This window comes from Abrus precatorius, unplaced genomic scaffold (assembly GCF_003935025.1).
Source record: "Abrus precatorius isolate BTA unplaced genomic scaffold, Abrus_2018 Scaffold6, whole genome shotgun sequence".
In the NCBI taxonomy this organism is placed as follows: Eukaryota; Viridiplantae; Streptophyta; class Magnoliopsida; order Fabales; family Fabaceae; genus Abrus; species Abrus precatorius.
In genome coordinates this window covers 17,098,333-17,236,372 of record NW_020874406.1, presented here as the reverse complement: position 1 = coordinate 17,236,372, position 138,040 = coordinate 17,098,333, and the positions used below count along the sequence as shown (strand labels likewise).

General features: G+C 30.9%; 14 protein-coding genes and 1 long non-coding RNA gene across 18 annotated transcripts; 1 reads left to right on the top strand and 14 right to left on the bottom strand.

Moving 5' to 3' along the window:
* Positions 1–3,945: 3,945 nt before the first annotated feature.
* On the bottom strand, positions 3,946–7,354 carry LOC113868531. Its single transcript, XR_003505391.1, has 3 exons — positions 7,196–7,354; positions 6,432–7,099; positions 3,946–6,180 (listed from the first exon to the last, which is right to left on the bottom strand). It is a non-coding gene; the product is annotated as an uncharacterized LOC113868531 (long non-coding RNA).
* An 11,486-nt stretch (positions 7,355–18,840) lies between these two features.
* On the top strand, positions 18,841–20,630 carry LOC113869853. Its single transcript, XM_027506354.1, has 3 exons — positions 18,841–19,153; positions 19,244–19,359; positions 19,465–20,630. The coding sequence occupies exons 1-3, from the start codon at positions 18,969–18,971 to the stop codon at positions 19,536–19,538; spliced, it is 375 nt and encodes a 124-aa protein (XP_027362155.1). The 5' UTR covers positions 18,841–18,968; the 3' UTR covers positions 19,539–20,630.
* Positions 20,631–21,568: 938 nt separating this feature from the next.
* LOC113868512 (succinate dehydrogenase [ubiquinone] flavoprotein subunit 1, mitochondrial) lies at positions 21,569–28,703 on the bottom strand. The gene is made up of 16 exons (XM_027504159.1): positions 28,488–28,703; positions 28,105–28,272; positions 27,298–27,385; positions 26,809–26,955; positions 26,584–26,724; positions 26,245–26,330; positions 26,072–26,164; positions 25,918–25,981; positions 25,658–25,801; positions 25,103–25,290; positions 24,269–24,443; positions 24,009–24,179; positions 23,806–23,875; positions 23,596–23,716; positions 23,464–23,501; positions 21,569–21,992 (listed from the first exon to the last, which is right to left on the bottom strand). Exons 1-16 carry the CDS (start codon positions 28,572–28,574, stop codon positions 21,890–21,892), a joined length of 1,884 nt encoding a protein of 627 aa, XP_027359960.1. The 5' UTR covers positions 28,575–28,703; the 3' UTR covers positions 21,569–21,889.
* A 4,997-nt stretch (positions 28,704–33,700) lies between these two features.
* On the bottom strand, positions 33,701–38,623 carry LOC113868805 (cytochrome P450 90B1-like). Of its 2 annotated transcripts, XM_027504711.1 has the most exons (9): positions 37,796–38,623; positions 37,383–37,707; positions 37,129–37,281; positions 36,786–37,037; positions 36,558–36,650; positions 36,224–36,302; positions 35,999–36,105; positions 34,500–34,557; positions 34,364–34,424 (listed from the first exon to the last, which is right to left on the bottom strand). In XM_027504711.1, exons 1-8 carry the CDS (start codon positions 38,008–38,010, stop codon positions 34,501–34,503), a joined length of 1,281 nt encoding a protein of 426 aa, XP_027360512.1. In that variant the 5' UTR covers positions 38,011–38,623; the 3' UTR covers positions 34,364–34,424; position 34,500. The 2 variants fall into 2 exon arrangements, with proteins under 2 accessions (XP_027360511.1, XP_027360512.1); XM_027504710.1 differs by lacking the exon at positions 34,500–34,557 and having other exon boundaries at positions 33,701–34,424.
* Positions 38,624–65,258: 26,635 nt separating this feature from the next.
* LOC113869627 (ATP-dependent DNA helicase DDM1) lies at positions 65,259–71,325 on the bottom strand. Its single transcript, XM_027506055.1, has 16 exons — positions 71,234–71,325; positions 71,053–71,132; positions 70,392–70,652; positions 70,182–70,280; positions 69,464–69,810; positions 69,169–69,358; positions 68,869–69,044; positions 68,251–68,320; positions 67,981–68,170; positions 67,754–67,846; positions 67,577–67,671; positions 67,363–67,482; positions 66,371–66,490; positions 66,188–66,286; positions 65,994–66,104; positions 65,259–65,536 (listed from the first exon to the last, which is right to left on the bottom strand). Exons 2-16 carry the CDS (start codon positions 71,122–71,124, stop codon positions 65,324–65,326), a joined length of 2,256 nt encoding a protein of 751 aa, XP_027361856.1. The 5' UTR covers positions 71,125–71,132; positions 71,234–71,325; the 3' UTR covers positions 65,259–65,323.
* Positions 71,326–72,966: 1,641 nt separating this feature from the next.
* On the bottom strand, positions 72,967–77,346 carry LOC113869107 (sulfite exporter TauE/SafE family protein 3-like). Of its 2 annotated transcripts, none has more exons than XM_027505255.1 (12): positions 77,029–77,346; positions 76,773–76,932; positions 76,037–76,237; positions 75,599–75,663; positions 75,467–75,506; positions 75,297–75,358; positions 75,125–75,211; positions 74,802–74,852; positions 74,134–74,355; positions 73,937–74,030; positions 73,538–73,678; positions 72,967–73,445 (listed from the first exon to the last, which is right to left on the bottom strand). In XM_027505255.1, exons 1-12 carry the CDS (start codon positions 77,245–77,247, stop codon positions 73,363–73,365), a joined length of 1,425 nt encoding a protein of 474 aa, XP_027361056.1. In that variant the 5' UTR covers positions 77,248–77,346; the 3' UTR covers positions 72,967–73,362. The 2 variants fall into 2 exon arrangements, with proteins under 2 accessions (XP_027361056.1, XP_027361057.1); XM_027505256.1 differs by having other exon boundaries at positions 75,297–75,347; positions 75,468–75,506.
* Positions 77,347–80,265: 2,919 nt separating this feature from the next.
* Positions 80,266–85,378, bottom strand: LOC113869483 (proline-rich receptor-like protein kinase PERK4). Its single transcript, XM_027505813.1, has 9 exons — positions 85,330–85,378; positions 84,407–85,079; positions 82,910–83,440; positions 82,553–82,639; positions 82,385–82,455; positions 82,211–82,287; positions 81,621–81,765; positions 81,362–81,526; positions 80,266–80,802 (listed from the first exon to the last, which is right to left on the bottom strand). The coding sequence occupies exons 2-9, from the start codon at positions 84,942–84,944 to the stop codon at positions 80,572–80,574; spliced, it is 1,845 nt and encodes a 614-aa protein (XP_027361614.1). The 5' UTR covers positions 84,945–85,079; positions 85,330–85,378; the 3' UTR covers positions 80,266–80,571.
* A 2,375-nt stretch (positions 85,379–87,753) lies between these two features.
* Positions 87,754–88,477, bottom strand: LOC113869600. The gene has a single exon (XM_027506018.1). It carries the CDS (start codon positions 88,381–88,383, stop codon positions 87,901–87,903), a length of 483 nt encoding a protein of 160 aa, XP_027361819.1. The 5' UTR covers positions 88,384–88,477; the 3' UTR covers positions 87,754–87,900.
* Positions 88,478–89,655: 1,178 nt separating this feature from the next.
* LOC113868971 (plant-specific TFIIB-related protein 1) lies at positions 89,656–92,218 on the bottom strand. The gene is made up of 3 exons (XM_027505013.1): positions 91,361–92,218; positions 91,016–91,174; positions 89,656–90,605 (listed from the first exon to the last, which is right to left on the bottom strand). The coding sequence occupies exons 1-3, from the start codon at positions 91,943–91,945 to the stop codon at positions 89,853–89,855; spliced, it is 1,497 nt and encodes a 498-aa protein (XP_027360814.1). The 5' UTR covers positions 91,946–92,218; the 3' UTR covers positions 89,656–89,852.
* Positions 92,219–92,328: 110 nt separating this feature from the next.
* Positions 92,329–103,080, bottom strand: LOC113869064 (probable polyol transporter 3). Its single transcript, XM_027505191.1, has 5 exons — positions 102,993–103,080; positions 101,918–102,426; positions 95,825–96,046; positions 95,527–95,742; positions 92,329–92,804 (listed from the first exon to the last, which is right to left on the bottom strand). Exons 1-5 carry the CDS (start codon positions 103,078–103,080, stop codon positions 92,730–92,732), a joined length of 1,110 nt encoding a protein of 369 aa, XP_027360992.1. The 3' UTR covers positions 92,329–92,729.
* Positions 97,816–99,469, bottom strand: LOC113868463. Its single transcript, XM_027504064.1, has 3 exons — positions 99,155–99,469; positions 98,636–98,977; positions 97,816–98,307 (listed from the first exon to the last, which is right to left on the bottom strand). Exons 1-3 carry the CDS (start codon positions 99,467–99,469, stop codon positions 97,816–97,818), a joined length of 1,149 nt encoding a protein of 382 aa, XP_027359865.1.
* A 3,823-nt stretch (positions 103,081–106,903) lies between the features above and the next one.
* LOC113870288 (probable polyol transporter 3) lies at positions 106,904–109,038 on the bottom strand. The gene is made up of 2 exons (XM_027506878.1): positions 108,948–109,038; positions 106,904–108,294 (listed from the first exon to the last, which is right to left on the bottom strand). The coding sequence occupies exons 1-2, from the start codon at positions 109,036–109,038 to the stop codon at positions 106,904–106,906; spliced, it is 1,482 nt and encodes a 493-aa protein (XP_027362679.1).
* A 4,301-nt stretch (positions 109,039–113,339) lies between these two features.
* LOC113870287 (probable polyol transporter 6) lies at positions 113,340–116,598 on the bottom strand. The gene is made up of 2 exons (XM_027506877.1): positions 116,499–116,598; positions 113,340–114,724 (listed from the first exon to the last, which is right to left on the bottom strand). Exons 1-2 carry the CDS (start codon positions 116,596–116,598, stop codon positions 113,340–113,342), a joined length of 1,485 nt encoding a protein of 494 aa, XP_027362678.1.
* A 1,681-nt stretch (positions 116,599–118,279) lies between these two features.
* Positions 118,280–121,063, bottom strand: LOC113870286 (probable polyol transporter 3). Its single transcript, XM_027506875.1, has 2 exons — positions 120,916–121,063; positions 118,280–119,667 (listed from the first exon to the last, which is right to left on the bottom strand). The coding sequence occupies exons 1-2, from the start codon at positions 121,061–121,063 to the stop codon at positions 118,280–118,282; spliced, it is 1,536 nt and encodes a 511-aa protein (XP_027362676.1).
* A 4,110-nt stretch (positions 121,064–125,173) lies between these two features.
* LOC113869231 (pentatricopeptide repeat-containing protein At4g38150) lies at positions 125,174–127,118 on the bottom strand. 2 transcript variants are annotated; one of them, XM_027505461.1, is made up of 3 exons: positions 127,026–127,082; positions 126,730–126,787; positions 125,174–126,525 (listed from the first exon to the last, which is right to left on the bottom strand). In XM_027505461.1, exons 2-3 carry the CDS (start codon positions 126,730–126,732, stop codon positions 125,338–125,340), a joined length of 1,191 nt encoding a protein of 396 aa, XP_027361262.1. In that variant the 5' UTR covers positions 126,733–126,787; positions 127,026–127,082; the 3' UTR covers positions 125,174–125,337. The 2 variants fall into 2 exon arrangements, with proteins under 2 accessions (XP_027361262.1, XP_027361261.1); XM_027505460.1 differs by having other exon boundaries at positions 125,216–126,525; positions 126,730–127,118.
* Between the last annotated feature and the right edge of the window lie 10,922 nt (positions 127,119–138,040).

Sequence of the window (138,040 nt, the reverse complement as noted above, 5' to 3'; positions counted from 1 at the left end):
TAGATTTACACCTTTTGTGTAAGATTATTTGGTGATCTCCTGTAATAGTATTAATATCTAACTTTAATAAATAACGTTTCATAATTGTTGGGTTTTAACTAGGTAGACATTGAGAATGAGAGTAAAGTTAGGTAAGAGAAGTTCAAGTATTAAACGACAACGAAAAATAGATACATAAATTTTTTTTTAACTTTTAAATATGAAATTGTAAAAAAAGTAACATATGTAATTAAAATAATATATATATATATATATATATATATATATATATTAAGGAAAAGAATCTTCTTATATCAGTATAAGTTTAAAAACTCTTATACCTAATTTGAATCTTTCATTTACCTTACATCTAACGACCAGTGAAGTAATAAATTAAATTATAACCCGTTAAATGAAAGGTTAAAATTTGGTGTAAGAGTTTGTAGACTTACATCAGTGTAAAAAGATTATGTCACATATATTAATACTAGTATTTTTAACTCATGTAATATACGAAAGTATTTTATCAAAAATACAAATTTTTAAAAAATTATTTTAATGAATTAAATATTTATAATGTATATAAATTTTAAAAGAAAGAAATAAAAGATACATGGTCACAATAAAATTTTATAATAAAAAAATATATGTGTATATAAAAAATTATATTTTTTTATCCGAAGAAAAAATTAACAAATAAGAATTAATAATATTTTTTTATATTTTATATCTTTTTAAAAAAAATTGAACGTAAATAAATGGTAAAAGTAATATTATTTAGATTTAATAGATTATAGTTGTGCTTATAATACACATGTTGCATAAAAAAATATTATTTTAAATTAAAATATAAAAAATAAAATTAAAATATTATCAATAAATAAGCTTACAATAATAATGTGATTGTAAAATTTATAAAATATTTACAATATATTTATTATTTATCATTCACTTTATGATTTAAATACCAATATAATTTTATTAACAAAAATATTTGTGTGAAAAATATTTTAGATGTGTTTCGTATATAAATAATATTTAAAAAAAAAGTCAATCTCATATCAACTGTGTAATAATTAAATTATACTAGCCTAATTAAATAATATAAAATAGTAAATAAATTTTCTATTAAAAATATAAACAAAAATCAATTTGTTAGTTTACTTTATTATTAAATATATTTTTATATTAATCTTATATAATTACACACAAGTATAATAATAATACAAAAATTTAATACATAGTTATAGAACAAAATTCAAGTGTGTGTATATATATATGTGTGTGTGTTAGTCTAAAAATTCTTACACCTAATCTACACATCTCATTTAACTTACATCTAACGGCTACTGAATTAATAAATTATAACCTGTTAGATATAAGTTAAATGAAATGTTTAGATTTACATATTTATCCACAATGGATAGGATATTTATCTGCTATATAGGTACAGATATAGGTGTGGGAAAAAATTCAAAAATTTTAATGAAGATGGGTACGAGTATGGGTATCTAAGTACCCACCTCTCCCCGTACCTGTATATATATATATATATGCTTTAACTTTAGTTTAAAAAAATATGTTATATATCCACTTTCCATTGTTAGTACTTGAATTTCTCTACCTTAACTTTACTCTAATTCATTAAAACATAACAACTATAAAACGTTATTCATTAGAGTTAGTTGTCAATGTCGCCGCAAAAGGTCACCAAGTGATCCTACATGAAGGACCACCATTGTGCATATCTATTTTGTTGTCGCTTTGTCGATCGATCGAATCTCACACAAGATAGAGTCATCGGCGACAAATAACTTGTGTGTTTAGTTTCGTTTCTTGTTTCTAAAAATTTTAGTTTATAAAATTATTATATTAAGATACATTTAGCACTTGTGATATTTAAATATTTATTTTTATCTATATTTGTATCTTATTTAGCAATTACATATTAAATTTTTATATTATTACACTACTTATATGAAGGTATACAAACATATTTTTCTTTATGAATATTTTTTTTCTCAAACAAGTGATGATAATGGATAAAAGATGAGTATGCGAGTACCTAAAGGGTACAGGTACAAAGATTAATATTCATACCTGTGTGGGTATGGGGTTAAATATGAGTATTTTTTTAAAACGTGAATGTAAAAATGAATACTATAGTACTCTACCCATTGTCATCCTTAACTGCGACTAAAGCTACTGGTGAAACTGCTGCTTCCGCTCAAATAAGCCCTCATTTTGGTTTTGGATAAATAGATGTAACTCCACTAAATTGAAAAATTGAAAAAGTGTGTGTTTTATAGGATATCTTTAGAGACGTAATTTGGAGGAAAATGAAAGAGATGCTACTTTCTTAATATTCTTTAAATTAATATTTTTAAAATAACAGAAATAAAATAATAAATGTACATATGTTTGATGTCTTAATATATTTATTTATCTTTACAAATATCATTTTAAATTTTAGAATAAAAATTATTTTTATTTTTTATTTTTTGAAAAATTAACTCTCACACAAACCTTCAAACGGAATTTTTTTTAACACAACAAAGATCACGTTTAATATTAGTAGGTGTTTGTAATAACATACACGGGGGCGCCGGCGAATGCGAGTTGGAAACCACAACGTTTACATATTCTGGGCACAAATTTGTGCTAGTCAGACAGTGAAAGATGTTTAAGATTAATTATTAGTTTTTTAAAATAAAATATTTTTTTGTAAATATTAATTTTTTATATAATAAAATATAAAAAATAAGGATGTGTGTCAAACAAAATTTATTTAAGGATTTATCGCGTAAAATAGTATTTTGTAGAAAACAAAAATATAATTAAACAAAATATATATACACACTTGACACAACTGGAATGGTGGTGACTGCATGGTCTCAAATCAACCAAAGAAATTCTCGGAGATGACAAGCAAAAAAAAAGTGTAATTATATCACAACTTTTTTATAAACTAATTTATATATTATTCAACTTAAGATGATGAATACCAAAAAGAAAAGTATATTAAAAAAAACGTTTCATAAATCTTTTGAAATGTTTTTTTAACAACTTCCAACAGAAAATGCAAACCAATATTAAAAATGATCAGAAACATACTCAATAATAAAAAGCTACTCCAACATAGAAAGTAGAAAGATCACATTAATAAAAATATTTGAAATATGCTTTTCTTATTAGGTGAAGTCTTAGTTTTTTTTATCTCAACGAGAGATGGATTCCTTATTAAAATTTTATAATTATTATTTCATATAATAAATTTACTTATTTGAATTATCTTGTATAAAATATAATAGTTAAATTTTTTTATCGAGTTACTAATATAAAAATTTATATTTAATAAATATAGTTCAAAAATTTAAATTTACTTTTCAAAAATCGAATATCTTTTATTTACATAGTATAACAAAATATGTATATATTTTTAAAGAGATTATCGCTTATTATCTTCCATTTTTTCCCTTAGTTGTTTGACAATGCTAACAATTATACATATTTTACTCGAGAGATTAAACTGAAGTGTTTACACAATGTTATAAATTATACCAACTAAAATTACTAAATTAAATGAGAAGAAAAATAAATGTTTTGAGGTGCATTTAAAGAAATAGAACCTGATGGTTAATATTAACTGGTTATGAATAAAGCAATTCTTTAATGTGTCTAAAAGGAGTGAAATCTATAAAATTTAACCATCTTAATATTTTATGTAGTCACATACTATAATTTTAACATTCTATTGAGCACAATAAAAACAAACATAAAATTGAGACAGCAAAATCATATCAATGAGATATCAGAATCACTCGGAAGTTTAATTTCACACGAAATAAAGATGCCACACTTCAACAAGCAAAAATACAACAGATCCGGGTGGATTCGAACCACCATCCTACCAAAGCACAAGGATAATGCTCTGATCGCTCTCCCGTTTTGAGCTTACAGATCTATCATGTAACAAATAACGACCATCCATAAAAAGTATCAAGTAACGGAACATAAAATTAACAAAATAAAACATCAAAGATTAGCTTATAAACATCACTTTTTTTAAACTTCAATAACTTATGAAATCCAGTTCATATATAGGAATAATAAACTGTAAACGGGAATTTATACGGAACAATTCGCAAAGACATATTAACAGAGAAAAAGAAACATAATAGTATCTACATAAATACTGATACAAACATGCAGGGCATTTTACAGGATATACAAAGAAAACGTTTCAACAGGGCATTTTCAATAATATTAAATTATTATAATATCAGTTTTAAGCAAATATAATTTACAAATATTCGCTTTAAATATACAAAATATAATATTCCAAAAGGATATATCGTCAATAATTTTCAAATTACAGCCCAGTTACTACATGTTGGTAATTTCAAATTAAATAATGTTAATACAAATAGAAATATTTAAAATTACATTATAATCCAAGTTTTTGGTGCTGCACATTCCTAAAATTTTCAAATCAGAAAATTAATAATTGCAGTTCCCGGTTTTACTATACCATTATTTTCTTTCATCATGAGTATACAAACATTGTTATAAATTTATTCAACAACATTCTAAATAAGATCCAAGAACTGAAGAAAAGATATTATCTTTCAGTTCCAATGTAAATTCAAAAGTATATTTTTTAACTAAAAACAATTTGAAAAATAATATTCCTTTATAACAAAGGGATAATCACTTATTTTCTTCAATAAAAATTATTACAGTTTATGCTTTTACGGTTAATTACAGAAGAACTAAATATCTATTTTCATAATAAGTTTACATTTAAAAAGCGTTAAATTTTGAAAATAAATAGAAATAGTTTTGCTTTTTAATAAATTAATGGAAAAGACTGTTCAAAAAAGAGATTTTCAGCTGACGTAACAATTTTTCGAACAAATATATACCAAAACATTAACACATCATTTTATGCAAATAAATGCAAATAAAATTACATTCACTAAGCACGAATTTACGGATGGCTGCCTTAGCTGTGCCAAGATTCTAACAATTTATTCAAAAAATGGCCTTCACTTGACATTTAAAATTTAAAAAGTCAAAAAACGTTAAAAGAAAAAAAAACCCTTACTTTTAAAGGCATTACCTGCAAGAAAAAACAAACCATGAATATTGATCTGCCCACTTAGGGCGATAACACATGCCAAGTTTCTCTAAATTTAAGTCATTTGCGACGTAATTAAATCAAACTACTTCCTGTATCTAAAAAAAAAGTCGGAGAAAACTATCGACCATTCGAGAAAAATCATATGAACTAAATATCAGCTGAAGTGGTAACATTTCAAAAAGTCAACTTCAAAACACTCGAGATCTCGAAATGGAATAAATTTTGAACAAATCTCGCTACCATGATGGTAAACTTCAACATTTTGAGTGAAAACATCCGAAATACTAAAGCCGCAGAATCCATGAGTTGTAAAATAATAACTTTAAAACATTCACACTACTAAAAAAAGGCATGATATGAAAATATTATGTAGCTGAAAATCATAAATCAATCAATCTTTGCTCAAAAGGACCGAAGTTATCTTTCACCTTACTAATTGAAGCAGACTAAATCAGAATCATCCTAAACCCATGATATATCTTCGACGTTTCTTCATTAAAATCACTGAAGTTCTTCGAGACTTTCGAAATCAAGATGGCATCTTCATCGTTGATTGTCGGGCTCCAACAGTGCCGAAAGATCCGAGTGAGCATTAAAAATGGTAGTATTCCCGACAATATGTTCTTCAAAATTTACCTAATTCTGCATTACAAATGTTGACAACCGTAGCTGGACTTCTTACATATAAATATATACAGCGATGTTACATATATTGATTGTACAAGGAACCATCTTATCTGGATGATAGCTCGCCAAATTTTGCCAGCTCAAACTATAATAAATTAGACAACAAAATAATAGAGTTCGAGTTCACAACTCAAAAACACCAAGCAATATATTTAATTAGGGTTAAGGGAAGCCGCAAACAGATGATATTTTAATACAGTGCATAGATTTAACGAATAATACACACTACAGTGTGAGAATTGATTGTTTTATACTACGAACCGTATAGAAGCTTATGCAAGAATAATTATAAACCGAAAAAATTGAACACAACAAAACCCCCCAGTTTACCTTCCGCAATATAATTATTGAGAAACTCCACTTAGCTTTTTCTGCCAATAACATTATCAAAACTTCGGATTAATATTAATTAAATTACCAGCTTGTTAAATCAATTTCATATAACTTAAAAACTTTAGATGATAGAATTTAACTAAGGCGTTGCAGCCATTTAAAAGAAATAAGCGAATTTATGTTTCTGCAGTAATTCTACCGTTATGAAGTAAAAATGACTTGATTATTACTGTATAATTATGTAATATTAAAAACGCAACCCTTCCGAATGTAAATTTATAGATAATACCTCATTCAATTGGAGTGGGAGCGAATCCGCTGATGAATCCATCCCGGCCAGTGTCGTAATATGGAGTCGAGCGACAGATAGGTAATAATAAAAGGCATAACACGAAAAGGAGGAGAGCACACACCACACGAGGGAGAGATCCCGGGCAACTCCCGTGCGATCTCTCCCAAAACCAATAAAACTTTTTTTATTAAGATTTTGGTTGACCTGCCATGCAAGCGCACCTGTCATGGCAAAGGTCGGATGACAAGATCGCTCAGGACTAACCACCTCAAACGATTAAACGTATTGAGGTAATCCATCCTGAAATCTTCTACATCCACATACTTTCTCCCTCTCAGCTTCACATCTTATACTAAATTTACAACATCCGAGATCTGCAACATATGTATCTAGCCGGAAGAATACATAATGCTTCGTACAAACACGAGAGGTCTGAGACTGAAGTATCCATGACTTTCAACAAAATAACAACGCCTGGATCTATTGGTGGGTCTGTGTTGCACTCATCGATTATCCACCGTACCTGCAAAACAATACCTCAAGAGCCTTGGCAAAGGCTAGACCAAACGACTTTCTACGAAACAGATTCCAAAAGCAAGACGAACATGAAGGGCACACCTCTGTAATGAAGATCTGAGCCTCCAAGCTTCAGATCTATGCAAGAACTGCAATAAAAGTTACAAAAATAACAAAATCAAAACACTGATAACGTAGATCAAACCCTATACGAAGCAAAACCTTTGATCCAAGGTTGGTCGTACCCGAACAAAACCACCATCGTCGTGTAGATCTTGAACAGATCCACACGGATCCGGTCAAGAGAAAGGTGATGGGAGTAAGGAAAAGAGTAGATCTAAATTTGTAGCAGGAGATGAACGGTCGCAAAAAGAAGAGATAAGGAACTCTGGGAGGCGCTGATTGAGAGAAAAGAAGGAACCCTAACCTTTCTTTTATAATGGATTTTGTGGGATGGACGGTTGAGATTACTTGTGTTGACGGTGAAGATTTGGTGACGTGTAACATTAGGTGCGGCTCGTTAATCGGTGGGGCAAAGCTGTTTGTTATCTGTCTCTTTTCAAAATAATAGAGGGATATTTTTGTAATTATATTAGCTTTATGGCGGTGTTTGGTTTGGTGTTTACCACACAAGGACGGCAAGATGCGCTGGCTACAGAATAATTCAACGTTGCGTGGTCGTTACGCACAAAGTCGCCGTGCGTTATCTGTACGCTCGGAAATAATAATAGCCAAACAAAAAAAATAGTCGGTTTGTCAAGCATGAGACATTGCCTGTAGTTTCCTGCTAGTGAGGTTTAGAATAAAATATTTTAACGTGTTTCTCATTTTTTTATAATTATAATCAGATATCAGTTTTCATGTATTTTATGTATGATTTTTTTAATGTTTAAATTTATAAATACGGGGAAAGAAAAGTTTATAGCCTCTTTATTCAAATTTAAGAATTATATTACGAAGGAACAATCATTCTTTATACACAATTAACCTATAGACAAATTTATAATATAACAGCAGAATTTGGTATAAAATTTCATACTAACACAAAATTAATTTAAAACTAAAAAATTAAGTAATAAAAAAGAAATGAATGAATTTGAACTTATAAAAATTTTAAATAGACAATATAAAAATCATAATTTAACATAAAATAATATTTATAGGCGAGATAGTCATTATAAAAAACCTTATAAACAAAAATCAATAGGTAGGCATCACCCAACCCACACATACAACAACAAAAATTATAAGATAGCAAATAAAAAATCTCATAAAGAAACGATGCTATAAATTGTGGAGTACAAAATACAATAAGCAAATGATAATAAAAATTTATCAATTAGATTACTCTCCAAGATCAAACTCTCAAATTGATGAATTTTGTCTAAAATCAGAGTTATAAAATTATAATTATTTGATTCTACAACTAAAGGTAATAATTAAATACCAAACAAATGTTTTAATAGACATCGTCAATAAATTAGAAGATCCTCTATTAAGGGATAAATTTTTACAATAACTAAATGAATTAATATAGACGAATGAACAAGTAATTCAATAAATAAATAAAAAATATAGAAATGAAGGATATTCCGACAAGGTTTAAACAACTTTGATATCATAAAATATTTATAAAATAAAATTAAAATCTTATAATAATAAATTTTAGAGTTAAAATCAATAGCTTTAAAATAAAATTAAAGGGATAAGGTTTCTAAGTCTCTCTTTGAGGTTAAAATTGAATGTGAAGATACTAGAAAATCTAAGATAAAACTTGATGACAAAGAAATTTTATTTTTAATGCATCACTTTCAGCAGGAAATAGCAAAGAACCAAGAAGGGAATAACTCTATTCAAGCTTTTCTTGGTATCAACCTTGGTCACCCTTGGCAAACTCTAGAAAGAAATATTTCTAGTAAAGAACTCCCCAAATATTGATAAATTACTAGTTTAGATAGTTCTCAGAATGAAGGATATAGTAAGCTTGTTAATTGTCAATCAATAGAATGTATGCTTAGGTTATAGCATTTTGCATATGCTAACTAAATCTCAGACTACTTTCTTATGAACTACTTATTTTGGAACTACAAAGAAGATGGAGGAAGGTCATTTTCTAGACTTGTAAATGACCTAATATTTATCTATAATCTGGACTTTATAGCCCTCTTTAAACTTAGAGTTAGTAAAGATAGAGCTTACAACAAAATAAATAATCTGAAATTAGATGGATCTATTAGGGTTGAGGCTATTGGTTTCTCAGTGAGAATTTGGTGTGTCTGGAATACTAGAAAGGTTAGTATCTTTGTTTTACACAAAACTAAATTCACCATTCATTTGAAAGTTAGGATGCAAGGGCATGAGTATTGGGTGTTTTCCTCTATCTATGCCAGCCCTCGGGAAAATATGAGATCTAAGTGTTGGAAAGAACTAGTTGATTTTAGCCCATCTCCCTTGTGTATGATTGGGGATTTCAATTATGTATTATATGATAATGAAAAAATAGGAGGAAGACTTGTTAACCCTAGCTTTACAAGAAAATTTGATGAATGCCTTTATGAATGTATGTTACATGATTTGGGTTTTAAATGGACCTTTTTTATCTGGCAAAGAGGCCAACTTAAGGAGAGATTAGATAAGGTTGTTGCTAATGATAGTTGGCATACCATCTTTCATAATAGCTCTATTTTCCATATCCCTATCCCTAAGTCTGACCATATGGGTCTTTGTATGAAAATTAGGAAAGAAAATACCTCCTACAATAAGAATAAAAGCTTTAAATTCCTGACTCCCTGGTTATCCTATAGTGACTTTCCCAATCAAGTCAAGAAGTCCTGGATCAGTCCTAGTTCTTAGACTGATAATGTATCCAGATTTAGAGATAATATTTTTGAGTGAAATCATAATATTTTTAGGAACATTTTTAAAAGAAAAAAACGTATTTTCAGTAGGATAGAGGATATGTCTCATAAGTTGACCGTTCGGGAGAATCCTTATCTAACCAATCTTAAGGTGTCCCTTTGGAAGGAATGTTATTTGATATTAGATCAGGAAAAGTGCTATTGGTTTCATCACCATAAAGTTAATTGGCTTAACCTTGGGGAAACAAACACTAAATTATATCATAAAGTTGTCATGATCCGCAAACATAAAAATATTATAGAAGCTCTAAAAGATATTAATCATATGTGGGAATATGATACTATTAAGCTTAGAAATCTGGTTATTCAACACTTTCAGAACCTTTACCATGATTCCAGTCCATCTGATTTTATCCTCTCTAGCTCATCTTGCTTTCCTCCTCTTAGGGATATTAATAAAGATATACTTCAGGCCCTGTGACTATTAATGAAGTTAAAATAGCCTTGTTTAGCATAGGAAATTTTAAGTCTCCAGGTTCTGATGGATTGCATGCTCTGTTCTTTAAAAATTAATGGACTTTTTTAGCCAAGTTCATTTTTCAGTTTGTGTTGGATATTTTCAATAATCTTAAAAATATTGCTAGTGTTAATCAAATTGTTATCACCCCTAATTCCTAAGATGCCCAACCCTGAACATGCTTCACATTTTATACCAATTTTCCTTTGTAATGTTAGTTATAAAATCATTATAAAGTTAATTGTTAATAGAATTAGAGATTCCTTACCTACTCTGATTTTTTATAATCAGAGTAGTTTTGTCCCTAGAAGGCAAGGGATTGATAACTCCCTTATCCTTCAAGAGTTTATTTATTCTTTCTATAAAATTAAGACTAGATCAGCCTTTATGATTATTAAAATAGATTTAGAGAAAGCTTATGATAAACTAAGATGGAAGTTTGTCCTAGATAATCGTTTAAAGGCTAGTATAGATCCTTATCTCTCTAACCTTATCTATGAATGTATTTCATTTCCCTCCATATTTCTGAACTAGAATAATAGTCCCTCAAAAACTTTCTAGCCCACTAGAAGGATTTGTCAAGGAGACCACATTTCTCCATACTTGTTTGTTTTGTGTTTAAAGAGATTTGCTCATTTAATTCAAGATAAAATTCTCAGTAGAGACTGGATTCCCTTCTCTTTCAGTCCCTAAGTTATCTCATTTATTTTTTGTTAATGATATTATCCTGATTGTTAGATATGACTTACAACAAGCAAATATCATTGAATCAGTTCTTTCATCTTTTTGTTCAACATCTGGACTTGAAATTAATTTTAGTAAGTCTTCTATATATTTTTCCAAAAACACTAACTCTATCCTTTGTCAGTCTATTAGTGAAAATCTTAATGTTAAAACCTTTGTTCAGTTTGGGAATTACCTTGGTATTCCTATTAGTCACCTTAAACTTAATAGACAATATTTTAACCATATTGTTGATAAGATTAAGAAAAGATTAGCTACCTGGAAAATGAATCATCTTTCTATGGTTGGAAGGGTCTCTCTTGCTTAATCCTGCCTGTTGAGTATACCTGTCTACTTTATGTAATATCTGCTCCTCCTTACTTTTATCTGTGATGATATTAACAAAATCTGTAAAAACTTTATATGAGAATTTTTAGGGAAGAGAAAGTGTCATCTTATATATTGGGATATGATTTGTAAACCCAAAAGTGATGGAGGTTTAGGTTTTAAGGATGTTAAAGTCCTCAATAAAGCATATCTTCTAAAGCTTTGTTGAAAATTGATTAACTCTCCTAATAATTTATGGGCTCAGATTCTAAAGAACAAATATAAATTTATTTTGGGCCACACTCTTTCTATAGATAATTCTCCTAAGGTTTCTCACCTGTGGAAAGGTTTGGTCTCAGTTTGGCCTGTTTTCTCTAAAGGTCTAGGCTGGGTTCTGAGGGACGAGGCCACTATAAAATTCTGGACTGATTGTTGACTCCCCCGCACTCAATCTTTTTCTAGCCTTTCCTATTTTCCTTGTTTGGAATCTGATATGGATAAACATGTGGCCTTATACTCTTCTCAAGAAGTCTGACAGTTAGATGATATTATTTCTTACTCCCTAGTTAGCCTTATGATTTAATAAAACAGCTGCCCCACCTTCTGGTTCTGGTGATCAGGATCTGTTCTATTGGAAGTTAACAAATATTAATTAATTATATCGTCAGGCAACCGTACCTCGGTTAATTAATAGATCTATAGGGTAAAACGAGACAAAGGATTAGGTGGATCAAACCAATCTTTCTCTTCTAATCGTTATTAAATTAACAAGTAATCGTTATTAAATTAACAAGTTCGTAGGCTCCTAAAGCTTTCTTAAATTAATGTCTTGCATAACCATTGGGGATGTTAATTTGGAGAAAAGAATATTAATATTACATGACCATTGAGTATTAATAATATTCGTATAAATGATTGATAATCACAAGAAAATCAGATTTAGAGTTAAACGAAAAAATAACATAAAAGATTGAATGAGAAAACTCATATGCCCTAGGTTCCTTTCCGATAAGTTTAACCAAGACGTGTATTGTATTCCTTGCTCTTAGTTTTATAATTGATTTTATAAATTATTTTTTTAATTAATCTCGTATCTTTGAAGCTTAAACAATTGAATTAGGAAATTCTTAGTAATTGAACATCAATCCTTATGGGACGATATTTCGGGAACTTAATTTAAGAACCCTTTATTACTTCTCGATAGGTACACTTACCCTCCGAACATTGACTACACTTACCCTCCGAACATTGACTAACTTGAAAAGATATAATAGGGGTATGACTGATATATCCACTTGTCCTAAGTGTGGGGCCAATTGTGAATCTATAATTCATGTTCTTCGTGATTGTTTTTATGTACATGATGTTTTGAATCATTTCATATTTTCTAATAACTAGTCTATTTTTTTTAGTTGTAATATTGATAATTGGATATAATATAATCTGTCTAGCAATCATTATATCAAGTTCTCTGTGTGGAATAGAGTATTTGGCTTTATTATCTAGTTCATTTGGAATGATAGAAATTCTTTTATTTTCCAGAATACCTTTATTTCTCCTGACCAGTTAGTTGGAAGGATTATGCATGAATTTAACTTCTTTAATTGCTGGTTTAATCATTCTTCTCACTATGTTTCTGGTTTACTGGTCCAACAGGCTCAAGTTAAATGGAACCCTCCAGCCATGAGCATCTTAAACTTAACGTGGATGAATCAGTCCAGCTTGATAAACAGATTGCTGGGTATGGCGGTCTTATTAGGATGATCGGGGAAGTTTTATTGCGGGTTTCCATGGTAGCACTCACTATTGCCTTCCCTTAGTTGCAGAGTTATTGACCCTTTATTGGGGTCTACGTGTGGTCATATAAAAGCAATTTCAATGCATTTGGATTGAAGGGGACTCTAAATCTCCTCTTCAACTCGTTTTGAATGTTCCATCTACCTATCATTCTTTTTTTCCCTGCTTTCTAATATCATATTTTTATTGGAGAAAATTTAATTTGTTAGATTTAATTTTATTTGTAGAGAAGCTAATTAATATACTAATTGACTTGCTAAGTATAAAGCTGAGAATTGTGCTCCTTATACTTGTATTAATGATCCTTCTTCTTCTCTTTTTCCTTTTCTCTGTCCGGATGCATCTTACTCTAGAAATGTTAGGTTTTAGGTTTTTTGTTTTGTTGGGCGTTTAGCCCCTTGTAATAGCAATAATAATAATAATAATAATAATGATTAAAAGAATAAAAAGATTAAAAAAAAGAACCTGAAATCTTTTCTTTGGATTTTTTTAGTTTAATAACTACACATAAATGGTGGTTTTAAATTATTTTAATAATAAAAAATTTTAGTTGACAACTTTAACTTACTCCACTCGAGAATAAATATGAATTGCATACAAGAATATATATATATATATATATATATATATATATATATATATATAACTCTAATACAAGCAAAATTTCAAATAATTAAAAAAATAAAAATTAGTCATAAATATTTGTAAGATGTTCAATTATGTTATAGATTTCATTCCTACTATTAAAATTATTTGTGAGCCATTTTATATTAAACTTAAAAAAAACTCTTCAACCTAAAATAAAGAAATAACTAAAGTAGTAAGTCAAATTAAAAGATTAATTAAAATTTTTGGCTTTTTTATTTTAATGATAATTTAAAAATTAATTTCTAAAATAGGTATAATTTAAAATTAATTTTCTATCTTGTATTTTTTTTTATCAACTCGGTACTAGTTTTGCACCTAGATGAATAATAGCATAATTTTATTATTATTTTAATATACCATTGTCATAGACATTCTAATACATAGTCTGGTTGACACATGTCATTATCATACATGTATCAAAGAAAAGAGACCAATAGTAATTTTAGTTGTCAAAATGCACTAACACTATTGTTTGATAGTGGATGATACTGCTATGGGTCGCAGGGGTAGATATAGTAAGGAAAAGGACATAATTCACAGGTCATTGTGTAATTAAAATATTTTTTTAATAAAATTTTTTACCATTGAAAGTGATGGAGAGGAAGAAAGAGTAATTTGGGTCACATGCGAACATAAATGAGGGATTGAAGATCATTCAATAAAAAAAAAATTGGTTAGGCTGAGTTGTGTCAAAACTGAGAAATAAAGTAGTAGGGAAGATATTTCCTTAATGGTTGGGTCACAATTTTCTAACACCTTTCTTATTATGTCTCTCTTACAAAGCATATTAAAACAAAACATAACCCACTCGATGGACAGAGAATTCACCACAAAGATTTACAAAAAGTTCACTACAAAGCATATACATTCACTAACATATCATTAACTGATCACTTGCAGTATTTTCTACTATCAAATGATAGTGCTAATGCATTCTAGCAATTAATATTACTGTCGGTCTCTTTTCTTTGATACACGTCTATAATATGTGTCAAGTGGACTGTGCATCGGACGTGATGATAATATATTAAAATAATAATAAAATTATGCTATCGTCCATTTAGGTGCAACACTAGTGCTGAGTTGGCAAAAAAAAAGAAGCATTAGACATAGACTTAGTTTTAAATTATACCTATTTTAGAAATTAGTTTTTAAATTAGTATTATTAAAATAAAAAATCCTAAATTATTCCATGCCTAGGCATCCCAAATCCATAAGTTTCATTGATAATAGAAATAAATACTTTAAAATTAGGTTATAGAGTAATTTCAAAACAAATCCTTTAAGGATTAAATGAGAATAAATAGTCATGTATAAATTTTGAATTTGGCCTTCAACTCAACAAATATTCAATAGTTAAAAAAAATTAATGATAATTTTATGCATTACTATATTTTAAGATGATTTTTTTTTTGTTACTTAGGTAACTCCACATATTTTACAAAATTATGTTAAAAACTTAGTTTCAAAACACATTTTTGTTTGCTGACAAACTTTACTTTCAAACTTTTTTTTTGAAATCATTCATATTAAAGGTGAAAATAATTATTTATCATATTTTTCATTAAAGAATTTGTACATGGTCAAAATGTTCAAACAAGTCAAACCAATACATCAACGCCTCTAATAACAACATAAAAATTAACACCTAGACTAATGACATTAGCCTAAATAGTAAGAGCTTTCTCTTTAAAACCCTTACCAACTGCCTTAACATTTAACCAAAATAAGTGCACACCATTAATTAGGCCTATAATACTCCCTGTTTACAAAAATTACATAGAGGAGAAACCTAATAGTTTACCAATAATGGTAATTAAAAGAGAGTTGTTCAATTTACCCAAACAAAAAATTGCCAAAAGAGTGTTTAAGTCTACTAGATTTAGTTCAAAAAATTGTTGGATTTTGTCTAAAATTCTTTCATTGTAAAAATGAGACTACCTGTATATAAGCATAATAATTTTTCAATTCAATATGCTCTACAACAATATAATTATTTTGACTATATTAAAGCAAGGGGCGAAATGTTTTTTTTAAACCAAAGAAACACTCATGATTCTTCTGGTTTCAAAAAAAGTGTCTCATCAAAGAAACTAATTTTGTTACTTAAAGAAATTTATATAAGCTTTCAATACTTTATTACTAAAACTAATTTTAAAAAAAAGTATCAATTAATCTCATACTTTATAAGTCAAGGTATTGCATGAATAACTTGAGACTAAGATTAAGCTAAAGTCCCAAATAACGAGATAATACAATTTGTTATTTGAGTAATAAAAGTTAAGTTGTAGAATAAGTTAAATACTACTTTGTTAAGCAAAGACAAAATAAACAAATGGTTAATTATATCAAAGGGTCATCATTTTAACAAAACTACGAGCCCAAGCTCTTCAAAATAAAGTTTATCACCTCTTCAAAAAGTTATTTTTCTAGAATAAAGAAGAAGCTATAAGTTTAGCAAAAATAGATGAAGATTTTCAAAAGATAATTTCACAATTATCTTTTACATCTTCTTTACCCAAAGAAAGTGAAAAAGGAACCTTACTACTATTCTAATAATAGGAATGACAAATTTGACATTTTCTCTCCTTTACAATAATAATTTTAAAGAAAATTGTTAGTAACATCTTACAACAGGAAAAGTAAGTGTTAACAACATTTGCAAATAGTCAAAATATTTTGAACAGAGAAAAAGAAAGAAAATAACAAAGTGTCAGGAACATCTCTTGATAATAAAAACTTGACAACATAATTAAAGTTTGCGATTGTACTTGCTGCAAATAGTAAAAGTATCTTAAACAGAAAAAAGAAAAAATAACAAAGTGTTGACAACATCTCTCAATAGTAAAAGTTCAATAATATAATTAAAAGTTGTAACAATTCTAATTTTAGGAATCTTTATAGTTTATATATGAGTTTTATTGAGAACAAAGAGAGGGGAAAGACAGGAAAAGAGATCAAATCTTATTTATTTACTCCTTACTTTATATTCTTAATATCTCTCTAAAATCTTATACTGAGAGTTTAGTAAAATTTACTATCAACTTCTTTTGTCTCAATGCTAAAGCTTATAATAAAGTTATTTTTGTGAGTTACTTTTTTTATCATAATTTTCCTTTTTTGAAATGTGTATATCTTTCTTTACTCTAATTTCCTTTCTTTGAAACATACATATATTTTGTATATGCAAATATTTATAAAGACTTTCTCAAAACTCTTTGTAATAATCAATATCTTCGATATTAGTGCCTAATCTTGATTAAGATTAGGTTTAAGGTTAAAAAATATTTCTTTATTTGCATGATGTATATCTTTCTTTATTCTAATTTCTTTTATTTAAAACTTGCATATCTTCTGTATACATAAATATCTATAATAATTTTTTAAAATCTCTCCGTAACGATCAATAGCTCTAGCATTAAAGCCTAAGTGAGAGAGACTAAATTTAATGTTAAAGAGTATTATTTTTTTCAAGAACTAAGATTATAAAAGAATTTTAGTAGACTTGATTATAGTTATTTTATTAGTGTATAAATTAGTATTGGTGAGCCCAAATCGTGATCCTAAGTAGTAAAGCATGAGAAGTAATAAATTTGTTAGTAAACAAGAGTAATCCAATAGATATAAACACTAACTAAAATAGATGATAAAAAGTGTGATGAAATCTCTTAGTGATTTAAGTCTGATAAGAAAATTTTAGATAAAAAAATATTTAATTTAAAAGAGAAAACTTTTTTCAGAAAGTCGATTAATAAGTGAGATTAAAAAACTTTCACACAATTAGTCAATATCAATTTTACAAGAATGAGAAGTGCATTAAAGGACTACCTCTAGGTAAATTTCAATCATACAATACCCGTCAATAACTTATACAAATTATTTTAAACCATTTAATAAATTTAAATAAATTATTGACTGAAAAATAAAAAATTAAAAACTGTTTTTTATTTTCATATTCCAATTTAATTTGAATAAAGTAAAATAAAAAAACTATATATATTATTTTACCTTTATAAAATACTAATCTAAAACATATTTACTTAAATGTATTTGTATTTTAAAAAAATTATTATAATTTATAGTTATAATTATGTTAGGTTTTTTAAAAAATAAAAAAAATCCAATCTATACAATAAATTATCAGTTTAAATTAATTTAAGTTTAATATTATTTCAGATTAATTTAAATCAAAATACAAATTTTACTTATGATCAGTTTCAACTATTAATTCATCAATTAATGTTGAAAAAATGCTCACCCTGACATGGGACATAACAACGCGTCTTTTCTTTTGTCTTATTGAAGGCAAATTGTTAATTAAATTCATAGAGAAATAGATTTGCAAAGAAGATATATGACATGGGAATATTTATTTAAAACCTTTTGAACCTTGAAGTATTGATTAATTTGAATATCAGAAATATTGATTAATTTGAATCTCAATAAAGTTGCAGTTTTTCAGATTAATAATATACGAAAAATATAAATTTAAATTTTTTTATATTTATATAAATTTTTTATTTAATTTATAAAAATGTCAAATCAAATATAAAAATTTTCATACTTTCACTGATTTGAAAAAATCTTAATCAATATTACATTTATAGCAATTGCATAATGATGCAAAAGTTGCTAGCATTGCTTTATCCATTCCCACCTTGACCGTGTAGAAAAAGAACATGGCACATGATCAGTCTTGTTTCCTATGCTTCTTCCTTATATTGAACGAGTGTTAATTCGTACCGTGTCATCCGCTTCACGATTGAAAAAAGAAAATATAGGATAATGTTGATAAATTAAAGTTGCATAATGATCACTAAATGTCTTAATTCATACGCGTACTTGTATTAAAAAAATATTTATCATTGACAGGTGACAGAGACGTGGCTTTGATTAAGTTGTTCCGCAAGGATAGTCTTGAAAGCTGAAATAAATTTATTCATGGAAAAAGCTGAATAGTATCGATGTGACACGCGAGGGTTTTATGTTAAGGACAAGCGTCCAATGGATACCAGGTGTCACATGTCATGAAGATACTAGATTTTTCTGAACTATGTATTGAAAGTTAGGATTTGCATTGTTGCGAATCTTGTAGGATTGTGTCACTGCTATAAGATTTTAAGATCTCAAGTAACTTACAGGAAAACTATGCTTCACACAATCAAAACGGTTTTAACCTGTCCACCAGTTTCAGTCCCACGGTCTCTCTCTTCAAACGTTGGTCGACAGACTTGCGCACTTAGATTCTGCACCCAATCCGACACCGACAGAGACAGTGCTCATAAGATGGACAAGACTCAGAAGCCGAGTGAGGAAACTACTCATGGTTACGGGTGAGTTCAAATCATTCATATATATTTATTTGATTGATTATCATGTATTTCTTCTATACTTAGTCGGATATGTTGAATAATGTTGTGAAGGGATGCGATGACTCATTCGTTTGGGGAAGGGTATGCCACGAGGTCTGATGAAGAAGGATTTGGGGGAATTTACGGTGGGAACCAATCCACCCTTAAGACGGATGAAAATCACCCAGGTTTGATTATCTTATTGGCTATGTCTGAAATCTGAATGGAACTCAATTAAGTCCGGTGCTTAGTGCTCACTATGTATGTTTGTTTCTTTTGGGCTACGCATGAAGCTTATGACAAGACGCAGGGAAGCGAGGTGAAGGAGAAGGAAAAGGCGAGGCACCAGAGCAGCGCCAACGCTTAGGTTACCTATATTTGTGGACTGTGGACTGGTTTTATTCACGAAACGTGCTACAGTGTTATTGACTTCTCTTTCATGCTTTATTTATAATTTATTTTTAACTTTGAATTTAAAATGAAGCTAAATGGACTATTATCTGTAATGTATTTATATTCAGTGAGTTTACATTGACACTACGGAACAACGTCACTTTACATTTAGATGGTTCTCATTGTCTGGCACGCCATGATTTTGTCGCATATTCTGGGTGTGAAACTGAGCATAGACATTTGTTCAGGAATGGAACATCCCTTACTCTATGGTGGCCAATTCCTACTACAGGGGAGATTCCTTTCCTACAGGAGGAATTGCTGATTCTCATTTTGACCACTGGAAGCTCCCTATAGAAACAAAATGACTTGACTTGCAAAACCTTGTTCTACCCGATGAGCATTTGTTCAGGAATGGCACATCTGAAATTAAGACGAGTTAGTTCATATTAATAATTTCACATTGCCCATACGGTAGCTGGAAAAGGAATGTGTAGAGTAACGATAGCTGAAGAAATTTTGATATCGGTATAAGCAGAGGTTCAAGAAGCCTTGTGCATAAGTAGTATTAACATATGGGTGGCCCTGCCCATGAGGGGGATGGGCGACCGTCCAAGGGCTTTGTTATTTTAGAGGCATCAATTTATTTATTTTTACTTATTACTAGTAGTTAGTAGTATATACATATATTTGAATAAAAAAATTATAGTTAAAATTATCTTTATATACAGATGCATATATATAATAATAGTGAACATTAATAAATGCATTAAAAATCTATGAAAAACAAATGTATTAATGGTAAGTTGGTAACGGTGGAATTATAGAAATAGAAAATCTTAAAAATTATAAATTTCTAATCAGTGGAGTAATGCTAGTAAAAAACGGTAGAATAATGGCACAAAAATGGAGCGAAAATCTAAATGTTGGGATAACTAAAGAGTCTTCTAATCCTACTCTTATATCAATACCCACAATTCTAATTTTGTACTACATCTAATCTATCTCTCTATTCCTTCTCTAATATTTGATAATTTCAAATATCTACGTTTCTTGCTATAAGTCCAAGCAAAAATTTATAAAAAAAAGAAAATAAAATATGCGCATTGACGTGGCTATAGAATTAGTGAAGGGTTTGATTATCTATTTGGAAAAATAGAGAATCTGGATTTGCAAATGCTATTTAGTGCTAAAAAATTGTGGATGAAATGGAGATTGAATCTGTGTGTTCAAAAACGTCAAATTTGTAGAAAAAGAGAGTGATAAAAATAATTCTAAATGCACTCAAAACCAACCTTGAGTCTACTGAGGAGTCTTTTAGAATCCATTATTTTTTATATATTGTAGATCAAGCAATTGGTTCACTTACCAAGATTTGAGCATTATAGCACATATGAAGTTTCTGGATTTTTATTCAATATTGAAAGACTTAGATCATTCGATGACAATGACTTGAAATCACGTTGCAAACTTACTTAAAACATGATCTTATGATCTTGATGGTGAAATTCTATTTGAAGAATTGAAAGTCATTAGAGAGGTTTTAACAATTGAATAAAAATCAAGTTATATGATATTGAATTCTTCAAAGATATTTAATTGTTTTCCTAATGCATGCACGACGTATAGTCAATATTGTTGCATTTGCTGAAAGAAGCTTTTCTAAATTGAAATTGTTAAAATCTTATTTGCGATCTACTATTTCACAAAATAATTTTTTAAGGAACCATGATTATGAAAAAATCATTAATGATTTTGCAACAAAAAATGCAAGGAGAATGTTATTTAAATAGTTAGAGGGTCATCATTTTATTGGTTTGCTCACGGCTCCCAAAATCTCAGGACCGGTCCTGACAGATGGTATTCGATATTGTTCCATCGTCAACTCGTTATATGATATCTCGTTCCTAACTTGAACCTGCTGACAAACAGGTGCATTATGAATTGTGACCACAACCAAATAACAGGTGTCGGATGATTTTGTGACAAATATATAAAGGTGACCGTAAAAATGTGCAGATCATTTTAGAAAATGAGAAGGAGATATATTTATTTAGAAAATAACTACAAACGCGCAGATCGTAACTTGGCATATAGTACTTATATAGAAACTTACCCAAGTATAAACAGTTAATGGAACTGTTTCGCTATTATTTTCTGTTGCAAATACAGTGTTATAATCAACATTGATTATGAAACCAACAATAATCATGCCAAATCAAAATCATGCCTCTGCGACGTTTTATTGTTTTTTTTTTTTTTTCATTCATTTGCACTGGTCACTTACACTGGGATGATAGGTCCAAGCCATCCATTAGTGTAATATTAATACACACGAGCCTTGGGAGGGAATGATTCAACCTCGTCATCCAATGTGTTTAAATGCACTGCTCTGTAATCCAACCGGACCTTCTCGTTCTCCCAGTATCTGCAAATTAATGCACAAAAGCTTAGCTAACATAAACAACTAACTGACACAAAGTATTTTCTCCTCAATCGAGTCGTTTTAAAAATTTCCCCCAAATCAAAGACACCTCTATGTTAGTTGACTCCCAAATCAAAGACATCTCTATGTTAGTTGACTCCACCTAATCTTTAGAACAGTTGGTTTCTGGACATTGAATTGATTAATCAAAGCCTCTATGATCATGGTAAAACACATTGATCCTCCTCATCCGTATTTCAATCTCACATACTACCACTTGAGAGGACATGTTAAAGTGTTGGTCTCTTGGCATGCACCGTGCTTACAGTCAGAAATATCTTCCTCTCGCCAAATGATTGCTCTAAGCTTTCCAACTTCTCTAATACAGATTGCAAAATACCATTATTCTTATAGCTCTAAATTAACTGTCATCATTGAGTAAAATATCACTTATCAAACCGCAATAATAGTAACATGTCCCAAAAACAGTGCCAGCCCAATTTTGGGTTTTTTCTCGCCACTTGAGAATATAGGGGTGATGACAAGAAGGTTGCATCGATCAAGAACTTCATAAAGACTTATGGCCCATTTCGGAATCAAAACTATTCTGCAACTGAAGATCTCCAAGCAAGGATCAGTTGGAGGTACCACATCACTAAAGTTTTCAACCGTACACGATAATCCAAACGCCAGATAAGACAATATTACTCCAGTCACTAGTTTGTTAGCTTAATGAGCTACTTGGATGATTCAACGTTATAAGAGAGTCGAAAGCTGTACAGCTCTCAAGAAGAATTAGGCTTAAATACACAAGTAGCAGTTCGGTTGGAGTCTGGAGGGATAGGAATGGGAGTGGGTATTTCCCATTCCCAAGTTTGATTACATGATTGCAATTGTGCAATGAGCATTTCTATGGGAATGAGCATTGTTACAAATTTAAGAATAGTTACTCACTTATTCCATCACAAAAATGATGGAAAGCCCATTCCATTTAACCAAAATACATTACAACCATCCAATCCCCTTCCCCTTGTTCAGCTTCAAAGTCGTGTTTTATTCTTGGCAATCAGCACCTACTTGGGCCCAGCCCAACCCAGATATTTGGTTGGTAAAAATCTGGATGAAACACACCTATTTAATCTTTTCCAACCAATGGTGAGAGCTGGCAAGATATGTATGTACATGATCACTTGGGTTCGAATCCTATGTCTTGAAAATTCCCCTCCCACAAACCCCCTCTTCCAATGAAAAATAAAATAAAATATTTTTCTTGAAATAGGAATATAAACATCATTTTATTCCTATCTTCCAAACGAAGCATAGGAATGAATATTCCATTTCCACCAAACATGACCTAAAAGAATCAAGGTTCCCACTAGAAATAAGAAACTTAACTTCAACTATACTACTCAAGTGCCTCCTTCAGTAAGTAGCAAATTAAAAATACTAACTGTATCATTGAAACATGACTTACCCCAGAGTGTGTTTCATCCAGTTCTCATCATCTCTTGTCTGCAGAATCCAACATAATATGGTCAATTATGCTATTAAGGTCCATGGTATGAAATTTGCATATGAGGGAGGGAGAGAGAGGGAAAAAACTAACCGTAAAGTCTTCCCGTGCATGAGCTCCTCTACTCTCTTTCCTGGCTTCAGCTGAGTGCATTGTGATGCATGCATTTATCAAAAGATTTTCCAACTCAATAGTCTCCATCAAGTCAGTGTTCCTGGGAATATATAGCCGACAGACTTTAAAAATGAAAAGCAGAATCCTTGAAATATTAATAATACTTAACATTTGCTAAAAAGGATTTACCATATTAAAGTGCGGTCCTCCACCTTGACATCACGGAAGCTCTCCCATGTTTTATCAATTAATTGACAACCTGTAAGGCAGTAGATGAGGTTCAGATTAAGAAAATAGTTACAGAATCAGCAAGAGTGAAACATACACCTAGTGAAAAAGAAGAAGAAGGAAATGGTAAGAGGATGAAGTATAATTGACAGGAAATGGATTACCTTCTTCTAATGTTTCTTGTGTACGGAATACAGCAGCATTGCTTTGCATAACTCGTTGCATATTCAACCGAATTTTTGAAGTTGGCAATGAACCATTTGAATTTCTCAATTTGTCCAGCCATGCAATTGTTTTCTGACCAGCATCCCTTTCTAAAGGTTTTTGTTTCTCTCCTGCAAAAATGGAAAATGGATGAGACAAACTTTTATCAAATTAATTTTAGTGTGCACAATCCATTTCAACAACTGGAAAAGAATCTTGCCTGGCCTATGGATTTCTGCAACTCTATTTGCACAAGCTCTACCAAAAACAACAATATCCAGAAGTGAGTTTGCACCAAGTCTATTAGCGCCATGGACTGATGCACAGGCTGTTTCCCCAGCTGCCATCAATCCAGGAACTACGGCATCTGGATTGTCACCTTTAATGGTAACTACCTGTATAACAAAATGGCATATTAAATTATATTTTTTCATATTGAATTAGTTAACATTAGTTTTTCATTTTGCATATTTTATTTTATTTATAGAATAATTTTAAATAATCATTTAAATCCGACCCAATTTAGCTTAATATTCTTCACTTTGGGGTGCAGCTGAAAGATGAAATGTCAATATTAATATTTTTATTGTCAAAAACTCAAACAATTATTATTACTTGTGTTGTACATACTTCTGCACAAATATTGTGTAGTACAAAAGAATGACAATTGGAGAAAAGTAAGCATAGAGCACTAATTTATCAAGTAAACAATGTTAAGAGTAACATGCAGCTTTTGTATCACTTGTTAAATGAGTTAATTTCTCACATGCTAAATACATTTAGTTTCCATGGAAATTAGTAATTATAAAGTAGCACTGATTTACTCTTTCCCTAGGAAATATTCCCCACTTAGTACTGTAAAATCAATGAATTTCAATTAAGCAATTTCATCCTATATCCCTCCCTCTATATTAAACACTTACCATATAAGAAATTTTATTGAGCCAGGATAGCATGATTAACTACCCTAGTTTTTTTTTTCTTGATTACTTTTTATATTTTTGAATTTTTCAATTGGAAGTTTGATGTCAAACGATTTATTTTAACTTTATACCTCTCCATGATGGTTTGTAGGAATACCACCCATGTTATAATGTACAGTTGGCAAGACAGGAATGGGTTCCTTAGTAACATCCACTCCAGCAAAAATAGCAGCAGTTTCAGAGATTCCAGGAAGTCTCTCCTTGAGCACATCTGGGGGTAAGTGATTCAAGTGAAGATAGATGTGATCTTTTAGGGGTCCTGAAAATAATTGCCACAATTAATACAAGCTTACTTAAGAAATAAAGAAAATATCATATTGTCCAACTTAACAGTTAAACAAATATTTTCTGATTTCCAACATAGTGAACAGGGAGAGGTCGTGATTCTCATCAAACTCTAGAATTAAAACTTCCAAGTTATACAAGCTCTAGAATTCATTCCCTTGTAGGATTATAAAAATAATGCTATCTCTAGAATTTGACATACAAGTTATACAACTTTAACACCAGTTTCCCTTTATGCAATGCTGCAACAATTACCTACAAATCTAATAGCATTTAAACTTCTTATATGTTATTATAATTTATTTATGAAGACATGGATGTATCAATATAAGCCAGCATACCTACACCGCGGCCTTCTCGAATCTCCATTGTCATTGATCTTGAAACTACATCTCTTGATGCGAGATCCTTTGCAGTAGGAGCATATCGTTCCATAAATCGCTCACCCTCACTATTCCTAAGAATTCCACCTTCACCACGAGAACCTAAAAGGTCCAAAAATGGAAATGAATAACACTACATTCCAATTTGATTAGACAAGGTGCCTTGTGGAGTGAAACCAAGGCAAACACAAGTTGCAAATAGAGCTTAAACTACAAACCTTCTGTGATAAGACAACCTGCTCCATATATACCCGTTGGGTGAAATTGCACAAACTCTAAATCCTGCATAATTTATGAAAAGCAAGTCCATAATAAAAGACTATTTCCAAAGGATCTTAATATTGAGAAGCACCCAAAAAAGAAAAAACACACCTCTAGAGGGATCCCAGCTCGTGCAACCATGGCATTGCCATCTCCAGTGCATGTATGTGCTGAGGTTGCAGAAAAGTACGCTCTACCATAACCCTGAAGCAGAATAGAAGATCTCACCTATCCACTATCCATAATAAGTGAAATACAATAGAAAATTCAATGCCAGAACTTACCCCTGTGGCCAAAATTGTCGAAGCAGCTTGAAAACGATGTAGTGTTCCATCCTCCATATTCAAGGCGATTACTCCTTGGCAAGTGCCTACATATTCATTATGGAAAATAGTTACCAACTAACACAAAACAATTTTTTCCCACCATTTTATGCATTTTGATAAAGCAATTAGCATTAAAAAGAGATAGAAGAATAAATACAGTCTGTAGAAACAAGTGATGTGAAGCATGTGGGAAATTTACTCATCAAGGCTTATGAATGTTGAGATGAATGTTGAGACCTTATTAGATTAATTGATTGCAACTTAAGTGAAAGTAAGTTGTTCTCTGCATAAACTTACCATCACTATTCATTAAAAGATCCAATGCAAAATATTCCACAAAAAACTGGGTATTATGTCTCATAGCTTGGCCATAAAGAGTGTGCAATAAAGCATGCCCAGTTCGATCAGCAGCACATGCACAGCGGTAAGCTTGACCACCTGTATCATTGCAACAAAAGGATGCCAAAATCAAAACTATTCTGAAAAGCAAAAACTGACAATCTACTCCAACTGTGGATATACCTTTTCCATAGTTTAAGCTTTGACCACCAAATGCACGCTGATATATTTTTCCATCCTCTGTTCGGGAAAATGGTAATCCATAATTCTCTAGCTCAATGACTGCTTTTGGTGCTTCTCTACACATGTATTGGATGGCATCCTGATCTCCTGTACGTTATGCAGCTTGCATTAATTGAGAAACAAGAAACAAGAAAAAAAAATGTAAATTGAAAAATGTTGGTTCATATGTGTTCAACTACTTGTGCTTGCACAATCATGAGGAGGCCTTAGATTTTCAGCAAAAGCCCTAGCCTTCTTTAAATAGAAAATTACAATTTTTTTAGGTGAACAACCATAGAGCATATCTTCTCTATTGGAGATAGACATATTTTAAGACAAATGAATCTCTACATGCAAGGATATGTGTAAGAACAGACTTGTTACTTATAATTTATCAAATTTTGTAATATACATGAGAAGTAAAATTTCAAAGATTAGGTGAGTTTATACCTAGCCAATCACTTCCCTTGACAGTGTCATACATGTGCCACCTCCAGTCATCTTCAGTCATATTCCCCAAAGCAGCATTTATACCACCCTGTACAGAATTTTATTCTCACGGACAAGTGTTCCCAGTATACTCAAGGGGAAAAAAGACAAAAAAAAGCTTAACATAATAGCATTGACTTAATACACTCGGTGCATCATCTGATACTTTTCACTTCATAACTAACTGTACCAGCAGACAATAGGAAAAGAGACTCGGATAATTTCAATTTAAAATGGTTTTTTAAAAGCATACAGCTGGCAGAGGGCATCATCCATCATTGATAAACAGTATATTATATTCCCTAGTTTATAATGTCATGCATCCAAAATAATAATGGAATATAAAAAAAAAATGAACTATGAAGTAAAGCATAGACAGTGTCAAAGTGACCCAAGACTGTAGTTTGAGGATAATTACATCACAAACAAAACCTACTATGAGTTGTATAAAATTCATATCACAACTGAAGGTTTCTTCCATGTCATAAAAATCTACTAAATAACCATAAAAAAAAAAGACAAACAAAAATTGAAAGAAGCAACTACCGCTTTTATCTAGTTGAACTTATCGACCAATATTCCACATGTAGCCATTCATATTGTCTTTTCTTTTTTCATTTGATAAGTCTACACGTCAACGGAATAATCTTCGTACATGCATACTAGTTTATCAAAGCACAACAACCAGAAGATAAAAGCGGAACAAATAACCATAATATCAATGCAACAGAAACACAAAGCCAAAATGGTGTTAGTAAAACTCTGTACCTGAGCTGCAACAGTGTGTGAACGAGTTGGGAAGAGCTTAGTAATGCAAGCAGTATTGAACCCATGCTCCGAAAGTCCAATTGCAGCTCTAAGTCCTGCACCACCAGCACCTACCACAACAGCATCATAAGTATGATCCACCACAGTGTATGACGAGTTCACCCCACTCTGCACAACAAAGAACACGATTCAGCTTCAGTAAAACACCAAATCCACATTAAAAATTGCAACAAATAATTTTTAACACACTTCAATTAATCTAATTCAATTTACGTATTCTCGCAGAGGAAAACGATCGAACAGATACAAAAATTCAAAACGAAATAAACATGAAAAGCAAAAGGTGTGAGAATTAAAATTGGTAATAAAGAGAGGATTCATACAGAAAAGAATCTAGAAAGTTGAGATCTAAGTGAGGTGGATCTGTTAGTAGAAGGAACGCGAAGTCCACGAGCGACGCAACGCCACATTTCCGCAACACACCGAACTCGCTTTGTCTTCTTCGATTGGCGATTCCCGCACTTTGGTTTAGGGGGTTCTTTCTCAGTTTATTATCACGGCGTCACCAAGGGAAGCTGAATGATGCTCTAATCCCGATGGCGCAAATGCAACACAGGTATCTAATTTGACCGGTGACCGGTGAGGCCTAACTGTACTGGGCCTAGATCGCATTAAAATACTGGGCTTATCATTGGTAAGGCCCATTTGTCCCCTTTAAACTTGTGCGAAATATTACGTCCCCTCGCAACTTTAATTATATTTAACCCACTTTAATTTTATGTCTCGCCTTTTAAATTAAAATATCAAATAAAATTTGTAAAAAAATGTTTAATTGTTGGATTTCACACGGATATATAGTTGCCATTTCATCAACAAATAATGAGAAATAGTTCTCATTACGTTTCGGTCTCTTCTTTGAAGTGTTATTGTTACACTTTAATTTTATGTCCCATCTTTTGTTATTGTTTCTTGGAAGTGTTATTTTTTAAACCAGATTTACCTTCGCCACCTCGACAAAACACTACACCTGAGTTACTACCACCTGTCATCACTAACTTTATGTATTACAAAATACGGTAGATAATTCATTATCCATTTAATCATAAATGATGATCATATATAATCCATCTATTGTTTTAAATTTTTATGTATGAATTTGAATAGATTGGATGTTAATGGATTAACTTTTTTCTTTGTCATGGAAAATTTATCTTTTTTGTTGTGCAGATAATCTTCACCGGGTACTTAATAAAGCCCAATTAGTTGTTGACCAAAGAAAACAAAGCCCAAGTGGTTAGACCAGGATTTCACTTATGTGGAGGAGGGGTACTTGGTTGCTATCTCCGTTTATGTTAAAGTGATTATGGAAAGTTTTCTTTTTCCTCGGGGTAAAAATAAGTCAGACCCAAATTTAATTCACTCATATAATCGAGCTTAAGGCCAAGTTTAAATTTATATATTATGAAAACCAATGAACTTAATTGAACGTTTAACTAGTGAAGTTGTAATAATTTATAAATAACTTAATTGATTTACATTACACCCCTGCTTTTCGTACGGCTCTTTGCCTGTAGTATGTGTCTTAGATCTTTAAAACCCACGATAGGGTATAGGTTCTGGGTTTTCGTTTTGGTGGGCTCTATTTGGACATTATTGCATTGCTTCAGGGTTTGTTGGGTCTAGCTTCTTGGTGTTTTTCTTCTTTTGTATTGCAAGCCAAAAAAACTGTAGTGTAACTCTTTTTTTGGGTCTTAGTAATGTAACCTTTTAAGCTTCCAAACACAAAAATTGATATTTTACTTTAGCATCACCTTGTTGGGCTAAACGATGTATCAAGCTAAACGAAAACGAACTTAAAATCAAAAGATTATTTAGAGAACTTTTAAAGTTATTATTTCTGCATAACAATCCACTGCCTATTATTCACGTAATCTTTTGGGGTATCCACTGTCCAGGCACCGTATCTAGATTTTGTTTTTGTCATCATATACAGATCTATAGTACCATTGAATCACATTTTGTTGGGGCCAGAAGTCCCTTACACTTATGGTGAAGTCCATGAATTATTGAATACAGAGGAAAGAATACCACAACTTGTTAGATGTCAATTCATAAATGCTTGTGTGGTTATGAGTAAAAACAAAAATGCTTATCCGGCTACGCCTTGCATTATGGACCTTGTCGTCCTCACTGCTTTCCTTCAAGTTAATAATATCATTGAGTTATTCGACATATGGGAATACAAATTACCATGTTATAAACCCTCTAAGCTAATGCCATAATTCTTTTTCATAATTTTTCTTTTATTAAATAAGCTAATCAAACACGCACTTAATATCTAATTAAATAAAATATCTGTCTAACAACTAATGTACATAATCTAACAGAGATTAACCAACTAATCAAACTTTATAATATGTAATTTTTTTCATTATCTCTGGACTGGACCAGGAGAGGTTGTGTTGATCGGTGAGTATCGGAGCTAGGGCTGAACCCAAAACTTGGTTTGGTGTTGAGCGAAGCAATAGTTGTTTTCTTCTTTTCATAATTATCGATGATCATTCCCATCCTCGTTGGTTTTGTCAGGCTGGATATTTTGTAAACTTAGTTAAAATACAAACTATGTCTATCTTTTCTGAACTTGATAACTATTTATCCTGAAAGTACGAAACAGCCAATTTTTGGCTTTTGCATATGGTTGAAGAAGACGGTTGGTAGTGTCCTAAGTCCCAACCCAACCCATCTTTACTTTATTTTATGAACTTTTTTCTATGACACAGAGACCTACCTACGTAATTATCATTGTTCGAAGAATCCTAAATTGGATCCATAACGTGCAACTTCATAGACCACAGATAATGAAACGAGAGGACGAAGACACATCACTACGATCGGAAAGCGAAAGTTAACCTAACGAGGACGCTACATGGCAAATATAACCTGACAAGAAGGCTGTGATCTAGCGCTATTTACGATTAAGGCATGGAGACACTTACTATATGAGTAAATCTTAATCTCATTGATGACCTGAACGTTCACTTTAACCACACATGTTTTTAATAAGATTTTCTGTATCCTTCAAATAATCTTTTTATTACTTTAAAAAATAATTATTAAATAAAAATATTCATTTATTATTATATTATAAACATAAAACATATTAAATACTTTCTTTGTTTAATAATTAGGAGAATTTATATGAATAAAGGATAGGAGGATTTAAAATTAGTCATTTTCAAATCAGCTTTCTTATTTCAACAACTAAAATTATAAATTATATGCAATTTTATATATAATTATTTATATTTTTACTTATTTCTTAATTTTCGTTTAGATGCATTCTTTCGACTAAAAATAAAAGAGATAATTCAAAAATTGTACATAACTCATTCATTTTCTGAATTAAGAACAGTAGTCTATAGCTTGCTAATCATTTGGTTGACACAATATATGTTCTAGTTTGAGTAAACTTGTGCATAGGTCCTTAAAAGATCGAGAGAAGTAAAATAATATAAAAATAAATATTTTTTTATAAATTAAAAATAAATCATCTTTTTAAGTTTTAGAAAAGTTAAATGATAATAGCTTTTAAAAAATTTTGTTATCAGGTAACATAAATTGAAGAGCATTAAACTTTGTTAAAAAAATAGGGTTTAATAATTAAAAATAATATTATTAAAAAATATTCTCTCAATACTAAAATTACATATTGAATTTTGCTTTCATACTTCAAAAACTTTATGATTATTGCTCAAGAACTCAAATAAAATATATGATATTGCTATGATCATTATTGCATAAAGTCTACTCAATGTTAAATGTAAAAACACAAAATAGATGGACATGAACATGATGAGCTGTTCCATAATATTGTTGATAATATTTTTCAATTCCTTCTTCCATAACTCAATATCAAAGAAAGAAGAGATAAGATAACCCATAAAAAATGTGGTTAGAAATTCATAATAATATTCAACCACAACAATTGAATTAATTATCTTTATGTATCTGAAAGCTAGAGTATTCCATGTTAGAGAGTAAAAAAGCACTGCAAACCTCTCTTGTTCTTTTATTTTCTATAGCAACTTTTGGATTATATATACAAAATACAATAGAGCTATAACAATTGTTGTAAGAGGGCTACCAATGTTAAATATCAAAGCACAAAATAGAATAATATGAACATCAAGAGTCGTTCCTTAATAAACCTAGTTATTTTTTATAACTAAAAAATTTGACATTAATAATTAAAGTAATATATATTGGATAAAAAAATGATAAAAATAAAGAGTCATTCACATTCTTTATTTCTAAAAGTACGGTCACCTAAAAAGAAAGAAATAAAAGAAAAAAAACTCATAACTTTTTTTATTTACACAATCACATAAAAAGAAAAAAAAAACATATTTAACACCTCTTGTTTATATTTATATTTATAAACTACCAATAATTTTATTAATTTATAATTTTGACCAAATAAAATTAAAAATCATTTCTGTTATAATTTTTAATTATCCAAAATTTGAATATATTAAAAAACTGTGTTATTGCAGTGAGTAAACACAAAATTAAATTTGTTATTTATAATAAAAAAATTATCCAAAATTAATTATCTACGAAATTATTAACGATATAACTTAGACACTCCTTGTATAAAAAGAGAGAGACCTGAAACAAGGTCCCTATAATATTATCAGTACCCACGCGTGATTTCCGCAAGTAAGTACACTGTTTGGTGTCAAATCTTGACACGGAACTTTATCATACCATTGCAAAAGGAAAATAACGTAACTGAATTCGCTGAAAATTTTCTACTTCAAACCAAATTATAAGGAGTCCTAATTTGTTTAGCGATGATTACAATGTTTTTTTCAGACATTCTATAAACTTTTCGAAAATTGATATTTCATCCCTATCTTATAATTCTAGCAGAATTTATCACATATTTATCTTCGAATGGATAACACTGTTTCATCATATACGCGCCACACAGCTAAATAAGAAAAAAAAGAAGTCTACGTACAATTTGTTGAAGCGAGTACTTCTGAGTTTATGATAGTTGATTATCGAACATGAGTACTAATAATTTTTGTGTTACACACAAAATAGTAACTGAATATAATAGGTTACGTGAATCGAGCATCGATCGATATGAATAATAAATAAATAAAATCTTAAAAAGGAAGAAAGAAAAGAAGGGGCAGCAGTGTGAGTGCCCGACATTCTGAATGCTGAAGAATGGAGGAGTGTAGAGTGGGGCCTTCATCAATTCCTCTTTCGCTGTCTACTTAATTAATCACATTACAGCAAAGTCAAAGCGTGCAATTTGTGCCCGCAACCGGCATCGTTACTGAGACGCCTCTCGCAAAAAGTTAAGATCTTTATTTTGCTTGTGGAGCTTACGATTTGTACTAAATTTCCAAGATTGGATTGGAGTGTCCCTCCCAAACCCCGTTACAACAACAAAATTGCCTCCCAAATTGCAAACCTACCCTTCTTTCACGTTGGAATATTTAACTTGGTACTGGCAACGCATGACGTTAACACAATATAAGGTACGTCAATAGATTATCATACACACACACACACACAAAGATTGTACACAAAAGATAATTGGATTATTATATATAGCAAAGAAAGATAGATTACAGTAGCGTAATAATATAAAAGAATAAATATTCACTCGTCCTGGCCTTTGGGGTGGAATATATAAAATGTACAAAGTGGGTGTGGGGTACGGTGCAGTAAAAATCTGCTACAGCCTTAGAGAGGGAGAAGGGAAGTGGTCCTAATGGCTGTGTGTTTGTACAATTGTACTTAATTGGTTTACATTTGTCTTCCCTTCGCACGCGAGAAAGACGGAAGGCTTTGAATTTGTACGATCGATCGAGATGAGATTGGAAGATTGGAGGAACATGAAATTCTTCATGCGGTTAATTTAACTTTTGATTTGATTTGATCTCCAAATCCAATAAGGAAAGCTGTAGCCATGCCAAGTGTGTAATGGGCTAGGCTTGGAGTTATTATATATTGGCATGGGGGAACTAGCTAACGGATGGGGGGGTGGATTTTGGTCAAATCAAAGAGTGGGTTTGGACTCTAATGGGAAGGCCTTTGGGAAAATCAACAAAAGGGTATGCAAAGGCTTGATCGGTATCAGCCAATTCCCAATGGTAGTTGAGAATGAGATGGTGGATGAAAACAGCCATTTCAACCTTGGCTAACTCTGATCCCGCACATAATCGTGGTCCTCCTCCGAATGGTAGGAAGTTATTGGTGGCTGTGCTCTTGCTTGGGCAACTTCCACGGCTACCATTGTTCTGCACCACCAAACACAACAACATCAATATAATTTTATAAGAAATGTTTAAAATGTGAAGACAAAGAATACTAACGTCATAATGATGTGAAAAACCCACTGCTGTCTATTTCTAATGGATATGAGACGGTTCTCTACAATAATAACATCACAAAACAAGGTAGCAGAATATATATTACATGATGAATGCGTGGCAGTATCCAACAAACCGAGGCTAAGGATAAATAATTTGAGATTCATGATTAAATTTCTGGTGCCTGTAGCGGGCTACGGTACTAGTCGCCATCATATTGTTATCCTCAAATGGATCGCTTTCCCCACTTGGCTACATACAATTTTCCTCTGTTATTTAATTAAATTAAATGGAAGAGGCGTCAGGACCAGGTTGCGAAAGAGAAAAGCACGTATGCACGTGCATGGGTGAGGCCCACTTCCACATGGGCTTTAATGATCTGGAACCTCAGGACCTGCCCACACGTTCACAAAAGACCCAATGAGCCATGCTCATCATCGTCCCATCCATTGGGACCCACATCCGTACTGTTCACAACATCCCCTTCGCTGATCATGACAGTTCATCATCGTTAGGAGGACTCAGGGTTATTGCTTTCCTACTTCTCTCTACTTAACGGCTACGATGTACCCTCATTCGCCACTCTTTTAGATGCATGGGATCGACTGGACCCACTTGATCCTCCATTGTCGCTGTAGCCCACATCCTTTGATCATTCGCCATTCCGGACAATCATTTCTTACCCCGAAACCATCACTAAATCTAAATCTAAATTAATTTCCTGCTTCCATTTAAACGCGTACCCATCAAAATTACCTACCATGTCTATATCTATATCTAGTATATCCTACGTTTTTTTACAAAATAAAAAGGGTTGTTAATAATTGAAAAGAAATATGAACTCCAATCATTCCTTGAACAATGAACATTGGTTAAGGGAAATGCAGTAATTAATTAATTAATTAATCATCTGTCTCTTGACCTTGCACTGAATTATTTAGTTTAGGGGGACTACCATGTAGGTTATTAGGTTAAGCATGTGCTTTGGTGACGAATAAGGTTACGTTTGGGACGGGGCTATAGCCATAGATAGCTAGGAGGACCAAGTCAACTATAATGATAAACGGATGACCTGAGGCATTATTTTCCGTTTTGTCAAACCGTACGGCGTGTGTACGTTAGTTATGTTGGGACTGATTCTGAAACGCCAAACGTAAAAACTTATTTGTGTTATGGAAAGGAAGAAAATAAGTTGCGAGCTACGACTAGAAACCATATGTATAACTATTACGGTCTCGCATTTTTGGCAAAATCCCAAACCCGAAATTCAACTAAATTTTGTTCACACGGAAAGGAAGGGAGTGAAGCAGTGATTGCATGTGGGGATCCACCGCAAGGACCAATTGAAGTGCTTGGGGACCTCTGCTTATTATTCTTTTTCCCTTTTGCTATTAGATATATATATTTTTTATATTAAGCAAATGAGCTTTAAGAAAAGAAGAAAAAAGGAATGGATAATAATTATACAACGCGTGCTGTCTATAGTTATAAGTAGAACTGACCTGCCATCTCCATGGATTGAAGTGTTGAGGTTGGTCAAAAAGTGAAGGATCCAGATGCACGGCTGCAATCACCGGAAGGACTTTCCACCCACATGGAATGTCATAACCTTTCAAACACAAACAACCATTTCAATATGGAAAACCCCTTCCATTTTCCTTTTCTTTTTTCTTTTTATCTTCATCTTCTACTAAAAATTAATACCAATTCTATATTCTCCAATGTACCTTTGTACCGAACATCCTTCAGCGCCTTTCTGTGAAGGAACCTCACAACATTTCCCAGTCTAAGTGTCTCGTTCACAACCTTCACAAAAATAAAATAAAATTGTCTAATTACTTTACATAATTAAATATTATATTTTTCTACCCTCTTACTATTATAAAAAAAGTACATACAATGCTGTTCTGTTGTAAACACTTTAAAGGGCTTTCTCATCCCATATAATATTGTTAACTGCTGATTGATAATAATAATTAATTCACATAAAATTAAAAAAGTACAGGTAGACTCCTATAATTTAATAAATTTATCTATCATACATATGTGACTTAAACTTACACAATGAGTAAATTCCATTCGTTTGTAGTCATCCCAAGTCAGTTCAACTTCCCCTGCTTGCTTCTTGGCTCTGGCAATTTCTGTATGTTCTTCCTATTAATAATTTTTTCACAAAAATGAGACACTAGTAAAAATTGGAGTGATTTCTCTGTTAGAATATTTCATAAAAGTGTTAATAGATAATATTCTATTTCCACGTGGCAAAGCATCATGGTGGTACTTGCTTACCCTTAACTGTTGTATAGCTTGAGGACAAGTCGGCAAGAAGTAAATAGCTAGAGCTATAGCTACCGATGAGGTTTCATGTCCAGCAAAGAGCAAGCTGAGAATCAAGTCAAGAATTTGCTCCGTTGAAAGATTCGAATGCTTCAAAACCCAGTTCAGAAGATCATCTTCCTCCAAACTTTCATTCCCCTCTTCGATTCTTTTCACTCTTTCTTTCATTTTCCCCTCTATGAACTTCAGTATGGTGGACCTTGACTGTAAAACACAACACCACAGATTGAAATTTCCGTACTACTAAATTAGAGAAATAAAACAAATGAAATTATTCTCTAAATTATTGTATCACCTTTAATGCCTTGCGGTATGCAGTTCCAGGTAAATTCAAAGGAGCCGACACCACCCCTTTCATGAAAGTGACATACTCTTTCTTTAGATGCTCTGTCTCGATATTCCCAGGATCCAGACTCATGATATGCTTAGCCATTAAATTGAAGGTGAACTGCAATTTAAGTTAAGTCAATCCAAAGTGACACACTCCTTTATAATTGATTATTTCATATTAAATATATACATATTAAAGTAATAATAAAAAAAGGGTACCTTCTTAGCTTCATCTTGAGCTGAGAATGTGGAATTATCCTTCCAAGAGTTAAGAACAAGGAGGGTATGATTCTCCACCTCTTTCAAGAGGTGTGTTCTGAGCCTGGCATGGCTTAGAAAGTTGAGAGATATAACCCGCATGTCCCTATGCATGTCACCAACTAAGACCAACATAGACCATTTCCCTAGTATTCCACCAATGCTTCTTGGATAGCTACACTCGAACAATTTCCCTTCGTTCTGTAATATGAACCTGTTCAATCCTGCATCTGCTGACACTATTGCTGGCTCCCCAAACAATTTCGACTTGTAAATTTTACCATACCTGAAAGCATTAATATTGGGCAAGTGAGTTTGTGAGTTAAAGTCTAATTTTTTATGTCAAATGGGAAAAAAAGAAAATTAAGTGGTACCTTGCTATGTGTTGCTCCATGAATTCCCCTATTGTTGTGGCAGAATAAGGCTTCAAATACCCAATGGTCTCCCCAAGAAAGGGCCAGCCCATGTTTCCTGGGGGGAGATTAAGCTTGGGCCTGGCTTGCTTTCTTTTGAAGAGAATGAAGATGAAGATTAAGAGAGGAGGAAGAATGGATGAAAGAGAACAGAAAGTTAGGTGTGAGTCAGACATGGATCTTGACTACTCTCTCTCTGCTCTAACTTAACCAACAAAAATTGTGACTTGTTGTGTTGTTTCCTATAAGAAAAGGAAACTAGAAAAGGTTATACAAACATCTGCTGAAAAGGAGCTTCCATTTTATGCCGTAAGAAAATCACCAAAGCAAGTGGTTTCAATGAAATCCGACCTAATGAGAGCGTGAAGCCAATACCCTGCTTTTATAACCTTCTCTTCTGTCTTTAAGCGAAAACAGCGGAAAGTAGCAACGAGAATTTGGCTTTACACTTTGTAAAACACTACGCTTTACAAATTTTATTTTTCTTTATGCTTAAATTCTATTTCATTAACTCATCACTCCTTTATTTTTATTTATTTTTTACTTCTATTTCTATATGCCACCTTTCTTCTGTTCCATTATACCTTAGGCTAGCTAAACCCACCCTACTAAGCAGTGTCTCTTTTCTTTCTTCCTCTTCTTTTTTTCCCCTTTTCTAATCTTCCGAGAGAGGTTCCGAGCATGCAGAGATTAATCAATACTTTGTCTTTTCCTTTCTGCTTCCTTCTCACTTCTTTTTTTTGGGTTTCGTTTTCCCCTTCAGTTTCTTGTGTTAACTTGTCAGGCAGAAAATGTAGCTGTCCCTTCGGAAATATCACGAACTAAATTACCCAAACAATGATCCGAAGGGCTTCAGCTTCAATTTGTTCTTCAGTTTGTGCTTAGGTGATAATTATTAGCTTCAATTATTTTTTTAACAAGACTGTAAATATTAAACAATTAAAAGATTGCTGATATTTTTGTTTTATTATTTGTTTTTGGTACCAGCAAAAGCTGTACTCATTATCAAAATATACTTGCGCATAAATGTTAAAACTTAATTTATCAACCAAATCACATTTAACATTAAAGTAATTTTAAACGTATAAAAATAAAAACAAATAATTGTTATACTTTTATATTATTGATGTAAATAAATATATCTTAATTTTAGATACTTAAAGTCAAACTTTAAAAATTAATGTCAATATTTTCTTAATTTTAATATAGTAAGTTCTATAAAAAAAAATTATTATTCAAAATTTGCTACCAGATTACAAATCCACTGATGACAACACGTGAAGAGTATGTGTGCATTTACATTAAATTGCTTGTCAGTTGCAAGTTGCTGAAAGTTGGTAGACGTTATGAACTGTTATTAGTTATAGTTCGAGTAGTAGTTTTACACTTTCACTAGGGTTAATTGCGTGTTAACCTTTTACAGCTTGTCTATAAGTGTTTCCCTTGTACAGTTTTCAATATGAATAAGAAAGTATGCATGAAATATATTTATATGTAAACCATATAATAAAAAACATATCGGTATCTAACTTATAAACGTAATTGTATCAAACGTTAATATATTAACATATAAATAAAATTCAGTAAAAATGCATACATTAATACATTTAACAAAAAATTTACAAAAAGTATAGAAATCTAAATTATAAATATATATATATATATATAAAATAAGTTTAATATATATATATATATATATATATATATATATATAAAACTTATTTTGTGTTTATTATTCAAATTTTAGCAACCAACATAACTCCTATATCACGATTCCTCATTTGCATGTTAGGTTTACACAAAACATTGCACCAGTAATGTTAAATATTTAGAACAGTATTTACTGGTCCGACCGATTCGATTTTGAACTGGATCACCCACTAATGTGGTTAAGCTACTAACTCGTTATGTTATCTATTTAAATCTGTCATCACAGTTAAACCCAAAAATGATTGAACTGGGTTGAACGTAGCCGGTGTTAAATCGAATTACCCACATTCAAATTAAGTTGAATGAAATACAAAATTGAATTTGTAAAATGTTTAAGAGTCTTATATATTAATCATTATTTTTATAATATTAATTAATAAAATAACATTTTTATTAAATACAATAATAATAATAATAATAATACTTTATATATTTTGTATTTGTTAATTACTGCCTAACATTTATCAATAATTAAAACTGACATTTTCATTTCCACCTCGGGTTCTCAAGATAGTAGAAACACCCTTTACCGCTACACCACTAACGTATGATTACTTTGCTGTCCACTATAATAGTTATATTATATATTTCTTCTGAATTTTTATTCTTAAAAGTATTTACCTATGCATTTAATTAATGTTACTGTGTGCTTTAATCGCTATAAATAGTGAACGTTACGTAAATGGCTAAATCTGAAGATGTCATGCTTCTTGATTTTCAATGTACATAACCTTATTATTATATTTTAATTTTTCATTATATAAAATTAAAAAATAAATTTATATCATCATTGTTCAACTTCTTGTTAGAACATACACTGTAAGTTAATCTTTTTATCAATTCAATTATCATCCCGATTTGGTTTTGAAAATGTGCCTGCGAGTGTGTGTATTGTGAATTTGTATTGTAATAGTGAAAAGGAAAGGAGTCGAAATATATGAGATCATACGTGGGGAATTTAAGGTTAAGTTTAGGTTAAGTTGGATTTACCTATTAAATATGTTAAATTAAAGTTTATTTAATTAAAAAGGTTCAAATTTTGATTATTTTTAAAAAAAAATAGATCTAAGATGCTAGTTTAATTAATTATTAATATTATAATTGTCATTAATATAATAAATTAAAATTATATATTTGTTTTATCTAATAGGTTAAATATAATTTATGCAAAGTACTGGTGTAAACATACATATCTGGACATTCATAGTTGATTGTCGTAGTGGTCCAAGCAAATTGCACGGAACTTATTGGATAGGGTAAATAGCACAAGTCACGGGCTTAATCTCATGTCGGCGTGAAAGAAAATTGATCTGCATGTAACATAGAGTAACATATGAATTTTCACGGGCACTGGTGGAACCCACAGAAAATAATGAAGTTGGGGATGGACCCAAGAAAGTTTCTTCAAATCTCATGGAGGTCCTAGATTGCTACTGTACCTTGTTGTTTCATTCGCATTGCAGCGCGTATGGTAGCTGGTGACAAGATCTGTCACGAAGTTGAAGTGCTACTTACCTATATGTTTCTGTTTGTGTTATTTGCATCACAAGCTCATAAATATTAAATAATCTGTTTCTGAGGAGACGAAAGCCAGTACAAAGGAAAATCTTCATCATGTTTGTCTTTGGCGATAATTATATCTTTCTTGTGTACATATACACAGCGACTTGTGCCAAATTATTAGAGAATCTAATTTTGACTGTTTATAACGTATCTACTTTTCATTGTGTATTTTTCAGTTTATACTCTACAAAGTGATTGTGAAATTTTCATTTTATGATGCTTTTTTTACATCATTTAAAAATGTCATCACGGACTTTTTTTTATTTTTTTATGATTAGAGACTGAATAAAAAAATCTGTATAATTAGATATCATATTTGAATAATAATATTTATTTTAATTAAAAATGTACAATTGTCATGTTACTATATGTTACTGTTAATCGGCTAATCGTTAATAATGATAGGACAACGTTACGATAAGCCTAATTGCCAAGGATTATTTTAAATTTTGGGCACATATAAAAACTGAATAATTATTTATAAAAAAATTGGAATTGTGTGATATCCATATGGATTAAATAAATATTTTAACCATAAAGATAAATATATCTATTAAACTTTTTAAGTTTTATATAAAATATATTAATGTATAAACAAAACAAGTGAAACTACATACAATGAAAATATACAATTGTTAATATTCATTTAATATTAATTAATTATTGATCTGCTTATATATCACACACAATATCATTTATACCATATATGATACTAACGAGTGGTCAATGGAAGTCGTAGGTACTTAATTTTTTTTAAGATTTTGAATTCAAGTGTCATGCTTGGAAAATTCATCCCGTTACGCTATAAATATTTTTAATTTGAGTATAATTACTTTCTAATATATATATATATATATATATATATATATATATATATGTGTGTGTGTGTGTTCTATTTAATTAATTAATTTTGATACTTTAACTATTTTATTTTATTTATTATTTTATAATTTTACTTTTAATGACTAATGTATTTTTAGTCGAAGGATGTATTTTTACTTTCTAAAATGCCCATAATTTTTTCACTGACCTACATTAATTAATATAATAGATGAGAGATATAATTAAAAATACTGAATAATACTTATTTTTTAAAAAAATGAATATTAGTTGTTTTCTTAATTTTTTTACAAAACTTTAAACATAAAAGAAAATATAGAACAGCGAGTATTTTATATTGAACGCTGTTCTTCAAAATAAATAGTACATGACGATATGTTTGGATCGGTGATTAAAGACAAAACAAACTTAAAAAATATTTTTAAATAAAATGATGATATTTAATCATGCACGTTAAATAACATGGTATGAATCACTTAACATTCTAACAAAACCTTACTTTTGTTTCCTTCAACATGGAAGGTAAGTAATGAAATTTTAATTGATTTTATTTTATAATTATGAACTTATTAGTATATCCTTAACACAAATTTAGAAACCCCCCATCTTACTTTTTCATCTGTTCTATTATCTGACTTTTATGTCATTATCCTTAATCTTGTTTATTTAACAATGCATTGTATTGATCTACTAGCTTCCCAAAGTAGCTGTAACATCTCTCTGGTCATCGACTGTCAAAATTGATCTAATTAATTATCTTTCTTGAACTTTCATATATATATATATATATATATATATATATATATATATATATATATATATATATATATATATATATAATTGGTAGATATAGAATTTTCTTTTTAAATATAATAATATTAAACAAGCAAAAGAATAAAGAAGAGGCATGCCAGACATTAGTGATGTTTTTTTTGTTAATTTAGATATCCTCTTTCGTTAATTCAAGCATGACTTGTGCTTCAATTGGTCTTCTCCTTTCAGCCCATAAGTGACACTCCAGGTATCGCTAAACTGTGAAGTTTCCTTGTCACAAATGGAAATGAATTATTGTTTGAGAGACGATGACGACATCATCGGTCCATGGCAGTCTATGATTATGGTTTCAAGGAAGGCAATTTAAGAGATTGGAAATTAACTCATAATTCTGAGGATTTCTTTTGTGATGTGATATCGTGTGTTTTCTTATCAACTTAAAAAGCTCCGTAATCTGAATTAATTTTAAATTAATGACAATATATTTATTTTTTATTAAAAATTAAAGAGATGAAGGTTAAAATATAACAAATGTGATAAATTAGTTGTTAAATTAACTGATAAATATATAATAATATTATAATTAAGTAGAGCAAACTTTAAAATTTGGTAATTATATATTTCTAAGAACTTAAACATATTTTTATTTATTTAAAGTTATCTATCATCTTTAAATTAAAATAATACATTTTTAAATTTATTCTCATTCATAAATATTTTATTATAAGAGAAATAAAATTTAATAATTTTGTTAAATATTTTAAAGATATTAATAATTTATTTTTAAAAAATGTAATATTTTTATTATTTACGGCACATTTCTTTCAACTTTAATGTAACAAAAAATAGAACTTAAAAAATTGAATGAACGAAAAATAAATAATTAAAAATAATAAAAATAAAAATAGTAGAATCACTTTCAATTGCTAACTAAAAATAAAAATTTAGTATAAATAATGTTAAAATAATAATAGCTATTTATTTTAATTGCTTAATCTAAAATAATAATTTTTATTAAATAAAATAAACTTTCAGTTAACTAAATTATTTTGGGAAGCACATTCTAAGCGTATATTTTCCTTTTATAGACAAAACTCAAATTTGATATAACTCCAATCAAAATTGATAATTAAAGTCGAAAATGGTTGCTTTCATTCTGAGAATTAAAATCAACAACGGTGAATAAAATGAATATCAATAAAATTGAAAATGAAAAATGACTAATAATGCTGCATTTTTTTTCTCTTCTAAATGCAAGCATAGAGATTAGTATTTTAATAGCAAATTTAAATGTTATTTATTGGCATCACAGTTTCACATCGTGATTACATTATTATTCTTCATGTGCACTGCCACATTCTCAATCACAGTCATATCTGTCAACTAGCATTTCCCGGCTTTACAAAATGCACATGACATGCATCTTCCATGGCTGCAGAAGCAAAAACATTCGCCACTCGTAAACCACAAAATATTTGTGAATTTGGAATTGCATTTTGGCTCCAAAATCTCTTACAGGGTTTTTTCAACCTTTTTTGTTTTTATTTTTCAATGAAGCTTGAAATTGAATTGAATGTGTATGACTTCATTTTTTAAGAAGTTTTTAAAATTAATATTAACATTTTAAACTTATAATTCCATTTTAAGTTAAACTTTGTTTTATATTAGTTACAATGAGTGAATTTTTCACTATTTATTGATGATAAATATAAAAAAAACTCTAAAATTTATATAAGAAAACCCTATAATAAAGATTATAAAAGCTGAAACATCGACATAAAATAAGTGTCGTTCCAGCTGAGACATTCAAACCTCTTTAATAAAAGTTACAGATAAGCTGAAATTTTTACATAAAAATTATTATTAAATATGTTTTAATGAATCTATTATGTATCTAAGATTTTGAATTGACATTATGTTAATAAATATTGAATTATATTGATATGCAAAGTCATTGATATAATTAAACAATTAATACATCTATAAAATATTGTTAACATCAGCATTTAAAATGAAATTTAAGAAATTATTAAAAAATAAATAATTCATTTATCATTCCTTTTTATTTTTGATACAACAAATATTTTTCAATAAAAATCTACTACTTTTAAATTTTTAAACTCAGCTTTTAAACCTGAGATTAAAAAATGATGATGATGATGATGATTATTATTATGAACTAAACTATTGGTTTTAACTTTCAATATCGGTCTATATTTTTTTTCAATACTATACTAATAATTTAAATAGTCTTAATGATTAACACTTGTTTTTATTAATATATAACATTTTTTTAGTGTATATATATCGAGATTTTCTGCCCCTCAAAAAAGTTTTTAGATTCGTCCCTCACTACATTAACTTTTTTTAATAATAAGAAATCGAACCTTCTCAGCCCGTCATTAGGCATTAGACATTTGGATATCTTAAGTACATAAAATCTGTTGCACCGAAACTTTGTTGCCTATGATATAATTATTAATATGAAAAATGCACATTAATTAATTAGCTTCAAATAAATCAATTTGCTGTCTTACATTCATAAACACAACCAAGTTTGCACGGTAAGTCTATTTCTGAATAAAATATAATGTAATCATTCTTTATATATTAAATTAAAATCAATTGATTAGTTGTGTTAAATATTTGAATACGTATATTTTAAATTAACTAATTTTTGTTTTATATTAAAAAGTAATTAGTCTAAATTTGAGCCTTCCATGTTTTCCACATGCACACACCGTTTTACGTTCGATTTCTTGTTCATTGAAAAGGAGTTTTGAGTTTTTCTTTTATGAAGGGTCATTCCGCTTTGTTTTATCCATGAGAACAGATTGCAAAAATATAGGAATTCCAATTTCGTTCCCATAAAAAAAATTTCGTTTTCTTTCAAATTCAAAAAATTAAAATTAAAGGTAAAAACAAATGTAATTGTTCTTATAATTTAGCTTTAAAATATTAAAACAAAAAACTTTTTTTCAAAGGTATATTGTAAAAATTTGACGTTATTATCAAACAAAGTTTATCGTTTTTTTTTTAATAATTTTTAAAATCAATGAACAAATTGACTTTTTTTATTGTATTTTTATATTCAGTTCAAATCACCTCGAAGGACTAAATATTTATTTTATTGTTTCAAATTATATGCATAAATATTTTAGTATCTAATTTTACAAAAAAATATTTTAGTCTTTAAATTTATTTTATACAAACTTATTTTAATCATTTTTAATCTTCTAATGTAATTTATATAAAAAAAATTCAAATAAATATATTTTTAAAGCTAAATATTAAAATTCTTATAAAAATATCAAAATATATTTTTTAAAAATAAAAATTACAATAATAAATATTTATAATTTGAGAAACTAAAATAAATATTTATACTAACTTTCAAATTAGTATACAGCTCGCCTTCACGTTAAATGTTACTTTCTAACTATTTATTTTGTAGTTAAGGATGGACTATTTACCTAAAATAATACGTTTTGCATAATATGATACAAGACTAAATAAAGAATATTTCAGACTTAAGGGAAAAGTACATTAAAATATTTTAATAATATGTATTATTCATTTAAAATATCATTAAAAAAATTTCCTTTTTTTTTTTCTGGCATTCTTCTTTTCAAAGTATTTTATTAGACCCTAGATACCAATTAAAAATCAATAATAGAATCTTTTATTGAAAGTAATATTAAAATATATTGAGAATCACAATAAAAGTATATTATTAATATTTTTTTTACTTTTAATTCTTTGAATAATACTCTAAAAATATTAACTAACCTTTTTCTTCTAAATAATTGTGTATCCTATCTTTGGATAAACGTTTTCTTAGTTTATCTGACAATTTATTTCTTTCTTTATTATCATTTAAATAAATACACAAAAACAAACTTTCTTCTTATATTTTTTTCTTGTTTTTATCTATTTAAATAACATACTACATTATCTTCTTTTAGGTTTAGTTCTCATTCTTACAATTATATTTTCTCTTATTTCTCCCATTTTCATTTCATCCATGATGCAAATAGAATGAAATTGTCTGCACTCTAAAAGTATTTACTAGACATTTTCCAAACGAAAGTGAAGCAAAAGGATAAACCACCATAAACAAACTAGCCAGGCACTCGTGCGGGTGGCCAACATGGCCAATCATTGCTATGAGGAAGGATCCACGTGGCGGGACCGCACGTGTGAATGACAAGACGTTTGCGAATGATAATTTATTGCGCACCAACCGTTACTTAATTTATTAGTGTAGGCCTTTGTTGCCTTTACAGCACGATCTGATTTGATTAGACTCTGGATTTTGCTGGGAAACCTCCACAAAAGCCAAACCCAAGATCTTCATTCCCACTTTGCTTTCCAAATTTACCACACTACACATAACAATGCCCCTTCTCTTTCTAACTCTCTGTTTCCACTTTCAATCCAATTGCATTTAATAATCAGTGTTTGATATGTAAGAGAATTTCTCAGTGACTGGCGCTAGCTTTCGTTGCTCGTTGGATGTAGATATTTGCTTATTTTAATTAAAAAAAACATGTTCTCGCATTGTGCTAAGTGTGGAAGGCCTAACATAAACATTCAATAGTAACGTGTCAATAAAGAGATGACTATAAGTTATACAATTGTCCGTTGCTTCTATCTAGCTAGGTTACATTTATTGAACCTCATACAATCATGTTATAGAATCTTGAAGCAAAACTCTTACACGTAACAAACCTAATTAATATAGTTTAATAGCACTGCTCTGTCTTATGCCTTGATGAACAAGTTGCATATTAAGCTTTATTAATCAATATTATAACAATACCATTGCTTAGAAACTTAATTTGTCTTCTCCTTTTGGGTATACCCTGCCGATTTGTTCATCTTTAAACCGTTTGTTTAATATGATAGTCAACTGTTGTTTGAATAAATGTGCATGCATACACCATAATATTAAAGCACTTTATTTTCTTGTTTTTCAAAGCAAATTCACTTTATTGATCCAATTAAAGAGAAAGAGTATTTATACCCAAATTACGTAGTAGACAAAGAAATATCTTGCACCTTTATATTTTTTCAGAAATAGCAAAACTAATATTTATATCATATTTATGACAATTTCTCGAAATACGTAGTATACACCGGATTGTACTCTATTTTCTCAACTACTAAAATAAATGCTCTTGCATAGTATATATATATATAAAAGGTAAGATTTTTTTACATTAATATAAGTTTAAATTTAAAATATTTAAAAATAAAAGTTGTTACTTATTTTAAATTTAAATATATATTAAATACTTTTTACACCAAATAATAAAATATTATTTTAAATAACTTATATTTTAATTTATTTAATTTTATTAAATATTTATAATTTTAAACATATTATTTGTAATTATAAAATTATATTAAATTATTATTTAAAATAATTCTATTATATATAATTATTTATAGAATATAAATTTTTATATTTTGATTATTAAATTATTTATATATTTTTTATAAAATAAAATACTAATAAATTAATAAGTTATATTATTTATATAGGTTTATTACAAAAGTATTAGCTTGTATTGTTTGAAACAGAATACTGGTAATAGAAAAAGACAAAATATCAAAAGAGAGAAATAAAAAGTAAAAATAATAAAATAATAAATTATAATATATTAAATAAGGTTAGTAAGAAAGAGAAATTAAGTATAAGTTAAATAGTATTATAAAATGTAACTATTAAATATAATTTAGATAAATAATTAGGATTGAGAGTAAGAATTTTAAACTTACACCCGTATAATATATATATATATATTGGTTTAAACAAACATTCTCAGACACAGTAAAACTAACAACACACACCAACACCAATAGCTAGCCTCACGAACTGAAGTTTTGGACTAATTCAAACGCGCGAGGCCAAATTTTCCCCCATGTTAGGATTGAAAAAAAGAAAGACTATCCCAAATCTGTCTTGACTACATACACTGCATAATTAGGCATAATAGTAACTACAATGATAGCCCTAGAGATGAGGGAGACATGTTACTATAGTAATTTTTAAGATTGTGTTTCACTTCATCTTTCCGTCGGCCAAGAACTTGTTTGTTTTTAAATTATAAAATTGATTCTTATATTTTTTTAATAAAAATGTATAACGCAAATTAATTGATATACATACTTCACTAATATTCAGCGGCTAAAGATTAACTATATTTAGCTTTAAATCAAACCAACATTAATTTTCGTCATAAAACCAATCTTTAGGCCAAGGGGATATTTTTCTAGTGCGTTTGTCCCCGTTGGATTTCAGGGGTGGTGCTTCGTCACCTCATCAACAAGCAATGGAATCAATACGAACAAAGGAAAAAACTGACAAGAGTGATAGGGCGAAACCACGTGTGACTTACACCCAAAGAGAGAAAAGAGAACTCCAAGAAACAATATTTGCTGTGGCATTTATATTCCTTTTGCTCGGAAAGGACAAAGGCGCATGCCATATCGACCCTGTACGGATTTACTAAGCATGGCCTAGAGGAAGAACCTCCATTGTCCATATCATATCAAAAAGGAAAAATGCATGTGCAACCAATCTTGCTCTGATTGAACTCTTCTTATAACAAAAGATAATTTTAGTAATTGATTAAAAAATCAACGATACATATGCGTATATATATGTCGGCTTCGGAGCAACTTAATTTGTTGACTAAAATTTATAGAAATATAAGAAAAAATATTAAATTAAAAATAAAAAGTGAAGTGTGTTTTTTTTTATATAATTTTTAATAAATTTGAATTAATAGTTAAAAATACAGTAAAAAAGTATATTAAAGAGAATATTAATCACATTCTTCTGAAAGTTTTGAAAAGTGTAATAATTACAATAAACTAAACACTTATACTCCATAATCAACTTAGTTAACTGTCCTTATTTCAAGCTTAAAGCCTTTTATTCTTTATAGTGTTAATTAAGAGTGAAATGAATGGCAAAACCAAAACAAGATAGAGTATATAGATGAATATTAAATATATAGAAATAAGAGAAAGATTTGACTGCATTGTAGCTGGGGGAGTACATTGGAAGAGGGTGCAGTTTGACTAGAATAAAGTGAAGGGAAGGGTAGAGTACAAGACAGTTGAGGAAAGAAAGAAACCAATGTTATCTATCTCACTGTTGTGATGGAGGAATAGAGTAATATTGACTGGTCCACACACTAGAAATGCACAGCTAGCAATACCAACCCACGAACGAACCAAGTGATTGACACAAACGAGGTGGTTGGTTCTGTAGACACAGAGGGGGTCAGGATATTGAATTGAAAGAGCTAAGCAAAAACAAACAAAATAAGCTTCAAAGTTGAACGTTGAAAGAGCAGTGATGTAATATTGTTTAGTGAGTGGGAATGGAGAAGGTGGTGGTGTGTGTGGATGGTTGAACTTAAATGCATAGAGAAGGGGTGGGTCCCACTGGTGTGTTCATGATTGAGTTGAGCAAACCAAGGGGGGACTCAATCATTGCTCACGCGCTCTTCTGCCTTAAAACGTGGTCGCACGACGCTCTTAGCCACATTTTCAGCCATCATCATACCCTTCCAAGGCCTCTGCTTTCCCTGTCTTAACCTTTCACCACCCTACACTGCATTTCTCCCCTTCTAATCTATGTTATACGTTAATTCTCGCCATCATTTTTATTCAAACTCAACAGTCAGTGATTTTGAGTTCAGGCTTTAAATATATAACTAAAAAAAGATTACTTTAAGACGATACACAATATAAAACGAAAGAATTAACAGCATTTAACGTCAACTAAAATAAAAATGGGGCTTTTTCCGAGTAAGTGGGTAGTGGTGCCTTAACAAAGGAAAACATCTTTAAACAGGGAGGAACTACTTACGTGCATCGATTGGATTTAAGATTGATTGGAAAGACAACAAAAAGAAATGAAAGAAAGATAACCCACGTAGTGAAGACTTTACTTTCTTTTCACTTTGCTAAGCACCTTTTAATTATGTAATCCTTGCGTTGTTTCATACTACTTCGTTCAGACGCTATTATAAGAAGACAAGTAGACAAAGTTCATGATTGAAGAGAAACGTGCGCATTATTGTTCGCAACACATTTAACAACACAAATAATCTATAATTAATGCTATTGCGGAGGCATTGACTACACTGTCAATTGCTAATCAATTCATCTTTGAACAAAATACTCTAATTTTGTGCTCTGCATTTATGAATAGTCACTTCTTTTAATATTATGTAATTTCTTTTAGATAAACAATTCATATTTTATATTTTCTAAATATTATTATTTACATTTAATCAATCTCAAATCATTGAATTGTAAATACTAAAAAATATTTAAATTTAATACACTATATCAAATTAGTACTCGATTTACACAATTTATCTGTATTATTTACTTTTCAATCTAAAGATCTTATTTTTAAATATAATCCTTTCTATAGCAAATTTTTTAAAAATATTATTTCCTTAATTTATTTGTATGTAATAAAATAAAAATCTCATTATTAATGATAATTTTTTTAATCTGTATCCAAAAACACAGGTTAAAAATTTAATAAATAATAAATTTTAATTTAAAAATTATAATATTTAATGTTATCAATTTACAAATTATATACTATTTAATAGAAGTAATATAAATATAAATATTTATTAACTGTGTAAGAAAAAATATAAGCCATATTTACTTTTATACTGTTTAGTTAAAATTAATTGTTAAATTAAAAGTTTCAATCATATAAATTATTATTATTAAAATTTAAATTATTTAATATGTAGTATTATAAATTAAAATTATCATAATATATATATATATATATATATATATATATTGTATTTTGATAAAATTTAACACAAATAATATGTAATTACAAATTAATTGTTTAATCGATTAAAAGATATATTTAATATAAAATATTAATAATATAAAAATATATAGTTTATATCAATATAATTTATTTTTTTATTTATCTGCAAAGAGAGAGTAGAAAGAAAATAAAACAATATAAATATCAATCAACCAAAAAATATTGCATCATAAAATAATTATTAACATAAGATTAAAAATTAAATAAAAATATATTAACTTTAACAATTTTAAATTAATAAAAAATAATTCTACAACTTAAAAATATGACAAGTGTATAAAATTATTAATCTTACATTATTGGTTTGTTTATGGGATTACCCTCCTTCATTGACTGTTTATGCGTTGTAGGACAGACTAATACTTCGTTATATGTAAACGCTGTCGTACACGTACACGTATAAATTTTTTAAAGTGACATAATCACATAAAATAATATTGAATTTTAAAAATTATCACTTGATTTTTATATTTTAAAATTAAATATTTACAATAATATCTTATGATTGTGATTTGTTTTTTTATTCATACGCGAAAAAAGAATATTCTCATTTAATATATTTTAATTTTATTAATTTTAAGATTGTCCAAATAATGTATAAAAAACATTTTACTTTCCTTTAAAGGCAAAGAGTGAAAAATATAGTTTTTTTTTTTAAGAAAAATGGAAAAACAACTTTATAGCATTTGGTATGTTTGTATGGATCAGTAGAGTACCTTCTACGTTTATAAATAGTTTTTACTGGTTTTTATAATATGCATTTGATGTTTATAGAAATTTGAAGCCACCTTTGATTATATGGGTTGTGGACATTAGATAAAAACTTGAGAATAAAAATGTGAATGTAAAACAGAGATATAAAAAAATATTTGCCTCCTTCGCTTGTTTTTACGTCAGGACGGAGTTTTAATACGCAAAAAACGTAAAAAATAACAATTTATTAAGTTATTCCATAAAATTTGTTAATCTTGATTGTTACAAATATTATATATTTACTTGTAAAATATCATCTTTCAAATATAATATTCATATTTCTTTTTTAATGTTTTCATCTTAACAACAAATTATGTTGATAAATTAAGAAAATAAAGAATTAAAATATAAAAAATTAAGAATCATATATATATATATATATGAAATAGACAAAAAAATATGAACAATTAAAATTTTAAAAAAATCATGTAATAACTTTAATAAGAACTTTTGTGCCATGCAATAAATAGATGAATAGATAAGTAGGTATAAATAAATAATATTAAAATTATTAAATTTAAGAATTATAATTTATATTATATCATGTAAATACAAATACTGATTTGCATTTTTTATTTTTTTATATTAATTAATAATAAGTAATTATATATCATAAAATTACATTATATTTTGATAAAATTAGTAAATTATATATTAAATAATTAAATATTTTTTATATAGATAATAAATCATTTTTTTTTCTTATATATGGATTTTATAATAAATAAAATTATAAGAATAATTTAACAATTAATATATATTATTTTTTATATTGAAAATAAGAAATAGCGATAATTATCTTGTTATATCAATACTTATTAGATTGCCATAAAAGAATCCTAAGAAAACATTTTTTAAAATAAATTTGTATATTAATTTAAATTTATTAAAAATATGAAAATAAAATTTAATTTATAAATTAATAAATTTAATTTATAATTTGTAATAAATTCAATTACTAATAAAAATATATATTCGTAACACATTTGTTTTTGCAAACATGAAAACACAGAATTAGATTTTGTAGTACACGAGTAAACGCTACGCCAATGATAGCAAGTTAACATGCGGATCTTACTGTTTTGTAGGTCTACTTCTGTGAGACCCGTGACATTAATCAGCGTAGTCATTCTTCGTCTTAGAGAAAGCAAGAATATTCCTTTGGATGAAGTCTTGGCTTGCAATCATTCTGCGTAATAATTTACATTCAAAGCTTAACTCCAGAGCAAGTTGTATTCAATGCACTCCCACAATCCTAAGCACCAATTCCAATTGATGTTGGAGGAGACAAATAGTTTAAAACACATATTTACTGCAAATGTTCATGACAGAAAAGAAATCAAACGAAGACAAAAAGATATATAATATTTTAAGATTATAAATACATATAAACAGGGAGTAGGATTTGTTTACAACGAGTTTGAAAGTTAGACACATTAAAATTGGATTAGAATGCATACGTGGTAAAAATGAAAATTATATTTTATTTTATAAAAAGAAAAAATGAAGAATTTGAGGAATAGAAAAGGAATGAAAATGAAAAACGAAAGCCTTGTGAGGATGGGAAATAAACAGAGGAGGATTCATTGAGCACTTTTGCTTTCGGCCACGTCTCATCAAATATAGTCCCCACTGACGCGCTAATCCTTAAATTGAATAAAAATATGTTGAGGGACAATACAACCACTATTCAATGAATCAATACCAAATATACAGCTTGAGACATAAGTTTCAAGTTTCTACAGTTGGATAAGGCAAATACAACCCTAAAACTAATAATACTGAATTTGTTTAAACTTAGTGGGATTACTAGTTGGCCGGGAATTTCTCCTTTTAGCCATTGTAACACAAAGTCATCCTTTGTTTCATCAGTCATCAACAATCGCCAATTATCCCACGAATGATGAGTATGTGACCAAACCTATACAAAAGTATAGGTCTTTGCTTTAGATTAGGATTTGTTTTGGCTTAGATCCGTTTTCTTGTTTATGGGGTGGATCGCCTATCATTGTCTTAAAAAGCAAGAACAGTAAGTGATAAGGAAGCTACTTTCTCATTATATACATCGAGCAATCATATTTCTGTTAATTATTGTAAATGAATTTCGGGATCATTATATTAAAAGCATCACTTAATATCTGTTTAGGAAAACTTATAAAGTTTATAAAAATAATTTATAATAAAGTTTTTAAAATTTTTTAATTAACTTTTTAAATATATCTTATTAAAATAAATTCCATTTAACTAATTATGATAAGTTTAATTATTAAATTTATACTATAAGCGTTCATGTAATAAAACATAAGCATTAAATTATTTATTCATACGAATCAGTATTCTTAGATGTTCAAATTTTCCTTCTCGAACGAGTTTATCTGACTCGAGTTCAGGAAAAAGACAAACGAACGTTCTTGTCCGCTAACAATGTGTGTGCAAGCATGTACTAGCATGCAATATATATTCACCTCGCTTACATATATCATGTATGAGCCATAAAAGGTATAGCATGCTTCCAGCTAACCCAATGTAAAGGATAAATGTTTGTTTAGTTAAGGTTATTTTAAAGAAATAAATGTTATTTTTTCAGCTTCCTGATTTTTTTCATAGAAAAATTCAAAATATGAGATAACTCTATTGCAGCATCTCAAAACATCACCTGAAATTTCTAAGGTGGATTTATATATTAGATGACAGATTTATATTTTATTTTTTAAAGTATATATATGAAATTAACATCCAATGGATTTAGCTTTAAATTATTATAAGTGATGGAATAATCCTCTCCTTCCTTCTCCCAACGGGGCTTGAGGTATATAGGCAGTTGGGGTTTCATCATATCTACTACACAACACAACCTAGGTTATGAAAGTGGGAAGAAAAGAATCACAGTAATGCAGCAATAATTGTTGAGAATCGTTCATACTCATCTATTATCCAAAAGAAACCCCTAAATTCGGAAGACCTGATGGAGGGCCACATACTCATTATTTTAGAGCAATCATGTCACCTGTGATCCACCTAATGCAACCATATTTGAATATATTTTCCAAACTTTTTTTTCTCCTCTCTTGCTAATGATATTCGATACCTTGAGCAATGTCTAAAGGTGGCACAAGATGGAACCATGGGGGACCATGACAGCACTTAAGCCATTTACAAAACTATCACAAATATAGTCAACCAAATATGCATTCGTGTTGGATTTGGCTATGTTTGTCAACATCTGCTTCATGAATTTAACCTATATTTCTGTCAGAAACAGATAGAGGAGACGTAAAATTAGCAATGTACATCAGAGACTGACTAAAGTTGATATAATTATGTTTTCCATTCAAACATGCAATCACGGTACTAACCTTGTTTTGAAGTAAACAAAACATCCCTTGGATATAAGCCTTCCTACCTCCAGGTCTTTCTCTATAATATAATAATTAGGAAAGAAGACATCTACCTCAGCTGTGAATTCCACTTCAAATTCTGTTAATCATCATCCGATGAAAAGGTGCATACTTAAAATTCGTGGACAGTTTTTTGAACTTTTGGAGTAAGCAATAAGCATGCTGAAATTAATACCTCAACCTAAAAAATCTATCTAGTCATATCAGGCCGGGACTGTACACATATTTTGCTTGGATAGCTAGCCTGCAATTTTCAGAGATAGAAAATTTCTTTTATTTCTTCATCAACTATAACATGTACATTTGCAAGTTATACAACTCTACACAGTGAAAGCTGCAGACAATGTATAAAAAAAACACTGCCGAAAATCCTGGCCTGAATTCCTTGAATGTTGAAAATCTACAAGCTAAGTGAAATTTTATGCCTCCTGACTGGGCTCAGTTTTTTTAGTAACATCTCTATCTCAGGCAGGAAAAGTCACATCCTAGATGAGTGCTTGGAGCACCAAGAAAATCCATTGGAAGACCAAATTAACTAAAAGCCAAGAAATAAGCCCTTGCGTGCCAGTGTACAAGCGAGATACACTAGAATGAATTAATTCTCAAATGGACAATGGCAGTCTTCTTTCCCTCTTCCTTGCCAATGTTTGCCTAGACATTCTTAGGCGTGCAGGAAGAAATATATTGAAGCATATGACACCCCAAAAAATCCAAAAGTGCCTCAGGTAAAGTGTCATGAGGGATGAGACAACGAGTAAGGAGAATAGTAAAGCAAAACCAACTGCCACAGCAACATCAACCCTGCAAGAAGGCAAGAAAAATGCCAACCATAATAGCATCAATAACATGCCAGAGGTTTATTATACAATTTAGAAGTTAATAGATCTCATAGCAAAGAATCTGCGACCATGATCCCAGGATGTTACTTTATAATCGGTTTCTTCTGTTGTTAGTATGCGCAACAAGATCTTATTCTGGAAATGAAATCCTAAAATAAAAAAGAGAAAAACAGGTGTGTCTATAGATGTGAAATAAAAGAACATTGTATCTTCATGATCTCCAAGAAACAACATAATATGGATTATAACATTGCAACATTATCATTGACAAATCAAACCAAATAAAAATGAATGCAGAAGACATTGTATGATCAATATATTAATCAAGGAATAGCTTTTACAACCCAAGATTACATAATACAGCTCAATTCATTAGGAATCAATTTCACGAACTAGCATAAATGCAAAGGATACCTAATAAGTAGCATCTTGATTAAATATATCATGACCCCTTTAACACATTTTCTCTGTGATATATGAGCCTTTGGAAAAGGTTTTGCAAAATTTATTTGGACTTATCTTATAAATTGGTAATATGATAATTGAAGGTTTCGTTAAACTTATGAAAGTGATTTATGAATTATGAACTTTTGAGCAACCTTTACTCTAAAGGTGATCAAAATAAGCTTATTTGATCAAGTGCTTATAACATAAGCTCTCATGTTAAACATTTATTGAATAAGCACTTAATTATATTATTTATCCAAACATGACCATGACTCTTTCAGATCCATCCAATCTATTTGTTTAGCCTAACTTCATGGCTCCAGTGCCATTTACATCTGTAATATCAAATTCTTCAACCGATAAAGTTAGTTGCTAGCTGCATGTAAGTAACAAAACTTTACTGAGACAGTAAATAATTTAATTTGTGATTTATGTTTCTATATGCTACAAGATACACGTGGTAGAGTGGGAGCAAAATGCACATTTTAACATGTTTTGAAATTTAATAACAGACTTGACCAAGTCTCCTAATACAACCTAGTATGCAAGAGCCTTTGAACTTGAAGATAGGATAATGCAGAGAACTACCCTATGCAGTGATGAAATGATATGGCCTAGATATGCCAACAAGAAGTATGTGTAAACCTATAATGTTTCAAAATAGTTTGGACCATCACCTCAATTCTACTAGCCTCAGCCCTGTTACACCAGTGTAAGTCTAAAAAGTCTTATACCCAATCTGAACCTTTCATTTACTTAAATCTAATGAATTATAATTTACTATTTCACTAGCCATTAGATTTAAGTTAAATAAAAAGATCAGATTGAGTGTAAAAATTTTTAGATTTACACTGGTGTAAAAAAGATCCTTCCCCATATATATATAATGAGAATAATTTTATTTTAAAATAATAAAAACCTATAAATTTGAATAATATGATTTATATGATGTCATGATTAAACGTTAATTAATAAATATAGCAACATTTAAAAACTTTATTTTTTTAATTTTGATTATTCAAATAAAGTTAATGATATATATTCATTATTTTTATTTTAATAATAGTGTCCTTACTTGAATAATTATGTAAGTGTATAGATATATTTACTATGTTATGTAATTAAAATTATAATGAAACAAATTCTTTTTATCAGTACAATATATATATATATATATATATCCCTCATAAGTAAAATTTTCCTCACTAACCCTATTAACCAATAACTCATTTTTTATAACGAAAACCAAGGTTTGCTTATGTTTAATTTTTTTTTTTCACTTATGCGGTTATACCGAAAAGTTTGGAATTAAGGCAGTGGAAAATATTTTGAATTTTCAGCTTAATTTCACTATGACACATTGACAACATATATACTTATTCTCTAAAAAGAACTGCAGTGAGAGAAAGTAAGAATAATAATAAAAATCAGTGTCATCTTTTTCGGTGTATATATAAACTATGATACGTTTGTTTTTTAATATGATTAACTCTAATTAAGCCCATGTTTAATTAAACAAATTACGTATGAAAAATGAACAATTAAGATATTAAATTTAATTGTAAGTTTCTGTAAATTTATGTACAGATCACCAATGACTAGACTTGCCACTCTTCTTGACTTGGGTTTGACGTAGCAGTATCTTAAAACTTCTACTATTTACTTGTAGAACTGTCAAAAAGTCCAACTGATCCAACCCTAACTCGTGAGTTAGGGTTAAAAAGCCTTATGGGCCAAAAAATCCAACAAATCATAAGACTTATGGGCCAAAAAGCCCATTGTGTCAGGACTTTATAGGCTAAATTTTTTTTATGAAACTAAAAATAAACAAATGTATTTAAGTCAAAAAGATGATCTGCATGAAAATAAAATTATTGGAAGATCCCATAAAGAATATCATCTTCTAAACTGCTCAGCAAGAGAATTATAATATTCTCTTTTATTCTTCTTGTTTATTTCACCACATATTCTCTTCCCTTCCTTTTAATTCAATATAGGAAGCGATCCAGTGTGAATATATGAATACAATAAATCAGCAATGATGTTGGTGTTTTGCACACGGCATTTTCCAAAGTTTCTTTGTCTAATAAGCAAAGAGATTGGATGGCTTGGTACGATAAAATAAAGACCTTCCAGATTACATTTCATATGCCGTTCTTATTTTCTTATCAAAGCCAGACGAAAAGAATCTTTAAATATAATGCAGATTCTACAATTATATATTTAATGCATCAGCAAAGAGCTTACATGGTTGTTCCTAAGTTTCCTAAAAGATCTCCAAAGCTTATATTACGAACTCCTTTGGCAACAACATTTTGGAAGACACCTATAAAGAATATTACTGTTGTGCCAAAAAGTAATACAAAACCAGTAGCTTTTGCATAGGTAGATATCTAATATCCTAAAATTACTCACCACCACCAGTTTCATACATTATTATGAAACACAACAATTTCTTAGTTATAAGAACTTGTACCAAGTGGATATAACACCATAAGCACAAGTCTTTTGTCCCACAGAGAATTTTAGCATCACAGACCAATAGAAGTAACATATATAAAATATATTATTATATTAAGCATTCTGATTTTGAACAACAGAAGTAACATTTTGATGAAAATTGTCCAATCAGAAAATATGATAAAAGGATACACATTTATTATTCTAAAGAAACAAGGACTTCAATATAGAAAACCACATGTATACTTGCTGCAAATATAAAACCAACAGTCAAACAAAAAAGCATAAGGTAGTGTCAAGAGAATACTAAGTTACAAGTTAAGGTTATAAATTCCTCAATAGCCCATATGCACAGCAATGAAACAAACCTGAAAAATCCAAACCAAATAAAGTAGAATACATTATCTGAATCAGATTTATTTGGCTCCTTATATTTTTAAAATTATTGGTTACTTAGTGTTCCGAATTGGCCAATCATAGGATAAGCTCAAAGGGAAGTTTGACCAAAACTAGTCGAGATCTACCATGGCATGAACCTGAGTTTTCTCTTTTGTATCTTTGTGAGAGCGTGACATGTTTAAACTATTTGTGATGTTTGCATGATACATAATATTCTAACATTCTCACACCTAAAAATTAATCTCATTTTGTAATTGACATCACATGTAATATAATATAAGATTCTCTCCATTTGTTTATATCTATATCTATATCTATATATATATATATATATATAAGCACAAATAAAAGATGCTCCAAAATAAAACAAATGATGCAAATTGTTTGAATCCAAAATTTACCACCAGAAAACTGAATATAATGTGTTCAGCAACAACAAATGGCAAAAGTAGTTAGGAATAAGGGTATAATATTTTATAAAACAAAGCAAACTTGTACAAGATTGTCTAACACAAGCAGAACATAAGAATTTAACCTGTGTAGGGCTTAATTTAACTCTTATTCCATACATAATTTTTGAATGATCCCCACCAAGCCCAGATTTACAAGAAAAACATATGTTTTCAATACCAGGAAAATGCATTCTTCTGAAGATGTACAACAAGAATTAAGACGTGTGTAGATCAAAAAGTCAATATTCATTTGATCAAAAAGTCATGAAATCAATTGGGATATTTTACAATATTCTAATACATCATATAATAACTAATATTAAACACTCAAAGTGAGAACTCAGATTCTAAATTTTGTAGAACTATCTGTTATTGGTAAAGATCTGCATAGCAATCACCATTCACCAAGTATCCAACCCTTTGTTGATTATGCAATTCAAACGATAAGATGATGCTCTAAACATGGATGGTTAATTAAATGAACATGCAAATTTTATTCTACCCTTCTCCAAAGGGAATCAAATATTAGGTAGACATTGTCGCTGATTCCATTATATGTAAACCAAGATCCATGCTACCTTGAAACTTAAATTTAATTTTAGAAAGAAAAGAAAAAAGTGTACCTTAGCTAGAGTTGGGAATTTTTAGGTAGCTTCTACCATTGATAAGAAAGAGAGAGACGGAAAGCGAAAATTGGATTTTGGCTATGAGCACCTCAACATGGTGTTCACTGTCCATAACTCGCATTGCATAATCATTACTAGAAACTAATAGAGTACGAACAGTGTTTACTGTGCTTCCATTGTGTAACTTGGGATTTGGAAGATTGAAATTAGAGTTGATTTGGGAGTATTCTGAGATTGGGATTAGGGTTCTCAGACCATGGATAAAAATTAGGAGTGTTTTCAGGGTCAGGGCTAACCCGTAAGTATTCCCACCCTAACCCACATATTATGAGCCAAATAATTTTTTTTTAGTTAATATAAGTGCAAGGCTGAATGGATTATTTTAGTGTTGAGTAGGGCTAGCCCTAGGGCTTTAGCCCTTTTTGAAACATCTACCTAGATATGCCAACAATAATTTGAAAAAAAAATAAACTTTACATAAATTCACAATATTTGTAAAGAGACACCAATCATCTATCATCAATACATAATTATATCAGTGAATGGTTATCATAATTTATTAAAAAAATACTTTTGATCGCAACAAAAAACTGTAATTGCATATTTTACCTTTCCTCATATCAAAGTATATTTTTAAATTTTTATCCAATAAACATGTCACAAAATTCACACATTTTCCCTAACCCATATCAAATGTCACAGAAGCATATCATTAGTCGTATTCAAAACAAGTCAAGTTACTTTTCCATTTATGGAGTATTTGGATTTAAGAGAGGCTTCAGAAAGGTCTCATATCTAACACCACATTGGAAAGCAAAATAATTCAAAATGATTGAGAAGACAAGGTTATGAATTATGATATTAAACGGAAGAGGGGATAGGAGAACAGAAAAATCAGATACAAGTATGACACAGATACTTTTCCATTTTTAATGCTACTTCAGTTTTAGGTTGTTTTTTTAGCCTTACTGCTCATTCTCTTCAACTCTGCCCCCATGATGTTAATTTTTATCATACTATTTTTTCTCATGTAAAATGAGAGAAAATTGTCCTGCACCCACCACCTAAATTTTCTGTCTGTCATTTAGAGCGCTTCCTACCATTAATACTGCATATTTATACAAAGGCCAGGTCCCTACTACACACCACACTGCAAGCTCTTTAAACCAATTGAAAGATGCATCCCATCTTTGAGACCAGAGAAAAGGACCTACCGTTCCAAGATACTCATCCAATCTATCATGGCCAAGACATATGCAATTGTTTCATATTATACAACGTATCGGTGTTATATGATCATATTTGACCTCTTACGATGGCAATAGATGCCCAAACCTAAACTGGCTTTATGCACACATCTCCTGTCTCTCAGTGTCGGTCCATCAATGCTATATCCAACAGCATATCTGGACAAAGAAAAAATTACAGAATCTCAAGCACACCGTTCCCAATTAAAACCTTTAGTTTTTTTTTTTTAACCATAATTGGCAACATAAAGTTCACTATCATGTAACAACTACAATGTTTTTGGCAAAAATTTGATAAGAGTCAGGGTTTAGTGAGGCACTTCAATAGCAATTATTATGTATCATTGTTAATCAAAATTTCAAAGTGACACAAAATACCCTCTACAAGTGGTCACAACATAACGCTATTTTGCATGCTCAACACATACCTGTGTAGTTAAACGGGGGCATACACTGTAATTTGTGAAGTGTAATTAAAAGAAGGAGAAAAATGGTACCGAGTTTGGATATGCGGCTTGGGAGAGAAGAAAGTAAGAGCAGAGTACTTGTGCTTGGATCGTATCTGGTAATCTCGGAGCTGTTCTACAAGTTTAGAGCGGGTTATCATCTCCACCCTCACAAACTTAAACAACAATCAAAATTCAAAGTGGAAAATTGAAATTGGAACCAAACCGAGGTATCTTATGTTGGGTGCAAACATAAACCCTATTCGTATTAGCGAATTTTCTGTCACCACAAATTGGGAAGTTCTTTGGGTTTTAGGTTTACCAAGTGTAAGAAGAGAGAACCAAGGAATATGTACAGTAATTGTATTGTTCCATTAAAGAAAAGGGTTGGGTTTTAAAATAAAAGGGAAAATACTTTTTAATTGCTTGATAAAATAAAATTAATGCTTGAATTTTTAAATGAATCAAGATCTTTGATCTATTGCTTGCGTGTAGTTGTAGATTACTTGTAATTATTTTTTTTTATCTATTTAAGATTAATAACTCGTCATATATAGTTCATACTGATATTTATATTATTTATATATAATTGAGTATATTTATTCTTAAATCTTTTTCGATAGTTCTCTTTGATGAGTTTTATAAACTTTTCTTATTAGCTCTAAATGTGAACCTGAGTTCTTTTAAGAGTTTGATATAATATATTTTAGAGTTTTTTTTCACACGTAAATGAATTGATAGTTTTTTTTAGTTATTTATAAGTATAATTTTTTTCATAAAATTAATTAAATTTTTTCATTATTTAAAATATTTACATTATCATTTTATTTATTATTTTAATAAATTTTATACCATTTAATTTATTTATGACAATTTTTTATTTATCACTTGTATGCTTCAATTATACAAGAACAATTTATAATTTGTTGACTCATAATTAGAATATTTATCTCATTCATGTGCTTAAATAAATTATCATTTTTATTGATAATTTTCTGAAGATGAGTGCTGGTTGAAATGCTTAATTAATTTTTTATTGATTTATCTATTTTTACTTTTTAAAAGTTGTAATTTTTTTTATTACACTTTCTTTCATCTTCTCCTTATACCAAAAAAGGATTAGTGTTTGATTTTATCTTTCAAATAGTTTTTATAAAATTTATTTTTAAACTTTGATTGCAATATTGAAGTTATTTATCAATTATTTTTACCAAGAGAAGTTAAAATTCTAACAGCATTCCTGTATCACACAAATTTATGCAAATATCAATATAAGAATTCGTTGAGACATATCTACTAAAAATGATAGATTCTAGATAAATCTTATTAAATTTTTTAAACAAAATTTTATAATATATTTTTAAAAATATTATAAGATTACATTTAAAATAATAAAATTTTGAAATTTCAATTTTTGTAATAAAATATAGAATTAACTTAAAAGTAGTACTATAAATACATTTACTACTATTTTTAGTTAATTACAAATTTATCTCAATAATCTAATCTTAATTTAAAAACGATACTAAAAAACTTAAAACTTATGATTATGCATTTAAATTGTCCTAAAATATATTGCTTTAGTTAGTAGATTTTGAAAATAAAATAAAGTAATCCAATCAGTTACATTTAAACATTTTAGACAAAAATTCAAAAAGTTCAACTAAAAAACACTAAATAAATAAAATAAAATAACGGCAATGCTAACAAATTAAGGCATTGATTAAGAATAAAAATAAAATATTTTATTGAAACCATTAAAACATAATCTTATATATTTTTAATGCGTTTTAACACGACTTGAAAAAACTTTTTATTGAACCCATCACCAATATTCTAATAGAAATGATTAACAAAACTCTTATAATAATCAAACAATAATAAAAAATATATAAAAAAATCACATACTAACAAAAATAGAAGCGATATAAAAGAATGATCAATTCACTATATATTTCATTAAGTTCACTTTAATTTTATTTTTTTTTAAATTCCACCGAAAAAATTATTAAAAAAAATCATTTTACTAAGTGACTCCGTACTGGAAATAATGTACATAATAAACATCGAAAATAAAAATACTGAATAGTTCAATACAAACTTTTACATAATGATTGTTAGGTACCATTAAAAATATTTAGTAAGATTATCATTCATTATGCAAGATAAATACGATCATTGTAAAACTCCGGGATGCAGCAGCACTTTGCAACAATATTCACGATGTGTAAAACAATTTAGTGAATTAAGAATAAACCAAAAGCAAATTTAGAAGAGTTCACCAATATTAAGCCAACTAGGAATCTTAATCATTAGCTAACCTCAAATTAAGAGTGAAATCCCTATTTAAGGTTTCTAAATATCTTGTACTGATTTATTAGTCAAAGTTGTCAAATCAAAGTTTTATATAACATCGCGTTAAAAATAATTCCAAGAGAAACTACCGAATGATAGTCACTTTTTCCACTGAATAGGTCACAAGTTGGATGCTAAATTCCAACTCGGAAAAGACATAGCTACACAGTACCTCCTGGACATTACCTCAAAAAGCATTACTCTCGAAAAAAAACCCATTAGATCTCACATACCCCAAAAGGGAATTTTTTCAAATTCTATGTAGCCATTCAAATTATATAGTGATAAGAAATTTAGCTGCTCAGAGTAGAAAGCACGCCTCCCGTTGCACTTGGAATCACCACCTCCCACCCAGGCCCTTTAAGGGGAAAAGTACTGGCTGGTCCATCGAAAACAAGATCACTACGATCCAAGAGCTTATCCAGATCTTCATCACTTATATCTGTTTGTATCATTTTATCATCAGCTGTTTCTTCATCTCGAAGCAATGCCAAAACATCCTCTTCCTAAAATTAAATCGTGCACAAACTCTGAATTAAAACATGATAAGAACTATCAAACAAATAAATTCTCATGGTAAAAATGACAACAGGACCAAATACTATTTCTAGTAAATTTTAGATTTAAACTAATAGATTAACCCTAAACAAATAAGGATACAACACAACCCAAGACAAGAGCTTACGAAACAAATCATTACAAAGTCTTAGTAATTTGCAATTGAAGGTGTATTAGCTTTTAATACATGGGACTAATAAGACTAAATAATCATTTAAAAGATTTTCATGTTCATTTAGTCAGCTAACTCAACTATTTTTTGGCCACTTAAATAGGATTATATTAAGTTGATAACTAAAATCTTTTAACATCATATTTATGTTGACACAGTTGACAACAAATCCATATCTACTTCTATCAAAACGTGGTAGACCAAATATAAAAAGCAACTGCTAAAGTACAAACCTCCAGGTCATTCATACTAACAGATTTTGTACGTTCTTGATGAAATTGTCCCTTTTCAATTACCACATGCTCAAGTTTCAATTTGCTGTATGCTCTTTTTAACATGCGACCCTGCAAATATACTTTGTCATAACCATCTCTATAATAAACCACCCAGTCACGTTAGATTGAGCTCAATATACATTTCCAAGTACCTCTACAGATTGAGCTGTTGACAGCCTATAAACATGAACAGGCTTTGTTTGGCCTATTCTATGACATCTATCCATGGCCTGTAAATCCATCTGAGGATTCTGGAATACCACAAAACACATGCAGATTAAAAATAAATCATTAAGCAAATAGATAAAATTTCAGAGGAAAATGTCTAAAAGTACCCAATCACTGTCATAAAGAATGCAAGTGTCAGCTGCTGTGAGGTTAATTCCCAATCCACCAGCCCTAGTAGAAAGAAGAAAGATTCTGCAATCGTTGTTTACATCGTTGAATTCCTCAATCTGATAATGGGAGAAGAATTACCAATGAACTATATTTAAATTCAGCCTCTTCAATCCATCATTAGTGACTCAAAACAACATTCTGAAATAGAACAGATGATAACAGAAGTATACAACAACAACAAAGCCTTATCCCACTAGGTGAGATTAGCTAATGATAACAAAAGTATAATGCAACAAAAATCCCAGTTCCAAACAGACAGCATTCAATCAAAGCTTCATGAAAAATATTACACTAACTATAATGGGAATGGCTAATAATAAGGCTTCATTTTAATGGAATATTGATACACTGATTGATAAAGGAAGAAAGCAAAAGCCTGTCAATAATAAATTTAAGATATCAAGTGGAGCAGACAACAATAAATCTCTTGGATATTTAGGATGCATGTGTAAGCTTTGAAAAAAAATTACTCTCATCACAGGGTCTTGATAATGAGTTCCCTAAGAGCATTGGTGTAAAAATCAATAAATAGAAAGTTTCTCTTTAAAAATCACAGTGGGAGTATTTTGGTAACACTTATCTATAAAAACTTTAGTTTTTGTTCCTCCCTAGCCAATGCTCTAAAAACTTGTTACCATTCTCCTTTATGATTAGCATTTTTGTTTAGAAGCTAACTTTTAAGAAAAACATGAACATTTTAGGATTTTTTCCCCTAAAACTTATATCTATAAATTTTAATCATTTTTTCAATAAAAGAAATCCTTTTTTTTTAAAACAAATGCACCAGGAAACTGACTCTTCAAATGTCATATAACAAAAAGAAAGTAATATAGAAGAACACGAAAGGTAATGCAATATCAAGTATTCAAAACCATATGACCAAAAAGTAATATGAATTATCTGATGTTAATCATGCACTGCTACAAACCTGTCTTTTTCTTTCAGCCAGTTTCACACAACCATCAATCCTGCAAACCTCAAAGCCCTTTTCACTAAAATAATAATCCATTATATCCAACACTTTAGTCCACTGACTGAAGATCAGAACCTGACAGCAATCAGAAAATACAAGTGCATATAAGCAGCAGCTTGGTAATAAAAGGGAAAGTAGAAAACCATTAACACAGCATTGTAAAGCATACTTTGTGATTCCTTGCAAATAAACGTTGCAACAATCGATCCAGTAAATGGAATTTTCCACATTGTTCAACTATCTCATTTACAGGAGGATATAGATCTATCAAGAAAGCAATAGACAGCTTTAGTTAAGAATAATAGATCATGAAATCAGTAAAGCCATTCTATTTCCCGATACTCACATGAACCATCAAAGGCTGAATCCAAGAGATCTGGATGGTTACAGACCTTTCTAAGTTGAATAACCAAATTATTAAGCTTACTTGCAGCACATCCTACAACAAAGAATTATAATACAGATCTGTTTAATACAATTTCATAGACAAAAACCCACATAACTGGGAGTACAAGTACATGAGCTGCAAGTACACTTTTTGTTTTCAGAGCAAAAATTGGAAGCAAATCTTACTAATTGACAATTTTTCTGGTAAATAGTTCCCTAATGTCTTATTAACTAAATGATCCTGCAAATTCTTCTGATGCTCAGTCATGTTTGCATAGATAATAATCTCCTTTTTCCGTGGCAACATAATCTCAACATCAGACTTCATTCTTCGTAGGAGAAAGGGTCGAAGAATGGCATGAAGTTTTGCTACTACCTGCATGTGATAAATTCATTAAGCCTTCCAGTTTATATGAGAATGGACATGTAGCACAAAACCAATCTTAGTGTGCATACTTGCGTCCTTCGTTTCTCTTCAAGTTCTTCCTTAGTTGATCCATTACTACACTTTCCTGACAGATTAAACCTACAAGGAGTTTAATTGCATAGAAGAAATTAAAACAAAACATGCAGTTTTTCGTTTTGCATAAAACCAAAACCAATATTGTCAAATGACAGAAAAACCATTGATCATATAGAAAAGAGCAAAACAAAGTCCTAAGCAACAACTAGGTTTTATAGAAAAGCAGACTTTGCCTATGTAAAATTCATACAACTGAGCAGAAATGGGGCTAGGGGCAGAACTAGACAGATTCAAATGAAAACGACATTAAAATTGAGAAAATATCTAGTAGTGATTGAAAGAAAATTTATAAATTAACTTAAACAATATCAAACTGATCAAAACTTATTGAAATATAATGGAATCAGCCAAACTGTTTCCCTTCAATATGCTAAGTGATATTGATGCAAGTCTTTATATAAAAAGATCTCATTTGTTCAATATAAAACACATCAAACATTTTCAGGCATAGTTTTTAACAAAATCAATTCAGAGTTGACATATCATCAGAGGTTACTCGAGGAAAGAAGAAAAGCATGATCTTAAATAAACAATAAGCAAAGGATACTAACCATGACTCAAATTCTTCAAGGGATGAGAAAATATCAGGTAAAATGAAGTTCAACAGAGACCATAGCTCTGCCAAGTTATTCTGAAGAGGTGTCCCAGTTAGAAGAAGCTTGTTTTCTACATTTATGTATCTCAATGTCTTCACTAATTTGCATTTCGAGTTTTTGAGTCTGTGTCCCTACAATGGACAAAAATCTAGTTAGAACAACAGAAGCATACAGACTTTTAATTATTTTAGTATTGCAGGGTCAATAAGGGCAGCTAAATGGAAAGCATTTTACACATTAAAATAAATTATTTACCTCATCAACAACAAGATATTTCCAATTGTACAACCTCAGATGTTTCCTTGCATCATTTAAGGCAACCTCATAAGAAGTTATGACAATGGGAAAATTCGCGCCAATTGTTCTAGGCATGTGTTTCCTCCGAGTCTCATCTCTCTGTCTCTTGTCACCATGGTAGATAATGGCATGGAGCGATGGTGCAAACCTGTTTACATTAATTCAAAAGCTAAAAATCAAAATGCAAAAGCATAGCATAATAATATAATAATTAAATAGACAATAATCATTAACAAATCATTTTCTTGTCTACCTAGAAATCTCATTCACCCAATTTGATAGGGTTGATAGAGGAGCAATTATCATGTATGGTCCATCCAGACCTTTCCCTTTTAAATGTGAGAGAAATCCAATTGTTTGGATTGTCTTTCCAAGACCCATTTGATCAGCGAGAATCCCATTCAACCCATTTTGCCACAATGAAATCAACCACTTTACACCCTTCAGCTGATAAGGCTTCAACTTTCCACCTGTCAGTAAAGGCATGAGCTCTTTCTGCTCTTTCTCAATTCTTTCCTCCTCACTCATGTTCATATCTTCAGTCCTCTCACTTTCTTTAGATCTCGTAAGCATTGCAGCAACTGCCCTTTTGGCCTTCCTCTAAAGTTATTTCAAACATGATAGCACATTATTGATTAAAATAACTCAAGTTACATATGATTATTACTAATTAATAGAAGATAGTAGAAAAAAGCACATTAAACTTTGCCTTGAAAGTAAAGAGAGAGAAAGGATGTTGTTCATGTGCTTAAACCAATGTTCAAACAATATCTGACCAACTTGCTCTTGTACACAAAGATAACAATATCATTACTCAAATCAGACACTTCTCACTAGGAGTCAAAAAAGTTCAGCAGTGCTAAAAGGTCATCATTCCTTTTTGCAACTTCTATACACACATAACCTGACATACAGTGACCTGCCAGTTAGCATGAAAAATATATAGATACACCAGAGCACAATGTACTTACAGTATTGCACTGTGAGGCTGCTTTTCTTTTAGACCCACGGCTCCGCTTCTTTGCTGCTGGTTTGCTCTCTTCATCCATGTTCTCTTGTCCATCCATGGTCTAGCAAAAAATATTCAAATCATCACAAAAATGCAACAAGAACAACAAATTAACATACGTAAAAAGTTGTCACAAAAAAAAAAAAAGAAGAGCACAAGAGAGTAAAAATACAAGTGTGATGTCATCCATTTTCTCCAGTAGAAACTCAGAGTACAGTTTGGTTTGCGTTAAAAGCTCATCCAATTTGTTGAACTGTGTGTCACTGAGGTCAGTTGCCTCCTCACACTGCGCCTTCTCTTCATTAATTCTAGCTTTGAGCAACTTCTCTTCCTCCTCTGCCATTGTTCTCGATATAAGAGAGGACCCATCATCTTTAACATCAGCAATCACCTCTTCCTCTGACTTAACTTCTTCTTTAATGCCACAGACATCCTTACCATTTGGAAAAATAAAGAATGAATAGGGAATAACAGACATCAAAACCATTTCCCTCCAAAAATAATAACAAAAACAAAATAAGCCCCTATCAGCAGAACAAGAACAACATAAATATTACTACTACCTTGTAGCACCAAACGATGACAACATCAACTCAAACAATCACGCGGTTCCTTAAAAACAACCGTTCATTTGAAGTTTACATTGCATTGCATAACACTACTCAAATACATATATCCAAACAAAGCATAAATAATAAAAAACACATGGAGCGTGAGTGCGACAGTGTTAGAGAAGTAACTACATCCTCAATATTAACTCTTAACGTTATTGTTCAAAACGACAGCGGATAGAAAACGGTTATTGTTCGAGAATAAGAATCCACAGAACAGACCTCATCTTCGAGGACCGAAGTTGGGGACTCTGCTGCAGGATCGTCGTTCTTAACCATGTTTTTCGCCTCCATTTCGAACCCTAAACGCAGAGCATAATAACCGTATTAGAAAAACCGAACCAAACTTTCAAAAATAAATAAATATGAAAAGAAACTGCGTTAGGGTTGCGATGTATGATACCTGGCACAGAGAAAACGGTGAAGGAAGAAGGGGGAAATGGAAATGTAGAGTTGAAGAGTTGAAAGACGTTGAGAAGGTGAAAGGACCGCGAAACAGTGTGAAGAGTGGTGGGTAAGTGGTGCCGAGAACTGAGGATTTTTTTTTAGGTTTAATTTTCTTAATTAATTTTAATGGGGCGTGAGCTTGGGCGGGAAAGTAAAGTTGAATTGTTGCCCCTGGTTGTTGGGTTATTTACTAAAAAGACCTACTTGTTGGCACTGGTTTTAAGGCTAGAGTAAGGTCATATCTTGGGATCGGATTCAGTAACTTCACCGTCCTATTACGTGATTTTGTATTAAACGAAAATACAAAATTTTACCTAAATGCACAGTGCAATTTTCGCATCGACCGCACCGAATCCTGATCCCATATCTTGTAGGGTGTAGGGTGTAGGGTGCAGTGCAGCAGCTAAATGCTAACCAACGGTGTGCTGCTTCCCAGATTCCATGAAAAGAGATGACGCGTGCTGTGATTAGTTAGCCACATTTTGGTTCGTTGCATCCCACTTCTTCAACTCGCATTTTTTTCTTAAACAAATTACCCACATGTTTAATAAACGGTTTTTCTTGTATAATGAAAATTAATAAATAATCAACTATAAATAGTGTGTTAAATTTTATAATTTTCAATAAAATTTATCAACTTTTAATTCAAATGAATTATTTTGCTTTGTAATTATTTATAAACATTAAATTTTATCAATTAAACTATTAAATGAGATCGTATATGCATGTTGACTATACATATCAAATTTAGATAAATAAACTATTTATAAATATGTAATTTTATAAGTAATATTTATTTATATTTTCAACATATATATTAAATATTAAAATAAATTTATATATCTTTAGATGCATATAAACAAATTATTTTAATAAAAACACAATAACTTCTAAAGAGTAAAAATTATTTTGAGAGTATTGCCATAAAAAACATTCTTAGAGTGTGCTAATATTTGAATCTTTCGAATAAATATTGCATCATGGAACATTTGAAAGAAATTATTAAAAATTTCTTAAAATAACTTATAATTTCCCCCAATTTTTGCAACAATTATCCTTTTCTCATTAAATACCTTAATTTGACAAATAATTTATAATTTATTGAAAAAAATTTATTATTTATAGATAAAAATGTTTATTTAAACTATTTACTCAAAAACACTTTGTATGAGTGTTAATGAGGGATTCAAGATTGAATGAGAAACGACATGAAATAGCCGTCGTTCAGAACGCCTGATCTACGGTCAAGTGAAACTCCAGGAAACATCACTGGTAAGTCGTAATTCAAAAGTATCATTAACAAGTGATGAAACTTTTCATATAACCATACTCTTGGTTTTTATATATTATATAAAGCAGTGCTGTGCTTTGTCTTTTTTTTTTTTTTTGGCTTGTCATTCATTCCATTAAATGTAAGCACCGTTAATAAATAAAAACAACATTCTTTTATCAAATGGTTTTCTTAACAAAATTATGTTTTATAAAATAGTCCAAAGTTCGCTTTTCCAGAGGAATTTGTAGTACGCAAAGCAGAACCTTTTTTCACTTTGTTTTTTTTATTATCATGGCTCGCCAGTCGAGTGGAACTCTAATATATATATATATATATATATTGATAATACTCAAATATTTTATTATTTATATGACCTACAAAACTGAATCATCACAACATAAACAAACTTCGGTGGACTACATGTGTTCCCTTTCATCAGGGTATAATAAACCCATAATCTGCAAGACAAAATTGTTTTTCATCATTCATGGTCCATGATCTGCCACATTCTCTGTCTAAATTATTTGATAAAGATGCCCCCTGCTTCGTTTTCGTGGTACATTACTCCTTACGAATTTTCTTTACTAAACAATTTAACATGGTGTGTCTACACTCATAAACCAATGTAAAATACACGTCAATATTTTGAGATGACAAAAATACCACGCAGCCAGCCATTGGAGAATAGATAATAAAGGTAAATAAGATATAGCTCACAATATTTTCTTTGCTTGAATTAAAATGGACAAATTGGTGACAATATCACCAATTTGAATAATGTTATTCCATTCAGTAATACTTGCAAGACACACCTAGGATTGGGAGCAGAGATCTTCAAAGCCCATATACTCTTGATTTTCCATCTTCTCAATCATGTTCTCTATTCCCACCCCACCTGTGATCCATGACTCAAGAAATAAACATCCTTGAAAGAAACGAAATGATGAAACAAAAAATTTGGATTGCAACTAAAATCACATAGATTACCTAAACTAATTGCGCTTATGAAAATGGTCAATGCTAGTATGAAGATGATAATTGATGCTCGTCCAAGAATTGCAATTATCTTTCTCACCACATGCTGGCCAATGAAGGCAGCTATGGTAGCAACCAACAAAAAATAAGCAGCTGCAACAAAGAGGATAAAAAAGTCAATAACAATTAACCATCAATTTTCACAACTTTTTAGATGTTAATTTAGTAGCAAATAGACTAAAAACTAAAAAGCCTACTGTTAATGAAAATAAGGTACTTATTGTTAGTGGGAGGTCTTGAATGGTACACATAGGTGTTATCTTTAATGAGTTTGTCTTGTCTTCCCAGAAACTTGCTACTATATATGGATCGTTCTAGATTTTTGTTTTTAATTCCTAATTTCCTACTTACCATAAGGTACTGGGAAGCGATTCAGAAAGTAATATTGCACCACTGACATGGAGGATGAAAATACCATGGCAAAAGTTGATGTGGCACTTGCTACCTGGAACAAAGAACACACATTTGTTGAAGTTATTTTTTTTTATTATTCGATTGTTCTTGGGAACCTTAAGATATTAAATACACATGAATGGTGAAGAGGGTACCTGAGGAGGAATTCCCAACTCTAGAAACAAGGGCCCCAAAATGAAGCCACCTCCTAGACCAAGCAATCCACCAACCATACCCGCTGCCATTCCACAGGAACAGTAGAGACAAATTTGATAAATCTTCCAATTTGTAATTTCCTTTCCCTTTGAAGCAATCACTCTTGTTCCTTTGTATAAGCCTATGGCTTCAAAAAGTGTAACAGAGATTGCAATAGGAACCTTGAATTGGCAAATCAAATTTCATTTAGTCCTTCGCGTGTCATGATATTATGTTAATTGCAGAATTATACGTCAAAATTCAAAACTACCGATATGCTTTTATGCTCTGATCTCCTGAGTAGAATGAGTCTTGATGCATGCTATAGATTACAACTTATTGTTTCCACTAAAATTAAACAGTAAGTTCCTCGTATTGTCCTGTTTTAGGTTGGCTCTCGTGCTCTCTGTCCAACTTATTGGAATTGACACATTTCGGTAGCATATTTGAGTTCATTTGTCTTATACTTTTTCTGGCAAGCCGTTTTCGTCACGAGTTCTTGCAAACATAGCTCTACTATCAATTTTATGTCATGTTCTTTGATTTACTATTCAGTGCTGAAACAGTGAAACTCATCTCACATGCAGTAGTATCCAAAATTCCAACTACATATTAGAAGTTACCTCACCTGCAAAAAATTAAGAACCCAATACTGGATGGAGCAAGTCCTGCTGTATTCCTGCATAGAAATGCATTCACTAAACATCAGAAAACCCAATAAATTTAAACTGTCGATGAAATGATCTTCAATTGCAGGCTAAAGTGTCATCAATTTACTGGAAGGACTCACTTGTATCGCAGGTTCAAATTAAAAAAATAAAGAAGTTTCAAACAAGTTAACTTCTTATATGAATGGGTCTAGGCTAGTGAGTCGTGACTGCATCTTTCCCATGCTTTAAATTGAAAAACCTTGGAACCAGAAAATCAAACAGAATGTAATAGTTTGATTACCTTAACAATCTGAACAATGAAAAAAGCCACCCAGACATACGCAAGGAGTGATAAATCTTTCCAATAAATGTTTTTCAGAATAGGGGCCTGCATGCACACGTGATAAATATATAGTGGATAAAGCTAAATCAATCATTGATAGACTTTCCAAAGTAGAAATGATTTGAATTACCTCTTCAAATAGTGGATTAGCTGGACCACTTGGTAGTGGTTTGTAGTCATCGGCAGAAGCATCTGCAATAAAGGGTGTTCCAATAATAAATATTAAAGAGATTTTTCTATAACTTCTTCTGAATGTTAATACTTTCTCTGAATATTATAAACAGGATTTTAGGAACTTACCACCAGGTTTTGGTTCTACTTCCAACTGCTTAGATGCTTCCTGCAAGTCAAGTAGCACAGCACTCTTACCATTGAATTGAAGGAGTGAGACTGAACTTCTAAATTTCAGGAAGCGCAATAAGGTAAATTTACCTTTTTTATCATTGTTTCCTTTTTCCATGTTTCTACGCCTTTGAATATAGCTTTTGTTGATGTAGCTACCACCGATTATTTCCAAGTCAGTATTAGCAACCAAGAAATTATAAATAAGGCATTGTAGATATCACATTAACTAAATAATGTCATTTGTAGCATCAACTGGTTATGAAGCCCTGATAAATACCATAATGTAATTATGTCGACTGCGAAAGATAGATTCATAATGTTACCTTTTACCGAAATTTATTTAGATAAAGGAAGATATCATTGTCCCAGGAAATGCGTGCCGATTATTTTGTGATAAATAGTTTTTTGTCAAAAGACTTTTTTGATAAACTTTCAATTGCAAATTCTAAAGTAAAAAATTATACATGTTTCAAACACAAAATTAATTAAAATAAAAAGGATAAATGTTAATAAGATAATTATTACCAATGAATAGGATGATAAGCAAAACTGTCACCATCCAATCGGCAAACATGACATTGCATATAACACCGATGCTTATTCCGAGCATTAGCATAGGCTGGAAAATCAAAGCCAGGTCATAATCTATAAGCGGCATGTCTAGTGTTGGGTGTCTAAGCCTCAGATTGTAGTATACAGTTGACATAGATGCACCCATAATCATACCTGCGGTTATGAAATCAAAGCAATGATATGAAGAATACAAAAACTGAATTTTTCCATAAACCAAGCAAATATATTTCCTTATTTTGAGAGCACAAGGGGTTCAACGTGCCGGTGTAATAACAAGAGAACATTCATTTTTTAGAGTCTTAAAAATGGAGGTGAAAAATGAGAACTGCATCAAAGAGTATATTTCTGAATATTGTAGAAAAAATCATAATTTTTGGGAGTTATGTTTGCAATAACTAAAGAAAATCAACATAATGTCTAAATTACAAGTCCTTTTCAGATAATTAATCTTTTGGTTGATTTTTCTATATGAACTGATGTCCTAATAATTGACGTTTAATATTAAATTTAATGCACGACATTGTGAATAATACTGACACTGCATGCAATCTAGCAAAATAAATATCTTCATTGTCACTGGAACTCCAAAAAATAAAGATGAAAAGCATGCATGCATCCACACATAACTGTGATTCAGTTAATCGTGTTTAGCATGCAAGAATTAATGAAACCAGAATAGAAAACTAACACTTAGAAATGGCCGTAGAGGACTTGGGGTCAAAGCCAATGATCAAAGCGAGCATAGGCACAAAAATTCCTCCACCCCCTACCCCTCCAACACTTCCCAATGCTGCTCCCAAAAATCCAATGATTGATCCTACAACAATTCTCCAACCAAATTTCATCTCCTGCTCAACCACCAGTACCATGCACATTTGTTAAAACACATTTTAAAAGAAATAACCAAAGTTACTCATATAAATAAATGTGTTTGATGAACTCACCGGCCAAACAGGTTCATAGGAAGACTTTCCACTCTCCCATAAGAAATCCATCATAGCTTTTAGAACTCCTCGTCTTTCTTCTTCCACAACATTTCCAAATTCTTTTTCTTTCAAAACTCTGTCTGCTAAACTGACATTGCAGATCATTGTAAGAATACACAAGGCCAGCCATATTGTTGCAGCAATCGAAAATGTCTCATGCTTCGCTTGTGTAGCCATGTTTTGAAATCTAGGAGAACAATGTGTGTTCCTTTTTTTTTTAACCCTTAGCTTCTACAAGTATGGCTGAGGAAGGAAATTGTGAAAATTGAAAGTGCATTCTTTAGTACCACCATCCTGTTTTTATATATATAATAACGAAGGCACACTTCTCTCTCCCTATCTTTGCCCCATCAAATAATGTTATTTATTTGAAAAAGAAATCCTAGATGAATTTGAGGGTGCTTATTTTCTTTTTCACATTCATGTTTCGAAAATTCCATTAGTTTAATATAGAACTATTGTAGACAATCCCCTTATAGTGCTTAAACGGTGTCCTGAACAGTTATTAATATACATTATTAACATTTTGGCGGTATAAGTGTTTTGGCACTATAAACCGTGCTTGTGTTTACGGTTGTGACACTCCAATTATTTGATATCTTTAACGGATATATATATATATATATATATATATATATATATATATATATATATATATATATATATATATTGTGCTTGATAGTTTAAGAAATGCCATTCAGTTAATGCTTTTTCATTAACTGTTAACTCACTTTTATGCTAAAAGAATACCGAAATATGAAGACTAAGAAAATTTAATTGATTGAGTAAATAAGTAAATAATGTTTATTACGTTCAAATGTTGGTTTTTCTACGCATAATTGTAAGTTCTCTTGTTTTTTAAGTTTTTCCTCATCATTCTATATCATTATTCATGGATAAATAAGTAATTAGGAAGCCGTTGTTCAAGGAGAATGGACTGATGGAAGTTTCCCAAAAAGGCGAAATGGGCATGAAACGATAACAAACAATGCTATCAAAAGTAATTTCTGGTGTTAAAAAAACAGACTACACTTGACAATTAGTACCTCAGCATATGTAGCGTCAAGAACAAGCCAACGGTTCCGGAGGAAGCTTCACGGAAGAAGCATTCATTAACGTTATATTTGTTTGATAGTATATATAATTCGGTCGCTTAGATGATTTTGGCATGATCGATGGAAAAAGAGTGGAATAAAAAAGTTACAACTATTTGGATTATTTAAATTAGAATCAAATGTATTTTAATTTATTTCATTTAATATTTCTATTGATTTTCAAAATCTGAGAGTATGATCAGATGAAGTTAGTTTATTGTTTACTAATTTATAAAATAAAATAAAAGATTTACTTAATTTTTTATAAAATATTTAGATAACTATAAAATTAATTTATTTTATTTCATATTTTTATTATTTCATCCTATTTCTCCTGACAGAGATATAAATATGATAAATTCTACTTTCACAAAACTATTTTGCAATTAGTATTTTTTTTCACACACTGCAGAGTATTATCAAAATAACAAATTTTAAAATAAATAATTAAAGTATATTATATGAAGATTTTAAATTTATAAATTTTAAAAAAGAGTAAATGCTTCAATTATTCATAATAAGTATTTTATTATATTAAATGAAATTTAAAAAATTAAGAATAAATAACTTCATAATGTAAAAGAAAAACTTAACATGCTCAAAAAGGAACTAATTCTTAAAAACACTCTTGCTTGAAAATACATTTAAAAATACTCTTTGAAAGATTGATTAAAAAAAGAGAAGTAAGAATAAAAAAGTGATGCAATAATAAGAGATTGATATAAAAAAGTTATAAAAATTGTATGTGTAAACTATAAACATATAATAACAGTAAGAGAAAGGGATATTCGAACGGGCAGCAGTTGAAAATTAAAAGACATTACTCATTAATTTATTTTCATTTTCTTTTCTGATATTTTGAAAGTTATAATAAAACATTTCCTTTTAATTTTTAGTAATTTAATATAAAGAAAACACTTAATATCTTATTGTAACCACTCTATTCCACGTTGTTATGAACATGTACTCCTAAACTAGCTTACAATATAATGAAGCTTCATGCTAACTACATTTGATTTTGGCTTTTCTGGGCCTCATCTCGCTTGCACTCCATTTTTGGATGCTCATGAATCTTTATAGTGGTACCCCTGTTTTCAAAATGCTGTTTTCATTCGTCAATCAAGCTGCAGGATGCAGTAACTAAGATTAATTAATTAATGATATATATATATTATTTGCCTTTGAACTGGGTTTCAGCATGGAACCCCATCCTTAATCAAATCAAATAGCCTTTGATTTTTTTTTTTCGTCGCGTATTGCTGCTCGCACATGTAGTAGCAAGTGAAATTGCTAGAGTTGTAAACCATCAAATTCAGATAGAAATACAAGGCACATTTGTGTCAAATTTTGCGTGTATGCAACTGCCCTGTAGTTTTTTAAGCTTGAATTTTTATTTTATTTTTGGTACATACCTGGATAGTTGTTTTTAAAGCTTTAAGTACTCGCACACGTGCTACAATCAAGAACGGAGTATGTTAGGAGAGGGTGGGAAGAAGTTTTAATAGAGAGGACAGATGTATTGTTTGGGATATGAATTTTTTTGTAATTTTAATACAAACTTCAACATTTAAATGAATTTAGATTCGTTCAAGTGAGAGAGCTGTATTTTTACTTTTTGAATAAATGTTAAGCTTTGTAGTCTATGTCAAGTATTAAAACAGTAAAAACTTTATATGGGTGTTGTTTAATGTTAAAGAAAGACAACATGAAAAAAATGGAATTTACTATTATATGTTTATTTAAGATGGTTAAATATTTTTATTAAATTAAGGATAATTTTGTCTAATTTGTTTAAAAATTTCATTCTCCTTCAGATTCTCAATATTGGGAGAAGGTAAAGTTAAATGAAAAAAAAATTAATTTATTCTTTTCAAAATATTGAATCTGGCATAAAGAAAATATGAAAAAAATATAATTTTTTCAACCAAACCCTATGTTATTATAGAGGAAATAGTAAGATATATGAATTTATTATTCATGTCTTACTTGTTTTGCCGACAGCAGCAGATAAAATATGCATAGATATATATGGATCCTACGTCAAAACTAAACTCTTGATAAAAAATGTGAAGATATAGTCCAAATTCAAGAAGTTCCATGAATAATAGGAGTGATTATTATTATGTCTAGGACTCCATTTCAAAGGTATTGCTCTACGTCCCCAAGTCCGCAATAGCCATAAAGAATAAAAAAAACATTGAACAAAACATGGAGGTGACATTGATTGGCGCCTTAAACACACTCCCAAACGAAGGCGTCAAACTCAACTCTCTGCAAAATGAGATCTCACACTCTCACTTCTCATATCAATTAAACAAGAAAAAGTAGAAAAACCCCCCTTGATTTTCTCCCTTTTCACGTGTGTGATTAACGATAGTAGAATTGCTAATATCGTTAATTCAGCAGCCTAAAAGTGCTGATGCCTCTGGCCGCTCATATCACCGCTAGAGGTACTGCTGGTGGTGCCATATTCCTGGCTAGAAAACACTGCTTTTCTGAACTTTTCTAAATCAGCATTGTATTGCATTGTATCATATTGATCTGAATTCAAAGATGAAGGGGTGAAAGCAGTGTGTCCTGGTTTAACCCCACCCCTCAAGTCGTCTAGTGAGACATCTCCTTCCAATATTCTCACAATCTACACATAATTTAAGTGAATATATATAAATTCATCACTATCATTCCATCTTGAATATAGTCACATGGGATGCCATAAATTAAGGTCTGTATCTTAGATAGCATTTGTATTATGCAACAGAATATATAAATTTCCCTTTGTGTTTGCTTTGTTTAAATGGTATAATAAAAAAATTGAGGTTAAAATACACATATTTTGGTTCCCTTCAAAACTATATCATTTAACTTGACTTTGTCCACTCGTCATCTCAAACAATAAAATATAGTCAATATGACATATTATCATCTATAACTTGAAAATAATGTGTTAAAATGAGATAGACATAATATATAATTATATTATGCGGGTGTGATTTATTTTAAAAATAAAATAAAAAATATGTATTAAAAAAGATACATTTTAATTATATTTAAAAAGATGAAACTTAGAAGAATAGAACAAAGTAAACTATCTTATTATGTTTAGTTTACTTGATATATTTTACTTTAAACATTGATTAATGGTGACATAGACTTTATATTGAAATTATATGCACGCGTACACGTACGTACATACATACCTGGCTCATTTTTGGACGCTTCTTGGCAGAATGACGAATGCTAGCAGCAGCACAAGCTGCCATCCTTTGCAGTTCTTGAGGACTGTAGTTTCCCTCTAAAAATAAATCCACCAACTCTCCAAAGTTGCCATCCTCCTCTAGTCCACGAGTTAGTAGTGGTCGAGCCTATACAGTTTCCATGTTCCCAAAAGTTTCAGTACAACGAGGGGGAAAATGTCGAAAGATAGACAATGGGTTTTAAAATGAACATAATACTAACCCAGTCTACTAAGCTGTCATCCATTGTATTTGTGTGATCTACAGGTCGCTTTCCAGTTATAAGTTCCAATAACATGACTCCAAATGAAAAAACATCAGATTTTTCTGTCAATTTTCCGCTTGATGCATATTCAGGAGCTAGGTACCTGTGCAAGCAAACAATGATAGACTCAGATTGGATTACTATAAATGTCCTTAAAAATTGTGTGTGATAGCTATGAGTCTTTCTCAAATAAAAATTCCTTTTAAAAAAATATCTTAATTATACTATAATATATTTGGACAAATTTTTAAAAATAAAAAAGTACTATTAAAAAGTATAATTTGTGATTTTTTAAGTTAAAGTTGTGTACTAATAAAAGAAAGGCCTTTTCTGCAAAATAAAAATGCTACACGAACATGATAAAGTATTTCCCTAATTTTATATTCAAACACATCATAACTTCACAGTTGGGTCAAAAGTTAATTCGGATAATATGTCAAAAAATAAGAGAAACCAACTCAGTCTAGCCCATTATGTTTTGGTCAGTCCAACCTATGATCATCCTTATTGCTCAGAAGGAATAAAAGCACGTGGTGAAGAAGAATTACCCGAAAGTTCCCATGACACGAGTCGATACATGAGTATTATTATCAGTAGTTAACTTAGCCAATCCAAAATCAGCAACCTGATTAAAATGTAATATTGGTAACATGTGCAATAACATAAATTGTAGACGTAAAATACGTGAACATAAATAGATAAAATACGTAAATATGATGTACCTTTGCTTCAAAGCTATCATCAATAAGGACATTTGCAGCTTTAATATCACGATGAATTATGCGAGGATGACCTAAGTGTATACATAAATATAGCAAAAATGAAAAATATACTAATGAAAAATGAATAAAAAGATAAGTCATCAAACTAGAGAGAAATTTGGATCTTACAGTCCTCATGAAGATAGGCAAGCCCTTTAGCTGATCCTATTGCAATCCGCATTCTAGTTGGCCAATCCATGGTTGGTGTACCCTTTCCTACATGTCACCATTGAACACTTTAGCAATCTTGTTTACAAGGGATGCTTAGGATTAAAATGTTAAACATGTGTTACAAGTTCCTTTCATATAACATGATAAATTATGTATAACTTCTCTCTCTCTCTCTCTCTCTCTTTATTGATTTTTATAATAAAAAAATACAACTTTCAAGGCCATAGTTTCGTAAGTGTCTTTCGGTTGAAATTTACTCTTGAGAAGCAAAGTCTTTAATGATAGTAGCTCATAGAATGTATATGTAGTACTTACCATGAAGGTGATATTCTAGAGTATTATTGGGAATAAATTCATAGACCAACATTCTTTGCCCGCCAGCAATAGAGTATCCAACAAGTGACACGAGATGGCGATGATGAACGCGACTAATGATGTCAATCTCCGCTTGGAACTCTCGCTCTCCTTGCCCGCTACCTGATTTTAGACTCTTAACGGCCACTTCCTTTCCATTAGGCAACACACCCTTATGGACATAACCAAAGCCACCTTGTCCTATCAAATTTATATCGGCAAATCCACTGGTGGCAGCTGCCAATTCTTCGTAAGTGAAAGTACCCCCTTTAAGGCCTAAAGCAAGACTTGGTGAGGGAGGAGGCAGAGGAGGTGGCCCCGTTGAGTAATTGGAGCTCATATCAGCACTATTCATTAATGGAGGAGGTGGTGGTGGTGCACCCCACCCGCCACCATTAGGACCCATTCCATTTTGTACTCTCACAACATGGTCCCCGTGTGGACCTCCATAATAATTTGGGTGTTGCCCACTGTTATTGTAATAGTTATTCCCTGTGTACATAATTTAGAGACCATTAATTATCAACATGTTATTAGTTGGATTTTGTCAAAAATCAATAGGGAAAAATTACAAATAAAGGGCATGTTACTGTCTTTAAAAAGAAAAACAAACATTTTGAAAGGATCCCAAATTTAATATCGTTAATATAAGTGCGATGAGTGTAGCATTGCCTTTTGTGTTTGAATATACAACACCATTCACACAAAACTCATTTGCAAGCCAAAAATATAACAAGGTACATGTATGGCAATTATTTAATCAGCAATTTTTTTTTTCTAACAAAGTGCTTACAAATATAATAATCAAAACCTTAAGATATATTGAAATAATAATAGAGTACATGTAAAAAAGAATTGGTGTAACTAAAATTATTTAATATTATCCTAAATTTTGATTGGTTATGTTCATAGATATTGTGTTTGATTAAGTACTTTTTAATTGTTATCATTCTTCAACTAAAAAAATGACATTTTAACTTGATAATTATTAATTTTATTTCAATTAGAATTATAAATAATTACTAAGATGGAATGTAGAAGAGTTAGATCGAAGAACAACACCAAAGTATAATTTTATCCTTTCTCATTTTTTAATAATTCGTAATACTTAGTGTCATTATTTGAACATTTAAAAAACAACATCATGTGTGACATTATATACAGTTACACATATCTCTGATTCGGTTTTATTTCTTTTAGTGTTCAAGACGAAGCATTTTCCATGATAAGCAATAGATAATAATAGAACTAATGTTAATCATACAGTCCATTTTCAATAATGTGTAAGAGGTAGGAAGAAGAGAAAGATAGAAAGAAAGAAAGAAAGAAAAAGAGAGAGAATAGACAAATATGTTATAGATGATACGACGAAATAACAAGAAACAGACCAAAAAATGAGATAAAATAAAGTGCAAGTGTATAGATATCATTGTTGTAATGACAACTTTGTTTGATTACCTTTTCCATGAGGAGGGTCTCCATAATAGTACATATTCTTTTTTTTCTTCTTCCTGGAGCAAACAACACAAACAATAACTACAATAAGAAGAACACTCCCTACCCCAAGCACCGCTCCAATTATGGCCTTATTGCTATCGTCTCCGCCACTAGACTTATGAGAGGATGGTGAGGATTCTAATGATTTGTGAGGAGATGGAGGTGATTGAGAGGAGGGTGGAGAATGTGTCGATGAAGGAGGAGAAGGAGAGTGCGAGGATGAACTGGGAGGTGGTGGGCTTGAATTGTTTGATGTTGGTGGGGGCGGAGAGGAGTTTCCTGAGGATGGTGGCGGTGGTGATGACGGTGGTGATGACAGTGGTGGTGGCGGTGATGATGATGATGATGATGGCGGTGGTGATGGTGGTGGTGGTGGTGACGCTGGTGGTGATGATGACGGTGGTGAAGATGAGTTGTCAGAGTCATCGGGGGTAGAGTTATCGGGTGTTGCATTATCGGGGGTTGAATCATCGGGAGAATTGTGAGGTGCGGCCGACATTGTTCTTCGTTCCTCAGAATTACATGAAGTGCTTAATTCTGGGTTCCGGCCAAAAGATTAGTGTAAAAAAAAAAAGCCACGTTGCCGGAAACACCACTTTTCTCCTAATTGCTCTTCCGATAATGGTTGGGACCCCTAAAAAACGAAGATTTTTAAAAGATATCAAGTTATGGTCAGAATCTCAATGCATGGAGATGAAGGTGACAGGATTAACCTTCACAAAAAACAAAAAACTGGGTTACTAGAATAATTTATGGTGCTTTTATTTTACATTAGTCATGATTGTAAAATTTAGTGTTCTATATTATGGGATTAAAGTCTTCTTGCTCAGCTTCTGATAAGAAAATTAATAGGAATATTTCTTATTTTCATGGAGGAAAGATACCTGAATGGAAGGTTGGCAGGGGTTCTCAACAAAAAGAAAAGAAAAACTTGTTGCGTGCTAAGAAGTCCACAATACAAAAGAAATTGTTGCTGTTTTTTCTCAATGGTCTCCAAGAAAGGAGGACCTTTACTTTTCTCAATCAATGCCTTTGTCTTTGCCTTGCCACCTCTTGCTTAGTTTGAGTCGGTTATAGGTTTTTCCATTTTTTGATTGGTGTTCCCTGTGTCATCCAATGTTTGGTCATAATTTGCTTAAAGGACAACGCTAACTTACAACACATTACCTTGAAATAGCTTACCAACTCAAAAGACACACACAATTCAACTAAAGATAACAATTTAATATTTAAAATACTTTGTTTTCAATGTAATGGAATGTAACAATTTGTACCAATAAATCATTTTGTATAATTTTTTTGGAGAAATAAATCTTCACAAATTACCTTACTAATTATTATATAATGTAAGCATTATTAACTTTAAAATGATGATAATTAATTAAACTAAAAGCAAACATCACACAAGTCTATGCATGCAATGCTATTATCAATTTTTTAAACAACAAGAAGAAAAATAATTAGAGGAGTACCCAACTCAAATACATACTTTTTTAGAGCATTGAGCCATACATATTATAAGATTAGTGTTTCAATCATAAAAATATTGCCAACATCTTATTTACTGTTTTTTAATAAAGAAATATTTACATACTTCTAATACAATTGTTTATTTATTATCAATAAATTTTATTTGGATTCTATTAAATAATAAACATGTTCATCAATACAATTCAAGTGAAATTTATTTAATAATAAAATATATATTAAGAAGAGTGCGTTAAAAATTATATGTCTGATAACTGTGTTTGTGTATATACATAGCTTTAAAGATTTTAATGTATTACCTTAAACAATTAAAATTGTACAAACAGCGATTGAACTTGAAAAAAATTATATCAACTAGCGGCCAAATTGACTAGCATGTCATATTAGACCAGTTGGGAAAGAAAATATTTTGTATATATAAAAATAAAAACATAAAAAATTTATTATTTTTATTTTAGATTATGTATATATAATTTAGATCATATGAAATTAAGTGTTAAATTTAATAAAGTAATATTTTATTATCTTTTATCAAAATTAAGTTTTATAATACAACAGTTGATCATTATAATATTGTTATGAAGATTACATGTATATAAATTTTATATAATTTAAATATTTATAGATATATATAATGAGTTTAATTTTGATATATTGTGAATGTAAAAATTTTTGCACTGTTAACCAATTATTAGAATATACATGAATATAAATTTTACTGATATCACAATCAAAGATCAGATATTAGTGTGTTTAGATTAAATTTATATATAATAAATTTAATTTAATACGTTGTTAATATATTTAAATTAAACTCATATGTATTTCGTATATTAAAATACAGCAGGCTGATAAAATATTAATTAGTATTTAAATTATGTAAAATTTTATAAATTTGATTTATTTTATACAATCTTAAAATATTAACCAGTTAAATTCATAAAATTTATATTTGATAAAAAAAATTATTTTTTTAATGAAATTCGAGACCTACTATTATTTAATTCTAAACCAAGTAATTATTGTTAGTCATAGCAACATATAATCTACTAATAATTCTGAACGCGAATTCAATCTGAATCGTGCACATAAGACGAATTTATCATTAAAGATTTTTTATATAATCAATGACTTTTAAAAATCTTACTTAACTGAACCTTCAATGTGTTTATATCGTATGATATATGCTGCAAAGTCTTCAAAGTGCTTAATTTTGTTCAAGTCATCAAGCTACTCTGGTTTTGATACAAAAATAAAAGGGCTGCTAATTTGTAAAAATAAATTAAGCAATATAGATGTTCTTAATTCCTAACTCGCTTTCACGTAAAATCCTTTTTACTTTATAAGGAACAAATTAAATATAATTTCTTCATTACACAAATAAAATTAACTGAATAAATATAATTTCTTTTTAAGAATATCACTATTCACTTGAATTTCTCCGCTTTTTAAAAATCACTCAAACATCACTTTTGTTTTTAAAAGCGAATTTAAATAAGTGATAATAATAAAGTTTTATTAAAAATATTTATTACAATTTATAATTTAAATATAATACATATATATATATATATATTATAATAAATATTACTTTTAATACATTCCTACGTTAAACCCATAATATTTATCCATCCAAATAAAGCCAACATGTTCAAAATAAGGAAAACTTGTAGTTATAATATTATAAATATTTTTAGTATTAATTTTTTAATTAAGATTTTAATTTTAATTTAATAATATTAATAATAATATTAATAATTTATTATCAAAATAAAACTCTAATTTTAATTCATAAATAATATAAACAGTGTTAAAAAACAATTAATTAGCATTTACGGTCATAATATTGTAACAAAAGGTAGTGGAAAACGACATAGAGATGGCGCCACCATATCCACAAGTGGAACGATAGAATAGTAGTGGCTCATAATACATACATTTATTATCCTATCGGAAAGCAAAAGAACCTAACCAAAACACTGATCGTTAGGAAGAGGAGCAGGGATGAAACCCTGATCAAGGTATTGCAAACCAAAGACAAGAACAATGGAAACTAATGCCAAATATGACAAACCTTCAACAGCACCCAACAACCCAAAAGGACCATTGGGCAAGCCAGAACCAGTTTTGGTTTTAGTGTACAAAGACCAACCCACTATGCCCACAACCACTAAGTAACTCACTCCTTCTAATGCACCAATAGACCCACCAGGGCCTGGGGGAAGGCCGCACCCTGTTGTTTTCAGTGTGTAGAGAGACCATGCAATCACTGGGGTTGAGATCAATCCTCCCACTATTGCTGCTTTCTCTGTAACGCCGTTACCCGTGTCACTGCCCTCCTTCGCCATGCCCACTATTTTCAGTGCCATATGAGACCTTGCCCTTCTAAGTGGCTGATTCATGTACTTAGTGGGTACATTGGAGCTTGATATTGGCGACAATAGTAGCATCCTTTAGGCTTCAATGCTACAAAAACTTGCCGCTCAGAGAGAAAGTGATAAAGTAGAGCACACTGTAACGAGGGGCTGGTGTTGTTTGACAGTGATGCTCGTAGGCGCAATTGAATAATTTTATATTAAAGAACCGATTTATAAATATAAGAAATTTTTAAAACATATTTATTTGGACAAACTTGTAATATTTTTAAAACATAAGCATTACAGTAAACTCACTGTCAATTTTAAAGTTAAAATTATTTACTAAAAACTAATTAACATAAACTTATTAATATATATAGTTCACATTTACTATAATTTTATCTAAGGTGGGAGATGTTATTACCGGAACCCGACCATCCATCTTTATATATAAAAGTAAAATTAATTACACTTTGCTGTTAAATATAACGTATATTTAACATAGATAAAATGTTAAATAACATGTATTTATTTGTTAAAATATATTTGTTATCTGTATGACTTTATATTATTAAAGTCTAGTAGAAAAATTATAATTAAACAAAAGAAAAACAATTGTTATGGATTTAAAATCCAAAAATCATAAACTGAAAATTATTATTATTCTGAATAAATTTAATTTATAAACAAAAGTAAAATTGATTATACTTTAGTATTAAATGCTATAATTACTAACGATAATATATAAATAAAATTATTAAACAACATAGTTATTAATTTAAATATATTTATTGTATGTGTGAAATTTCATATTAATAAATATTTTCTCTTCTCTAAACCGGATAAAAAGTATATCTCTTCTCTCCCGCACTAGGCAACATTCTATTTTCCTCCATCCTATTTACCAGTTCTCTCAGTATTGTGGATGTCTATCACTAATTTTAGTTGTTCTTGGGTAAGTTACTTTACTTTTCCCTAGTTTTGCTATTTGCACTTGGAACTCAGATAGGAAGCATGGCTTCCAATGTCATTTGCATTAACCAATCTTTGTGGTTAGGGGCGCTTAAATAAAAAAAATTTATAAGTAAGGAAGAAGAGTTAATAAAAAAAATTTAATTAAAAAAACTTTAAAATAATAGAATTAAATTTTTTTTATAAAAACCTCTCCCTTTTGTCTAAAATGTCACAGATGCACATAAACCGTCCTTTTCCATCGTTTTTTTCCCCTAAAAACTAAACACAATCTTATGTTCCTCTTTGAGAATTTATTTACTGCACTTGGACTTAAGCTCCCCTTTTATCCTTTAAAATGGGAATACTATGTCATTTGTTGGTAATCTACCGAGTTTTGAACAAAGAAATCAAATGGTATGAAACGAGTTTGTGTCAAGTCAACTATAAGCGTGTAATAGGAGGGATATATGATTCTAGAAATAATCGCAGCACAATTCACACCTCTGAAACAAATCGAATGACGTAAAGGATATATATACAATAGTATACATAAGAAGAAACGGGCTCAATTTGTTTGTCCACAACGATTTAGATTCATTCATTGATCTTCAGTGCTCCGGATAACCCGGCATTATCTTAGGTGACTGAACTAATCGAACATTTGAAGGCCCAGATGAAGGGGGAGCTGAGAACGGCCTCATAACAGAGCTTGCTCTTGAAGCGGGAGGACTGCAAAGTTGGCTTGATTTTAGAGAGCCACCGCTAGCAGCACCATTTGTGTCCTCTGCCATGTGTTCAGGATGTTGCTGTTTAAACTGCAATCCATCAATATCCATTCCTTGTAAAACACTCTGATGATTGTGTGTCCCACTTGGAGGCTGGGATTGCCAAAATGTTGACTGTTGATTCAGTGTGGAATGGCTTGCACGAACATTGCTTTTACCTTCAGCCTCATCCTTTCCTCTGGACTGGTGAACCATGACTGAAATCTCATTAGGTTTGCTGGGTTTAATTTCTGGCAACTTTTCTGAGTCCAAAGATGAAATGACCTCTACAGCATCAACTTTAGCTGTTGAAGATCGACTGGCAGCAATTATAGTAGTGGGAAATGCTCTCTCAGGAGGAACGGCTGGGGTGTAATTCGAGGGAAGCAAATCATCCCAATTCTCTAATAGTTCCTTGTACACCTTTCGGAGAGTGACTTCAGTAAGACCAGTTACCTTACAAATTTCAGCTTGAGTTTTGCGTTTGTCTTCAAGTTGGCAAGCCAGATATATAGCAGCGGCTGAGATGCTAATTGGATTCCTGCGAGTGCAGAAGCACTTGTTGATCACCACCTCTCCTATGTGAGTAGCCAGTTCCTAAAATACAACGTAGGAGCCAATCTCAGAATTTTGTAACATGAAACGGAGCAAAAGAATGCACCTAAGTTGATCCTTAGACAAGTCTAATTGAATGTCCATCAATGCAACAAGCACCCATTACCGATACCAAAATCTTATTCTGTAGAGCTTGCTGGTTGATAAAAAGAACACAAACAGCAACAAAATGTAGAACATTGCAAATGTGGGAACAGATGTGTGATGTGAAAGCTGTCTTCGATTCCCCACCCAAAAAAGAGGGGAAAAAAAAAATCCACATAGCAGTTATTCCAAACATATACCTAATTGTATCATGGCATAATTCGAAGGCTTCTGTTTGCAAGCACATAGCAACATTTCAACATGTTCAAAATGTTGAAGCTGTAAAATTTCACAGCGATTGCAGGTACCTGAGCAGATTTATTGAGCTGAAGAAGAGTGCAAAATCTTGGCATATGAACTGAAATGGAATTGCTGTTAATAGGTTGACTTAGCTGCAAAGCCTCTCCCAGTATCTTGATGTATTTCCCAATTTCCTTTTGTGGCACATTCGCTGCAATTGAAATTTCCTGCCATATCACACAAGCAGCAATGTTAGACACGTTCAGCAAACGCAAATGCTGCTTGTTAAGTAGAAACGATTATTCACAAATCCCTAGAAATGACCATTGATTTTCATTCCGCGTACGCACATATTAATTTAGAAGACATATATTACAACAGAATAAATAGAAATTCAGCAGAAACGTTATGACCTGAAGAGTTCTCGGCTCTTGAGCCTCTCTAATGGCCTGAACGAGAGCAGCAGTGGCAAGCGCCTCCACACTGCGATTTCTCAGACAAGTAGCGGAGCAACAATCCCTGAATAACTGAAAAGCATGGTCGGAAATATCGCAATCTAACCCTAGAATTGACCCTACATCAATAATCTGCATGTAAGCTCTCAAGTTATCGACCACGACGGTAGATGAGGAAGAGGAAGAAGAGGAAGAGGAGGAGGAGGAAGATTCGAGAGTGCGTTCGAGCTCGGCTAGGTGACCCGAGAAGGAGAGAGAGGACTGAAGGTAAAGTGGGCTGGGCTCGAGGGACCATGTGGAGAAGGCGGTGATGAAGCCCGTGGGCTCGAATGGGTCCTCGTCGTTTTGATGGAGGGTGGGGAGAGGGAGATCCGATGTGACCAGGCACAGAGGGTTATCTTGGGCGCGCAGGTGAAACACGTGGTGGGGATGCGATTGTCGCTCTTCCACCACGCGCCCGCAAGACGTGCACTCCGTGATGAAGCGCCCCGAGCTCGTGGTGGCGCAACGCCCCTGCGCCGCCGTGCAGTACGGGCACTTCATTTTTTTCTACTGCTTCTTGAATGCGCCTGCTTGTTTGGTCCCTTATTTGTACCTATCCAATCCAGTCAATGCCACCAATGGGCCTCATATCACTCGCATACTTGGAAATTAAATTCGTTTTGCTTTTCAAATACTTCTCTATCCAAACTTGCGCATTCCCTGGCCTGTTTTATGTTGTATTCCAGAAATTTTGGTTAAGATATTTTTATTTGGGCGTAAAATAAAATGTAATCCAAACATGAGCTTGAACATGAGCTTGAATCAAATTCTAATAAAGTAATATGCATACAGATATTCCGTGTTACACTGGTACCCCAGTTCGGCTTATCTTGCCTGATAATTTCTTTTTCCCTTTCAACGTGGAATCACCTTTTTACCATTAATTAACATAATCTTTTAACATTATATAACTCAAGAAAGGGGAATAATTTTTTGTATGCTGGCCATGCTGATTTGCTGTAGTCAAGAAAGAAACGTACTTATAGAAATAAGGGAGATTTAGAATTTAGTTGCTGTGAAATAAACCTAAAAAAACACATGCTAAGTTGAAATTGTCTGCTCAAAAGGTCGTGTTTCAATTTACTACTCCTCACTTCGTGAAGACCTTGAATTTGACAGCAAAATTTGAAAGAACCACGGCCTATTAAAATACATAATTATCCCTGTTATGAAGCATGAAAATCCGAGTACAACTTCGTCCATCTCTATCTCTTCACGATCTTCTGGTAGCACTCGAGCATTTTCAAGTATGAGCCAGATGCTTGAATGCTCCACAAACTAACATTCAAGCACGCCTAGAGTGTGCTCCTTCTTTTACTTTCTCAACTTGCTTGAGGTTCTTGCTAAATTCCCGGGCACTCTGAAATGGCACAAAGTGAAGACATAAGGCAAAGAATGTATGCACTAGTGTGATATATTTCAATTAGAGACTGAGCTAAGGTTTCACATATTTTACTGACAACATTTGTTTACAAAAAATATCATAGCCAATCAAACATTCACAATTCTACAAAAAAATGAACTCCAATATCTATACAAGCAAGCTCTCATCTAACTCACTTTTTTTTTTCAAAAGAAAAAAAATGTCTAAACTTTAAACCATACAAACCCTAAACAATCATAGTCAAACAATTGAGACAAGGAAGTATCAATTGATTCACATCAATATACCCACATAATTATGAAAACTACCCTACATTAAAATTACAATTGCTTCTCTGCTTTCTGCAAATGCTTCTACTACCCTTGAGAGTCACATGAGGATCATACAACCTAAATTAACTACTGAAGGCAGAAAATTGACAGACATATAAAAGCAAAAATAGCAACACAAGAAAGTCAATCTATAAACCATCAATATCCTTTTTTGGAAAAAGAAAAGGAGTCTCTGTCCTCCTAACCACACTATCATCATCTTTATTTGAATGTCCCAATTCAACAATGTAGCTGACAGCCAATCTCTTTCAATTATATATAATGGCATAGACAGGCCAAACAAATCCATCACTTATCCACTTTAGGGAAAAAATGGGGCAAAGCTGCACTTCTAATCTCAGTTTCTCAGAAGTTCAAGAATGCATGAAGTGCCATAAAAGGGATTGAAGAGCAGGAGTGAAGAGGAGGGTAAAAAAAAAAAAAATTACTAAAGGGAATGGTTCCATTGGGATTGGCTGTACCTAGAAGGTCTTTCTTCTCCTTTTCATATTCTTCTTGTTTTTACTTACCTAAAGTTTCCAGAATATCTTCTCTAGTGTAAGGAGCATAGCTTTATTTCTCTACTAACCAATAAAGCTCCTAACAGAACCCCTGCTTCTTAGCTGTGAAAAAAGCATACCCTAATACACATTCCTTAAATTTTAGGGTGACCGTGAGTAGCCAGCCACCATGAACTTTTAATTCTGTCAATAAAACTTTCAAATAGTGAAATAATCTGAATCTAACTAACAATTTCTCATAATCAATGACAATTTGTCAATTCAAAGAATTATCTTTGAAGAAAAATAATAGTTTTGAGAACTTTTCCTTATATTTGATACTTAACCAAATAAAAAGTATTTAAATACTCTATTATTTTCATATGATGTGGATTGTGAGATTGACATGGACAAATTGGTGATGACAAGTATATTAGTCATCATACGAATTAATGGAAACTGTTCAAAAAGAATGATGGATGGATCTATCACAACATTTTTTTAGACCCCTCCAAGTACAAGAGTTTTGCTCATTGTTTTCCAAACCGATGCATGTTGGGTCCCTTTTCATTAACTGCTGACAGAGCCCTCTCATTGCTAACATGGAGTTGTGCCATGTCATCTCCATGTTTGCAAAGATAATGACATGGCAAGTAAGAAAAACAAGAGTTGTATCACCCACTTTGCTCAACATGGCATTACCATTGTAATGCAGAGGTCGCAAAACCATGGATGGACTACTTTGCAACAACTCCAAAACAAGGACGGGAAGATTCTTGAAAATGGGAGCAGCAGGACCGAAATTGAACTTTGTCAAACACAAGGAACCAAAAGTGTAACTAAACCAGATAGGAAAGACCCATAAAGCTTATGTTGCATTGGGACAACCATGCTGTCAAAACATCTACTTCAATAAGGGCTTCTCAAAGGGGATCATCCCAATTCATCATGGTTATTCAACAAGGTTTACAGGTGTAAGATCACCAATCTCCCATGAAACCTTTAAAAGAGTTGCATATGAATAATGAGTGAATACTGTTGCCATTTGTATGAAGAAACAAGGAGTAATTAGTTTGCAGGGCTTAAAAATACACATTCAGCTAAGTTATTGTATTTTCACTGTTTGAACAAGTCACCCGAACCACGGGAATTATGTAGCAGACATTTTTCATGCTCTTAGTTGTATTTGGTCTGGTTTGTTATAAAGGATAAATCCTCGTCCCCAAAGTTGTATTTTAGCTCTTCTCAAATTACCACAAGGCCAGATGTCCCACACACAAAAACCTTTTCAAGGAAAAAGAAAGAGGGAAGGGGTTTGGGAGGGGGAGGAGAGGAGGAGTATCGTTACTTTGTTAGATAATGGTTTGACCAGACTTCTTGAAGATAAAGATGTTACTAAGTAAATTATTGCACCAACATCAATTCAACCTATCAAAGCAACAAGAAAGAGAAACCTAAATCAGCAAGATCTCCATTGGCACAATGAAATAACACCGTTAAAGAAAACTTTCAACACATAAACCTGCTTCAAAGTTCAAACTGATGACACCATAACACCATATTATGCAAACACTGGCGCTATACTGCTATTTATTACAGAGTATTTTAAACCAGATAAGCATGACCATACGCGTGTAATAGAAGGTAAAAGTCGTTCCCTAACAGGTAGATTCACATAATTTCGGCTTCAAATTGTTCAGATCCTTCCTCATGCAAAATAATCAATGTACAAAAATGCACGAGATTTCCTACTCAGAAAATGCTTTACATAATCCCATATGCAACAAAGCTAATGACAGGGACAACATTGCAAACAGCACTTATCACTAGGTCATTTGAGTTTGATCAGCACCATAAACTTTCCTATGAAGAAGAAGAAGAACGAACCGTAGATTGGACAGGAGGTGGATCAAAATGAATGGAGCGAATAGACATCTTGGCGATCTCGGTGATGGCAGCGTCTCTAACCTCACCAACATCACTGCTCAATTCTTCATAAGCAGCCTCGAACGCCTCTTGCCAGAACCTCGGTAACCTGATCCTGCGACTGTTGGTGTAAACATCCCACATGTGCCTCACCACCTTCTCCCTCTCCTCCATTTCCTGCACAATACAAAACGCATCAAGACGACATCGCACCACCGAATTCACACAAAGAATGAGAGATAAAAGGAGAAAAACTCACGAGAACATCGAGGTCGTCGTGGATGGGAGTGTCGATGTCGTTTGACAAGGAATTGAGAGTACCGGACCAGCGAAGAGAGACGGTGCCGGTGAACATGGACCAAAACGCGAGAAGCAATATGGCCGCTAAGGCCCAGAATTTATACCTCCCTTTCCCAAACAGGCCCGAATCCCATTGTTCCTTTTTCATACTCGCCGTTGTGGTTGGAAGCCCATCCTCATCCTTCATTTCTTGCACGATCTAATCAATAATCTCCAATGAAAATTAAGGTAATGTCACCAGTCTTTTTTTAATTTTAATTTTGTTTCCCTATTTGCCTTGTGGATGCTGCAGAGGCTTCAGCTTCATCGCTTTCGGACTCAGATTTGCAAAAGGAAATTGAGTCCGATCTGATAATGCGAATGCGAATCGATGTGATGTTAGTATGGTACACTGCGATGTGCGATACCAATACGAGAAATGACGGATTTGGCTTGGTGTACTGTTTCCTTAAGGGTCAATGTACCTCCTGTGGGCCACCACTATTTCTTTTGATTTCTTTGACTTTGGTCTCATCCGATGTGGGATAACGCGCACCGTCCATTCCACTCTTCCTCTCAGAGGCAGGCAACCGACACTAGACGGCAACGTTTTAACACGCATTCCATCAAGGCATGGAATTTACTATATTACCCAGTTATTTTTTGTTAAACTCTGTTCACATTGATTAATTAAATAATTGCATTTCATATCTAAATTATTTAAAAGGAGATAAGAGATAGTTTAGAAAAGATAAAATTGAACAAAATCTAATGAAATATATTTCATCAAATGTTGTTCCTTTTCGATTTAGGAGTGATAGGTGAATTATTTATTTATTTTATTATAAAATAATTAATAATAATTTTACTGGACTCGGTTTTATTTTACTTCATTTTATACAATTTTTTTATTTTACTAATTATTAGATATCCAAATGTATTCTTCCAAAAGCCTTAATTAATTAAACAGGTGTAATACACAATTTGTTAACGCTTCATTTATAAATATTATGCAAGTCGGATTTTCAAAAGTTTCACTTAGTCGAGTTGTAAGTTGTGAAAAGAAAATACGTTAATTCAATCTCATAATGTATCTAATTCCTTTTCCGTCTCAAAATCAATTCTTAATAAATTTCTTTTTAAAATCCAACTTACATTTATATATAGTAGGGATAAGAAAATTACTCAAGTAAAAATAATTTAATATTATATAAAACAAGAACAATATGAGTAATTTATGAATCATAATTTTAAACTAGAGTATTTTTATGAAATTATTTTAAATGGAAATTTTTTTGAGTGTCAATTTTTTTATTACATCACGTGACTTTTTATGGATTGAATTTTTATGTGTTTTAGTTTAATCTTAATTTATATTTTACTTTTTTAATTTAATTTAATAGAATATAATTATATAATTAAAATATTTATTTTATAAAAAATGCTAAATTTTAAAATATCTATAAAATATACCTTTAATTTTATTATACACGTGCAATACAAGAAAAGTTTACTAATTTTAGTAAAATTGATTGAATTTTTTAATTTGCATATTATTTTTTAAATAGATAAATAGAAACAAAAGTAGTAGTAATAATAATAATAATAATAATAATAATAAAAGTCAATATTTGACAATAAATAGATAATATTAAATAATAGTTTTAATTCCAACAAAAAACGCATATAATGTTATGTAATATTTACATTTAATGTAAATATACCACTGTTGAAATATGCAAAATCTTTCTCTAATTACAAGTGAAGGGAAATTTTGAGAGAAAAAAAAGTTGTTAATTGATTTTACAAAGATTACAAATACTTTGAAATGCATGGGTATGTGCATATTTCTAAATCAGTATTCCATCAATCTGTTGTGGAATCAACATTAGCTTCATGTTTGTCATTACATAATATAAATACAATACTTAGTTTTTTTATTTTTGGACAAAATTAGATATACTTATTCGATTACAAAGTATTTGATGTCTTTCCTAAGTTGGATGGAGGCAAAAAGCCTTCAGCAGTTAAACCCCGTATATTAAAATCTACTTCATCGATTTTCCATCTCTCTTCTAATTCTCTTTTATGATTAGATGATTGTTCACCATATCTAGAAACTGTAACTCGAGTCTTGCCACTGTGTGACACGTTTATTCCATCCACATACTTATAATCCTCAATTACCGATTCTAAACTTGTTTCCCAGAAAATATCATTGTCATCTTTGGTTCTCATTGTAAGTAATCTAGAGTCTTCGAATTGAACTAAGAGACCAGATCGTTGGCTGAAATAGCCCCATATAGTGTGGTGGATGATCTCAAAGTTTGGTCCGCTTTGAGCGTCACGAATTGCTGGACTTGTCTCCAACTTTAGGATGAAGCACTCTTCTTCATTGATTATTTTCTCTCCTATGCACGCCGCATCTAAAAATAAATTAGCTGTGGCCCTTGGATCCAGTCCCTAATAAACAAACATTCCAAAATTTGCAATCGTCGACAATCAGGTGGAAACAAGAAATATACTATGTACTTAAATGCATAGTGTTAACAAAAAATATACCAGTATTATGAATAATTTGTGTGTTATTTTTTAAGTAATTCATACAATAAAAAATAATATTAAAGATCAATACAAGTTATTGAAATAAAACTTTAATATTAAACAGAGAACCAAGTAGAACATTCTTATACCAAGTTTCTTTCTCATAAAAAATATTGTATCTATAATATAAATCAACGTTAAATTACATGCTATGCAACTAGGAAGTTGCATATTGAGATTAATATACCTGAAGAAAACGACGAAGTGGTCGAGGAGCACCTTTTGAAACGGGTGTTTGTTGGTTAGAAGAATGGCGCCACGAGACCTTGCCATTGCTACCACAACAAACCTTGCAACCTGCGAGAACGAGCTCTAAACACCACAAATCTGGGTCCTTCTGCCATATAACGAAGCCTCCAATCTCTTCGGAGGTTTTCTTTACCTCAATGCTTTCACTAGTCGCGTAAAAATCTGATGCACTAATCTTCACCTGCCCAGTCACACACATACTCTCCACTGCATTCAATGCTGGTTGTCCTCCCGTCGCCGCTATATATTGTTGCACTATATACTTTGCCGTTGATGCTTCCTACAATACAATTAATCAATAGATAAAAAAGAAAGTTAAAGAAAAAAAAAAGATTTTTTTAATTAAAAAGTAAAGCATTTATTATATCATAGACAAATTTATGAAGTGATGATATATGCATAATTTAATTTCCCTTTTAACTCATGGATTAAAAAAAGTGTACGTTGATGTTCTTACAATGGAACAATCTCTGACTGGTCGATGGACAGAATGGCCTAGTTGGACCTGAAGAGGGATAAGAGGAGATCCAACAAGGTAAAGCAAAAAACGAAGCTCATTTAAGCGTGATGCAACGGTTGGGGTTGCCAATTTATCCTCTGTTTGACCCCTCATCCATGATAACATGTTCTGCCACCGCACTGTCACATTGTTTCCCATGGTTGCAAACATTTCTTCGGGTATTGGTATTTCAAGAACGGTCTCCAATCCATCCTCTCTATCTATGTTCGGACAAAGCCTCCTCAGGGATGACTTTGCGGCTGCCTGTTTCATCAGTGAGTTTGGGTCTTTGGTTTATGTTTTTATTTCAAGGTGTTAAGAGAGACAGGGTACGAGGAAGACGTTGATTGAAGATGTAAGACAAGTAAAGAAGAAAAGAAAAGGAAGAGCGCCAAAGTCAAAGGCTAAACACCTTTGTATGTGATTCCACCTGTGGAGAGGAAACATGCAGCTATCTGGGGACCAGAATGAGAGAGTGGGTGAAAGTGTACATTTGCCTAAGGGCTCTCCTTTCTTGTAGCTATTGTGTGGGTACAACTTGTGGTTGATTTTTTTTTTCTTTGACTCTCTATTTAAAGATTTAATTCATAATTTTTGCAAATCTCTATTAATTAAGCCTTCATATGTTAATTGTATATTTGGTTTATCATTTCCATGATTAAATCTATATTAATGTCAAAGAAACAATTAAAACTAGACAATATATCGAATAATATTCCTGTTAACACACAACAATTTTATATTTGTTGTGCATATTGAAAAAAACTTAACACTTAAAATAGTGCTATTTTGATTAATATGGTTCTCTATTTTTGAGAACCGTCAAATTTATGAATTTGGTTGGTTGTTTCACAGGCTGTATAAAGGTGGTTGTAAGTGTCAAATAGTTCAATTAAGCCTTGATGTTTGGTACACACGTATACACACACAGTGTAACTGTAAATAGAAGATAACTTCACATGATGGATTTTTACAATAGTATAATGCTATTCTTATTAAAAGAATTATTATAACACTTTTTATAATTTTTTTTCTATCACATTATTTACTTTATCTCATTTTTTCTCTTGCTATTATTAAATATATTATGAGAATGGTACGTGAAAATAAAAATGTTATTCTATGTTCTGTATTTATAAAGATTATACTATTAGAAGATAGAAATGACTAAAATACAAGTTACATATTACTATTGAAGCATATGAGGAGGTAAAAATATTTAAAATACTACTCAAATCCAAAATTTTAAAACTTGAGTTATAAATCTTTATCATTTATATGTTACTTATTTTTTTTATTTAATATAGAATTCCTTCCCACACACTGTCTTAAAAAGATATTACCATAATAGAGAGTACTACCCATGCAATGAATTGGAAAATTGTTGATATTCAATTGCTTTATCTAAACTAAAACCCACTATTGCGAACTGGGGGTAAAAACACAAACAATCCAAGTATGCGCGCGCGCGCACTAGCTGTTGCCAACGATAATTTTCCCTTAAGAACATTGATCTCAAATCTATCCCTTGATGGATGTTGCCAATACCTATTTATGTATGGCCATCGATTGGGAACATCAGGAAAAGACAATAAAATGATTGAATTCTGTGAAAAATAATAGGTGAACAAACTGGATCATCTACAATATCAGAGATGTGAAAACGACATTTTCCAATTGGAAGGAACAAAACCTTAACAAGATACATAAATGATGAATATGTCGATAGTCATTCAAATGTAATCATGAAAATCAAACTTTTAGATAACTTCTTAACAAGTTTTAGCCATCCAAGATTTTTACAACAAACTTCACCAGAGAGAATATACACTATACATTCTGCCTCAGATTAATTGGTTTGGTTTCTGTAGCTACATTCCTACGGTGGCATGTACTGAAAAGCATCTCCATCTCTTCCAAGGACTTACCTTTTGTCTCAGGCAGGAAAAAGTAGAAAAACAACCAAGCTAATACAGATATACCCGCAAACATGAAAAAGCTCCCACCAATAGTGATTGCTTTGTAGATTGAAATAAAACTCATGGAAACAGCAGCATTCATGACCCTATTCACTGCAACTCCAATGCTTGCTCCTTGTGCTCTCAACTTCAAAGGAAAAATCTCTGAACTATAGACCCATGTAACAGGACCCAGCCCAATATTAAAAAATGCAACAAAGGCATAAGTAGCCACAATGCTAAGGGTCAAGGCCCACACAAGCTTTTCTTGGGAATTATCCACCACGGTCAAGCTGAATCCTAACACCAAAAGCCCACAAACCATTCCTCCTGTGCTTATAAGCAAGAGACGTCTTCTTCCAACTCTATCAAGCAAAAATGTTGCTAATATCAGGAAAATAATTTTTGTAAGACCCACTCCAATAGTGGTCAACAAGAGCTTGTCCTTACTAGTAACACCTGCTTTTTTGAAGATTCTTTGACTATATAGCATCACAGCTTCTATTCCAGTTGCATGCTCGAAGAAGTGAATCCCCACAGCTGCAATCAGCATCCAACGAACTGAACTAGAGGGCCTCACAAGCAACTCTTTCCAAACCCCTTCACCATGGTTCTTTTGAGTGACCTTAACTGTCTCTTCTTGGCAATTCTCGTCAATCCCAGAAGCAATTTTTATATCCTTGAAGCGAAGTTCGGCTTCTTGTTCGGTATTTGAAACTTGCAATAAAACCTTCTTGGCTTTTCCTAAATGCCCTTGCATCACCAACCACCGTGGAGATTCTGGCATTGTGAGAATTCCCATAGCCAATGCAAGTGAAGGGATTGCTGCAATACCTAGCATCAATCTCCATCCAAGCTTCAAAGTCAATTTCCCTAATAAGTAGTTAGCAATGTAACCAAGTAAAATCCCAATACCAATACAAAGCTCTGGCAGGGAAGATAGAAAGCCTCTAGATTTAGCAGAGGAGATTTCTACCGAATAAACTGGCGCTATCAAAAGAGCAAAACCCACGCCAATTCCAGCAACACACCTTCCCAACATTAAAATTGCATAGTTTGGGCCATATCCCATTAGAACTGAACCAACCATGAAAAGGACAGAGGCTAACGCAATTGTGTAGCGTCGACCAATGTAATCAGAGGTTCTACCAGCTATTAAGGATCCTACCAGTGCACAAAGGTTTAAGATTCCTGCTAGAACTTCTTGCTGGGTGTCGCTGATTTTGAGCTCGTCCTTTATGAATATCATGGCTCCACTCATAACACCCGTATCTGAAGTCAGGTAGGTAAGTATTGTTAGTTCTGTTGCAAGGCATGCATTTATCTAAAATGTTTTATGTGACAGGGTAAATACACATAATTTTGATTTGGCAAAAAACAACATTGTACCACACAAATACTTGTTTGGTTTTGTGATTGGTTTTAAAAATAGGTGAAAAAAAAAAAACAAATTGAAAGTTGAAGCACAAAATATAAAATTAAATATTTATTATTCATTGAAATTGGAGACAACGTAATGGTATCCAACAGTTAAAAATATGCTTATTATTGTGATTTAATCAAATAATAAAGTAAGAGAAACATGCATAATTTTTAAACAAAAAATGATATGATGATCAGTAATTAAAAAAATGTCAATGCATGCAGTAATCCCCTGTATATGCTAATATTAAAGGGAAAAATTGTTCTCCTTCAGGAAACATATATATATATATATATATATATATATATATATATACACACACAACACCATGAGTTGCAAAGATAACAAAATTAATGAAATTGAAAAAAGAAAAAGTAAAAGAAATAAGTGGGAGAGAATTGAATGTTACCATAACCAAATATAATAGATATCATGGAAGCAACAACCGCACATGCAAAAGCATATTTGTTGAACCTGTGTTCTACATCGCCACCCCCCTCCATGGTAAATGCTAAATGGCCTTCTCTTCCTCTTTCGCTACCTTTCCTTAGACAAGTAATAAATGTTCTTCTTCTCTCTCGCTTCTCAGTAAGTCTTAGATCATATATAACTTTTAGATTCCGTCAATGAAACGCATTATCTTAAATTGAGCCTGTTTTATATGATAGTAGACGATGATGACATGACTCAGCGGGGTTTCAACTTAATCTTGTTAGACACTTGCCAGAAAGATTTGATGCTATATATGAACTAACTGAGACAACAAAAATGACAGCATGTGGATGCTAAAGTTAGGCAATAGTTCTTGACGGACACGCTGTGACCGTAGCCTAACGATTCTCCGATCCCTGTCCAAAACGCTGAGACAACAGTAATTTAAATCTTCATAATTATGTAACAATATTAATAGTACAATATTATATAGAGCGAAACAACGAAGTGCTGCAAATTAAGGTTTGTATTTGGCGAAGGAAATACACGCTCTCTAATTTTTACGTTCATTCTGTTGAATTGAACGACCAATGAGAGTTGGGGTTGAAATTCCGTCAATGTCGACGTTTTACTAACGGTCATAGGGTTCGTTGGTAATTGGTATGCCTCTTGCCTTGGAAACTGTTAAACTGTTAAACTGTTAGTTATTTTGGATAAGGATCTAATGTTGCCGGACATGATTATCATATTCATCCTTAACTAGCCCTCCGGTTCATATGCTACTGATCAGGATCCTTCTCTCTTTGATCGTCAAGTCCAGCTAGCCACAAGAAAATGTTAATTAAGTGATCATTATATTATCAACCACTCTAATGAGTTATGATTAATCTATATAAGAACTTCTAAACAGATAGTATATAGTGTCATAGTGACAGTAACCAATCATTCCATTATTTTTCAGTATCCTAAAACTAATAAAGATAATAATAATAACTTAGATTTAGGAACAAATTAACGGAAATGTGTTACTTTCTTGTTATAAAAATAACGATATGCAACCTTCATTATTTATAGGGCACTATTTAAGCACTGGAAACCTTCGATATTTTTTTAAAAAATTGCAAAATTATTATTTTTTGTATTTTTTATACAACAAAGACATTTTTAATAAAATATTTTTACTCTTATTTTCTTAATTGATATTCTTAGAACCTTTGTTAACATTTTTCCTCACGTAATCATTTTCTTACAAAAGGTTAGGTGATGCTCCATTGTTTAATTTGTGTACCAATTTACAGTTCTTGAAACAAAAAAATTTAAGTGTAGTATTTTTTTTTTTTTTTATTTTAATTAAAATCAAAATTTTATTTTAATAATATACATAATAAAAATTGACATTAAAAGTTTAAAAGATTATGAAATTGTAATTTTATTTAAAGAATAACATTAAAACAATATTCTATACTTTATATTTAACTTTAATGCTCATTGAAAATAGCACATGTCGGTGGGAGCAACTTTTTTCTAGATACGAATCTTCTCTAGTTTTCTCTAATTTGGTTTACGAGAAAACAGGACTGTTCACTCTCAATTTCCTTAAGCAAATCTTAATTACGAATCTTAAGAGAAAGTTAAACCCAAAATTCAGTTTTATTTTCATTCTTACAAAGCGAATCAATAAAGAGAGACTCTAAAAAAGAAGAAGAAAAAAAATGAAAAGATGAAACAAAAACTAACAAAATGTAAAAAAAAATAAAAAATTAACATTCTCCTAGAAAACGAAAGATGAGTTAATCATCATCACCAACACAAATTCACACTTCCCAAACAACTCCACTGTTTATTCATTGATTAGAAGAGCTTCTTCTTCTTTGAGTGTGCGTGTGCACACACCAAAAAATGGGCATTGGTGCAATGGAAAGTGAAGGGTACACCGTGCTGAAGGATTTGAGATTGGAAATTGAAGTAAAAGAGGAAACTTTTTCTCTCTACTTTTGAGTATATTTGGTGAGTTCACTACATTCCTTGTTACCATTATCCATTCAAAAAATATAACCTTTTGTTCTTTTATATTTTTGCTGAAGCCATCTTTTGTTTTCTACAATAATATTAAAGTTCAATTTTTTTAAAGATTTTGTTAGTTGATTGTTTCTTTTTTCTTAGAGTCACTCTTTTTTGGATCTTTTTACTTATGTAAAAATGAAACTAAACTTGTCGCGTAAATTAAAGAGAATTCAAATACTGTTTTCACCTGTAATTAAACTTGGAATTGATGGATTTATCATCATTGTTGCTATCATATTAAAACGTTATGATTTTAAGTTTAGTGGGCTTAGTTGTCATCGAGCCTTGTTTTTATTTGGTGACTAAAACTAAAAGATGCACCCAAATCCCAATTGAGCATGGGGAGTCTTTACTTACACGAGTAAAGGCAGAAAAATATCAAAACCTAGGAGGAGGCTACGTGCCTGTACTTCTTGGGACTCTTGGCTACTTGGCCCAAAAAAGGGATGCATTTATAAAATTCCAAAATACACGCATCTTCACCCCTCTGGTTATCTTCATTGGAGTATGCCGCCAACAAGTTCTCAGTTCTCACACGTAGCAAATCGTGGACGAAAAGGGATTGTGAAAATTCGATGATTTTATCACTAACTCCGACCACTGTTTTGATCTTGCATTTGTCATTACTTTCTCCATTTACTCTATTTCTGTTTTTCCTTTCCCAAAAAGTTTCTTTGCATTTGTGTTAAAGCTGGATGGTGCAACAAAGGAACTCATTTGGTGTCTACGGCAGGGAAGAGCTTTATCGAAGTTTAGGGATCACTATGCATGCCGCGATAAGGACTTGGAAGAAAAGCCAACCTCTGATCTAAACTTTATGGCTATATGGTAAGGGCAAATTAATATGATTCCTACGTTTTATTATAAACCAGTGAGCCTCATCAGTTTTGCCTTAGTCTCAAAGGTTTGTTTGCATAACCATACATTTAAGGTGCATTTGTTTAAATTATTTGAAGAAATACTTGCTTATTTATGATTCAACCTCATTAAATAAGATGCATGCGTCTCAAAAAATTTCTACACAAGGTAAAAATGTGTATTTGGTTTAAATTATTTGAAAAAAATAGTTGCTTATTCATATAACTTTTTTATTGTGTTTTTTAGTCTGATTATTGTTCAAAATTCTCATACAAGCACAAGAAAACATGCTTAAAGATGGAATTGGAAGAACTTTATTATTAATATTTTTCATTAAAAAAGAATAAAGATATTTGATGAAGTGAATGTTTTTCACTATTAATTATTTATATTTCTTTTACAAAATAAATATTTATTATCTTTCAAAAAAAGAGTATCATATCATTATTAATATTATTTTTTATTTTACGTATCTCAAAGTCTTAATTATAAATTCATTATTAAATAGAACAACGCTATATACGACAAAATATTATAATACGAGATCAGCACGAAATATGGTGGTAAAACTGGTAATGCGTTTTTATTTTTTTGCACGTAATTTATATAAATTTATTCACTGCACTCCATTTCTCTTTATTCAGCAATATCAACAGCACACTAGCACAGCAACTACCATTACTTTAATCAGCATTCAGCTACCCTTTTCTTTGGTCAACACTCTAATCAGCAACAAGTCTTTTAGCAGGTGAATTACAACGCCTGGTTAAAATTAATATTTTTGGTCTTTCACTTTTTCTTGCCACCTATTACAGTGTGAAGATTCTAAAATGTTGGTACAAAGAAGTGATAAAGATTCACGACCGAGTTCATTTTTTATTTCTTTCTTCTACGGATCACATTTTTCATGCCTATGAACCATTTTCTTTCTCTTCCAAATACTGTATCTCAACTACAATACACTGATACAAATTACGCATTCTGTCTCAGATCAGTTTGTGCAGCTTTATTTCTACTAGACTTTTGGCCGAAAACCATCTCCATCTCTTCCAAGGCCCTGCCCTTGGTTTCAGGCAGGAAAAAACAGAAGAACAACCAAGCTAATATGGAAATACCAGCAAACATGAAAAAGCTCCCACCAATGGTGATTGCTTTGTAGATTGAAATAAAACTCATGGAAACAGCAGCATTCATGACCCTGTTCACTGCAACTCCAATGCTTGCTCCTTGTGCTCTCAACTTCAAAGGAAAAATCTCTGAACTATAGACCCATGTAACAGGACCCAGCCCAATATTAAAAAATGCAACAAAAGCATAAGTAGCCACAATGCTAAGGGTCAAGGCCCACACAAGCTTTTCTTGGGAATTATCCACCACGGTCAAGCTGAATCCTAACACCAGAAGCCCACAAACCATTCCTCCTGTGCTTATAAGCAAGAGACGTCTTCTTCCAACTCTATCAAGCAAAAATGTTGCTAATATCAGGAAAATAATTTTTGTAAGACCCACTCCAATTGTGGTCAACAAGAGCTTGTCCTTACTAGTAACACCTGATTTTTTGAAGATTCTTGGACTATATAGCATCACAGCTTCTATTCCAGTTGCATGCTCGAAGAAGTGAATCCCCACAGCTGCAATCAGCATCCAACGAACTGAACTAGAGGGCCTCACAAGCAACTCTTTCCAAACCCCTTCACCATGGTTCTTTTGAGTGACCTTAACTGTCTCTTCTTGGCAATTCTCGTCAATCCCAGAAGCAATTTTTATATCCTTGAAGCGAAGTTCGGCTTCTTGTTCGGTATTTGAAACTTGCAATAAAACCTTCTTGGCTTTTCCTAAATGCCCTTGCATCACCAACCACCGTGGAGATTCTGGCATTGTGAGAATTCCCATAGCCAATGCAAGTGAAGGGATTGCTGCAATACCTAGCATCAATCTCCATCCAAGCTTCAAAGTCAATTTCCCTAATAAGTAGTTAGCAATGTAACCAAGTAAAATCCCAATACCAATACAAAGCTCTGGCAGGGAAGATAGAAAGCCTCTAGATTTAGCAGAGGAGATTTCTACCGAATAAACTGGCGCTATCAAAAGAGCAAAACCCACGCCAATTCCAGCAACACACCTTCCCAACATTAAAATTGCATAGTTTGGGCCATATCCCATTAGAACTGAACCAACCATGAAAAGGACAGAGGCTAACGCAATTGTGTAGCGTCGACCAATGCAATCAGAGGTTCTACCAGCTATTAAGGATCCTACCAGTGCACAAAGGTTTAAGATTCCTGCTAGAACTTCTTGCTGGGTGTCGCTGATTTTGAGCTCGTCCTTTATGAATATCATGGCTCCACTCATAACACCCGTATCTGAAGTCAGTATACATGTATCAAAATTTTGTCTAGGCATGCATTTAACTAAAATATTATTAGCAAATACTAACAAGTGCCCTAAAGAAACTAGATTATTATTTTTTTGTCGAAAAGTATAATTAATAATTTTTTTATAATTCTTAATGCAGTTAAACATTATATCAAACGCACTTAATCATGATTCCATCATTAAGGTCAACATCATAGTGTAACACGTGTAGGGTAACGTAATTGAATCCATTATGAAAATTTATTAATATTTAAGGCTCATTATTTGTTGACGTTTTATATTAATGAGATAGATACCGAGGAGTAAGGAAGTCGACCTTCCTAAGAATTTTATGAATTCCCAATCATAAGCTGAACCATCAAAACCCAATTTCAAGTTGATGGCTGAAGTGTGAGAGTGCAGGACTTATTTCACTTATAGAAAAGTTCCTGGATTTTATTATTCCATGTAAATAACAGAATAAGTGTATGTGCGATTCGTCTAACTATAAAGAGTGTTAAACAGATGGATAATAAACACCAATTTCGAATAGCTCTGTAACAAATATACCATACCATGGTTTGAAGAGAGAACATAACATAGAAATTGAATAATATAAGAAAACAATAAGGGGGGCCAGAAAGATGGAATTGAATATTACCATAGCCAAATATTATAGATATCATGGAAGCGACTACAGCACATGCAAAAGCATACTTGTTGAACTTGTCCTCTTCACTACGTAGCTCCATCTATGAAATGTTTTGTTTTCCGTTTTATAAATGGGTAATATGCTCTCAATTAGTCTCGTGTCATACACTGGAATACGAGTCTAATGAGCTAGCTAGAGCTACAACAATATACTTATTCCCGGCCTGTTTATATAGCAGCGGAAGAAGGGGACATGTTCGGCTTCTTATTGGGTGAACAGCAAAAGGTTAATCTAATGGGTCCCTCTTCTCTGGACAGGCACTAGACAAAAGAGATGAAAATTGTTTGATTATTTTTATATTTATCATTTACTTTTTTTTATTTTTTATTGCATTTGTCAATTTTATTTCTTTTTTTCTTATTCTAAGAAAAAAATGATAAATATAATTAATAATATGAAATAATAAAAATAAGAATATCAGAAATAAAAAACTATTAAATAAATATTAATAATATTAGAATGTTTATAAATCAAATTTACAAAAAGATACTTAATATTTTAGGGATGAAAACGGTTAAAATTTGGATAAAGAGATTATTATTGTTTTCAGATGTTCGGATTTATTATTGATATTTTTGTGAGTAATTTATTTGATAAATTAAAAAAAATAAAGCTTACAATTTAATTAAAAATATTCCAAGCTATTTCAATTTTTAAATGAAATTTTTTAACTTATTAACCAATTAAAATGTTTTGCAGAGATAACAAGTTCAATTTTGGTTATAACTGTAATAAATATTTTATTTGAGATACGAGTAAAATTGGATGTTATAAATTTATGAATAATTATCTATATTTATTTGATGAGTAAGAATTTTATTTAGTGAATAATATTCATAAATTTTGAATGAGTCTATATTGTCGTTCTTATATATCTTTTATTGAATTAGACACTAAATAAAATATTTTTGATGGTATAAATAAATTAATTAATAATAAATGAGTAACCCAAGTTAGGCTTGACTTCTAAGAAGGAAGTGGCACGGTTAGCAAATGAATGAGTAGTAATGCGGATGGTCGATGGGGTTGGAATTCCGTCTTCGATTTTGCAACCAAAAATAAATAAATAATTTTTTTGTTACCATTTTGAAAAGTAAATATTGTTTATATAACATAAAAAATAAATTGTTTCATTTAATAATAAAAATTATATTTTCATTTTTTATATAAATATTTTATTATGTTTTAATTTTATCATTATTTAAAAAACATTAGGAATAAACAATAAATATAAAAAATAACAACTAAGATTAAATATATATATATATATATATATATATATATATTCTAAGTTTATAAATAAAAAATTAAATTTATTTATCATGTGATATAATGTTTTAAGTCACAGGTTTTCCACTTGTCATAAAATTTTATTTTGGATAAGTATTGAATTCTAGATAAAAATCTTCTCCAGTTTGTAGAAATAAGATGTTCAATTTCATTTTTATTTAAATAAACTTAAAAGAAAATGTCGGAAAAAATTAGCTTATAAAGGCAACGTATCAGCATGAGCATATATAATGGCCTGCTATATGTATAGCAAGTTAACAAGTTTTGTGCTTAAGGGGAACTATTTTCATAGAATGAAATTGCTAGTGAAAAAGGGTGAAAGTGATTCACTCGATTTGAGACCAATTGTATCTACCAAGATAGATGCCATATGCTGGTACAAATAAAGCAAACATGAGATGAAAGAACTGTTGAAAATTTGAACAAAAAAAATTATTAGAGGTAAGTTTAGGAATGGATAAGGATGGGTAAATCTCCATTATTATTTATGTTTTTGTTTTGATATATCTAAAGCTAAAAAGAGAGAGAGAGAGGTGTGCTTTCACATGTGATTCAAAGCATCACAAGCACATGAGATTTTTTTTCCTGATATGTATGTACGAGTGAATTTTGATAGTTTAAGCAAAAATTTATTAAAATTTTTATTTAAGTAAATTTAAATTTATTTAAATAAAAAATTGAATTTTATTAACTTCATCTAAGGTAGAATTTAAATATTCATAAATAAAAAAAATTTATAAAAAAATATATAGCTATTATATTAAAATTATAAAAATATAATAAATATTTATTTTAATAAAATTTTATTATTATTATCTACTTATCTGAACATAAGCACATATAAAACATGTTTATTCTATTAAATCTTTAAGAGAAAAGAGTGGTGTAGAAGAACCTACCTCGGTACTTCCGGTTTTCCCCAACACAGAAATGAAGTGTGAATGATGTTTCCATAGGTCAACGAGGCAATACATATTGGTCGATCATACTACCACTACCTCCATACTCCACAATTTGTGTTCATAGGCTCAGCAAAAGGGACTTGCCCTTTTTGTGGAGTCCATAATAATTATTCTTTGAAACTTTATTTCGCACTACCTCATCAAATGCTTGTCCAAATCTGATGACGTAATTACGCGAGGAACACAACTTCACTCCCAGAAACTAGCCAGAACTTTCCCTACAAAGGATGCATGTGATGTGTTTGCTTTAATTCCTTCTGTTAAAATTATCGTGTTTTACACATGAAAGGAATATATATATATATATTATTTGTACTTTGTATGATAATAAGAAAACGTACTTATTTATCATCTCAACATTTTAACGATTCTTTGTTTAATTATTAATTAGTATTTTTTTTCACAACGTATGGATATTATTAAATTTAAATAGATTTTATAAATTTAAAAATAAATATTTTAATTATTAATAGTAAATATTTAACTATATTAAATAAAAAATTAATAGATTATTTTTAAAATTTAAATACTTAATGCAGACACAGTATAATTAATTGCTTGTTTTTTATGTGCTATATGAGTTCAGTCTGGCAGAAGAAGCTGATGAAATTTACAAACGTCAGTTTGACTAGATTTGTGGAAACTTGACAATTGGATTTCCCAAAGCCAATGCGACGCAAAAGGAATTATGGAAAGTTGGAAATAGCTGCCATCTGCTCCCAGTAAGTGAACGAACACAAGCTGCCAAAATCGTTCAAAAATAGAATAATAAAGCAATTAAATTTATTTATTTAACTAAATAAATAATTTCAAAAAATTATATTTAAATTTGACTTTATAAATAATTTAAACTTCAGTTAAATATGTTTTTATCATAAAATGTCTAATAACGTATGTATACGTATTTGTGCGAGTATAATGATAAGTTTAGATAAAAGGCTATGTAATGTAATAACAATTGTGTATAACGTTCACGATCAAAGATCTTTTTATTCTTAATTTTAACTTATTTTTAATATAAAAATATTTATCAAAAACCAAATTAATAAACGTAAAAATATATACTTATACAGTGTATTTAATAAAAGATAAAACATTAAATAATAAATTACTTAAACAAGCCAAAACTTAAGTTTCATATTTTAAAAAAATTAATGTTAAATACAAATATTTTTAAAATTATCACACCTAATTATAAATTATCATATCAGTAATAACTATTAATTTTTTTAATAATTAATATAAAGATTATATTCATAATATTTTGTAGTGACTATAATTGATTTAGGTTAATAAGTATTTAAAAATTCTTTCCCCCATAAGATGGAATTTGAAAATGTTATTTAATAGCTGTATACAATATTTCCTTTAGAGAAGTTGTTAATTCTTATGGGGTCAATTCTTTAAAATCTGTATGCATAAAAATGAAACATTTATATGGAATGATTTAACATTTACATTCATCGAGCTAAAATTTGTTATAAAAATACTAACAGTTTAATTGAAATATATTTTTAAGTATTTTGAATGTACATATATTTCATATGTTTATATGAACTTTATGTAATAAAATTGCATTAATATTTGAATTAAATGGATAAATATTCATAAAAGGTATTAACTTTTCAGTAAAGTTTAAATTATTGAAATTAATGATATTTTATTTAAAAATAAAATATTTTTACGTTTTTAATGTAATAAATATATAATTTTTAACAAAATTTGATTATTTTAATTACTCAATTAGAAGAGAAATTAAGCTTATATAAAGGAATGTATAACATTTAAATTATTAAAATATCACAAAAGCAGTTACTTATACTGAAATACTATTATAACTCACTGAATATTGAACAAAAATACATAAAAACTATGTAAACAACATAAAGCTACATAAAAACTAGGCACTTGCTCCCGGATTCAAAGACTTTTCTCCCTTATGTTTTCTTTGGATGCAGTTTTTTTTCCCAATAGAAAATGGTATCCGGTTAAACAGACTATAAAATAGCTAATAAGAGAGAATGTTGGTTTTTTGTTTACCACGCATCTTTTCTATTGGGAGACATACATAGAAGGGGACGTGTGACATTTATTTGTTGTACTCGGGCAGCGTTTGTATCTCCAACTTGGAATTTTTCCCAAAGATGGTCTCCATATCTTCTAATGATCTTCCTTTAGTTTCTGGCAAGAAATAGTAGAAGCACCAAGCCATAGCATTGATACTTGCAAACATAAAGAAAATCCCCCCCATTGTTATTGCTTTATAAATTGAAATGAAAGTTGAAACTACTGCCACATTTGTAATTCTGTTCACGGCAGCACAAACACCAAGACCTTGTGCTCTGAACCTAAGGGGAAAAATCTCTGAACTATAAACCCATGTCACTGGTCCAATTCCAATAGACATAAAAGCCACAAAGATGTAGGTAGCAACAATGGTAAAGTTTATCACCCACTGTACTTTTTCTGTGGAATGCTCTGCTACAGTCAAGCAAATACCCATCCCTAATAGGGTCACAACCATGCCTCCTGAACTAATCAACAAGAGAATTCTCCTCCCAACTCTATCCAACAAAAATATTGACATGAATGTAAATACAAATTTGCTGACTCCAATACCAACTGTGGCTAGCATGAGCTTACTATTCTCAATGATTCCTGCTCTCTGAAAGATTCTTGGACCATATAACAAAATAGCTGCAATTCCTCCAATCTGCAACAAAACATGAACTCCAATTGCCGCAAGTAGTATCCTACGCACAGGAGGTGAAGGTTTACAAAAAAGTTCCTTAAGAGCTCCTGAACCGCTACTAGTTTTCTTTGTAACTTCCACAATGTGTTGAGTGCAGTTTTCATCAATGCCAACAACAGCTTTTATTTCCTTCAAGCGTTGTTCAGCTTCTTCCTTTGTATTAGATACTAGTAAAAGCACTTTCCTAGCCTCACCTACACGTCCTTGCATGATTAACCACCTTGGTGACTCTACCAATTTCAACATTAAAATGATTAAACCAAATGAAGGAATTGCAGGGATACCCACCATCAATCTCCAACCAAGTTTAAGAGACAATTTTCCAAGAAAGTAGTTTGAGACATAGCCAAGTAAGAGTCCTAAGTTTATGGAAAGTTCTGGAAGAGAGGTGAGAAAGCCTCTATAGGAAGGAGGTGAAATTTCTGCACTATAAACTGGTGCAACAATCAGTGCAAAACCCACACCAAATCCAACAATGCAGCCTCCAATTATTAAGATTGGATAGGATGGGCCACCGGCCATTACAATTGAGCCCAAGAAGAAAATGATGGAAGCTAGAATAATGGTGCAACGACGACCTTTGTAATCAGAAGTTCTTCCAGCGGCCATGCATCCTGGTAGTGCACACACGTGTGACATGCTCACTAGGAACTGCACTTTTAGGTCACTGATTTTAAGATCTTCGTTTATAAATACCAGTGCTCCAGCCATCACTCCAACAACTAAAGAATAATATTGCTTGTTAGACCTTTTTTTTTTCTCTCTAGTTAATAAAAATTGCAAGTAAACTATTGGCGTTTCTTGAAATTATTTTATACAGTTTTTAATTAAAAATTAAGTGTTATTTTTGTAAATTGAGTTTTTTTTGGTAAAAAAAACATTTTTAAAATCATTATATCAAAATAAAATTTAATTTAAAAATATCTAAAAAATTTTACAGAAATTTCATTTCTTTTATGAATAGTAGGTTATTACTCCCAAATAATTTTTACTCCTAATAATTAAGGGCATCCAAAATTTATTTAATCGAATTTTATATTATAAATATGAAATATCTGTTTTGAAGGTAGAAATCTTTTTTATAATATTTTTGTGTTCTCTGTGACACTAATACTTACCATTATTTACATTTTTATTTTTTAAAAAGTATAAATTTATTTTATGTTTTTAAGTTTTTCTTTAATATTAAGATCCCTTCTTTATACATTTTAATTTTAATTACTTTTAAAAAATTTATTTTAATTTTTTCAAGTCTCAATTGCTTATATTATCCAATTAATTTTTTTAATTATCTTTTTCTAAATTTATATTAACCATTTGTCCTTTTACTTAATTATTTATATTTCACATATGATTTTTATTTTTTATTTTTACTTAAATAAGAAATATTCAATACAATAAGCATACTTGCTTGTTTACATAGACATTCTCGTAAGAAACTTTGTTAAAAAGATTTGATGTGAACATAATGGTTCAGTTTAAATTTGTTTAAACAAATTAGATTTATTTAAACAAAATAAATTTATTTAAGTAAATTTAACCAAATAACAAAGAAATCTCACGAAATTTGCTTAAATAAATTTATGCGCACATCAATATTAAATAGTCACAATGTAAATTTCTCTTTCATTACCTCTTCATATATATATTTTTTAATCTATAGTTTCAAAATGTATCACTTTCTTATGTTCCACTCTATCTTTAACATTGTTAAAATTATATTAACTAATTTATTTATTTATTAGGAAACAATGATTTACGGTGCAATTTCTTTTCAAAATCTATTGGTGAGTTTCATGCCAAAAAAAATACCCATAATTTATTTTAAAGTTCAAAATTCCAATATTGCAATCAACAAATAAAACTCACGTTTCCATGTTGCAACTTGTGCATTACTTTATTAACCTTTCCATGGTAGGTAAACCTCTCTATAAATTATTTTCCAATACTATATCTGTATTGGTAGTGCTCACAGAATCCCTTATGTAGTCATAGGAAGTATCATCAGACTGTGACGCAAATATGTTATTTGATAATATTATTGTGGGTAGAGATTCATTTAAAAAATTTTACAAGTTTTTTCTTGTTATTTTGTAAAATTTGTTTAAATGAATCTAATTCACTTAAATTTTGACTGAATCTTCATATTTGTGTCAAAATTTGAGAGAATATAAATCAAATAAACTTGTCATTGAAAAATATACCACAGTTAGAATCTAAACCGTAACAACTGGTTTTATTTCATTTGTTTTGTATTTCTTTTAAGAATTTCATCCAACATAGGAAATATTATTTTGCACCCGACTAAATGATTTCAATATGTTTTTTGTTCTCTAAAATTTGGGAAACACAGAAAAATCAATAAGTTTTCCAAATTCCAAATACTTACAAGCAAGAAAAATGGACAAACAAACAAAATCCAACCCTTTTATAGATCAGTGATAACACAGAGACAACTATAAATGAGCTAAGTACAGGGAATAGAGTGTCACTCACCGTAACCATATATAGCAGAGACAATAGAGGCAGCCATCACTGAACCACAGGCATACTTGTTGAACCTTCTGTTCCCATTTCCATCATTACCGTTTTCCATGGATAGTTGGCAGTGTGCCTTTGTTTCTTCCGTAGACATTTTAAAATTGTCATATGAAAAGAGTTCACAAATGATTACCTTAATTTATAACTAGAAAACTGTACCAGTTCATGACGCCAATGCTTTTTAATTTTATCATTTTCTTTAATTAAGTAAATGTTACTTCGTTCTCTGAAATGTCGCATGTTGTGAGAAATTTCATATTATTATAATAAAAGGATGCGTCACTGACCCTTGTTATTTCTAAAACTCCTTAAAAATGACTCTTCAACGTGATTAAAAAAGGTGATTAGCATAGAATACTTTTTTCTATAGCAATTCTTTTTACCATTTATTTAAATATGGTTAAAATATATGCTTGTCAGTTTAAAATGACAGAAAAATATTTATGAGTGAAAAATATGTATTGAAAAGCTTTACTTTCTCAAATGAGTTTATTTAACTCGACTTAGAATAATCGAAATTCAATGTAACAACTATATATTAAGAGTTTAAATGATATATATATATAATCATTCATGAAATATATTTTCATTCTTTTATAAATTAAAAATGCAACTGGGTTAGGTTGAGTAATTAGAAAAATTGGATTCATATTTTTTATTTTGTTTTTATTGGATCACTCTTATATAATAATTGTTTGAACAACTCTATCACTTTTGGTTGGTTCAGGTTCAAGTTATTGGATTGGGATATATTCATATTATTAAATAAATTATATTTAAAAAGCATAAAAAAGGGAAAATGTTAAAAAAAAAAAAACAGTTATATATCAGGTTGAGTTTATTAGTTTCAAAAAATTTAAACCCAAAACCCATCCTTAAATTTGGCTTATCATTGCTTAATTCGAGACGAACTAACAAACTGATCAAACCATTTTTTCCTTTAGGTTGGGTTGATATGGACTCACTCACACCTTTGTTATACATGACACTTATTTCTTATCCGTATATGAAAAAAATTATTCGATTTAGTCTCGTTATATGTAATTATTTTCAACATTATCCCTACAATATGTTACCAGAACAAAGATGATTTTTTATAATAATATTTTTTAATACATAAAATTATTTATTAATATAATATTTCATATTATTAATATAAATTTAAAATATTTATATTAACAACGGAAGTTAATTTAATGCTGAACGGTTATAGATCAATAATTTTTTTTTATAGGAATTGCAATGGACAAATATGAAGAAAGAAGAAAGAAAATTAAGAATCGGCATTTAAATATTAGATGGGTTTGTAACTATTTCCGAGTGGAAAAATTACTTGGAATAAGAAACCGTGACCGAAAAATCTAATAATATAAATCACTTCAGTAGCTCCTTTAATATATGCTAGATTTAGCAACAAAATTACAGTCATGTACCAACCTTGGTAGAAAACCACGATTTCAAACATTAGGACTATTATATTTCACGTAATAAAGAAATAACCATTCATTAACAAGAATACTATATATTGTAAGATAGCCATAAAAACTATAAGAGCTTATAGGAAACAAAAAGTCTTTCGAAAGAGCTAATGTCTAAAATATATAAATAATTCTAGAAATTTTAGGAAATCAGATCACGATCCACTACATTAAATCAGTGATGTATAGAAACATGATATTCCTTAATTGCTCACTCTAGAGCCAGATAAGTTCATTTCTTAGAATCCTCATCACCAACTATACATTGTTGGACCCAGGCTTCATTTGTATCTCTGAGTTGGAAACTTTCCCAAAGATAGTCTCCATATCTTCCAATGGTATTCCTTTGGTTTCTGGCAGAGAATAGTAAAACCGCCAAGCCAAAGCAGTGATAACAGTGTACATAAAGAAGCTCCCACCCAATGTTATCTTTTCATAAATTGAAATGAAACTCGTAACCACTGCCACATTGGCAATTCTATTCACAGTCACACCAATACCAAGACCCTGTGCTCTCAACCTCAGTGGAAAAATCTCAGAGCTATAAACCCATGTAACTGGCCCAATACCAATAGCCACAAATGCTACAAAGATGTAGGTGACAACAATGGTAAAAGTAATTGCCCACGTTTGTTCTTCTTTGGAATGCTCCACAATGGTCAAACAAACACCCAATCCTAAAAGGGTCACAACGACACCTGCCGAACTAATCAGCAACAGAATCCTCCTCCCAACTCTATCCAACAAGAAAGCTGATATCAATGTGAACACAGCTTGACTCACTCCCATTCCAACCGTGGCTAATAAGAGCTTGCTCTTGTCCATGATCCCTGTTCTCTCAAACACCCTTGGACTAAATAACAAAATACCCTCTACTCCACAAACCTGTTGGAACACATGAACTCCAATTGCAGCAATTAGTATCCTACGCACAGGGGGTGAAGGTTTACAAAACAGTTCCTTAATAGCTCCTGCGCCACTACGAGATTTCTTTGGAACATGGACAATGTCTTGGGTGCAGTTTTCATCAATCCCAGCAGCAACTTTAATTTCCTTCAGGCGTTGTTCAGCTTCTTCATTTGTATTAGAGACTAGTAAAAGCACTTTCCTAGCCTCACCTACACGTCCTTGCATGACTAACCACCTTGGTGACTCCACCAATTTCAACATGAGAATGACAAGAACAAGTGAAGGGAATGTAGGAAGAGCCAACATCATTCTCCAACCAAGTTTAAGGGACAATTTTCCAAGAAAGTAGTTTGAGACATAGCCAAATAAGAGTCCAAAGTTGAGGAAAACATCAGGGAGAGAGGTGAGAAAGCCTCTATAAGAAGGGGAAGAAATTTCTGCACTGTAAACTGGTGCTACGATCAACGCAAAACCAACACCAGTTCCAACAGTGCATCTTCCAATCATTAGGATTAAATAGGATGGGCCGTAGCCCATCAGAATGGAGCCCAATAAGAAAATGACGGAAGCAAGAATGACGGTGTAACGACGACCAAGATAATCCGATATTCTTCCTGCAGCCATGCATGCGGGTAGTGCACACACGTTCAAGATCCCTGCTAATAGCTCCACTTGTAGGTCACTGATTTCAAGTTCTTCTTTTATGAATAAGAGTGCCCCAGCCATCACTCCCGTTACTGAAAAATTATATATATATATATATATATATATCAGTTAGCTTGCTTTTATCTCTCTGTTTTCACCTATTTTGCACCCTAAATTGAATAAAAATTAAGTTATTAAAAAAAATTATCAAATTTATTTTACTTAATATTTTTTTTATAAATATTAAATTTTATCAATTTAATTATTAAATTAAAAATTCTTTTTATATGCTAATTTTTAGTCCCTCCCAATTTACACTCCTAACAACTAATTTAAATGATACAAAATTCACACTATAAAAAAAAATCATATACTAACATACAAACAATTAACGTACGTTTGATTTCTGTTTTAAAAACAGTTTTTTGTTTTTAAAATTAAATTCTAATATAAAATCAAGCATGCCCTTAAACTTTTGTTTTTGTCAATATATTTTATTTTGTCTAACTGATTTTGAGTTAGAGTTTAAACATTATCTTCTTTATTAATAGAATAATAATAAAATTAATGATATAAAGATTGTGTGTTAATTACATTAATAATACCAAATATTTTGTCACTAATATATGTTTAAACATTTGGGATGGAATACAATAGGTATAAATGCTTCAAGTCCTTGACGATGAACAATTTGTCGCTATAAACAAAAGATCAATGACAATTTATTATAAAAAAAAGTCATTATTGAGAAAATTATGATATATAAAGATTGTAAATTTATATATAGTATGTTGCATTATAATAACATTATGATATTTTTTGTAGGGTGGTTTTAATTCCAACCAACGTGATTTTTTTCTCTCTTTTATCATCTAAGGGAAAATTTATAGTAGGCCTTATAAGGGAGAGAGGTAGGAGATAATAGAATAAAAAAAGAAATAAAAACACATTTTAAATTATCAATTTATAATTCAATGTTCCACAATTTAACTAATAGATCAACTGAGTCGAACGAACAAAATAAAATGTCTATTCTTCTTATTTAGTTTTTTTAATTTATATATAAGTAAAATTGAGAATTATTGTTAATAGTTAATCTTAAAAACAAATTTAGTCGCCTTCTATAAATCATTAATGATTAAAGAAAACCTAATCATAAATAACATATAATTAGTCACAAATCCTATACTGATAACTGAAAGTACATTTCATGATGGGCTTGAATCTCCTTCCAAATGCATTAACAGTTATTTGGACATAAAAACAAAATCCATATACTCAAGAATTGGTTATTACACAAACAATTATATACGATATGACGAGAATAGAAAGTGACTCACCATAACCAAATATAGCAGAGATAATAGTGGAAGCCATCACACAAGCACAAGCATAGTTGTTGAGCCTTCTACGATTGTCGCCATCTTCACTGTTACTATTTTCCCTGCTCAGTTGGCACTGTCCATTTGTTTCTTTTGCCGTAGGCATTTTTCAATATTGCTTGTGTGATGAAATCGGAAAAGAATTCAAGTGATGATCATTATAAAGAGAGAGGGACTCTAATTTTGCAAAAGTTAAAAGTACATATTGTGCCAATTATATGCAAATGTTGCTTCACTCTCAGAAAGAAATTAATGTCTCTCTGTCATTTCTTAGAAATTTTACAGTATATTTTGTTATTTTCATTCTAATAAAAAAAAGGAATACCTTTTACTCTAGCAGTTTCTAACACTCTAGAAACGACTCTTCAACGTGATTAGAGCTAGTGTTTTTATTGAACTCAATTATTACATTCTTTGATTGGCAAATTTAGTACTAAATTATACTATTCATTCACCCAGTAAAATCTAAAAGAGATGCTAACAAATATCCTTAAAATACTGGTCGGAAAATTTTATATATAACTAGTTTAGCAACCTGTGAAATGTACAGATATTTTATTTTATAATTAATAATTATAATTTAATAATTAATAATTTTTATAATTATATATATATTAATATACAATTCATTCAAGGCAAATGGTTTCACCTCCCCTTCTTAAGTTAATCTTTAATGTTAGTCGAAGAATGTTCTTGATATAAAAAAATAAATAAATAGAGAGCATCTGAATGTGTATGCAAGAATAAAATGTTATTTTCCTATGGATTTTGTTGAAATAATGTTTATATTTTTTATATTTATTTTTAATTATTTTATATCAAATTATTTATCATATTATATATATATATAATCAACATCAATATACGGTTTATTTAGGCAGATGAATTTCTCCTCCCCATCTTGAAAGGTTGCATATTCAGAGTGATCGTTCAGATTGTATATAGTTATTCACAACCCAATCGAGTAAATCGCTTACAACTTAGGATTTTACTGCACAATCTGCGTCTTTAACTGTACTTTTAAGTTTACCAAATGCAAAATAATATATAATTGATAGCCAAAATATGATATAAATTTAGAAGGAAAAAAAAACATGTTTTTGCTTTTGTAAATCATATGCTTTAATGTATTAATATTTAAAATATTAAACCCGATGGGAAAAAATATATTTAATCACCATTATATTTCAAAACGTTATCAGTAAATAAAAAATTCAAAATATCTAATTTATCAATAAATTAGTCCTTTAAAATTTGAAAATATTATTCTATAAATTCTTATAAAAATTAAGATGATGTGATAAAAAAAAACTTACGAAATTAATTTAATGAGTGATCGAATCTTTAAGAAAATTATCCTGAAATAAAACTTAAAAAAACTAAAATGATAAAATAATTAAAGAACTGAATATATTATTAAAATTATTCATAAATTAATATGATAATCTGTGTATATTTAAAAAATTAAATCACCAAACATGTGAATCAACTAATGAAATATTTATTTCAATAGCAAAAAAAAATTATTTCAGGTTAACCTGTGATTTAAAAAAAATATACATATAATTTAGAAAAAATTAAATTAAATATTTTCACCATATATTTTAAATTTTACATTTCCCACTACTAATGAACAGTACATGCTATGAATTGCAATTGATTTTGTTCATATTATACGACCAAAGCAATCATTAAAATATTTTAAATTGATAATTTTTTGAAATGTAGTAAACTACTATAATTGGACCCTATTTTAGAATCAATCGTTCAATCGACAGTTTTCACAAATTTTGCAAATAGAAAACTTTCCATGTTTCATTTTGGATCTTTGGTCATTGGACGTGCTCTGTTTTAACACTATAAAGAATAGCTTTTAAATTCTGGAAGTACGTATGTAGCACATCCAAACATACACTTTATGTTTTCATTTTTTATATTGTTAACTTAATCCTTAATTTATTTATTGAACAAAAATATAGTTTTTTTTTAGATTTTTAACTTGTAAAGATAAATATTAAAAAAAACTATAAATTTAGATATAAATTTTTGTGTTGTATGGATTTGTTTAAATGTGAATTAATATATAATTTAAATATGCAAGAAATATTTAAAAAATTATTAATTTATTATTTATTATAAATGATTCATTATAAATTAATTTTTCTTATTAAGATCAACCATACAATTTTATTATGATTAAAAATGAAATGAATTACAAGTAACTTATATTGAAATTACATACTACAACATTACATACGTATCATTAAATACCAAGACATATTAAAGTTGTTATTTGTGCAAATATAGATCCATGAGTTTTTTTTTTCCCCTTAAGTACGAAAAATATTGGCACCAATGCTCAATAGCTATGATGCCATGTGGATTGCCATGCCATCCATATTCACTTGGCTACTTTTTATGAATTTCAACAATTTTGGAGACTTTGAGACAGACGAATTGTTGAATTATTTATTTATTTAAAGAATCGTAAAATGACAACTTCATATTTTTAATCATTTTAGTTTACCCTTAACTTTGTTTTCTTGTAAATTGATAGCATCCAACTAAAAGATAGATTGTATCCCTCCTTTGTTCTTTATTCTTTTCATTCCTTTTACATCTTAATTTAAACCGAACTCACTGTTTAGGAACAGTATAAAAGAGATTAAAAAAAGTGCAGAGTCTCTTCTCTCACCAACCGTGAAAATGGGAAAGATGGAGAAATTTTTGTAAATGACAAGTGTATTCCATATATACTAGCTGAAAGTTTATTTTATCTCTATTGTTTTTTTTAATTTCTCGTTAACTAATTTAATTTCTAAAACTCTACTATCTTTATTTTATTTCATGTTTAAAATAATATAAAAAGTTAATAAAATCATCAAAATCTAATTCTTATAACATAAGATCATCAAAGCAAAAATATAAATGAATTCATATTATCTTATTTTATATAATAAAAAACAGTTATAAATAAGAATACAATTTTAAAAATCATTATCCTAATTTTTAAGTTGATAAATGTTAATAAATGAATCAAAATATAAAAATTATAATTACTTAATAATATATAATTACTAACTTTTAAATTATATTATAATAATTAATACTATCTCTACATGTCATTTCATTTCACATTTATCAACTAATTCAACAATTAGTTTTATTAAACACTTTGAATTCAATAAAGCATTTTTTCAACTTTTATCCTTTCACTTTTAGTTAATTCTTCAGCTAGCTTATTCACTATATTTTGTCTTCTCACTTTTATCTCCGTTTTCCTTTCCATCCAAACAATAACTTTCCGTATTTAAATTTACATCAATGATTATAAAGAAAAAATATAATATTTTATAATTATTTAATCTCAGATTTCACAATAGTCTATTTTATTTTATTTTTCTAGAGAGACAGCACAGGTATCCAAATTCGAAAATTTATCTCATCCCAATATCAATCACACTAGCGTGGTGCCTTTTAATTATGGTATGGTATTATCAGATTCCAACATTGGGTTACTTTATTTGTTTGCCATATCTTTATGGAATTATTAGGGCAGGTTGGTCTAACAATTATGATACTAGGACCAGTAGGTTAAAAAAAAAATGGTTTGTGAACGATCTACTCCACAGGGGCGTCGGCTTACAGGGCTAGGGCTCATAAAGCCTTTCTTTCATTCAAGAAAAGGGCTCTGGTCAGTCACTTTCCGGGCCGGGATAGATAGATAAGTGGAAGCTTCCATGAAATCTTCAGAAGGTAACAGTATCAGGTAAGATGCAGTAACAAAGCACTAACTGCGTAGAGTCTGTCAAGATTCAGAAGTGCAATAATACAACGTGCTGATATTACAAGAATAAAGTTGCATACATACCTCCTTCTGCACACACAAACTCAAACAAAACAGCGTTCTAAATACAATTCATCATGCAACTTGTTTTCTTCTTTTGTAGCACATTAAAAAAAGTAGTTACTATGACTTGAGCTTAGTATCTGTCGCCCACCCAACAGCCTGAGGTAAGGTAAGTCAAATTACTATCATTATAAATTCTCATCACAATATATTGATCAACAAACAAATACTATCATTATAAGAAACTATCTATAATAGATAAAAAGCTATCATAAGAAATTGAATTCTAGACAAAGGTAAGTCAAATTACTGAATTAGTTAAGAAATCATTCAAACGCCAATTTAATTTGGGACAAGTAGATTCGAAAAACAAAAATAAGGCTTACTATCAAGAAGGAAACACTACATGTTGAACCTTTGGTAACAAATTTCAATATGTGCAACCAAATTAACAATTACATAAAGACAGAAAATAGTCTGGCAAATCAGTTAGATAATCTAGATAAACGTTTACATTGTCCAAAAGATATTTAAAATGGTCTCTGTGGGGCTTTCTTCCCAAAGATGGCCTCCCAAACAGAGGGTGAAAAAGGGGATTTCTTGTCCAAAAACTCCCTAACTGCTTTCTCGTTAACAGCAAAACCCTTTTCTATTAATGTTCTGATAGCACCCTTAGCTTCTTCGACCCCTTTTTCCTTGCAGAAATCATCCACTAGGCCTACGAAAGTTGTTACGTTTGGAGAATGACCTGCTTCTAACATCTCCACACAAAATTCAAAAGCATCCGGTAATCTGCTACACCTGTAGAGTCCTTGTATAAGGACCGTGTAACTGAAAGCATTGGGAGAAATGCCATTACTCTGCATTTTCCTGAAAATCCTAATGGCGTCATCAGCCTTGTGGGCCTTCAAGTATCCCTCCACTACAGCTGTGTATATGACAATTTCTGGGATGGTTCCCTTCTCCCGCATCAAACCAAAAAGTTTCAAGGCTTCTTGAACCAAACCATCTTTACATAGACCATCAAGCATAGCCACAGCATTGGGGATAAGACCAGTTTCCTTCATCTTCTTGAAGATCTCATCGGCATCCTTTGGCATAGACTCTCGAGTTGATTGATTGGGATTTGATCCTTTTGCTTCTTCAGATTGATTACTTGCTGCAACCTCTGTGGGATTCACTGTTTTATTATCAAAACCAAGCTTGAATTTATCAAGGAAACTATCACCTGATTGACTGGCACCCCTATTCGTTTCTGTCATATTTCCACCTTGAAATGCAGGATCAATTTGGGAATGTTTATTTGTTTCGTTCATTTCATCAGGTATGCCTCGGTTGTCATCAAATCTTGGAGGAAAAGAATATGAGCCTCTATTGTATTCCCGGAACTGTGGAAGAGGCTGATTAATTGGCCTCCTACCACTCAAAGGCCTACTTGGAAATCGTTCTGACAAACACTGTTCAACATTGTTTGCCTCCTCAATTCTGTTGATATTATTGTCATTAAAATTTGAGTCTGACTGTTTAAGAAAAAAGTCATCAGATTCTGCAACGGGTTGTTTGATGCTGCCACTGCGATCATCGGCGAAGCTAAAATGGCGGACAGTCTTAAGCCACGGTGGCAGAGTTTGTTTGGAATGTAAAAGGGAAAGTAGCCTTTCAATCCGGGAGGAGGATACAAGTTTATAAACCCCACCTAGAGATGCTGGCATATGGACCTGTTCATAAGTTGCACCAAGCATACAGTCAACAACCCATCCCCAAATCAAAAGAATAAATAGAACAAAATGAAGGCCAGTAAAGCACAATGGATACTGAGAGCACAAATTGTTAAATAATCAAGCAATGAATCAGCCAGATAATGGTGGGAAAAAAAAGAAAGAAAGAAAAAATACTATCATCATAAAGTTCCCGTAATTTACCATCTGTGATGTTTCACTATTCAGCTCTCTGCAACTGGCGCTGGGAATAACTCAAAGCCTAAGTTGAATTAAAAAAAAACAGTATTAAATCATATAGCAGAGGCAACAACCAAAGAAAAAAGAAACGAAAACCGAACGAATGTATGCTAGAAATTACACAAAAATTTATTTTGCTAGCGTTTCCTCTACCCTAACTGAAACAATACATACAGAGCAAGTATCAATAACCATGGTTGTAAATCATTAGCTAAAATAATCGCAGGAAAACCAGCGTACAAGAAATCTGAATGTCGTACCGTATCACACGATAGTGTACCGCAGATAAAAGAGAGACAAGTGAGCGGTGAGTGAGTGAAGAAATGGAAAGGGAAAATCGCAACTAAGCATGCCCTAACACAGCGAGAAAGAAGGCCACGTCGACGGACTACTGGGCCTGGGCCCTCGAATCTGCAACTCTACCGTATTGACAAAATAATAATAATAATAATAAAAACACGATTTTGGGATTAAACTTGCAAGGTCAGAGCTAGTAATAGGCTATATGGAAGATGATGATTAGGGTTCAAATCTTAGGTCTTGAAATTTCCACATCCCCTTCTCCCACTCCCAAAGGTTAAAAAAAAAAAAAAAAAAACATAATTTGGAGTTGGATAAAAAAAAAAGTTGATATATATATATATATATATATATAATTTTCTCATATCAATGTAAGTTTAAAAATTCTTACACTTAATTTGAATTATTTATTTAACTTATATATAACGGTTAGTGAAATAATATATTATAATATATTAAATAAAAAGTTTAGATTAAATATAAGAAATTTTAAACTTACACCAGCATAAGAAGATCCTACCTTTATATATATATATAAACAAAAATAAATTCAAGTTGATAGAATAATAAAAAAATAGCATTAATAATGAATGATATAATATATTAAATACAAATAATTGAAAGAGATGAGAAGTTAAAATTGGTAAGACAATTATGGAAACAAATTATCAAAATGAAAACACAGCATCTTCATTTTTATTAAGATCACACTAATCTTAAATTTTAGTTAATCTAACTATGTTCTTCTGGATCCACTTCGGGCATATCTGGTATCAGAGCCTGATGGGGAAGTAGGAATATAACTGTTAATTGTTTGTAACTATGTTCTTCTGGATCTGGACTTTAAATTTCTTTATGAAATTTCTGTAACTATGGTTTATCGGCTGGACAGCTGACAGGCCCCTCGGGTGAGACCAGTGATGGTCGTCCCTGTCTGTAACAACGCCACGAACTAATGGTTCTGAAATATTGCTTTTGTATAGATTGTTATTTTTATGAAAATCCTTTACCGGAAGTACAGCAGTTGTTAGTTCTTTTGAATAGGGCTGTAGCAGTAAGACCCGTATGGTTGAAAGGGCAGTAAGACTAATTTGACGATGCTGTATTCAAAAGAAACTAAGAACAGAAGAAGCTGGTGGCTATGGAAAAGAATTTTCAAAATTCTGTAAGTAAAAAAAAAAAAAATGTCCACAAATAACCAGATCCTGTTGAATAAGTTACAAATAGTTAACAGACGTATTGTTACGGAACCAGATGAGGGTGATGTGCCAGGTGTTTTTATATCATGTCAAGACTATTAAGATCTTTCTCCCGTATTTCCTTGCATTCTGGCTCTAGTTCCTCCTCCTCCTCTCCTACAAAACACAATCTCTTTGATGATCAGGAGAAACATTCTCCTGAAATCACACCCAAGCACAACCTCTTCGACGAAGAAGTTCGTTTCGAAGAGATCAACCAAAGCATGGATGACTGGACCATCCCAGTCATTCCTCAGGATACATTATATATTCCTGAAGATCAACCCAAGAAAAACAGTTCTGATTATATCATCAAGACTGTCGAAAATAATATCCCTTTAAGAAAAGGTATAGGAGAAGAATTTCATCTCCTGTCCAAATCCTCTCTCAATGACTATAAAAGAAAGTACAAATACCTTCACATAGGATGTGTTCAGGTAGCAATCAAACCTTTGATAGACATAGGCATAGATGTTGCTGTCTTAATTTGTTTAAGAGACATTCGTCATAATAAGTTTGGCAATTCTCTTATAGGAACAGTTGAAACCAGTCTCGGCCAAGGTCCGATTTATTTTAATTGTTTCCCCAACAAAACTGTGAGTCTTATGGATGAACACATCCTAGACTCCTTGTTTCTCAATATTTGCTTTCATGGGTTAGACATGAAAGAGGGATCTATTCCCGCAGCTCTCATTTATAGGATCCAGTACAAGGTCATGAACTCTTGTGCTTCTAGAGTCCTTCTTAAACCTCAAAAAGGAGAAACTACTTTGTTTATTACTGATATGACAAAGGCCAATGTTTCTCTACCTAGAATTATCAAATGAGATGAGGTTACTCTCCCAGAAAAATGGGTTATGGATAAAGCCTCACCAAGTGTTCCTCGTCCTGCTCCTCAAATACAAGATATTTCGCAGGATAATTCTGGAAAGGTTGAAATAACCTTTGATAGGAGAAACTCTTTTTCCTCAAGGATCGATGCCTATAGTAATCGATCTGACTTTGTCTCTGCTAGAAGATCTTTTTCTTCTAGATCTTATATTAGACCTGATATTCCTAGGTCTGTTAATCATGACCCCTCTCTAAATCTTCAAGGTTTAGACACTTCTTCTAGGATTCCTAGAAATGTTTATCAGACTTCTGAAAAAGAAGACGAAAATCAGAGTATCCAATCTCCAACTTACTCTTCCCTTAATGAGTCTTATGATGTTATCTCATAAATTCATTATAGATAAGGAAACCCTTAGAAAAGATTTCTACTCTGAGGAATGGAAACCTCAAAGAGAGTGGTTCTTTCACAATTATAGGGGAAAAGATAGATCTGATATCCAAGAGAAATTCTACCAATTTCTTGAAAAAGTCAAACAAAACATCTCATTCTTTGACTGGTATCATGCTTATACCATTCATAACAATATTGATTATCCTTGGCAAGAGGATATTATTAGTACCTCCTCGGCTAATGTTATATCTTGGCAAATCAAAGACGGACAAATAGTCCAAAGTGATTTACCACCTACTTCTCAATACCAATTACCTAATTTAAAAGACAAAGGCGGTAACCCTGTTACTGCTACTCCTTTTAAGTCTAAGAACCCTGATGAGTCTATCACTCCTCATGACATCCAAGGCCTCATGGAACAGGCCAATTATACCAATAAATACCTTCAGGTTTTAGGAGAAAAAATCTCTGATACCATATATGCCCGTAGTGGATCAAGGGAACAAAAAATAAACAATTTAAAAGACTGAAAGGAAAGTAGGCAGTAGCAGGACTACTAAATAGTATGCAGAAATTAAAAGTGGAGTATGTATATGGAAAATTTAATGCATAAGAAACTAGAACGGTGGTATAACCAACACAAATCTAGTGAAGGGAGAAGAGAAGAAAGCCGGAGCGACGGTAGTCCGAACAGGACCGGCTAAGAGGGAGAAGAGAGAAAAATAATTTGAAACAGCAAATTTTATTGAAAAGATCTTAAAGAGGAAAGCTTACAAAGGATAGTATCTCTCAGAGCTTCTCTCTCTTAAATCTCTCTTATCTTACTAAATGAAAGGATACCTCACAATATAGTCGAGGCCTCCTTATATAGAAAATTTTTTTAGTAGTATTTCTACAGTTCCGGTTGGTGACTGGAACTATTTTCTACAGTACCGATTAATTAAAGATCTTGGATGTCGATGCCGAAACAATCATCTTCATTTTGATACATTTCTTCAATATTGGTATCTTGTTTTGTAGAAGATTCTCCTTCTTCTTGGTTTTGCAATAGCAGAAGAACATCTTGTAGATTTTTCTTCATTTTTTCTTTGGTATCGCATCCTGATAGAAATGCTGCAATTTTGGATTTTTGATTAAGGAATTGAAATGTTGCTGGGTCTGCTAGATTTAATAATTTGGGATTTTTCCCAAAATATTCAGCGACTCCTTCTGGACCAGCATGTTCAACATTGAATTGATTCCACCATTTTACAAAGGAATACTTGTGTAATAAAGGGAGAGTGTCTTCATTTTCTATTTTGCCATATCTGTATTGCCATGAGAATACTCATGCTAAGGCAAAGTCAGAGAAGTATTTAAGATCTGCTGGAATTCTTGATTCTCGCAGATATCTGCCTTTGTAAATTTTGTATCCTTCTTTGACAGGTGTGGGAAGGATTTCTTCAATTGGTCCAAAATAATCCCACTATTGGAGAAACCAATTTGGAAAGTCATATTTCTGATTCTTTTTAAAATATATTAACTAAGAATGTCGGTTAAGTTTATTTTGAAACCAGAAAATTCTTGTCCACGCGTCAATGTAATCCCAATAATTATAACCTACTGGATCAAATGGTTGGGAAAACTTTTTATAAGAGTTCAGATTTTTTCCAAAAGCCTTTGGAGTTAAGACTTTCAGGATCTGGATTGTCGAATGGGTTGTAATTGAAGGATCTTTATGGTCTTTGTAGTGTTTAATGGAAACAGAATCTGAATCCACTAAGATAAACTCATAAAATTGCCTGGTTTTATTAGCCTGATATGGTCTGAAATGAAATCCTGGTGGGAAGACTTTGGTAATTGCCTTGTATGGGTTTTTGTCCCAAAATTCAGGTTCCATTTGTATGACTGAGGAGAATTTTCCTTTGGCTACATAATGGTTTGGATTTGTAGATTTTTGTTTTCCCTTTTGAAGGTCAAGGGTCCCTTCTGTTTTACTAGGATTGGTTATTGTTTTCTGGGTTTGATTAAAAGACTGGAGTATAGTATTTAGGCTTGCTAAATCTATTTCCATGTCTTCTTCAGAGGCAATGTCAGCCCATGATTTTTTCGGTAGGCTACTTAGACTTCCTTGTTGGACAGCTAAGAGTGTACTTATTGGGAGAGCATAATCTGCTTTGGTTTGTTTTGTGGTTTTGACAATAGAATCAGTCTTTTTGGAAGATTCTTTTGGGATTCCAGATTGTTGTGTTGATGACTCAACAATTTGGATTGCTTTTTGAGTCGATGACTCAATGGGGGTAGATGACCCTGAAGAAGAAGATTTTGAATCTGCCGAAGCAGATTGTGGTTTTGATTTATTTAATGTCAGGGTTAGCCTGACCCTGCCACCTCTGGTAGTTCCTCCCCTGGATGGGGTAGTTGCCTTTCTAGGCATCTTACTTATCCTGTAAATATTCATGGGTAAGGTAATCAGGAAGAGAGTTTGAGGTGCCTTTGATATACTCGATATCAAAATCAAAAACACTTAAAATTGCTTGCCATCTTGCAAAAATTTGTTTTGAGGCAAGGTTTTTTACATCCTTTTGTAAAATTTCTTTAGCAGACTTACAGTCTACTCTGATAAGAAACTTTTGATTTAGTAAATCAGATTGAAATTTTGAAACACATAAAACAATTGCCAAAACTTCTTTTTTAACAGTAAAATAATTCTGTTGTGCAGGATTCCAATGTTTAGAAGTATATGCAATAATATGCTCATGCGACTCAATTTTTTGCTTGAGGATACCTCCATAACCTATGTCTGAGGCATCTGTTTCGACAATTTTTAAGGCTTGGAGAATAGGAAGATATAAGCAATTTATCTTCCTGACCTTATTTTTGATTTCTTTGACGACATTGGTATGAACATCAGCCCAAGGAGGAGGATTTTTCTTAAGCCTATCATGTAAAGGCTTAACAATGTTATTTAGATGAGGGATAAAATCACCTACATAATTAAGACATCCTAAAAACCTTTGTAATTGGGTTTTATCAAGGATTCTGTCAGGAAATTTGTCAGCGAACTCAATAGACCTGCTGATGGGAATAATGGTACCTTGGTAGATATTGTGACCAAGGAACCTGACATTGGTTTGGAAGAGACTAATTTTTGATTTAGAAACGGCTAAACCGTTTTGTTTAATTACATTGATGAAGACATTTATATGTTTAAAATGTTGATCAATGGATTGAGAAAAAATTAAGACATCATCAATACAGACAATGACGAATTTTGAGTAAGCATTGAAAATGTCATTCATAATTTTCTGAAATTCAGAGGGAGCATTTTTCAAACCAAAGGGCATAACATTCCATTCATAATGCCCAAATGGAACAGTAAAGGCAGTTTTGTACCTATCAATTTCACAAATTTGGATTTGCCAAAATCCAGATTTCATATCAAATTTTGAAAAGATCTTGGCAGAATTAAGTCTGTTAAGAAGATCCTTTTTATTGGGGATAGGATGCCTAATCCACTGAAGGGCTTGATTAAGGGGTTTGTAATTGATGATAAGTCTGGGAGTACCTCTCTCAATCTCTGCTGGTTTATTAACATAGAAGGTAGAACACGACCAGGGACTCTTACTTTTCCTAATAAGGTTTTTGTCTAAGAGATCTTTGATCTCTTTCTGACAATAATGAAGGAGTTCTTCATTCATTTGGATGGGTCTGGCCTTAGTGGGAATCTGGCTATCTTTAAAGCCTAATTCATAAGGAAGACTGACAATATATTTTTTCCTATTCCAGAAGGCGCTGGGTAGGTCAGAACATATGGAAGTTTGTATGTTTTCTAAAAGCAATTGGATTTTCTTCTGAAGTGAAGGATTTTGTAATTGTTTTTCAATGTTGGCAAAAGAAACTTCTTCTTTTAGAAAATTAATTTGATTGATTTTGTTTTGAATAGAATTAATATTTTTTGTAAATGGTTTGTTAGAAAATTTGAAAATTATCTGTTTTCCTAAATGACGAGTAGAAATACCATCTTTAGAAATTTGCAGAGGGAAAAGAGCTTTTATAAAAGGTGTTCCCAGAATAACTTTATTTTTTAAATTTTTTACTAGAAGAAAGTTTGTTTCAATCTTAAGTCCTTGGTTTTCAATCACAGCTTTAAAAAGCTTGTAATTAATTTTTAGCTTCGAGCCACTAGCAGTGCTGAGTTTTTCAGAAGTTTTTTCAAAATACTTTGTAGGAACTAATCCTTCTAAAATACAATTTGAATCAGCACCTGTATCAAAGAGGGCCAAGGTATCAAGAACAAAATCATCAATAACGATTCTGATATTAATATAAAATTTTTGTATTTTGACCTTGTTGATCAAACACATAAAGGTTTCTTCTGGATTATCAGAATCAACCTTCACAGAATCATTATCTTCAGGAAGTTCTACTTTCTCAATGTCAGAATCATCATCTAACTGAGAAAGAATAACTTGATGAATTTGTTGTTGATCTTTGATTTCTCTGATCTCTTTCTTGAGATTGTTTATCTCAATTTGGAGATCTTGAATAGTAGTTGGTTTAATACTAGAATTCTTTTCTAATCTTTTGAAAATATTTGTAATGTCAAATTTATTTGAAGTAAAATATTCTTTAGGTTTAGGTTTATTTTCTAAAACCTCTTTAAATTTATTTAAAAATTCTTTTCTATCTTGAGGATCCGAAATGGAGCTTATTGCTTCAAAAAGAAGATCTTGTTCTTTTGTTAAAACATTGATTTTTGGAGTATCATCACTGTCAGAAGAGGAAACTTAGTCGTCATTTTGGATTTGGTTGACATCTTCCTCAGATTCTTTAACAGAATCTTCATCAGAGGTGTCAGCCAGGAGATTGTTAATCTGGTCTTCTAAAGAAGGCTCCAAATTAAGACTACTAATTTTCTTTTTTAACCTGCAGTATTTGCTAATATGGTCAGGTTTACCACAATTGTAACAGGTTACGCCTGTTCTAGGTTTTTTGGGAAAATTGGTAGGGATGACATTATCCCCTTGTTTCTTAGGATTGGGTTTTCTATTGTACCTGCGTTTGTAGGGCTTTTTATAAGGTTCTACAGCCTCTTTCTTAGGGGCATGTTTCTTCTTTTTAGGAGAGCAGGATGGAAGACCAAACTGTTCGCAGAATGAACCTAATTCTTTCCTACTCAAAGCTTTTTCTTTAGCAAGTTGTTTTTGGAGTTTATCCTTCTGGCATGCTTTAATACCGCTATGGATAATGATAGCAGTAAGCTGACCATAATCATAATTATCATAATTGATTTCTCCAGTAGGAGAACGACTTCGGAGTTTACTTCTAATAAGATCTCCGAATGCTTTGGGAAGCCCATCAAGATATTTTTCTTTCCAATAGGCTTGGTTACAATCTTCCCTAGTAAGGACCCTAGACATAAAGGTATCTTTATACCACTTGAAATGTTCTAAGGAATCACATTTGAGGTTAGATAGTAACTCACCTGATCTCTCCCTCCAAAGAGAAGGATCACCTAGGAAATGTTGGGATATAGTGTATAATAATGTATACACAGCATCAGGGAGACGCTCATTGTCACTAACAATGGTTTTCCCTTTATCATCAATTTTAACTGCAGAGAGGATGTTATCTCTATCAGCTTCAGTGAGATAATTATCCCACCAACCTTTGAGTTGGCCAGTAAAACCGGCAACGAGAATATAGACAATGGTGTCTTCAGGCATATTTTGATTAGTAAAATAGCCCATAGCGACAACCGACATATTTTGAAGTTTGGCAATGATATTATATTCAAATAATCCATCGATATTCCAAATATAAATATCATTAGAATTAAAACTTTGAATAAAATCTTGTTTTTCTTCTAAAATAAGATCAGGAGCAGTAGCTCTATTATAATAAAGCTTGTAGAAATTTTTCCAATTATTGATAGCTAAGACAGAATCTGTTTCAGAACAATGTTCTGAATCAGCCTTGGAAATGACATTGACAGTTTTGGCAAGAGACCTGGGTTTAGAAATTTAAATATATATATATATATATATATATATATATATATAATTTGTTATAATACAACAAATTTTAAATATGTTTAAATTAAAATTACTAAAATGAATGATAGAGAATAAAGTTGAAGATTAACATGACATTTTAAATTTTTTATGGACTAAAATGCTAGACTTAAATTCTCTCGAGGACTAAAATCTCATTTTAGTCCTAAAATTAAATTAGAGAAACTGAAATTAAATTTAATTTATTTCCTTTCTGTATTCTAGTGATTCAATGACATATATAATAATCATTTTTATTGATATTGATGCAAAATACAAAAATCATATATTCAAATCCCTTGAAAATATACTGCTAGGATAATTTCTTAAAGATTAATTCATCAAACAATTAATAAATTATTCAACATTAAAATCAAAATTAAAGACAATCAAAAGCTAAAAATATATTCCTAAAATAACAAGTTATCGAATAATTTTAACCAAATATGGATTTGGGCTATACTTTAAAAATATAACTCAATTCTTAGGATCGAGAAACTATTAGTTAAATAAATTCAAGTAATAAACATAGATTAAAATTGTCAAATCAATAGAAATGCAAAAGAACACACACACACACACGAATCACACATCAAATTTAAAGATTTACATTCAACCCTATAGGAGTTTTAACTGCTCATTGCATTCATAACATCAAGAAAAGAAGTAAATCTCTCTAAAATGTGAAAAAAAATTCTTAGAAGCTTGGGAACTGCCTTAAATATGAGTCTGGCAAAAGTTATTCTTGCTACAGCGAGAAATACTCTCTCGCTGTAGCAAGAATTAAGTGTCAAAAATATAATATTCTATTTACTTCTTGCTGCAATAAAAATTGTCTCACTACGGTGAGAAGAGCACATAATTTCCTTTCTTCTTAAGTGATCTCGCTGTAACAAGAGACAAACAAAATCAATTCTTGCTTCCATACTTATGCTTTAACTTGTTTCTTTCAAATTTCTTCAACTTGGATTTTTCTCCTTTGATTTAACCTACAAAATATATCAAAAAGAGATCAAAACATTTTTATTTTCATTCTTCTTCCTATATAAACAAGTAAATGCAATGATTCAAGTTTAGGGAGATTTAAATAAAAAATTCAAACACTTAAACTTAAAGTGTTCAAAATATTACCTAAAACTACTCAATCTAGACATTTATCAATTGCATAACTGAAAATTAAGTTACGGATATTTTCACTAAAGTATTATCAAGACTAAATTTTAAACAGTTATGCGTGATGCTAAATACAGAAATTTACATTAAGGAGGAGTATTAAAAAATTATACAAATTTTTAGAATAATCTAAAAAAATTATTTATATCTTCTAATTATAAAATAATTTTAAAAATAAAGATATTTATAAATAGGCATACTATCATATTAGAAGTAAGCAGATTACGAATTCTCTGTCTCAACTCAAATTTCTTAAACTATTATTTTTAACTATTTTAACTGAAATATTTTAAGAATCTTGCTCATCCATTGTAACAAAAACCATTAAGGTGAAAGCGGTCGTCCCTATTGAATTAAGTGTTTCAACGACAAGAACGGCAGAGCAAAGGGAACGTACACTAGTATTGGAAGGGTTGGACAAAGAGCGGGAGAAAGCCAACCACGAGCCACTGAGAAACCACCAACGCCTAAAGGATGACTTCCCTTTGTCTCATATTAGATTGCATGGCGAACACGACCGTCGCCTACCAGAGGATGTCATTCATGGATGGTTTCAATGGGTACAACCAAATGCACAGGGCAACTGAAGACGTTGAGAAAACCGTGTTTCAAAGTTCGGTAGGCAACTTCCACTATGTGGTTATGCCCTTCAAATTAAAGAACACATGAGCCAATTACTAGAGGGCCATGGCTGCCATCTTCCACGACATGATGCACGACTTCGTGGAAGATTACGTGGATGACCTCGTAGTAAAGTCCAAGGAAAAGACATAACATTGGGAGCACCTCAGGGTCGTGTTCCAGCAGTGCAAGCAATACCAACTGAAGATGAACTTGCTAAAATGTGTCTTCACGGTGGACTCGAGTAGCTTCCTTGGTTTTAAAGTACACCAAAGGGGAATACCTGCAGCAACTGACAAGGTCAAGGCCATCCAAGAGATGCAACATTTGAAAAGGATCAAAGATGTTCAAAGGATGATAGGAAAGCTAAGGTATATATGGTGATTTATACAGCCGCTTCTGAACCGTTAGAACCACTTCGGGAGCTCACCAAAGGAAAAAAAGGCTTTGCTTGAAAAGACAACACTAAGTGGCATTTGGAAGAATCAAAGTGGTTTTGATTGCCCTGTCAGTCATGTCACCATCATAGGCGGGAACCCCCTTGTGAGTGTATATCGTTGTGACTGGTTTAGTGATCGGCAAATTTGTCCTCATGAGATTGAAGAGCAAGAAAATCCTGTAGCATACTTTGGGAAAACCTTAAAAGATACAAAGAAAAGATACTCTGTTCAAGAGCGTTATTTTCT

What these genes read in the sequence shown, in the direction of transcription:
- LOC113869853 (XM_027506354.1), top strand. Translation starts at nt 18,969, where the DNA reads ATGCTTCACACAATCAAAACGGTTTTAACCTGTCCACCAGTTTCAGTC. An exon ending in GAAACTACTCATGGTTACGG is followed by an intron (nt 19,154 to 19,243) that starts GTGAGTTCAAAT and finishes AATGTTGTGAAG; the next exon opens with GGATGCGATGACTCATTCGT. An exon ending in GACGGATGAAAATCACCCAG is followed by an intron (nt 19,360 to 19,464) that starts GTTTGATTATCT and finishes CTACGCATGAAG; the next exon opens with CTTATGACAAGACGCAGGGA.
- LOC113868512 (XM_027504159.1), bottom strand. Translation starts at nt 28,574, where the DNA reads ATGTGGCGTTGCGTCGCTCGTGGACTTCGCGTTCCTTCTACTAACAGA. An exon ending in GAGCTGGGATCCCTCTAGAG is followed by an intron (nt 25,982 to 26,071) that starts GTGTGTTTTTTC and finishes TAAATTATGCAG; the next exon opens with GATTTAGAGTTTGTGCAATT. An exon ending in TGCAGAAATCCATAGGCCAG is followed by an intron (nt 24,180 to 24,268) that starts GCAAGATTCTTT and finishes CCATTTTTGCAG; the next exon opens with GAGAGAAACAAAAACCTTTA.
- LOC113868805 (XM_027504710.1), bottom strand. Translation starts at nt 38,010, where the DNA reads ATGTCTGACTCACACCTAACTTTCTGTTCTCTTTCATCCATTCTTCCT. An exon ending in ATGGAGCAACACATAGCAAG is followed by an intron (nt 37,708 to 37,795) that starts GTACCACTTAAT and finishes TAATGCTTTCAG; the next exon opens with GTATGGTAAAATTTACAAGT. An exon ending in CATACCGCAAGGCATTAAAG is followed by an intron (nt 37,038 to 37,128) that starts GTGATACAATAA and finishes TGTGTTTTACAG; the next exon opens with TCAAGGTCCACCATACTGAA.
- LOC113869627 (XM_027506055.1), bottom strand. Translation starts at nt 71,124, where the DNA reads ATGGAGGCGAAAAACATGGTTAAGAACGACGATCCTGCAGCAGAGTCC. An exon ending in CTTCGGTCCTCGAAGATGAG is followed by an intron (nt 70,653 to 71,052) that starts GTCTGTTCTGTG and finishes CCAAATGGTAAG; the next exon opens with GATGTCTGTGGCATTAAAGA. An exon ending in TTCAGCCTTTGATGGTTCAT is followed by an intron (nt 67,672 to 67,753) that starts GTGAGTATCGGG and finishes CTTTCTTGATAG; the next exon opens with ATCTATATCCTCCTGTAAAT.
- LOC113869107 (XM_027505255.1), bottom strand. Translation starts at nt 77,247, where the DNA reads ATGGCTACACAAGCGAAGCATGAGACATTTTCGATTGCTGCAACAATA. An exon ending in AGTAGAACCAAAACCTGGTG is followed by an intron (nt 75,359 to 75,466) that starts GTAAGTTCCTAA and finishes CCTTTATTGCAG; the next exon opens with ATGCTTCTGCCGATGACTAC. An exon ending in TCGCTTCCCAGTACCTTATG is followed by an intron (nt 73,679 to 73,936) that starts GTAAGTAGGAAA and finishes TCTTTGTTGCAG; the next exon opens with CTGCTTATTTTTTGTTGGTT.
- LOC113869483 (XM_027505813.1), bottom strand. Translation starts at nt 84,944, where the DNA reads ATGTCGGCCGCACCTCACAATTCTCCCGATGATTCAACCCCCGATAAT. An exon ending in ATGATAGCTTTGAAGCAAAG is followed by an intron (nt 82,288 to 82,384) that starts GTACATCATATT and finishes CATTTTAATCAG; the next exon opens with GTTGCTGATTTTGGATTGGC. An exon ending in CGTGTCATGGGAACTTTCGG is followed by an intron (nt 81,766 to 82,210) that starts GTAATTCTTCTT and finishes TTGCTTGCACAG; the next exon opens with GTACCTAGCTCCTGAATATG.
- LOC113869600 (XM_027506018.1), bottom strand. Translation starts at nt 88,383, where the DNA reads ATGCTACTATTGTCGCCAATATCAAGCTCCAATGTACCCACTAAGTAC.
- LOC113868971 (XM_027505013.1), bottom strand. Translation starts at nt 91,945, where the DNA reads ATGAAGTGCCCGTACTGCACGGCGGCGCAGGGGCGTTGCGCCACCACG. An exon ending in AAGAGCCGAGAACTCTTCAG is followed by an intron (nt 91,175 to 91,360) that starts GTCATAACGTTT and finishes GTGATATGGCAG; the next exon opens with GAAATTTCAATTGCAGCGAA. An exon ending in AGCTCAATAAATCTGCTCAG is followed by an intron (nt 90,606 to 91,015) that starts GTACCTGCAATC and finishes GTTGTATTTTAG; the next exon opens with GAACTGGCTACTCACATAGG.
- LOC113868463 (XM_027504064.1), bottom strand. Translation starts at nt 99,469, where the DNA reads ATGAAACAGGCAGCCGCAAAGTCATCCCTGAGGAGGCTTTGTCCGAAC. An exon ending in CAGTCAGAGATTGTTCCATT is followed by an intron (nt 98,978 to 99,154) that starts GTAAGAACATCA and finishes ATTGTATTGTAG; the next exon opens with GAAGCATCAACGGCAAAGTA. An exon ending in CACTTCGTCGTTTTCTTCAG is followed by an intron (nt 98,308 to 98,635) that starts GTATATTAATCT and finishes TTTGTTTATTAG; the next exon opens with GGACTGGATCCAAGGGCCAC.
- LOC113869064 (XM_027505191.1), bottom strand. Translation starts at nt 103,080, where the DNA reads ATGGAGGGGGGTGGCGATGTAGAACACAGGTTCAACAAATATGCTTTT. An exon ending in CAGAATCTCCACGGTGGTTG is followed by an intron (nt 96,047 to 101,917) that starts GTGATGCAAGGG and finishes CAAGAAATGAAG; the next exon opens with GATGAGGATGGGCTTCCAAC. An exon ending in ACGACGACCTCGATGTTCTC is followed by an intron (nt 95,743 to 95,824) that starts GTGAGTTTTTCT and finishes TGTATTGTGCAG; the next exon opens with GAAATGGAGGAGAGGGAGAA.
- LOC113870288 (XM_027506878.1), bottom strand. Translation starts at nt 109,038, where the DNA reads ATGGAGCTACGTAGTGAAGAGGACAAGTTCAACAAGTATGCTTTTGCA. An exon ending in ATCTATAATATTTGGCTATG is followed by an intron (nt 108,295 to 108,947) that starts GTAATATTCAAT and finishes TACTGACTTCAG; the next exon opens with ATACGGGTGTTATGAGTGGA.
- LOC113870287 (XM_027506877.1), bottom strand. Translation starts at nt 116,598, where the DNA reads ATGGAAAACGGTAATGATGGAAATGGGAACAGAAGGTTCAACAAGTAT. An exon ending in CTCTGCTATATATGGTTACG is followed by an intron (nt 114,725 to 116,498) that starts GTGAGTGACACT and finishes ATTATTCTTTAG; the next exon opens with TTGTTGGAGTGATGGCTGGA.
- LOC113870286 (XM_027506875.1), bottom strand. Translation starts at nt 121,063, where the DNA reads ATGCCTACGGCAAAAGAAACAAATGGACAGTGCCAACTGAGCAGGGAA. An exon ending in CTCTGCTATATTTGGTTATG is followed by an intron (nt 119,668 to 120,915) that starts GTGAGTCACTTT and finishes ATAATTTTTCAG; the next exon opens with TAACGGGAGTGATGGCTGGG.